General features: G+C 37.3%; 1 protein-coding gene across 2 annotated transcripts; it reads left to right on the forward strand.

Moving 5' to 3' along the window:
- The first annotated feature begins 18,691 nt into the window (after positions 1–18,691).
- Positions 18,692–90,272, forward strand: LOC131071595 (prefoldin subunit 3). Of its 2 annotated transcripts, none has more exons than XM_058007501.2 (6): positions 18,692–18,995; positions 33,172–33,229; positions 33,693–33,764; positions 89,381–89,449; positions 89,579–89,680; positions 89,829–90,272. In XM_058007501.2, exons 1-6 carry the CDS (start codon positions 18,850–18,852, stop codon positions 89,901–89,903), a joined length of 522 nt encoding a protein of 173 aa, XP_057863484.1. In that variant the 5' UTR covers positions 18,692–18,849; the 3' UTR covers positions 89,904–90,272. The 2 variants fall into 2 exon arrangements, with proteins under 2 accessions (XP_057863484.1, XP_057863482.1); XM_058007499.2 differs by having other exon boundaries at positions 18,697–18,995; positions 89,381–89,500.
- The last annotated feature ends 53,907 nt before the right edge of the window (positions 90,273–144,179 follow it).

Genomic DNA, 144,179 nt, shown 5'->3' on the forward strand with positions numbered 1-144,179 from the left:
ACAAATCTCCATCATGATACTCAAATGGGATCCTACTACCTTTCAAAGATGGGGCGAACTAGAAGAGGAAAATTTATACAAAATGCTTTACAAAGACATTGAAGAGGACACACATGATCAGATTAATATACCCTGTGAGAACTATGGCAAAGGCTTCAAGATTCTACAAAGATTCGGGTATGATGGAAAAAGCCCTCTTGGGTTACGCAAAGAAGGCGTCATGGAGCCCTTACAACCTGAATTGACTGTAAGAAGGGAATGCTCAAAGGGACTTGGTTTTCTGACTTCCAAGATACACACTAAAAGGACAGAAGAGGCATTGCAAAGCAAAGTTGCCAAAGTTCAACAAGAAGATTACTATTCCACAGATTCCAACAAATGGGAATGGGGTTCAGACAAATCCTCCAGTGACTATGAGCTCACCGAGACATTCAGAGAGCTAGATGAACCCACAGAAGAAGAGGAATTTTACAAAAAATTCAGAGTTGGTCAAGAACCAACTCATAAGGATTTCCCACAGTCTTCGTTTCAAGGTCTTAGGTCGAAATCACATAGGATGAGGACACCTGTCCTGGAAGGCACTACTAGTGATGACAATTTGGATTCGCTTGCGATCAAAACTGATGAGGAGAGTGCCATCGATGACCTCGACGATTGCCTCGATATACCCGAATATAACCACATCTTCACTCTTAGCCCTGCAAACTCTGAAAACATTAAAGGCCTTCCCCTTGTTCATCCCCAACTCATTGACTGGGATTATGAAGGATCAGCACAATTTGACACATTTCAAAATGACGAAGCTATTATCGACTATCTTGGCATACGGGATGATCTTCCTCCTGGAGACCACAAAGCAGGATACATCATAGAACTCAACAACATGGCATATTTCGGTGAGGGTGTCGAACCTTCCAGTCGCAAAAATGTGAAAATAAGAACAAAACAAGGGTCTTATGGCGAAAACCACACTGTGGCGCTATCTGACTCCAAAAAAGTAAAAAGAAAGGACGTATCTGAGGGCGAAAACCTCTCTGAGGCACCCGAAGATGGAAGGCTCGACATTCTCCCAGCATCATATGAGGAAAAATCATCCATGTTGGTAGAGGAGACTATCAAGACAAACATTGGTACAGAAGAGATTCCACACAACATATTCCTGGCTCAATCCTTGATAGAGTCCGAAAGGGGAAAGTTCATAAGCTTCTTCAAAGAACGACAAATCAACTTTGCATGGTCATACGCTGATATGCCTAGACTAGATCCGGATTTGGTAATGCATCATTTGACAGTCAAACCGGGGGCAAAGCCAGTGAAACAGAAAAATTAAGAAAAATGCATCCGCAAGTAGCATTACTAGTCAAAGCAGAGCTGAAGAAATTATTGGATGTCGGATTCATACGCCCAATTGATTATCCCGAATGGATCTCCAATTTAGTACCTGTCAGTAAACCAGATCGTAGCATCAGAATATGTACAGATTTTAGAGACATCAACAAAGCTTGTCCAAAAGATGACTTCCCATTACCAAATATCGACTTGATCGTTGATCTCACAGCAGGTCATGAAATGTTATCTTTAATGGATGGGTTTTCTAGTTATAATCAAATCAGGATTGCACCCAAAGATCAACACAAAACATCATTCACTTGTCCATGGGGAACTTTCTGTTGGAATGTCATGCCCTTTGGGCTAAAAAATGCAGGTGCTACATATCAAAGAGCAATGACCACTATCTTTCATGATCTCATGCACATAACTGTGGAAGATTATGTTGATGATCTCTTGGGTAAATCAATAGATAGAGATACACATTTGGACATACTTTCAGTCATCTTTGATCGGTTGGAAAAATGAAAGGTAAGATTAAACCCCAAGAAATGTGTCTTTGGAGTAACCTCCGGGAAGCTCCTAGGATTCATTGTGTCCAAAAGAGGAATCGAAGTCGATCCAGCAAAAGTCAAGGCTATCTTGGACATGCCGCCACCCAGAAATATCAGTCAACTTCGATCCTTACAAGGGAGACTCCAGTCTATACGAAGATTCATAGCGCAACTGGCAGATAAGTGTAATCCTTTTCAGCACCTGCTACATAAAAATATCAAGTTCAAATGGGATGAGAACTGTCAACAAGCCTTTCAGACACTCAAAGATTATCTTTTGAATCCGCCAGTTTTGATGCCACCAATTCCAGATCAGCCTTTGTTACTATACATATCAGCTACTCCAACAGCACTGGGGGCACTCCTAGCACAACAAATAGCTGACGGCAAGGAAAAAGCAGTATACTATATCAGTCGCACATTGGTGGGATATGAGTTAAACTACACACCAATCGAGCGTGCATGTCTCACTGTGGTCTTTGCTTCACAGAAATTACGCCATTATATGCTCACTCACAAGACTAAGTTGATTGCAAGAATTGATCCACTAAAATATCTTCTCAACAAAGCTACACTTACTGGGCGACTGGCCAAATGGGTAATGATCCTGAGTGAGTTCGACATCGAGTATGTGGACAGAAAAGCAATAAAAGGACAAGCAATCGCGGATCAATTAGCAGATGCTCCCATGATAGATGATGCTCCTCTAAATTCAGAATTTCCAAATGAATCCATTCTAACAATATCACATGCAAAGCCATGGCAATTATACTTTGACGACTCATACACACAGCATGGGGCAGGAGCTGGTATTCTCTTTATAACTCCTCAAGGCGATTCTATACCAAAATCATACCGCTTATCATTTCCTTGCACTAACAATATAGCGGAATATGAGGCATTAACAACTGGATTACGAATTGCAGTTCAGTGGAAGATCCAAGAACTTCGTGTTTTTGGGGATTCTCAACTTGTCATCCATCAAGCAACTGATGATTACCAAACAAAAGATGAAAAATTAATGCCTTACAAGCAAATGGTGGATGATTTGAAACAACACTTCACAAAGATAGATTTTGAGCAGATACCAAGAGAGCAGAATCATGTTGCAGATGCCATGGCTACAATCGCTTCACTAATTGACCGGCCTCAAAATGAAACTTGCTATGAGTTCTTAGTGGACAACCTGTTGGTTCCTTCATATGAGATCACTCCTACTGAAATGATATGCATTGTTGGTCCCGAATCCCAGTTATATGGGTCCATATTCACATACCTTCGCGACAATATCTTACCTCCTGATCTATCAAACAACCAACGCCGCACTTTCATTCGCCAATCCTCTCGATATGTCATTCTAGCCGATATCCTATACCGACGAGGTCTAGATGGCACTCTTCTTAGATGTTTAGAAAGCAACGAAGCTCAGATTGCGTTATGTGAAGTGCATGAAGGGATATGTGGTCCGCATGCTAGTGGTCCTACCTTGGCCAAGAAACTCATCAGGACTGGATATTATTGGCCCAATATGGAAAAAGACTCATATCAATTTGTCAAGAAATGTAAGCAATGTCAAATTCATGGAGACCTCATACATGCACCAGCACAAGAACTACAACCACTTGCGTCTCCTTGGCCCTTTTGTCAGTGGGGACTCGATCTCATAGGCAAGATTCACCCTCCTTCTTCCAATGGTCATAAATTCATTATCACAGCCACAGAGTATTTCACAAAATGGATTGAAGCCATGCCTCTCACACAAGTCACTGGGAAACAAGTTGCTACCTTCATCCTGAACTACATCATTTGCCGATATGGTATTCCTAATTCCATTATCACTGATAACGGGCGTCCCTTCAAAACTCAGGATGTTCGTGAACTCTGTGAGCGCTTCCATATCTCCCATCGTTTCTCCACACCATATTACCCCCAAGGTAATGGCCAAGCTGAGGCGTCTAATAAAACAATTCTTAAAATCCTCAAAAAGACAGTCGACGACGCTGGCCGTAACTGGCATATCCAACTCAATCCTGCACTTTGGGCCTACTGCACAAGTGTCCGCACACCTACAGGAGCTACACCCTACTCACTTGTCTACGACGCTGAAGCCATCTTGCCTATTGAGGTCGAGTTACCTTCTTTACAGGTCTCTTTGCAAAACATCATCAATGATGAAGATTACAGGGTCTCTCGCTTACAAGAACTAGAACTGCTGGATGAACGGAGACAAACTGCTTTTAATCATCTTAAGGCTTACCAACAACGAATGAGTCGCAGCTACAATCACAAAGTCAAGCCTCGCACATTTGAGGTAGGTGACTTAGTCCTCAGAGAAAACCCCAAGAATCAGCAAGACAGAGAGAAGAAGGGCAAGTTTGAACCAAATTGGCTTGGTCCTTACATCATCACAGCGGTATATGGATCTGGGGCATATCAGCTCTCAACTATAGAAGGTGAACCTTTGGAGGATCCTATCAACAACATGCACCTTTGTAGGTTCTACACATAGCTCTTCGGAATATCCTAATTCAAAAAATACAAAAAAAAATAAAATTATAAAACAAAAAAATCGTTACTTGGTGAAAACCTGGCAAACAGGCGCCTTGTGACACAAAAACATTGAAAAATCAAAAAAAGTAAAGAGAAATAATTTCGTCCAACGGTGAAAACCACTTCGATGGCGCCCTGGGCAAGTACCATGGTGAAAACTGGGTCACCAGCGCCATGTGTAGAGACTTTGATCCTCTCTCCTTCAGGATTCTCTTTCATCCTTTCACTTCGCACACACTCACAACCTATTCATTCATAATAAACTTACCCAGTCCCATCATGGCTTGTTATTGATCTACCCAAGATTGGTTAGCCATTCATAATAAACCTCCCTTTTCGCCTCCCTTTCCATCCATAATAAATCAGATCCTATCTGTGGCTAAGACAAATCCTATGTCTAATGATGGGTGTGGAACTAAGAACATGACATGTTTCGAGGAGTACAGTTTCTTCCAACTTCCTTCAGTCTATTCACGCACAATCTGCAATAAAGCAACATTTGCATCGCAGATCCGCAATAAAGTTTCATCTTCTTCGCAATAAAGTATCAGTTTCATGGATTCAGTCAGTTTCAGATGAGACACAGCAGCAACAATGGGCTTCAACAAAATCAAATCTTTCAACAGACTTAGACAACATTATGGTTTAGTGTTAATCTATCCCTTTTGTGAAAGTGAACATTGTGACCATAATCAAACATGACTTATACAAGTGACAAGAGACACTGAACTTGAGGACTACAGTGGGTGTTGGTGTCGAGTCTTGGTTTTCTTTTGATTTTATCTTTCTGGTGACATGTCTTTTAGCTTTTCCAGGATGTCTTTGACTAGAGATTCTATCTCCAGGATGTCTTTGACTAGAAAGGCGAGGATGGGGTATCGTCACCTATTTGTATTTTCTGTCTGTGGATTGTCTCTTAGTAATGCTATGACTTGTCCAAGGATATGAGGACACTGTGAGTCTAGTATGAACTGGGGCATTCCTTGTTTGTGACTGTCTTATCTCCATGCAAACGGGTACAATGACTTTCTGGGTCAAACATATGCCTCGATTGTCATAACCTACTTGCCATAATAAAGCTCAATTATGATAACGCACAAGAAGCTCTTTCACGTTCATATCTTCTGTCTTCCATCCCCCTTTCTTGGTTGACTTCCATCATCTTTCTCGAGTCTGCGTAGCCTTCTATCACACAACTGAGTATAATGACACACCAAAAACATTTGCATTTCATATAGTTACACCTGCATTTCCACATATAAGCATTTCATACATACATATAGATATCACAATTGCATCACATCCTGCACACAACACCTATTAGCACAATTTACATTTGCATTATCATATTCATCTGCATGACATACATTCACATTTGCATCATGCATCACATATAAAACATAAAAGAACAAAAATATTGCATTGTGTCATATACATATTTGCATCCATATCATAAGCATACATTCTAAGAACATCTCATCGCATAGGTACACATGCATATAACTGCCGCAAAAAAATGAATCATCTCTCATATATAATCAAATGTGTCATGATACAATGATGTCAAAAGAATCATATGGCTACAAAATCACCCGCAGGTGTCTACAATACAAAAAAATGGTACAAATACTGATACAAGGGAGCCCTCTATGGCTATGATGAACTCCCTCCCTCGGAGCCGCCTGGCCTCGACGGAATCTGAGCTCTAGACGGACCCGCTCCAGGATCACCCTGCCTGTCTGGTGGTGGTGGAGGACCCATGACCCCACCACTAGATGCCTGTCTCCTCTGGCTCCCTCCCGTAGTCGTCGCTGTCCGCGATGGTCTATGAAAGCTCCTCGCCCGTTGATCTGCTGGCACGACACCATAATACAGGTCCCTCCAGTAGGCAATCTCCTCTCCGGCTCGCAGGACATATGCGTAGCCTGCTCCTGCGTCCTCCGCCGCCTGTCTCCCTGCCCTCAGTGTGGTCTCAGCCTCAGTATAGCGCTGAATCGCCTGATCCCTCTCCCGCTCAGTATCCCTCAGCCTGGTCCTGAGTCGATCCCTCTCCCGCTCCAGATCCTAGATCTCATCTGCCTGGCCCTGACAGATCTCCCTAAGCTCAATCAGCTCATCCTCCTCTGGATCCCCGCCCTCTGCCCCTGCCTGTGGCTCTCCCTCTGCGGGTGCCTGTACCTGTGCCAGCCCCTGTGCCTGTGTTGGTGCCTGAAAGGGTACCTGTCGCTGTACATGCCTAGGCACCTGTCCCTGTCTCTGACCCTGTGCCTGTACTAACACCTGTCCCTGTCTTTGTCCCTGTGCCCTAGGACCCTGTGCTGCTGGTACTTGCAGGGGCACTCCACCGCGACCCCTCACCACCTGGGCCTGTCCCTCCTGTCCACCCTCCCTCCGAGGTGCCACTCTCCTCTCCCCCACTACTCCCCTCCGCCTCCGTCGGCCTTTGCCTCCATCACCCCCACCGTCCTCATCATCATCTCCTCCTACCTCTCCCTCCAGTAGCTCCCCTGGATCTGTCAGTCGAGGGAATGGATGCTCTGCCCAGTAAGCTGTATACTCTGCATCCATACCTGCATCCTCAATCTCTGGCCACATATCCTAGGGTAGGGGCATCATCTCTGCCAGCTGTGTGGTGGCCTGATCATATGATAATAATGGCCCGAACTACGCCTGATCCCTCACTGTGCGGGCATACATACTCGAGCCTCGTGGCATCCTCTAGATCCTGCCAAACTGTCTGCCAACCCTATCCACCAGCTGTCTCTCCAGTATGTAAGGCGTCCGCCCAATCAAATATCTACTCCTGAAGGTATAAGGCAGCTCCACTGCGTCATCCTCCCACTCCTCGCACCCCAGGTACGGCCTCCAGATGACTACATCAATGTCATCTATCACACGCCTCCAGTGCTCTAACTGGCCAATCCGAGGCTGTGAAGTAATCATATCATAAAGATGCACAAAGCTCCGCCCCTGACCTCTGCCCCTGAAGTGTATCGGCCGTGTGATAGGCAGATGCTCGTATGCCCACACCTGGAGCAGTGTCACTCCACAACCCAATCCCACTGATCCATGGTAGACGAACTGGTGAAGCTCATAATACAGATGTGCCAAGACACATGGACCCCATGCATACCTGGTGTGCTCAGTCACCAATATCTCCAGTGCTCCTCCCCAGCCCACTGCCAACCCCCGTGTCACCCTGTCCGGACATAGGAACCCACTGATGGCTCCTCCGATCATAGTTGGCAAGGCTAACCCTGTCGCAGTCATGGTATCCCATGCCACGTGCCCTGTTCTCATCTCTGGCCCGGGATCCTGGAACACCCGTCTCAAAGCCTCCCTGTCTCCGTCACGATCGTATGGGATCAGCTCTCCATCAATCGGTATATGCAATATCCTGTAGACATCCTCGAGGGTCACTGTCATCTCCCCCATCGGCAAATGAAATGTGCATGTCTCGGAGTGCCATCTCTCCGCCAGCGCAGTCAGCAAACCCATGTTTGCCCGAAACTCAGGCACATATAATACGTGTCTCAATCCCATCTCCTCAATGGCAGCTCTGTCCTGAAATGATAACTCTGGTCGCAACCTCTGTGTGGACGGGAATCTCTCCCGTGACTCTAGCATAGGCAGATACTCCTGCAGTCAAACAATCAATCATGTCAGTTATCGTGGCATTCACTGTTCATCACAAAATGCTACTTGCTATCTAAATGCATATGGTTATTCATCCTAGTGACACTCACTGTTCATCACAAAGTGTTGCTATCTATCCTAGTAGTGCTCCCTGTTCATCACAAAGTACTACGTGTGTGACATTCCCTATTCATCACAAAGTGTTACTCACATTTAGCACTCCCTGTTCATCACAAAGTGCTGCTCATCCTTTGGGTACTCCCTGTTCATCACAAAGTACTCTATCTTGGTGCTCCCTGTTCATCACAAAGTGCCTTGATCTATCCTAGTCTTCCTCGAGGACCTGCTTGAGTGTATCCTCTCAGCAGCTTATCCAATCGACAACGTATGTTCATCACAGAACTGCGGATTTGACCTAGAAGACTAAAACCGTGCATTTTTTTTTGACATATACGCGCTTTTAACTCACAAACGCGCCTCTTGACTGCACAAGCGCGCCTACACAACGCAGACGCGCCTGTTTGACATAAACGCGCCTAAATTACTCACAGACGCGACTTTGGAACATAAATCGGCACACAGAACCATAACCCCAATATCCATGAGAGGATGAGCCTCTAAGCCTAATACTTGGGCTGCAGCATAGATCATTTGGTTGACGGTAGGGGCCATGTCTTTGCTTCGGTCCAATCTTGACAGAGCCCAATCCTTGATGCTTATAAGCTCATTCCGCAAATCTTCCATGGACACTGCTCCTCCTTCTTTATAAAATGAGGGCATTCCAATAAGGCTCCCATCATCCAATTCTTTAAGATCTCGCTTTAGCATACCTTCAAACTTAGCATGATCTTCTATGTGTGAAGTCCCTTCAGCCTTCTCCTCTGGCGTCATCACATCAATACTACTTATCACCTCATCCAATCGTGCTTTTAATCTTTCATGCTCTCTTAATGCTTTTATAGTTCCAGCGTACACCCTCCAGTAATGTTCGACATGTATAAGCATGGTGTTGAATCGATGTTCAATGATGTCATTAACCAATTTATCCATTTTTTGCTGGATATTGTTTATCTGTTTGGTAGCCTTATCTGCTTGATACTTCCAATATAGAGCATCAGAAACATCGTCCAAGCTCTGTCGTGTAGGATATGAGGCATATTCATTCAAGGGAATCCCTGTCTCAAGTTGTAATATTTTCGTTTGCAACTTTTGATTCTCTTCTTTAGATTTTTCATATAAGCCCTTATAAGTAATATTTTCTCTAACCAAAAACTCCATCTGATCCATATTTAATTTGGCCACATCCAGGTTCAACTTTGCAGTGACCCTAGGGTCAGTCTTTCCAACCTGATGAATCATGAGGTGTCCAAAGGTTTCTTCGATATCTACAATAATTGGCCTTTTTCCCTTTGGATATAATGCCTGTAGACACCTAAAATTGTCCAGTCTAATTAAATAAATATTTTATTTATTTAATTACCTAAGCCTAATTCTTCTATTAATTAAATAAATCTTTATTTATTTAATTAATTCATTTATCCTCTTCTAGCCTTATTTCTCATTTAAATAAATACATTTATTTATTTAAATTATCCCTTTCCTAAATTAAATAAATATTTTATTTAATTATCCTACTTCTTCTATTAATTAAATAAATATTTATTTATTTAATTAATTCATTAGCTTTTTCTACACATGACACATGTCATTCATCTCTTAATTCATACACTACCTACCCCTTTCATTATTTTATTATTTCTTTTACCTACCCTCTAATCTTAGCCGACCTCCTTTTACACCTCTCAATCTTATCCCTCCATTTCATATGGTGTCTTCTATTTAAGAAGATGCCTCCTTCATTATCAAACCCTAATCACTCATGCTAATGACCTAATCTTGAAGACTTGGCTACACTACGATCCTACTTGCAACCACATTTCGTTCTTTGTTGAGCTCTTGTGCATATAAAATCTAAGAGCAAATATATCAAGCAAGATCAATGGAGATAGGAAGAATGGAGATCAAAACCCTATTGGGCATGTGATGGTATAATCTTTGTGATTTCATTTGATTCGCATTGTCTTAGGTAATCTTCATATGTTATGGTGGATCATTGTTGATTGTTAGGCTAGGGTTTAGTGGTTGGATTCATTTAGCCTTTCAATATTGTTATTATTGTTATCCATTTTTCACCATACACAATGCCCATTATAGGAGAGCCTTTTGATCAGGATCATACCCGGAGCCTAGGAACAATTTATCTACCTCCTGAGGCAACACCTGTTGATTCAAATCCTGTTTTTTCAAGAATCCATCAAAAGGAAGTGCAGAATTTATGTCTCAACCAGAGAAGATGATGACACCAACTTCTTTTAATATTTTCCTCCCTTTCTCAGGGGTCATATCCTTCATGAGTGTGTCGATTTCATCCTGTAATCTTTTCATCTGTTCTTCTTCGGGTCTTCCAGCCATGCTTCGTTTCACATGGGCCCCTTTATACTAGTACAAGAATGAAAGGAATTCCCTTGAAGAGACGAATCCGTCATCAGCAACGAAATTCTCATGCTCTGTCATTCTTATGTCAACTACATCTTTAATGTTGAATTCACCATTGTCTACATCCACTTTTGCTTCAAAACCCGGAGGATAATCCTCTCTAGGAGAGTCAGCAGGGATACTACTAGCAGTTGATTTTGGTGACATGTGAGCCAATGGTTGACTATCCTTTTCAGTATTGATAAAATGAAGGAACTGGGGGGGCACCCTATGCATAATCTCTACTTCATGTTGAAGTAGCCTTTTGGCTATCTCCACAGGGTCTTGGAGGTTTCCAAGCAGGTCTCCATCCACCATCCCCCTTGCTCTTTTCCATTTGAAGGCTTCCCAAGTCATTTCGCTTTTTTCTCTCAAAGCCCTGGCCTCTTCCCTTTCAAGGTTCTTGATCAAGTCATCTGGCATTTTAGCCACATGTATTCCGGCCTTTAGTTTTTGTGACGCCCTGGCAGCTCTTATATATCCCTCAGGATCAAAGTTCTCTCTAGGTTCACCCAGAGTCATGCCATAATAATCTAATTTATTTTGAAGTAGATGATAGCTTTTTGAACTTTTAACAATAAAATCGGAAAAAACCAATAACCCTGGAACAATGGATTGTTTACCAAAATCCGTAAGATGTTTGGCACTGACCGTAGATAACTGTCTCACAATCTCCAGGCTAGCCACCCTGTTTGGTACTATAATTGGAAGCATGTATGGCTTTCCTTCATACCCAAATACCCTGATTTCTGTATGATTATTGTGGCAATACCAGTCACCCCAATTGTGATCAATCTGGGACTCCGGAGAGAAGTCTTTTGGCCTGAGGAATCTCTTAATCTCAAGGGACAAAGTATAATCTCTATGTTGCCCAAAGGCCGCACTAAGGGGTTTCACAAAATATCCCTGAAAGTGCCAGTACTGGTTGTTCATGAATCTTTGATCCCATGCAGAAACCCACAACTGAACTGGTTTCTTCAAACCATTCTTATCATAAGCTCTGATGCAGAAATCTTCTGACCAGAAATTGATTTCTTGTCCACAATAAAGAATAATATGCATCAATAAAGAGTGCAATGAAAAATGGATATTCACAAGGTCTCCTTTCAACTTCTCCAAACCATGATTTAGGGCATCTGCAACATAAGTGGCATAATCAAATGACCTAGGGTCTTTCGATTGTAAATCGGCACACAAAACCATAACCCCAATATCCATGAGAGGATGAGCCTCTAAGCCTAATACTTGGGCTGCAACATAGTATGTATATTTAAAATACAGATGGAAATGGTTGACATCGAATGGCACCTTGTCATTTTTGTTGAATGGAACAATGGACCCGCCCACTTTCGGCCAGTGAATAGGTAATCTCCATGTCCTGTAGATGTTTTCCAAGCTAAAGAATTCTTGTGACAGTTTCTGCATATCGATTTTCTCCTCTACTTCCCAGTCTAGATCAAACACCATATCAATAGTCTGTTTGTTAATCACCACCAAGGGATTCCCTCGGTAGTCACATATGGTTTTGGTTCTTGGATTATAGCAATCTACCAGAGCTTTCATTAATTCAACATCCACAAACACATTTGGGACTACCAATTTCCCTAAGTTTTTCTTCCATAGATTACTTATGGGCTCAGGAGCATCCCTTCTTTTGTAACTAAACAGGAACAATTCATGTCCCCTGATTTCGGTCCATATGTCTCCCAGATGTTCAAATCGATCCTCCAATCCTTCTTCTTCACTTTTGATCTTTTTAGACCTCACGCTGGATGTCGGGCACTGGTCTAGCAAATCCTGAGTCAAAGCTCTACCTTGCTTTTTCTGTCTTTTGGGCTTCTCTTCAGGGTTTAGCTCTTTCCCTTTCCTACTCCTTTTAGAAGAAGAAGACGGTTCCATAATAAATACGAGAAATCAAACTTACTTGGAAAATTTGTCTAGCTCCTCTGATTGTCGTTCACGAATTCCAACAAATTCCTTGCAGCTTTCAGTTTCTTAGCATCAATCTAGTTCTTATGAAAAATTTCGATCAGTTCAGCTATAATTGCATGGGCAACTTGTGCACAGTTAATGTCTCTGCGTCTATAACGGCTATTCAAATGTTTAAACTTAATTGCAGATGTGACATTCTTCACTTGGGCTTTTAACTCTTTCGCGGGAAGTACTGTTCAACTGAATGATCGTAAATCGAGTTTTTGATGAAACCCTTGTCTTGGGCCGGATACTTTAGCCTTTCATCGAAAACTCACTTCCTTCGATATCACTTCATCGGTGAATAGCCTATGTCGAAAAACCCTTTTCAAGTCTCCTCGAAATCATCTTTTCTTCGATGAACTTTCTTTCGATAAGTCACTTGCAAGTTTCATCGAAATCATATTTCAATGAGTTCTATTCTTTGGTGAATGTTCATGCAAGCTCTTCGAAAGTCATTTTCTTCGACATCCTCCTCATCGATAAAACCCCTCTGTTTTTGTTCGATACAATGCTATCGATGAGATTTGTATTTCGATGAATGCTTTTTGAATTTCTTCGGCAGTTGTTTATCATCGAAATCACTTTTTGCCTTTTGCTTTTTGCTTTTCGATGAAACTGGAGTATCGATGAGCGGCTGCCTTCATTTATCGAAAGTGATATTCCGCCGAAGACCTTTTTACGTAGTGCTTTACACGTCATGCTTTATTTCGATGAAAGCATTCTTTCGGTGAAACTCCTTTTGAGATGCTCGATATGACACTTTGGTCGATAACCTTTTAGTTTTCACGCCCTTGGGAAGATTTTTTTTAATTTTCAAACATAATGTTCAACATGTTCAAAATGCAATGTGAACATAACTATATTTTTGACAGAGGAAAATATTGGTTGACATTGGCAGATGGCATTGGGCCATCATATGTAGTTTGATCTTGCAGACCACAAATAATTTGGGGTGGAGTAATTTTTTTTGACTCTATGCTCAATGGAATTATAAATAAATTCCCTCTCAAATTGCCTGTTCATGGACAATTTTTGAGGTTCTACTTTTCTTAAAGTAGTTGTTATCCATGAGCATTAGTTAGGTTTGCTTTGGTAGTGTAGTTTCCTTTTTGTTGAAGTTACCCTGTCCAGGTAATTTCTTTTTGGTCTGCACTGCAGTTGGTCTGCTTCACTCAAAGATTCTGGTCTCTCGCTTCATTATTGTGAAATGCGTGTCCCCAACTAGAGCCACTGATAGCTCTGAAAATTGATTGCATGAAATTTTTAAATTTTGAGCTCAAAACATTGATTTTCAAGTTTTACTTGTATCCTCTATGAACGATCCAAGGTCTAGGGTTTAGGGTTTATCAATTTTTTTTATATTTTGTGAAGAAAACCATAGCAATGATATATTATGTTGTTCCTTTTTCCCACTTAAGGCCGAGGGTTCCACTTTCGTTCACAGGGCCATCTTCATTTCCTATGTATTAAGTGGTGATTAACCGGTTCATGAAATATGATATTCCTAAGTCATTCGCATAGAATTTCCTATGATAGGTTTTCCTTTTAAATATTTGTGCCAACGCTTGTATTTTCCTAAGTCTGAAGAGTCCTAAATACTCTAACCGTTTGCTAAAGATAGGGTGGATCCAATGGCTAGCACTTCCCTGTGATCAAAGATGCGAGGATTTTAATGGTCGTGGCATCGTGAGATTGTGTTGTGTGTTATCGTAAAAAACCGACAGGGTTGGCAGTGTAACCAGTCGCAAGCATTGTGTTACCACTTCGCAGGCGATAAAGGTCGATCTACTAACAGTCCCATCAATTTACACGTGCTCAGAATGAACGGGGATGTTTTATCCTGCGGTAAAAGGTGCTCGACTTTTAAAATCCTGGAAGAGTTAACGGGTAGTATGCAAAGCGGTAAAGATTGAATAGATCAGACAACCCTCGTATTCCTGCAATGGAAGTTGTAGGGAGATTACAGACTCAGGTTGATCAGGAAGACCTACAGTGAGGTCGCTGATGGAGTTTGGTCGAAGGATGATATGACACTGTTCAGTTAGGATTTTGTGGGTCCACAGATATAGATGGAAATTCAAAGTGCTAAGTCGACAAATAATGACCGTTAGATTTTCCAAGCTGGGTGAGATCTGCAGTTGAGTTTCAAATGAGAAGTTAAGAGGGATTTTGAAGGCACCGATCACAGCCCGCGGGAAAAGGCAGAATGAATGGGATTCAGACTTGTCGATTCAGGATTGATTAAACAACCAAAGATGATAGCCCAGAGATGTGAAAGGATTTGGATAAGCTTCCAGTTCAAGTGTGATGGATCACAAGTTCTCTGATGAATTCAGAGATTTGTCTGTTGGCAGAGATCCTGAAGAAGAAGAATGTACACCCATGGAGGAATAAAATCAGGATAAAATCACTTGCATTGGATGGACCTTGATGGAAGAATGTAGTAGATGTGATATGCATGAATTATAGTGTCCATAGCTAGCAAAGTAAATTGAGAACACCAGAGTGATGATGTTTCAAGAACAAGAACTACTTGATGAAGTATTGTTCAACTATAAATACAACAAGGTGGTGATTGAATTGGTAGAAGAGTATGAAGCCTTTTCACTATATAAATGCAGTTTTTCCTTCTGCAGAGGAAATGATGTTTGAGCGAGCTTGTAGATGGAGTTGCAATAGGATTTTTTCTCTCATGTGTGAGTATGTCTATTGCCATAGGGGATGTGAAAGTGGGGAGGATTGCCAGAGGGGGCGTGAAAGCCTTTTCTTATGAAGAAAGGCCACGCATGGCACAACCTGTGTGTCTACTTAGTCACTAGGTGGCAGGGGTTTTTGAGAGAGAGCCCGCAGAGGAATGAAAAAGGAACATGTCTGGGTAGGGAGCGACAACAATCCATCCATGTAGCTGCATGGAAGTTGTGACCCCTCCCCAACATATTATGTTTACACTCTAACTCCCCCTCCCACTGCCTCTGATCTTGGGCATGAAGGTTGAAGCTCTTCCTCTAGTTTAGAGGCGACTTTTCTTCTTGCCAGGACCTCGTTTCCTTTCCTCGAAAGGGAAACACTCAATAGGACAAAAGCGCAACATCTCACACTCCATCCGAAGGTGTCAGGGTGATAACACCATGGCTCAAATGGTTTTGCCCCTACCAATTTTCAGTTAAGAATGATGATTCACAGGTGCCAGCGCATGGACATGTCAACAATTTTGTAACAAAATTGTGTATAGCCTCTAAGGCTTGGTTTTGATAACAAGTATCTTTTGGCCTGAAGCTTGTTGCTCCCGTAGTTTTTATAAAAGGGAATTCAAGGCCATTAGTTAGGGTTCCAAATTTTTTGAGAAGGATCTCTATAAAATAGATCTTATTTGCAAGGTTAGGTTCTAGGTAGTTCTGGAGAGTCATAGGAAATAACAAGGACTGTAATGTTATTTTGCAGAGCATAAAAGTAATAGAGCAGTTGAAAGTTCTCTTTTTCAAGTGGGTTATTCTGTATTTGAATTTGTTGGCTATCATCTGATAAAAGATAGCTTATGATGTTAATGCAAATATATTTTTCCTAATCTTTACTCTCCTGTGTGCAATTTTATCTTCTTTTAAGCAAATGGGATCAAGGGTTTCGTTTGTTTGTTGCATTCTTATGATGTATGTATTCTTCCATTCAATGCTTTAGTCCAAGGGGTTAATTAAAACGCTTGAATGGGATTACAGAGAAAATAAGGCTTGCCATAGGATTTGATAAGTAGTTCAGGTGAAGGATTGTAAGCAGAACAATATTGTAAGAGTATTGTTTTAGGCTAGACTAGTTGTTAGACGAATTTTTATCAAAATTTCAGTAACACTTTTTCATAGACTCTGTAACCCAAATGAATAAGGCACTGGTATTTACTAGCAAATGTCATTAGGTTTTTAGTTTCCGGTTTATCTTCTTTAAGATTTCTTAGAACGAATCTTATAAATATCAGAATATCATTTATTAAGTTTTATGTATTTTCTGATGGTTGTCCCACCCTCTCTCATACTCTAGCTTAAGGTTGAAGATCATTGAAGGATTTGCCATCCTTGAGCATTCTCCCTTTCTATTGAGTCTTTTCATGAGAAAATATGCTTTGTTTTCAGTAAAGTTCTTGAATATCATTGCAAAGAGCAGGATATCTTACTGAAGGGATCACCCTCCCTGGTTTTGTAGAGCCTAATGTGCAGAAGGACTTTTTGTCCTTGTTATTGTTGGTCCAAGCCTGATAGATATTGATAGTTGGAGGTGTCTCTCCATAGATATTTGGAGGAAATCAAATTAGCTTGGTCTCTGCCCTGTAGTAGTGTAAACCCGTCGTCCATTTTGGGAACCAACAAAACTCTCAGTCTAGCTGCTTATATTTTTAGATCAAAAAATTCTAATCCTTTTTATTGTAGTTATTTACTCTATTTCTATTTTAGCATTATTTTAAACTTAAGTTTTGCATGCACACCAAATTTGGGGTAAAATGTAAATAAGAAAACTACACACTTTGAGGGGGCATAATATCTACTAATTTTTAAAAAGTTTTCAATAGTCTCAAAGGTGGCATACTCTTGCTATAGTTGCTTATATTTTTAGACCCAAAAATTCCATATCCTCTTTATTGTATTTATTTAATTTATTTCCATTTTATCATGCTTGTAAACTTAAGTTTTACATGCATACACACCAAAGTGGGGGAACAATGAAGAGAAGAAAACTTACACACTTTTCCCCTTCACCTCCGTGCTTTATGCCACTTTGTGTGGATATGTTCGAAGCATACTTCTAACAAATAATTTGCTTCTTTTGACATGCCCATTGAACTCAATCTGAAGACCAACAATCTAGTATACAATATCTCCCATTGAAAACCTAGCTACCTAGTTATTGTCAATTTTATCCTCTTAGATGGAAGCACATATGATTATGACGACTATATTGGGTCATGGGTACACTCACATTATTAGTTTCTAAAATTCAAATAATCAATTTCTAATGATAGCAATCCTAAGGTATGATCATTCTCTAATGGATTGGATGCTAAAGAGATTAAATTGTGTCTAAGGATGTGTGTATAAGGCCTCATTGCTAAACTCTTTCAGAGGAGAAAATCATAAAAGAATGAATATGTATTAAAAGAGTACTAAAAGAAACAAAAAACATTTCTCCACTTATAGGATTCGAGCATCCATCCTTATTTTATAGCAACAACAATTGGCATTTATTGTTAAATCTTACTACAAAGGCATTGTTAGATATAGTTACTCATCTACTTAACTAGGCTTCAATAACATTCAATAGTTATCTCAATGCCATCCATATCCACCACTTACATTAGCATTCATATCTACAACTTACATTAGCATTCGTTGCCACTCTTATCCCTTTTTACTGTTGCTAAGTTAACATACGTGCACAATTACACATCAAGGAAGTCCCATATTTCAACACTCACATAACATACTCTCAATGATGTTATTTAATGACAACCCATTTTCCTTACACACATGTACATTAGGCAAAGCTTTTTTGTAGGTATTGAAGATTGGTTATTAAAATGGATGAAACAATTCTATTTGATCATATTATGGGTGCAATTTTGTCCTAGGCTCTCAAATTCTTAGGTCTTGATTATCTTAAGTCTTTGATCCCAAATCTAATTCTAGATTCTAGTTACCTCATTGTTATAACATTAGACCAATCAAAGTTAACGTTGAGTCAATTTTAGACAAACTCTACCTTCCTCCACACACACAACCTCAATTATTTTATTTTCAACTCCTTAAATAATCTAAAATTTAAATTGTGTATGAAAGGGTTGTAGTTCAATTGACAAGGCTGATGGTATGTTCCTTGATTATGCCACCCACCAAGGTTTAAACTCACAAAGGTATGATATAAAAGATGTGTTTGAAATCTACACCTGAAAACATATTAAATAGCAAATGAACTTATAGATATATAAAATCTTTAAAAAAATTAAATTATGTTGATTTTTATTAGGTACATGTAATTTCCTACAGATATAAAACAATAAAAACAAATCATTGTAAAAGTTATATTCTAACCATTTTAATGTATATTTGATAAAAAATAATTGTATGCTAGGCTTCCATTAATCAACTCCGATCCTTCCGTATAATCTATAAACGACAGGAGAATGTTGTAGCAAAGGAGTTGTCTGCGGCTTCGTCCTTGTTAGGAAAAACCACTGTCTTAGACTGAGAGTAAATGTTTTGGACGAGATTTGGCTAGTGCTGAGGTTAGGATGACATCAAGTGCATCTGCATCTGCATCTATATCTGCTGCGGAAAAGAGGGGCATTCCTGCGGCTTTATTTGTGGAAGATGTGCAGACATTCCTGAATTCAACTGCCTCTGATGCAACATCTGCCCTCACTGCCCTCCAAGAAAGGTTGCTACATCTCTAACCCTAAATACATCAACTTATATTCACAATAACGCTGAATTTACATTAGTTGCTCTTTTATGTGCTGTTTTATCGAGATTCCACTACCCCGATAAAGCATCATATAATTTGATACACTGTGAAAACACCATGTAAATGCAACGGCTCTCTGTTTATTCAAGCATTTGCACTTACCATCATCTCCTGTTACTTGTAATTTTAACAATAAATGGCCCAGACTAACCGAGTGTATATCGCGTTTCATCTCTTTTTGCGAAGTTACTATTTTTTCCCTCCGATTTATCAGTAAAATAGCGTTCCTTCTAATCTGTTTTGTTGAAAGCTGAAATGATCTATGCTTTACTTTAAACTCTTTGTAGCAGTCAATTCTGATAAATATATTGCATAGAGTTAAGACTTCGTTGCAATGTTGTTGTCCAAGGATAGAACAGTGCAACTATAAACAGCTACAACTTTAAGTTAATTGTTATGGGAGCCCTTATACTCGTCACCTTAGAAATTAGAAATTTATACTTTCTGTCACTAATGACCATAACAGGTTAATGGAACTGAAAGAAAAAGTACATTTGAAATACAAGATATTAAAAGAACGAAAAGAGTCAAAAAGCACATGGAATAAAAGTTTTCCATGGAGTTTTGGAACGGGGGATGGGTTTGAGGGATGTGGGGACTATGGACTCAGATTTGGGGATGACAGTGCAAATATAATATAGACTTTGATAAGTTAGTTATAAAAAATGTATAAGAAACTGAAATAGCTAATTTTAATCTAATAAACACAATGTATTTAAAATGTTACATATCAATATAGTATTATATTTAAAATTTCAACGTAATGGATACATTCAAATAGAAGGGCCAATCTTAAAGTGGTCTCATCATCCATATCCTCTCTCCAAATGTTGTGGCAAACTCCTCATTGCTAGAAGCCTAGAACTACTTGATCCATTTAGTTGAAGATCTTCCAAATGGACACCAACCAATACTGCTTGTGCTTGATCATCAATCTGCACTAGCCTCCCTAGGTCTACATCCCATTTTGTTGCTGAACTCTCCTTATATGTAAGTGCATTGTGATCACTGAGATGCAATGTGCTATGTACAACTACAAGCTTCTCTGCTCCCCTAGAGTTAAGCATGTTCCTTTTGATAGAGTGGATTAAGTTGTATGTAAACTGATTCCTCTCAATAGTAGAGGAACTAGGAACTTGAGACAATTAGTTCCTCTTAGCAAGAGGAACTAGAAACTTGATACAAGAGACAAATAGCTAATGTAGTTGTGAGTGAATTAGGCCCATGCATGGTCCAACACAGTATTGGGTCATCTCGCACAATAGTATGCAAATCCAACCTTGTCGCTTTTGGATAGCCCTCGAATGTGGCAAATCTATACCACTCCTGATGGGTGGTTATGGCATTCTTTACAATAGACATCTTTGTAATTGTCTTAATAAAGCCCCTCTTCACCTTAGCATCTACCATAGGGATGACTTTGCCAAGCCTTTTGCACACACTTCTTTGAATTCAATGTGTACTTGTAGGCAATCATGTGCAATGGAGTTTTGGGATTCTTTCACCTTTGCTAATGATAAGTTAAATGTGTTCATTATAAAATTGCAAAGTGGAGTCTTTTATTTCTACAATGTCCTCCATTTGGCCAAGCATGCTATCAATGCACTCGTACATCTCCCCAAGGTTTGGAACATTGGCGTTTCCATATCCAACAGCTATGAAAACAAGAGCTATGATGGAGATGATTGTATTTGACATCAACCCAAAACAAGTTGTTCATCATCACTTATCCTCTTCCCTTGTAATGACTTGGACTCAGACCATTGATTTGCCTCCTATGTCATCATTAGTTTTTTGCCTCCTATGTCATCATTAGTTGTAAGGTCTCTCACAACTCAATCATCCTATCCAAGAGAATGAAGTATGAGGCATATCTCGTTTCAATAGGTTTTAGAAATTCCTTCTTGGAGAAGGTCCTGAATAATGCATGTGAGGTCTGGTGATTACACATAAACATTTGCACATCTCATATCAATTACTACCTGTTTGAATCAGTCAATTTTTCCTATGATCTTGAGTGCATTGTTTATGGCATGTGCACAAGGGGTCCAATGTTTGTAGGCAGCTTTAACCAGTTTCCATGTTGCCCTACACACATGGGCCTTATCTGTCACAACTTGCATCACATTCTGCAGGTTAACTTCCTCAATCGCATCTTTGAGGATGTGGAATTGAAACTTCACATCCTTGTTATGCTTTGAACAACCAATAGCTTTAAGGAACTAAGGGCCATTTGTACGTGTCACTATGATATTGATAAGTGGATGATGCCTAATGCCTGTCCACCCATCATCCATTATAATGCTACATTTGCTAGTGATCTTGTAGCCTTCATTTCCTCCATCATAATTTTCATCTTGGGTAGTTTTCATCCAAGATATTGGTCCTCAATTTTGTTTCTCTTGGTGGCATATTTGAAGGCCTTTTTTAATAATCTCAGTCACAGCTCCTTAAAATAAGGGAAATTGGTAAACATGAAATGGAATGCCATCGACAAAGAAGAACTTGTCAATGACATCATTTACTTCATCTCATATGTCTACCTTAAACATCTCTGCCATTGGTTGGGCTCTTTTGCATTGGATTGAAAAAGAGGAACTTCTGCCCGTGCTTGTCAGGAAGTGCCACTACCATTGCTAACAAGTGGTTTGACTATGTCTTGCTCATCTCCACCACCAAACAATTTACATATCTATCCTCGCTGTTTCAATGTCAATTTTTACAGGTCTCAACGCTATTGCCAACGATGTGAAGGAGACCTGTATTAACTTGAGTAATGCTCCCATATAATTCTAGGGCACAAAAATGACATCTTCATTGCTGGGTTCCCCCTTGAACTACTAGATTTGTTCATTTGAATTTTGGTATCAAATTGTTTTATAGGGGCCTTCTGAAAGGCACACTTTGCAAAGTCTTCTAGTGGTTTGGAAGGGAAATTAAAATGAGCAGCACTCCCTATTGAACTAACTTCCTCATGCCCACCCTTTTTTTATATTCTCAGTTTGACTTTGCATTTCAATGTTAGGGTTTTGAGCCTTCTCATTGCCATTCATACTACTAGAACTTATAGTGACATGCAAGAAATGAAATATATTGTTTTAACTTAATTGCATAAACGTAATGGCAAATACAAGGGCTCAAGACACAAGGTTTCTCCATTTGTTTTTTGTTTTTCTTACTTAAGGTTGCACAAAGCATAGCTGTAAAGGGTTAAAAATTTGAAGCCTTGATCCATCAACCTTTGTCAAACAAGAATTTCAACCTTTTCTTACTTAAAGTTGCACGAAGTGCTGAAGTAAAGGATACACAAAAGATGCAATTCTGATTTGACTATGTGTAACAAAATTAAAAGTATAAAACTAAAATAATTACACATTAAAAACTGAAGTAGAAAAAACTAAATATTAAATATTAATAGTTAAATGTTTAAACTTTAAAACTAAAAGATGGTTTCTGATTTTCAATGTACCTTTTTTTTTCTTTTTTCGTACTTCAGATGGCACAAGGTGCAAAAGCAAAGGATACTTAAAAGTCAAATGAAAATCAGAAAATCAAGTATGCCTATTATTAAGTTAACTATTATACAAACAAACATTTGAAAAGGAAAATTAAAATCCTAAAAACAATGTTAAGTACTCTAAAACATCAGTTATAGAACCCTAAATAGTAAAAACAACACTTAAGCCTTATACAACCCTAAAAACAGTATGCAATAATTTATAAACCCTACCAATAACCTGTACATAGAAACTATGGACATTAAATTTGAAAACAAAAATAATCCACATTTTATGATTTTTAAAACTCTAAAAATTTGAATTAAAAAGAAACCGACGTGATTCATTATTTGACATTTTCTTTTTCATTATTAATATTTGAACACTAAAATATTTTAATAATCCTACAGCAGTGCTAAAAGAAAATGCCAAAAACATTAAAAATATATATTAAACAAACACTCAAAGACAAAGTGTGAATTTGTGAAGTTTTATTTGGAGAGATTGATGAATGCTTCAAATGATTGATTGATGAAGACGATCATAGTCTTCCTCTTGCTCAATGCAATGACAAAGTGTTGATGGTGATTTTGATAAAAGGTGAGCTGTTTTAGGATGTGGAGTGTGGGTGTGGCCTATTAGCACTTTAGGGTTAGGGTAAGGTCTTTAGTTTTTTTAAAACAGTTTAATAAAAAAAGTCTCTTTATACCTTCTTAGGCTGTGGGGACTTTCTGGAGTCCCTAGGATGGTTGAGGGATGCTCAAGTGTCCCCTAGCCATCTTGGAGACATTGGGGCATTCCCTTAATGTCCCCAACAAACACCTCTTGCTCTTCCTTCTTACATCTCCATGATGGATCATGGAGTGTGATTAGAAATGTTGATGGAAAAATGTTTAAGCAGTCAAATCCAAAGCATTCAAGATCCAATATTATGGATTGTGGAAATCTAATGTCTTTAAGAGAGAGACACCTCTAGGACACACCCTGCTTTTATAGGGCATCTTAGAGATGGCCCCATCTGCTGGTGGTGGTCTGGGGGCTGCAAGGGGGCATTTTGACCCCATCCTTGTCTCCCCAAAATATTCTGTGTAATGTCCTCAATTTTGATAAAGTGACATTAATTAAATTAATTAATGAAGTTGTCCAAAAATAAATATTATTTCAAAAGGATAACTTAATATTAAATAATTTATTTAAAAATAATAAAATTGAATATAATAATATTTAATTGTCACTTTATTTAAAAATTAATAATGTTCATCTGAGCCTCGAGCATTAAATGTAAGCCTATCTTCTAGAAGGTTTATGGGAGTCTTTATGTGGATGAATTGAACACGTTCAGATTGTTATTGAAATTGATATGTAACTCATTTCCTTTTTTGAGAGGAGTGAAGTTTCTGAGGACGCAAATCCTTTGAGCTTGAAGGTTTGGACAAAAACCCAATCCTTCTCCATGGAGTGATTGTAGGTCTGCAATCACTACAGAGCAAATTTGTGAAGTCTTCCTTCGAAGATAAATTTTGGTAATAAAGATATTTGCTATTATATTATCTCAGAAAAATCTGGAAGTGTATCTGTGTCAACATGATAATCTACATGGGTTGATTTAATGAATATTCAGTTCTGAGCATGACAGCATGTGGGTTATGTTAATGGTTGAATCTTGTTTGCTGGGTGTGGACTTCTGGATAATGGTGCTGCACTTTCTCCCTACCTAGCCATGGGACTCCTACTTTTCTGACATAGTATGTTGGAGAGAGCCATTTCTGGGCAATACAGTCTGGAATACGTTCTGTGCTGGCTCACAACTGTTATTCATTTCTGAGTGCTGCATTGTATGCATCTCTTGAGTAAATTCGCGAATAGGGCATACCACTGCTGTCAACAAAGGACAGAAATTGTTTACTTCATTACTCAATAAATTGTTTCAATACTGTGTTCATTGCTGTTAACTGAGGGAATGTAGTTTATTCCTTACTGTTGTGTAAGAGTTCTGTGCTTGCTATCTGGTTTTATTTTTCAAGTTGCATACTAAGGATATTTCATCTTGGCACCCAAAACACTACATTTTGAGGGGGAATACGTCCTTGTGGAACATTGTTAAATAATAGTGTGGGTCTAGATTCAACAGACCATAATAGTATACAAAGATCAAAATTTCTAGATTAGAAATTTTTGATATCATTAGGAAAAGTGATGTAAGATTGCAAACATAGCTTCTTTATGCATAACCCTTTGTCTTGCCTCCTCTTCTCATGTAGAGATGATATTGTTCTAGATGTGCATTACCATTCACTTTGGCGCCTAGGAAACTTAATACAGTTTTTAGTTTGTAATGAGAACGAAGGGATTAGTGGGTTCAACTTCAACTGGGCTATCGGAAATTGCAAGCAAAAAGAAGTAAGGAAGCCCTTCTTAGAAATATAGCTTTAGAAATTTTCTAGGTTCAAGCCTGTAATAATTTTTAGTCACCTAGCAGAGTATCTGCTAGCTCGAGTAGTTAAAGCTTCTGTCCCTTGGTTTATATTCCAGTCTTTTCAAACAGCATAGACTCTTTGTACCTATAAGATAGAAATGGTCTGAATTATTCATGTGCTACTGTACCTGCCCTTGAGAATTTATTTAATTTTCAAAAGGAAATAAATGGACTTTTATGTCAATTGCACATGAAATCTTCAGAATATTAAATCACTGGACTGAGAAACATCTAATTCTGTACACCCTTGTAACTATACTGACTTGATCTGGCACAGTTGGGTAAGTCATATCATTGTTTCATTATGATTTTACTAATCCCATTATTACGGTGGCAGTAGTTGCCTTGGACTTTGTCTGTAGCTGGTAAGATTACAAGCATATTTTTTAATTTTGCAAGATCCCTATCTCAAATTGAGGATGCTAATATGCTTACCCAAGGATGGTACATGTTCTGATTTGGTGCTGATTAAAAGAAGAGTTTGTTGATGGTTAACAATTGGTCTAAGTTGCTGAATCATGGGATTTTTTGGGCGATTCCAGGTACGAAACGTACTGGAATCAGATTCTGAAACGAATCTCCTGTGGGTACGTCCAGGGTTCACGTTTTTAGATGCCGAAATGTTTAGTGATTCTAGTTTGATCTTTTTGATATTCTTAAGACCTACAGTGCTGATTAGTGAACCCAGAACTTATCTATCATGAGATTCTAGTTTGATCTTTTTGATATTGAAAACTGAATTTAAATTAGTATGTTATGTTTCAAAATTTGAAATTTGTAATGGTTTTGTTTAGCACATGTATTGGGATATCACATTCTAAATTTAATTCTATTTTTTTAGCTACATACATACATACCCGTTCCCGTTCCTGATCCTGATTCGGCAACTTAGCAATTGGTCAGTTGTTGAGAAGAACCAATTATGGTTAAATGTTTTCTTTGTGGTGGACAGTTGTAGTTATCATTGTGATTTGAATCTATTGACGTTAGCCATAGGATATCCAAGGCCTGCTCTTTGGCCTCATATCAATGCTTAATTTTTAATAACAGTGACAATAAATTAATTGATGTTTGCCAAATCTATCACCTTTATAACTCATCTGCTCAAACCAGTTTGAAAATCATTGATTCCAACAGAATATTTCTTGTTAGTGAAAACCAAAGTACAGTCACAGGGAGATGCAACATCATCATTGAAAGAAACATCACCATTGAAATAAGAAATCAATTCTCTTGCAATATTTCCATATAGAAGAGGAGGTTAGGCTTGGCCATTCCCATCAGGGTATCTTCACCTTACATCGTTTGCAGGAATGCTATTCCTCATTCCCACTATAATTCCTGTTGCTACTCTGATCAGATCTGTTATCATCGATTTCTTGTAAGTGGTTGAGCTCACACTCAAATCACTCCACCATAAGATAGGCCAATCTTTCACAATTGCATCTTGTCTCCTTGCAGATGATCTTCCCAACTTCATTCCCCACGGACAGCCAAAGTCATCAAAGTACTGCTGAATACAAGCCAATGAAAAATGACTTGAAATCAACATGTCTTTATTGTGAATCATATCTCACTGCAGCCTCTAGTGTGATTCTTTTCCCATCTCAGACCTCTGCTTCCTTGCAGCTTTCTGTAGTTTTGCTTATCACTTTCTTTCTCTTTTCCTTCACAACACAGGGCAGGGCTTGCTTGCTTTGGTACCATAAAGAGCCTAACCATTTAGCTATTGACTCAACTGTTTGAAAAACTTGGTCTTGGCAAAAACTCAGATTAAGACTTGGGAAATTCAGCAATTTTTTTTAACATTAGAAACACATAAATTTGCAAAATTATCTAAAAACACTTTCATAAAACTGATTTTACAAAAGTCATGAGTAGTTTTTTGTTCATTTATAGATAAAAAAATGAGTACAATTCATATCACAGTCTCGTATGATTATAAATTACATATCTGTATTAATATTTTAAAAATTTCATTGGTGGAAAACTTAGGCCCAAAACAAAATCTTATTCTTTGCTTTTTAAAATCAGAGCAGCATCCCTCGTGGGGTCTGGTGGCAGCACCTTGGGCACATATCCTATCCTAATATAGCGTGGGGTTGATGGGCAGAGTCCTTGCCACCAAGCTCAAATTAAAACCTTTGAGACCACACAAATCTTCATGGCAAATTCTCAAATGCTCAAAAGAAAAAACAACTTAGATGCTAAAAAAATGATTTGAAAAATTAAGTAGTTTTATGGAATTGATTTATGTAGCCGTGGGTGAGTTTTTGTCACACTTTCATGAGCTTTGAGTGAGTTTTTGCAAATAACTTGCTTATTTGATGATTAACTTGCAATCCTGAATTTCTCTTTTTCCAGCTTTATATGTACCCTTACGGAAGTATAAAGTATTCACGCTTCTTGGGTGATATAAATTTTGAGATTTTTCTTATTCTTTCAGAGGCAATATAATTGTCATGGAAGTGGCAATTGTGAAAATGTATGAGACATTGTGTCATGTCCCCTCCTTGATCATTATATATATAACCTAAATAAAATAATAATTATTAATCAAAATGATAGTTATCGACAAAAGATTATTTGAAATTATTAAATATTTATTTATTAAATATAATTTTCTAATTTATTATTCATGTGATGAACCTTATAGTGTATTTCTATCTTATAATATTACATCTTAATGTTTTATGTTAGAAACATAATTTATATATTTTAAATCTAATTCATAAACACAATTTCTTATAATCTAGTTCTCACGATCCTCAAGATGATTTCTTGAAGAATTATTATGTGCAAGTAAGGAAGACCGTGAGAGGAAAGGCAGATTGAACAAGACACATCTTGGAACAGGTCAAATAGAGCAGGTCGCACAAGACAAGATAATAATCATTAGTGCCACGATTTGATAAAATGATAAATCTGGTGTTAGATAATTTAGTCAATATATTATTATCACCTTAAAGTGATAATTTAATCAATTTAAGATGCCACATTTTGTTAATAATATAACAAATTTTTCTGAATAACACGTTTATTTGGAAAGTCACGTACTCATAAAGTCACGGCTTCCAAAGTAAACTTCACGTATTAACTAAAGATATGATTCATTTTTGGTGGTGATTAGAAATAAGATCGAATACATTAAGGCAGAGATTATTATCATTAAGGAAGAAAAAGTAATTATGAAAAGTCACAATCGGTTGTTATGAGAAGGTACGAATCTTCTTGAATGGGCACAAGAAAGTTCACTACAGATTGTAAGAAGGCTCTGATGCAGATTATAGAAAAGGAGGAGGAGAATAGATTTGGTTTCTTTACTCCAGTTTGGAAGAGCTGGAAGGGAACAGAACAACTCAGATCAGAACTTTTATTAATTTGCAGACAGTAACATCCTTGTTCTTGATGGTATGCGTGGGGATGTCTTTAATAAGAATGCTTACTATATGAAGCTTGATAATGTCTATGCAGAATCTAATAGTAATATTAATTTAGACTGCAATAAGTATGACAGTCATATTTAATATATAGTTGCAGACCAAGATCTGACGCATGTCAGATCTGTCTGCTTTTACTGTTGTTTGTAATTAGGGCTGGCGGATTCCAATTGCCTTGGGCAACATTGGAATCCGCCTCCATCATATAGGGCCAGGCCCAATACATCTCGGCTCTCACCTAAAGGGCTCCCATGCTACACTCAAACACAACACGCCTCCTTGATAGGGCCGACCCTATCCAATTCAATTAAAAGGAATCAATATAATTAATAATGTTTAAATGCAAAGAAGGCCGACATGTTTAAAAGGTAATATGTCTCCTATAAATGTAACATAAGCTTCTCATTATCATCATTCAATTCAAGCAGATGAAAATCATATTCGGTGAAAGCGAACTTTATATTAAGGCATCTAGCAATAGCGAACTCCACTAGATAGCAGCAGTAGACAGCGAACTCCATTAGGTAACAAGCAGATCTTCAATAGGAGACAGCGAACTCCATCAGATATCAGCAGATCCCTAATTGAAGGTAGCGAACTTCATAAGAGGCAGCAGACCATATCCAAAATACAGCGAACTCCATTAAAGGACTGTGACCTACTTGAAAGGTACTGCTACCCTTGCTACACACAGAAAATCCGATGAGGAGGACTACAAATTGCAATCTTCTTTAGCAAACTAATTAAGAAGTCTTCTATCTCTTCTACCTTGTGACTGCAACCTCCATACTCCAGATAAGTGTGTAATGTTCAGTTGAATTCAAAATCATAATCAGATCTGAGGATCCTTTGGCTGGGTTTTTCCTCCTAGGAGGTTTTCCCAGGGTAACTGTGTTTTGTCTTTTGCATTTCATTTCCTTTATTATGCTTAAGTCTGGAAAACAATAAATTAATTAACCTAATTCTAATTTTCTGAGTTTTATTCAATCTGAAAGTACTAAAATTAACATTTACAGCCACCAATAAACTAAGTACTAACAACTTATGTTTTTAGGCAGTGGTGGTATTAGTGATTTATACAAAAGGTAATTAACAAATGTTTTGATGATTGGCTCATAAATATATAAATGATTTATAATATAATATAATGTATTTATTTGTTTTTGTGTTCAAATCAGTATATATATAAATAATGTCTTAATCAGACAAATAAAAATATTAGATTGTAAATCAGAAAGAGCTCACAAGATAATAAACAGTAAGAAGAATATGTTTGGATATAATCCTCGCTACTGCTGTCAGTATTTCAAGAAGTTGGGAATTAAGATGTTCCAAAGAGGGGCGGTCTAAATCCAATTAATAGGATGAGCCCAAGACAGGGTAGGGATCAGTGACCCATAAACCTTGAGGGCATGGTCCCAAAATAGGTAAGGGTTTGGATCTGTAAACTTATTATGGATGTATGATAGATGAATAATTTACTTATTAATAAATTAATTGATTGAACTATGGAATATCACCGATTTATTTGATTCCTGTTAGGATAGATTTGTCTCCTAACCAGTTTAGTTGAAGTCTTAAGTATATGGAAATAGATTAATTATGGTCAAAACAGGCCTAAACCAAGTAGGGGACATTACACATTGTTTGGCTTCTTTTAGTTAAAATTTATTATTCTAGAGGAACTTTTTGGTTTCCTTAATTCCAAAAATCTGGAAAGAGAGATTGAATAACATAATAATCCTTAAAGCTGAAAATAAATGTTCAGAATTTTTAGATACCCTTTACAGAATATGAGTGCTTGAAGAGATTAGTATCTTGATGAATATAAACAATTGTCTTTTCAGAATAAATGAACAGCATGTCAATTTATATCTATCAAAATTCTCGAAAGCTCTCTGTGCAAAATCCTAGTTTCTCTACATTCACAACTCTGTTAGCATTGAATGATATCCAGCTATGTGATCTGGAGAGGTGGATGGAACCAAGGCCTATGGTGTTTTTGCTTCCTACATGGTGTTGCCCGTTTCCTCTTTCTCCCTCTGAATTCACACTTTTTGGAAATAAATCAGTCTTTGCGAACATTTCTTGTTAAATTCTGGGTGATGGGTGATCCCTGTGCAGACTACTTGTGTGATATGGAAAGCTGTGGGATTTTTAATTTGGGTTGACTCTTATCCCATGCATCCTCTTCTGCATGCCTTATATTTGTGGGGATATGGCGTCCGTGTGGGGTTTTTATTAGTCGTGACTGGTTATTCTTAACCAGAATTTGGGAGCAACAACAGATAAGGCAATTTACCAAGGAGCATATGCAAACTAAAGATTTTAGGGATATGGTGGATGAAAGAGTGGAATGGCTCCAAAAGTTGCTTTAACTTGGAAATTTTGTAACTTCTAGCCTAGCTTGGTAAAACTTCATGAATGGTTGTCTTTTCACTGGAAACCTTTGGTGAAAGATGGATTCTTTATTGTCCATGTGTGAAAGGATGATTCTTGGTGATCTGTAAATCTCCTTCTGATAGAGAAAGAAATGTTGAAGGGATTTCCTTGGTTCAGGGACAAAGCTTATTTGGGTATAAAACCTTGGACTCCAAAGTTTAATCCTCTTCGTGAATCTATCTTGGTCTTCTAGTATGGATGAGGCTTCAGAACCTACCTCCACATTTTGGTCTGTGGATTGTTACTCCTCATTGGCAATAACTTGGAAAGTTAATTTTTTTCTCCTTTCTTGAGGAGTTGTATACACACTTCGCCTATGCCAGAATTCTTGTTGGAATCAATTTATCTAAGAAATTGCTAGAAGAAATTTATTTAAAAGTAGGAGGCAGGATTTGGAAACAATAGATTGATTATGAAGGAATAACCGTTAAGTATAGATTATGCTTCGCTATTGGACATCTGGTTGCAAAGTGCCCCAAGTCTTCTCATTTAGCACCTTGGAAAAGATAGGCTACTTGGTGGGCTGGAGTTGAGCAATAACACCAGGGGATCGACTATGATGAGGATGCTCTCTCAGAATCATCTGTGAATAGTTCTCTTCTGAATATTTTAACTCTCATAACTCTTGCTGAGCACCCCTATTTTGATTTTGTTAATTGAAATTATGCTACAGCTTCTCCTTCAGCAGAGATTGGTGCTTCCTCTCATACAAACATGTGGTACGCTCCCCTGTAGTGGCCTCAGTGCACGAAAGCTCTCCTAAAGAGTCTAATGCGTGGATCATAATAGAAAAGAAAAAGTGGAAGGCTTCTTTGGTAAAACGGCATTGGGGAAAACAAGACAATCTTGTGCTCCCAGGTCAGGAAAGGATAGCAGGGCCTAGGAGGAGTGCTCTAGTGCTCTACTTGGATTATAAGTCAAAATTGAGATGGATAAATGCCATTATGGCAAGCTGATTGTGGCATGATGGATAAAATATTTTATATTTTGGATCTGCTGAACCTTGTGTTACCAGTCCTGCTTTTTTATGCTATTTTTTGTGGCTTCTGGGTGCCTAATACAGGTTAATTAGAAAAATGAAAAATGAACACCATCATTTGAAAATGTAAGATGCAATTCTTGTAAGTATACATTAGTTTAAATCTCTCAAACCATGAATAGCTATATGGAGCCCTCAAACACATATTCCCAGGGTTAGATAAAAACTTTATGTTCTTACATTATCGTGTTCCTGAAATCAATCTGTTTGATTTGGATAAAATCAACAACAGTGTTTGCTTGCTATAGATGAGTGTGTTTTGATATCACTGGTGACATGCTTATAATATATCAGAATGCATTCAAATAATAAAGAGATTAACACTCATAGAAAACCAAATATTATTGTCTAAGATGATTAGTTCCATGCATGCGTAGAGAAAGTGCTAGTCTTAGCACTGCATTCAGATTAGACATGTGGGAAGGTACATTTTGTACTGAAGTTGTTTTTTGCATACAGGTGTTTTCCTAATAGAGAATCTACAAAGGTATAAGTATCTAATTATAAAATATGTTGAAGCTTGGGCTCAAAGGAATCAAAGACAAAATATACAATAACTAACTGCAGTTATGGACATTACTGAATAGTTGCCGTGTCTGTACTATGGAATCATACAACTGCCAGTCTTGATCTTTATTCTGTAAATTGATGTCAGTTTCCATATTGGAAAAAATGCATGTGCACATTATGGGGATTAATTTAATTTAAAAATTGCGATTCACAGTCCATTGCCATAACCTTGATTTATAAGATCCTTCTGTGATCAAATATTCCTTTTCTATATTGTGTCTGTACTATCTAATTTTTTAACTGCCAGTCTTCATTTTTATTCTGTAAATTGATGTCAGTTTCCATATTGAAAAAACTTCATGTGCACAGTATGGGGATTAATTTAATTTAAAAATTGTGATTCACAGTCCATTGCCATAACCTTGATTGATAAGATCCTTGTGTGATCAAAATTTTCCTTTTCTATAATATGGGCATTTTTCTGCACATATCTTCTAGTCAGGCTTGTCCATGTTCCTGCATTGAATTTAGCTCTTTTGCTCCAGTTTTTAGTGTTGGCTTGTCATTGCTGGATAATATGGTTGAGATATAATGTTTTTTTCTAGTTTGGTGAATCTTGAGGTTTTGGAATTAAATATTATTGTCCTCAAGTCTAATTAGCTATTTGCTGTGTCTCTGACTACAGGCTTCAGCATTACAAGCTAGCAGAAATGAAATTGCTGGCCCAGCAGAGAGATCTGCAGGTGGTTACTTGATCAAAAATCTTACCTAGCTAGTGATATGGGATAGTTTTGAGTGAATAAAGGGATAATTAGGATAAATTATAAAATGAATGGAGCTGATGTCAAAATTTATTTTAATAGCTGTTTCTTTTTATTTGCTCCTTATAGCCCCTGATTACTATCTATTATTTTATTTGTTGGCCAATGAATGAACTATATTAAACTAGATTGATATTGATACGAGGGCATCTGAAAAAGCTTAGAAGATGCTTTTATTCTTGGGCCAATAAATTTCATTGAACTACATTGATATTAATGCAAAAAGCTGCTTCTGGAAAAAACTAGATTTTTTTTTTTGATTCAAAACTTTGATGCAATAAAAATGCTTTTTGCAGGCTTTTCTAGAAGCACCTTTTATATTAATTATGTACTGTGTAAGCCTCAAATCTCTATATTGATATTGTTGTTCATTTGATATATGCAGGCAAAGATTCCCGACATTAAGAAATGCTTAGAAATTGTGGAAGCACTTCAAACTAAGGAGCATACAGGCGAGGTTTGCTACTCTTTAGATGCCTTTTTTTATTTTCTCTCTTGTTTATTATTACAGTCAATGTATAAATATATATAGTTTTGGACAGTGTTGAACATGGTCATATGTTTCATTTTGGGCCCAAAGTTGGAATCTGCTTTGATAATTTGCATATGTATAATGCAACAATACCAAAGCTTGTTCCTAGTGTAGTTGTGATTGCAGTCCCAATTCAAAAATTAATTTTTATTGTTAATTTAGAAAATATTAAAAGGGAGCATATGATTTGTAGGATAAGGGTTTAGATGCACACCAAGTCAGTGCAAGCAAGATACTCATCGGTGACAATTTATTTCATTTGGATATCTGGTATTCTATGTCAAACTCTTTGAGAATGAGAGTATGTGTTTGGAGTAATGTTTATTTAAAATCAATTAGACAACCAAGGCGATGAGTTTGTCCCTTCCAAACCCGTCAGTAACAAAAATCAGTTAAAATGTATTTCTGAACCTGTTCAAATGTGGCAGAATAGAGCAGGGTTCAATTTGGAAATGTGTACATTCTTGTCACCCATTTAAGTGCATTCTAATTTGTCTTTGATGACCCTCAGCATTTTAGAGGCATAGCAGCAAGATAGCAGCAAGAGTGATACCTCACCCAAGACGATTCAGTTGACCTTTCCTGGATCGATCTTAGGCCTTTAAAAACATGTAATGAGCTCCTGATTAAGCATCTGTAGAATTTGCAGCAATTGCATGAGAATTCAGTGGTATAATAGGCACCCTAGGCATTTCTAAGAGCATGTAATAAGCTCCTATTTAAGCATCTATTGAGTTTGCAGCAGTTGCATGAGAGTTTAGCAGTACGGGAGGTCATAGAGTCTGATTTTACAGGCTGTGGTAAGATGTAAGAGTGATGGATTGAGTCCTTTCATTTGTTCCACTGGAAGATATTCTCTATGATTTATGTTTGCTGATATGCATAATATAATGAGAGTAGCACAACCCATTTCCATGCTGAATTTTCCCACATGGGGTTACTCTCCCATAGCTTCATTTTCCATGTTTTGTAGTCATTGATGTTGCCGTATTGTATCCTTAATAACTGTGTTCATAAGCACATCTATTTCTGCAACTTTTAAGTGTAGAAGCAATAAACTCATTTGAAGTCATTTTAAAATGTGAAATATGTATCAGTGAACTGTTGATTGGAATAACTTGGACCATGTTGGTTTATTTTGAGATTTATGCACTAAACCAGGCTAGGGAAAGCTAGAGGTGATGGAGAAACTGTCTCTGCAGCAAGGAATATTCATGAGGAGGTTGAATATTGTAGAGCTAGGCATTTGATCACCACAGGGAATGAGCATATTGAGCACCAAGGATGGAGTATTTTGTTGTGATGTCCTCTTACTAAAAACAATTCCAATTCTGTCCTGATTTCACAAACACAAAAAGGAACCAGCATATTACATAGTTAGGAGTATATTTGTTTATTTAAATACTGAGATAGGTTAATTTCTGATTATAAAATGTGCAATCTTATAGATAATATTGTAGTCACATTTTTAGGAGATGAGTTTATGATTAGAGTAAGAAATTGTACATCCAACAAATCAACTATAAGTGAGTCTCAGACATAGAAGGATGGGCGGGGGAAAGCATGGTAGGGTGTCCTATGTTAGCTGTTCTCCCTCCATGCCGTCCTTCTTCCAATCTTCTATGGCTGATGTCTAATTGTTTAACCATAGTCTCTTACGCGGGTGTTGGGGAATGCCTTCATTAGGGTGCCCTTAATGGTTCTCCCTCTCAGAGTGCAGTGTCTGTGCCCTCTCGCGGTTCTCTCCATTATCACTGCAACAAGGTGCCTGTTGTGACCTAATCACACATCACCCCATTCCAAATGGGAACCCCCTACATTTTAGGTCCACTTGGTCTTTTGGTAGTGGTCTTTTGGGTTGTTTAGCAGTAGTTTCTTCAATCTCCCCAGGTCCCCAAGTCTTTTGGCAAATGTTGGTCAAGTCTGCTAGTGTTTTTAGTAAATTTGGCTAAGTTTGAAGCTTGTATTGTCTATTTTAGGGTTTTTTCCCTTCAAACTTAGATTTGAGGTCAATAACTTGGGGTTTTGAGAAATCTAAACGAAGCAATGAAGTAAGAACTATTCAAGGAAGCTACCAGTGAAATTTGATTGAATTATGAGGACTTACTATTTTTAGTAAGTTGCCTTGTGCCCCGATTTGCCCTAATTTGATGTTTGGAAGAACTTACTATTTTTAGCAAGTCTATTTTTGGTAGGTCTCTCTAGCAATTGGTAGGACACTAATGGAAGAGAATTCTTGAAAATCCAAGTTCTAAATCTGGAAAAGTTGAAAAAGCAGACAAATGATCAGAAATCTGGCCAAGTCTAGAATCCTTTCATGGCAAAGGCATGAAAATCTATTCTAAGGCATGAAAGAGTTTTCCTTCACTGAGAAATCTTCCTCTATCCCAAAATGGCATTTAGGACTAGGAGGTGGGCACACTTCACAAGACATGTAGGATTTTCCAAAATCCTCAAAATTCCTTCATCCCTAGTCAAATGCTCTCCAGGTAGAGGGTTGGGTGCAAAAGTGATGCCAAGGAGGAATTTTCCTCTTGCTCAAAATTCTTGCACCCCCACCAAATAGTGCTCAAGGAAGGTTTTAAGGTGCAAATGGCATGTTAAGGAAGAATTTTCCTCTTGGAGGAAATTCCTCCATCACCCCAAGAATGCGTCCAAGCAGGAGAGGAGGGTGCCAAAACTTAGTGAAGGAGGAATTTTCTGTTTCAAGGAAATTCCTCCACTCCTTCAAGAATGCGCTCCAGGACAAGGATGGGCGCCAAAATCACATTGAGGAGGAATTTTCCTCTTGGAGGGAATTCGTCCACTACCCCTCATTTGCGCCTAAGGATAGAAGAGAGAGTGTGGATTCCATGTCAAGGAGGAATTTCCAGTTTTCAAAAAAAAATTCCTTCACTATAGCAAATATGCGCCCGAATTTGGCAGAACTCCAGGACAAGGAAAATTGGCTAAGTGTTGAAGATTTCTCTCCTCAGGACTACAAACATGATGAAACTACAAACATGATGAAATTCCTTGGACATGAAAAAAATGGTTAGTTGTTAGAAAAATCTTCCTTCAGGATAGAGTATACATGAGCATCTAAAAAATTCCTTCAAGGCAAAATTCCACTAGGGAAGAATTTTCTTTCTCCAAGATTAACAGGCATTTAGGAATTCTTTAGAAATGGAAAAGATTGTTAAAATTCCTCCAAGGCAACAAAATCTTCCAAAATCTTCCTTGTATGCCTAGGATAGAAAGATTTTTGTAAGGGATGAGTTGGCGACATGCAAAGAGAATATTTCGTATTAATGAGGTACAACTTGGAAAATTTTATAAGTTTCTATTTTTGAACTTGAGTGATGGCGGGGTCCACTAGAATGGCGAGTTGTCTAAGGAAACATGACACATGATTGAAGAGAATTAATGCAACTGCTAAATTTACCCCCTCGCCAACTTGGCAACTTAGTGGATAACTTCTATTTAAGCAAAGACTTGGAATTCATTCTTGACAACGATTTTTGAAGAAATTGGAAGCAAGAGCAAAGTGAAGAAAGTCAAAGCGAACTTTTTTTATTATTTTTCAGAGGATCTTATTTTGGAGGTTTTATTTATTCCAAGTCTGGAATTGACAGCATGGGATTCTTCCCTCAATGGATTTCTAGAATTCTCTTATTAGGAATCTAATGCTACTTATTTTATTTTGCAAGAGTGGCAGAATCCAACAAGGTGGCAAATACTTCCGAGCAAGCATAGATCAAGAACGAACAAAGAAGATTTCTCCCGAAGACAAAAATTATTTCGAAATGGAGAGAAGTCAGCGACACCAACTTGGGAACTTTCAAGTTGGGAGAGTTTAGGAAAAAAAATATTTGGGAACAAATGGATGTCTTGTTGATGTGTTTTTATGTACAATCAAACACATAATAAAATACCAAAGTATTTTACCCTCTCTTGCACAAAATCACCTCAAATGCTAAATATCTTATCAACTAAGACCATTCCAAGGTTACTATGGTCAGTTCTTGACATGTGGGTAACTCAATGGTTTGATGTGAATTGCTATTTTCACTTGGGGACTTACACAACTGTTCTATGTCAAACTTATCATGAATGGAGTGGGCTTTTTAATGATTTCAAATGACTTATGATTTTGCAATTGAGCTTTCGATCTACTCTAACAAAGATTTCAAATAAAATGCAAAAGGATGAGGGTTTAGAAGTTCTAATCTAGCTCTATCTAACCCAGAATGCAAGAGGTAATGAACGATTCAATGAAATTCAACTAAACTAGGTTTCATCATCAAAGAACAATTCAACGCAAGCTTAGTCTAAGGTAAATTTATAGATGTTTAAATTACTACCATCAACATCAATACCATCAAGCCAATGCATACCAATGGACGAGCAATATTTGAAGTTAAGTTCAATTCAAATTCCAGTTGACCACACAAGGCGAACTTACAATCAGCAAGAAGCTAGTGGTATGGATTAAATGAATTTCATTCAAATGCATACAACAATTCTTTCATCCAATCTAAAATACTTGAAACAAATTCTAATTTAAATTTGGAGGAAATGAGAATCACAAATGCTCCAAATCTCAACAAAATCACCAAACTTCAATGATTGTATTCAAACTTGCAGCATGTAGATGACAATTCTCAAAAATATCTCCCTTACAAATGAGAGGCAAATGGGTTTATATGGAGTCTCAAACGAAATGAAGGGCCAAGATTCTTTTAGAATCAAGGGCCGAGATCATGCCAACATTGCCTAATTAGGGTTTACATAAAAAATGGAATAAAAAAGGAGGTCCAATGGGATGACGCCTAGTCATCAAGTAGGGAATCTTCTAGAAGATTCCGGCCTACATCCCTCCCTCTAGTCGCATACTCAACGAATCTAGCTAAGACTGAGCTGAGTTGCTCCATTGTAACATTGGGTAGACCTTCCTGCTACAAATCAATCACATCCAAGGCATCTGAGCAAGCATAAAAAATGCTTTCCCTATCCGGCATAAGTTTCTGCAAGTTGTTGGTGTGAATCATGAGAGAAACCAAGTCATCTAGCTAATTCTTAAAGATTTCAGCTGCTTGAAGTAAATAAACTCTTATCTTTTCTTTCAATTCTTCCAAAGTTCAAATTGCTGGAAGCGTGGACATCTTGTCCCAATAACTCTTCAATAGATATAAGGATTTTAGATTGTATCTCTTGGATCGATCCTTCCATCTCAATGCACTCCTGTTTTGAATGATCATACACTGACTTCCGCATGGCCAAAGAACAATACCAACCATGGAAATCATAAACATTGCCTTCTTGAACAACTCCCTCTTGGATCAATGTGGACATAGGAATTTGCTTCAACACCCCGAGGTGAGGAATAGTCTTTTCCTGCACTAGTTGGAAATCTTCCCAAACTCCTTTCAAGTACTGCATCTTGAATATGAGCATCGTTGTCTTGTCAAATGCTTGGACAAATTGAGCTAGGAAATCATTTGCTTGCCTTGAAACATCTTCTATCCATTTTCCAACCTCCTGATATGTATTCCTCATTGCCTCATGATCAAAGGGGGATCCATGAGCAATAGCAATGGGTGAGACAAAGGTAGGATCCTCACGCCTTAGGGAATTCATCCCTTAAGTATACTCCTTGAGTCTCTCGTTCTCACTCTCAAGCATCTCTTTCTTTTCAATAGTATTGTCTAATCGTGCCTCAATTGCCTTGATTGTATCATCGAGCTCTTGGAACTCTTGTTTCTTCGTAGTAGGTCCAAGGTCAATTGTGGTAACATGATAATCCATAGGAGTGACCACATCTCTGGTCTTATCACTTGTCGGGACAGCCACTTGTGCAATACGTGCTCCTGTATCATCTCTAGTAATCCTAGAGAACATCTTCACTTTCTTTTGCTCCTTTTGCTCATCTGCTTGCCTTGAAACATCTTCTATCCATTTTCCAACCTCCTGATATGTATTACTCATCGCCTCATGATCAAAGGGGGATCCAATAGCAATAGCAATGGGTGAGACAAAGGTAGGATCCACACGCCTTAGGGAATTCATCCCTTTAATATACACCTTGAGTCTCCTGTTCTCACTCTCAAGCATCTCTTTCTTTTCAATAGTCTTGTCTAACCATGCCTCAATTGCCTTGACTGTATCATCAAGCTCCTGGAACTCTTGTTTCTTCGTAGTAGGTCCAAGGTCAATTGCGGTAACTTGATAATCCATAGGAGTGATCACTTCTTCGGTCTTATCACTTGTTGAGACAGCCACTTGTGCAATACATGCTCCTGTATCATCTCTAGTAATCCTAGAGAACATCTTCGCTTTCTTTTACTCCTTTTCCTTGCCAATCCTGGCTATCTTCTGCGGGTTGCGCCTCGATCACTTTCTTCTTCTCCATACTACTCAACAACCAATCGGGAATGGTAGAGAATTCCATCCCATCTTCAAGGTGTAGATGTTGATCAAGTCCTCTCAAGGACGAAATAACATCATCATCATCTGTATCCTTATCCTTAGTCAAATCTACCACATTGTTGCCCAAATCAATCTTGAGTTGAATTTTGGGAGATCTTGGCTGTTCTTCATCATCTTCATGCGGTGCCGATTGTGCTGTAGCATATAAATCTTGATCATTCTCCGGTAGGATTTCCATGTTGGAACCTCGTTTGGACTCATTGTCCTTCTTCGTCATATCATTCTCCTTCACGGATGAGGAACTCATGGTAGATTGAGGAGTGCTAGACTTGTGTTTCTTGTGCGCTGACTCCTAGCTAACAATCTCCTTGCCTTTTGTTTGTGAACTTCCAGACATACCTTTTCTCCTTTTGGGACCTTGACTCTCCTCATCATTGTGCATTCTAACATTGCTTATTGTTCTCTCATCATCATTGAGAGAGGACTCTTCATTTTTCATCTTCTCATAGGTAAAGGTGACCTTTAGTTTTCTCAACTCCTTCATGTGCTTGTCCACCCATTTCCTGAAGTAATCATTCACATCTCTCATCAAAACATTCAAATCTACCAACTCAGGTTGTGTCTAGCTAGGCAACGGGATAGGCTTGTCTTTGTCATTTTCATACTGCTGATGGATTTGATCCCCATCATCTTGCACCTGATCTAGAATGGAGAAGAATTACACTTCCTCATGAAGTCCACTGACATACGAGACCACATCTTTCTTCTAATTGAGAACTCGTCCATGAGATTGGCCCCAATAGTCTTCGATGTCAATCTTTTGTATAAACTTCCCTCCCTTAATTGTTACAATTCTCTGGAATGGATCAAATCGATTCCTGTCTCTATAGATTCCAAGATGATAGAATTCCAATTCCTCATTGACTCTCTTTGCTGCGGATGCGTGTAATGTCCCCACTTTGGAATAGAATTTAATAATAAATAATTATAATAATATTAAAATAGAAAAGAATAAAAATAAAACATAAAATAATATAATTAAAATTTAATTAAGTTAATAAATGTATCAAAAATGAATGTATAAATAATTAATTGTGTAAATGATTAAATATTCATTATAATAAAATTGTTAATTTTAAGCAATCAGATGTTAATTTAAGCAATTAGATTGTAATCAGACTGTGAATAAACAGTAACAGCAGTAAAACACAAGACACAAGACACCAATACCTTGGGAAAACCTCCCTCTTGGAGGTGAAAAACCCAGCCTCAAATGTAATATGTATTATCTTAAATGTAGGCAATTTATAAGGCAATGACCTATCTCAGATTGCTGTTCAATACATCAGTGAGAATTGCAGCCCTTCATCAACAGCAGATGGTTAGGAGGAGCAGCAGATGTCTAGATCAGATTCGCCACAAAACAATCTACCTGGCAGAGTTCACACAATCGCCTTATACCAGTTTGCATGAGGAAGGATCGCTGCTAGGAGAGCAGATAGCATTTGTGATGTGTTGTGTTCAAATGACTTCATCTTGGAGTGGTTATATATCAACCTTTTGGCGCCAATCATCCTCAAGTCCGCTTGCATGTTTATTGAATAATGTTATATTGTCATTGTACATTTCTCACGTTAGGCATTTGGGTCCAGCCCAATAATTATTGAATTGTCTTTCCACGTTACATTTGGGTCCAGCCCAATAACACATTGAATTGCCTTTCCACGTTACATTTGGGTCCAGCCCAATAGCACATTTACATAATAGATAATACAAGTGTATTTTAATTGTCATTGACAACATTAAAATACAATAGGTATCCGAGCTAGCTACTATTTCAACAAAAAATAGTTGTTAAATTAATGAAAAGTTTATTTAAGGGTTATGATTCCTATAAGAGAAATATCATTCCAAGTGGAAAGACGTGACTCAAGAATAAGTCACGTCTCTCCCCAAACTATCGTACCTTTTCTTCCACTTAAAGAGGAAGCATTGCATGGACAAGAAGGTACGGAGGATAGGAAAAAAGAAAAAGAAGATAGGAAGAGACCACCTAAGCTGCCTCAGCCATGTCTGCAGTCTATTCAACCCGATAGTGGTAATAAGCAATCAAAGGAAATTCAAATAAAGGTTTTGACCAGGTATGCATCGTCCACTCTCAAGAATTGAGTAAACAATGAAATAACAAGAAGACAATTTATCTAATATAAGTAGACAGTCAGTAATTTTCTAATTATATACATAGTGCATCAGACCATTAAATCTGTTAATATTTTCTGAAATACATAGTTTAAATCAGATGATATTTATATAATAATAAGGAAATTAAATACAACTTAATTCAGTGTATAACTATAGTAAATTCACATACTGTTTAGCTGGAACAATAAGCATAAAATTCGAATAACTGCAATATAATCCAGTACTGTAATAATTCAGTAAGATGTCAATACTATGGTATATACTCAATACAATCTGTTAAGTAAGCAATGGTATCAAATAACATACTGAATATCTGAATATATAATCAAGAAATGGTAATACAATTAAAGGTATCATTTAATGAATATCTAATTGAATATAATAAATTGGTAAGGGTACAGAGTATGATCAGGGAATTAAGACCCACACCATGTTAGTAAGATCCGGTGGGCTTAGCATGGGTTGGTTGGGCAACCCAATCATGACTCCATTGCCTAAAATGTTAATCTGCAACAGAACTATTTATAATGGAAAAACAACTATAAGAATTCAAATTCAATGCGCCCTCTAAAGTTTGTCATCACTGATCACTAAAATAGAAAGAAGTCGCACTGCAATTTTGGAATTTAGGCAAAAATCTTAGGAACCAATACAAGGGGACATTACAATGCGGTTTGGCATACCTCCTTCATCTTTCCAAGCATGATAGGAAAAGCTATCCCTTTTCCGTGCTTCACCTTTTGGATGAAATCATACTCTAAAAGTTGTCTTACTACCTCAAGTAAAACCATCTTGTCTGTCATAAACCTAGGAAGATTGTATGGTTCCGATGTGAATCCTTGAATCCTTAGGTATGTGAAGGCAGGAAACTAGATATACTACAATCCGTACTTCTTCCTTGTCTCCTTGGACAATCGTTTGTGTATTCCGCCTTGCAGCAGCCTTGTGATGTACATGGTGAATGCATCATTCACCCTTCTGTAATGTTCAATTTCATGCAGGTGGAGTTGCAGATAGCACTCGTAAACTCTATATTGTCCAGGCTCGTTCCCAACTTCGCCCTTGTGTATCAATCCTTTGTACATTTGGCAAGTATGTAGATAAGGTAGTGTTGACGTCTATTTTGTACACTATCAAACATAGAATAAAATACCTAAAGGTACCTTATCCTCTCTTGAGTAAAGCCTCTGATTGCTGAAGATATCGCGAAAAAGGATCAATTAGGATGACTCCAAGGTTCTTCGTTGTAGGATCTCTACGTGTGGATAAGCTCTCTGTGGTATGATGTGATTTGCTGGAATCACAAGGGGACTTACATTTGATGATTGAATGTCTGATCTGCTTTGAATATTTGCTGGAACACAAGATTTTACTAGCTTTGACTTGAAAAAAAAAGGAAAAAAAGATGAGGGCGAGGAAAGGATCTAATCCTAACACTAAGAATGTAAGAACAATGAATGATCTTTGATGAAATTCTAACTAAGTCTTGTTTTGACATCACAGGAACATCTCCACAAGGTTAGTGCGATCTTCGAAGGGAAGCTTTATGATGTTCAAATCATCACTGCAGGCATAGACACCATCAGGTTGATGCATATCAATGAAGAAGCGACAATTGAAGTTAAGCTTAAGCTGAATGATTCCAGTTGACTACACAAGGCAAGTCTGCAATCAACAAACTGCTAGTAGTATGAATATACGAATTCCACCATCAATCAAGCACATTTCTTCCACTCATCTAATAACATGAAACCAAATATGAGAAGTATAAAGACCATGCAAATTGTCGAATCGACCCATAAATTTCACCATTTCTTCAATGAAGTTACAAGTCTTTTACAACAACATCTTGGCAACAATCTTTGCCTTCTCTCTCTACTCTACTCTAATTGCTATTCTCTCTCTATCTTCTAACTGCTTCCAACTATTCCTAACTATTCTAACCCTCTTTACAAAATGAAATGCCAGGGCTTATATAGCGCCCTCAATACAATTTGATGGCTTAGATCAATTCGAGATCAATGGCCAAGATTCAACAATGAAAACCCTAATTAGGGTTTGTTACAACCATTACATAACATTTAATGCTTGACCAATGATAAAATTGTATTGCTTGGACACATGTCCTCTCTATAAAATTCCACCAATGGATAGCTGGGGTAGGTACATCGGAGTTTGTGCCACCTTCCATGAGTTAGGTACATTGAATCTGGAAATGCTGAGGTGGACCACACTGACTGGAGAAGTGATGACTAGGATGCCACCTCGTCTGACACTTGTAACTTGGTAAATATTCAACTTGATGTTGTTGAGAAGCTAGCTTTAATTAATTCATCTGGAACTATTTGCTTCTTCAACGAACCCTTGTTCTAACTTCTTGTGTCCTTGATGTGCAGGATGATTGATGTACCTCGCCTTGGAATACTGGATTGGAGAAGTTGCCCTTGATGACGTTAGTCCAAAGAAGGCCATCCTTGTCGATGCTAGGCTGGAGGAGGTCGCCCTTGTCAATGCTAGGCTGGATCGAAGAAGGTCGTCCTTGTCCTTGCTTGATCGTCTCGGAGGAGACCGTCCTTGATCTGACTTGATTTTCCAACTCCGGGATCTCCATTTGATGCCTACACAACATTTCAAAATTAGTAATATATCTTGAAATCTAAAAATTAAACTTTAAAAGGAAGATTCAAGATTTTAATTAGGAAACTTCATGATAAATCTTGAGTCATCATTTCCTAATTAACCATGTAATACTTAGATTTTTCCAAAAAATGTCTAAAAAATCAAACCTTGAATAAGGATGTCAAGATGATTTCACCATACCTCCTCTTGAGTTTTAAACTCTAAGAAATGATGTAAAAATAGATGAATTTTGCTAGGCAAAGTGTAGATCAAAGCTCTCCCTTGGATAAAATGCACCTCCTTTAGCTTGGAAAAGAACTCCACCTTCCTCTAGCTTCTTCAAGATCTGGAAATTCGCCTTCAAATGTCTTCAAAGATCTGGAAATTATCCTCCAATCTAGCAAGAAATACGCCTCTCCAATAGCCTTCAAGATGAATTTTGCCTTCCTTAGTCTCCACACTTGGTAGAAATTCGCTCCACACAAGCTAGATTTCGCACCTCCTTCCTTGCTTCTCCAAATCGCACTTGAAACAATGAGTGAATGATTTGAATAATGAAAAACACACCCCAAATATATAGAGCGCTCACCATTTCACTTCCCCATAGGCCGACTTGATGAAAATAGGCCAAAAAATAAATAAAACTAAAAAGGAAGAGGCTGACTTAATAAAATAATAAAAATGATACCTCAAGCGTTCCCTTTTTTAATTTTAATTTAATAATAATTAATTTTGAAATGCCTCAATTAATTTAAAAAAAACGATTTTCCAAGGCTCAAAATTAATTATTAAATGCTATGCGATTTTCATTAAATGCCAATTTAATTAGAATTTTTTAAAAATATTTCGAAGTTTTTTGGCGAATCTTGGCATCTAGTGCGATTTGCTAAAATAAGGCAAAATAATGAATTTTGATAACTTCGCTCTGGTCCCTTGGAGAGGGACAAGAGCGCCTTGGCAATTATGAGCTTACTTATGCTTTGCTAACTTTCAAAATTATCTTCAATGAATTGATTACGTCCTCCTTCATTCATCTCAAACATGAAACTTGCTTTTCCTTTGCCCGAAGTTTGTCTTGTGAGAAAATCGCTCTGGTCCCTTGGAGAGGGACAGGAGCGCCTAGTGCAACTTGGGTTGATTCTCTCCTTTGTGGCCTATTCAAGTTATATTCAACAGGCAAAACATACTTCTTTTGACCTCTTCAAATCGCGAAATCACTTAAATCTTGCGAGGATAATGCAAATTCGAAATTCAAGCTCCGGTCCTTCAGTGAGGGACAGGAGCGATTTTTGTCCTCAAGGCCAAATCACTACAATTTTTATCTCAAATTTCCTTTGCTAGGGAAGATTTCACCTTACTTCATGCTATGAATAAAAGTTAATGTCCAAAAAAGGTCTAAAATTGTGCATATAAAGAAAAGCGCTCTGGTCCTTCAATGAGGGACAGGAGCGAATTTGACCTTCTAGGCAAAAAAACTTCATCATTTCATTGTCAAGTCTGGATGCTCTATCATGTTCATTTCGTCCTTCATTGTGTCTTTGATGTTTCAATTTGACCAAACAAGGCCAGGAATGACTCAAATAAGCCTTTTCGCCCTGGACCCTTGGTGAGGGACAGGAGCGCTTTGCCTTGGTCCCTTGGAGAGGGACAGGAGCGAAATTCGCTCTGGATCCTCAGTGAAGGACAGGAGCGAAATTTGATTTTTTGAACTCTCTATTAGGATAATTTTTATGGAATATAACATTTAAGTATAAGAACTTATACTTTAAGTTATATTCCATATATACTTTCAGGATGTTTGAGAGTGGTTTCAGACCTCCAGGAGTTATATTGCAAAATCTAGTTTTTTGAGGTTTTTCAGTTTCCCGACTTAGTCAAATTTCAGGATCAGGACATTCCAGACTTAGCCAAATTTCAGGATCAGGACATTCCAGACTTAGCCAAATTTCAGGATCAGGACTTCACTCCAGCAGGACCTGCTATCCTATTGATCTCCCCGACAACACTCAAAATGCAAAGGCCTACTAACAAAACCCTAAAAGACCTAGAAAACAAACCCTAAAAAGCAAAAAGCAAGGGTCCCCATTTGCAATGGGGCGATGTGTGAAAACGTCACAACAGGTAGGAAGTCATATTGAATGTCCTTGTTTTCTCCAAACCTCTCAACTGGATGTCAAGGTTATCACTTATTATTTTCGCCCAGTTGATCATCATTCCTCCCGCTATCTCTTCAATAAAATAGTACATCCATGTCTCAAATAGCTCCCCTTGAGGTGCTTCCATGACTCGATTTAGTAGAAATATTAGATCATTGTACTCCTCCTTGAAGTCTGAGCATAAGAGTCTCTTGGGTAACTAGGAGTGGTGACGCCTTGTCTCAAGAACCCACTCGTTGGTGATAATGTCATACATGACTCCGATCTTCTTTCAAATTTTGCTTGCGCTTCTTTGGTTCTCTCTTGCATGTCTGTACATCTAGGGACTCCAAATACTTCCCCAATTGATTCCTCGTCCAAGTATGCAAGCACTATCCCCTTAGGTGTTTTGATCATTCTGGTTTGAGGATCATAATTCTTCGCACACTTGACTATGAGCTCACTGCACTGAATGGATGGTGGAAAGCCAGCTGCATGGTAAATTCTACTCTTCATGATATTAGCCACCAAAGTGGATGGAATATGATTCTTCGTTCCAAACATTCTCCACCTCATCCTCTTCATGCCCAAGTTTTGCATGTTTGTGTCTCCAACCTTCTTCCATCGAGATATTATCTGCGACTTTGGATAATAACCCTCCTGCATGATCTTCAATTGATTCTTCTTCGCTGATATCCCTGCCTTAGACATGGTACCTATATGAAGCTAGAAGTTAATATCATGGTAAAAAAAGCTCTAACAATTTATTTTCAGAATTTTTGAAGTTCCGATTTTTAAGAATTTTTCACTTTTATGGGTTCAAAATCAGAAATTTTAACAATAAGGAACATAAATTCTGAAAAATGAACGAATTCCAATCAAATGAGGCATATCACCTCCCTTAAAACCTGATTCTCAGACTTAATACAAGTCTGATCACAATTGCAAAGTCTGAGGACACCCTGCAAACACTCGGAAAATGGAGGATTTGAAACTTGAAACACTTTTTCCAGGTCTGAATACACTTATCAACGCTCAGAAAATGACTGATTTTGGATGTCAAAATGCTGTATCAAGTCTGATTTCCTGAGTACAATGTCTGAATACACTCCCTTAAGTTTGGAAAACGTGGAATCTTGGTGTCTTTAGAATGTCCCAGGTCTGAATTTGTCTCGTTGAAGTCTGAGGACACCTCTATGAATCATACTTTAATGGCTGGAAGTGATCACATCCATGGTGCACTTCCACACACAAGGTGATTTGCCTCTTTAGACCTGAGAATGACTATGCCTTGACATAAATGATGGCTGGGAATGGTGCTTGGTCTGAGAATGATGCTGGAAATAAAGCTCCAGACCTTGGATCAGCAATGGTGCCCCTTGAATGATGTCACAAACTCTCCCAGCAATGTCACCACACACAAAATGCTCACAAATCCTCTTCAATGGTGGTGCAATCAGCTACTTAAGCAAAATCGCAGCCCTTCTAACTGTCACATCAATCGCAATATAATATAATATATGTGCTGGGCGGGGTCTTTTATTCTTGTTTTTTTCCTTATGAGTTCACGGCCTAAGTTGCTGAAATCATGGGATTTTTTGGGCGATTCCAGGTATGAAACGTACTAGAATCAGATTCTGAAACGAATCTCCTGTGGTTACGTCTAGGGTTCACGTTTTTAGATGCTGAAATGTTTAGTGATTCTAGTTTGATCTTTTTGATATTCTTAAGACCTACAGTGCTGATTAGTGAACTCAGAACTTATCTATCATGAGATTCTAGTTTGATCTTTTTGATATTGAAAACTGAATTTAAATTAGTATTTATGTATAAAAAATTGAAATTTGTAATGGTTTTGTTTAGCACATGTATTGGTACATTACATTCTAAATTTAATTCTATTTTTTAGCTACATACATACATATATATATATATATATATTTCGTATGAACGTATCGAAAATGTTCTGAACCCCCCAAAACAATTGTTGCATTGACGTTTCGTACCCACGTACCCTTTCCCGTTCTTGATCTCGATTTGGCAACTTAGAGTTCACCACATAGCCAATGTGGGACAAAAGTTAATCTTAACCAGCACATGGGAAAATCGACAGGCATTGGGATCTCAACACTTGGCATTTTTTAACATGCTTGATCATTAAATATTGGTGGTGGGGGAAAATCGACCCCAATTGGGACACATTTATCATTTAAATTCTACTTGAATTCACCTTCCAGCCACTTGGGGAAAATTGCACCCCATTTGGACGCATAATTTTCACTTTAATTTGCCCCAACTTGCCAATTAAAACCTTGAGGGTAAAATCGACCCTCATCAGGACAAATAAATTCATGTATTTTTGCTCATAAATCCTTCTAGGCAAAAATCGATGCCCATCTAGATAACTAAAATTCATCATTTCATGCAAAAACACCTCCCAGTGGAAAAATGTCCTTCATCTAGACTCAAAAATTTCATTAAAACTTGTCAAATTCCATCAAAATATTCTCTGGGGGAAATTTGAACTCCATTTGGACACTTAAATTTGGTCACTTATCATTTTGCCCCCAGTGGAAAAATGCACTTTGTTGGGACAACATAAATTTGTCTATACTCAAATTGCACTTAACTTGGTCATTTACCTCTCGGTGGAAAAATGTGGGTCATTGGGATGCACTTTCCTTGTACAATTTCGCTCTTGAAGGCCTGGTGGAAAAACGACCTCCATCGGGACAACCACAGTGGAGAATCTAGATGCATTGGGATTTTCCCCCAAAAAACTGTCCATGAGGGGAAAAATGCACCTCATTGGGATAGAGACCATTTTCATCATAAAAATCACTTCTTTGGGCTCAAAACGTAGTGGAAAATCATGCTTCATCAGGACAAAGTCCATTTTCACCTTTAAAACTCAATGGAAAAAACGCTTCCCATTAGGACAACTCACTTTTATGCCTTAATTTCATGGGGGAAAAACGTCTTCCATCGGGACCATGATGATTTTCACACTGTACAAGCCCAAACTTATCAAATTTTGCCGTTTCGCTCAGTGGAAATTCGATTTCCATCGGGACTTTTAACATTTTAACTGGATTTGAGAGGGGGAAAATTGGGGTCCATCGGGACTTTGTGCATATTTGACATATTTTACCTCATAGGAGTGAAAAAATGACTTCTATAGGGACCTTTGACACTCTAGCACAAAATTCACACCCGTTTGCAACACTTAAACACATTTTATGCTCATATTTATAACTTGGAAAAATTTAGGATCACCTTAACATTTTAACATTTTTAAACATTTGATCCTATTAACTTAAAAACTCAAAATTTAAACATTACTTGCACATTGAAGACCTCTGGGCATGATCACATAAAAAAGGAGACTCGGGCATCGATAGCTCAAAATTGCTACCCGACTGCTAAAAAACCCTAAACAAACAAGACATAGAAAGCAAAAAGAGGGGGTCCTCGTTTGCAATGATGAGCAGCTGAGGAATTTAAAGCAATCTCAATCTTTCTACATATGCTCATATGTTGTCTACCTATTTTAGCAAGAATGGGCAAATTCAACGGGTTGCTAGGCAAAGGACCCATGGGATGCGGACCAGGATAGCTGAAAGTCCATGAGTGCTATTCGCAATTGCACTTATATGATCCTACTTCTTCCAAGAAAGCAAGTGACACCTTCACTATGCACATCACTAGATCTTTGTGGGGAGGACTTCACATGAGGTTGTCACAAGAGGCAAGGAAAAAAGTAAAGAAGTATGGAGCCTGGTATATTCAATTTCCAAAATTTACTTACATCCAGGTCCAAGGATTATCTGCCCAACCATATAAACTTCCAAGATATCCAACGGACAAGATAGTGCTATTAGAGGTTACCAGACAGTTGATTGCCTATGACAAAATTTAGAAGAAGAAGTTGGGGCTTGAATTTCCAATTGTCATGGGAGATTATGAGGAAATGTGTCCGTCATTGGCAACAACAGAAAAGTCGGCGGATGGATTATTATTCTACCATTTAGCATCTCACATAGCAAGGACATTCTTTGACTTGCATGATAAGATTTCAGCTAGAGGATTATTGGGCTAATGCCAAGGATGACTTTAAAGTCAGAAGGAGAATGTTTTCTAGATTGCCGCTCAAGCTGATTAGAATATGTGAAATTATACAGGTGTTGGATCAAATTGAAGAGGATGAAAATACTGTTCAGCCGGAGTATGAAAAGGAGAAGGATAAGCCTATTCGGGCGCCAAATTGGTCAAAACCAGAAGTTGACGATTTAGATCTCCTAAGTAGGCCAGTTTTGAAGCTCACTAGGCATTGGGTTGAATGAGACATAGCAAAGTTGAAAGCCAAGAACGCCGGCCCGACTTACAATCTGATGAGAGACCTGGAATCCCATGACGAGGCAACAAAAGGATCATCAGGAGCCCAGGCCAAGGAAGAGGAAATTCCACAAGAAAGAGTAGAATGTGGGAAGGAGAAAAGTGATCCTAGGAATTCACAGGCAAGAAAGAGAAAGGAACTTTAGCAGGAAGAACCACAGTAGAAGAGACCAAGGATTGAAGAAGTACAGTCACATGTTAGCTCTTCAAGTGTGCACGAAGTTGAAATGTTCATTGGAGAAGTCACAGGAAATCAGCCACATGAGGATGACCAAAATATTTCACAAGCGCAGGATATCCTCAATGTTAGTGTCTCCCACATACTTGTTCAGCAGAGGAGTCATAGACAGGTTCTTCCTCCGAATCTAGAACAACATGTTCACAATTGTTTCAGAGAAACAAACATGGGAGACTTGGGAACTTTTGAGGAAGTTTAACAAGAATAGGTACAACAGGAAATGCAGGATCAACAAGTAGCCATTCTAGATTAGCTAAAGGAAAAAATGAGGAAAGAGCCAAAGGAAGAGATGGATCCCACGTTGGAACTTGAAGAAATTCCGAACAGAATAAACAAACCAGCGAAGAAGAAAATGGCGAAGAACTTCACCAAAGTTACAAGAGATGGATCAGGAGCTAGGCCATTACACATAGTTGTGCCTAGAGTCGAAAGGACAGGAATGAGATTACTCTCGATGAGTATGATGTCACAACAGTCAATCTATGGTGTGCCTCCAAGGAACAAGTGGTAGAAGATTTTGATGAGTCTTCCTTAGCAGGGAAGGAGCAGATGAAAATAATAGAAGAGAAAAACCGGAAGTTGAAGAGTGAGAACTGAGAACAAAGCCTTGTGTGAATATGCACGATGCTTGATGCATCTATTCAGAGAGGAAGATCAGTTCTTTGTTCCTCCCTCTTCTCTTTCAAAAGAATTTATGGATGGGATTGAAGAAATAAGGAAAAGGGTTCAGTGCTCTAAGGAATGGGTACAGGACGTCTTCATGTAAATTTATTGAAGACTTGGCTCATTTCTATTGGAGGATCCTAGCTATCCTGAGCAAGCTAGAGACCGTGGACAATTCATGGGAAGATGCACATATTTATGAGGACTTAACAATTCCATGCTTGGAAGCACTTATGGGGATTTCCAGACAAACATTGATTGATGGAAGGTCATCAAGGAAAACGAGGTATATGATTTCTCTCAATGGTTTTATGCAATCAACACTGGAAAGGAATTCTTTGAGAGGTCCAACAAGGAGTCAACATTTTTGAGGGCATTAGTTAAAAAGGTTCAAGAAGAAATCCTCAATGCAGTGTAGGCATTGTTTGCAAGAAGGTTGACTAATGAGGAGTTGACAATGGACCACTGAAGGATAGGCTTCATGAATTCTTTTTCATAGAATCCTTCTTGAAGGAACATTTGGAAAATGTTTCCTTGTTCTCCAGCACAATGCGTGGGATTCAAGAAGCTGCGCCAAGATGGGAGAAGTTTTTCTCGAAGTGTCAAAAGGACACTTCTATCCTGGAATTCAAATTAGAGACTGTACCAAGTGTCTCCGTAGGAGAGATGGAAGCTGTCATGACCAGATTTGTCACATTCGCCATCAATGAAAGGGATAATGGTTGTCATTTTGGACGAGAATCTATTGTATGCATGATGGCATGATGAGTCAGCAATTGTTGGTAGACGTTTTGACCAAGTGGTGGCTCATTCATTGCATGACGACTGCTATGTTTAAGAATTAGTGGGTCATTAATGCATAGTGGGCGATTTGAAAATGTAATGGGCATTTAATGCTTCATGGACGCCCTTTTGGGAACAAAGGGTAATTAATATGAAGTGGACGGGATTCTTCATTAATGGCTATCCCCACTACTTGGTGACACATTTTGGGAATCTTTGGTCAAACCCTAATTAGGGTTTTTGCATGGGTGAATCTTAGCCTTTGATTTGAATGTAATCTAGGCTGTCCATTTTCTTTTTGGGGCCTATAAAAAGGGTTCATCCCTTCATTTGTAAAAGAGGGAGAATTGTATGAGATTGTTGCTATAAGTTATTGAGATAATCAGAGTGATACATTGGATTTTTGTGTTCACTTGTGTTATTTTGAAGCTTGCATGGTTTCATCTTCCTCACTTAGATTACAATTTTATTTTCCAAGCAATTAGATGAATGAAATGGATAGCATTATTTTATGGTGAGATCATTCGCTCATACCTTTTGCAAATAGATGATTCCTATCCGCAATGCAAGGTTGGACTAAGTTTTTATATGTGTGTTCTTAATCTGGATCTGTTCTTTGATGGTGTTCATAGATGATTTAAAATCTTACAAGCACAACCTTTGAAGATTGCACCCACTTTATGTAGTTGTCTGAAAGTGGTGAAGTAAAGTGTGGTCGATCTCGCCTGAGTCTTTGTTGTCTTTTGAATTTCTAGGATTATATTAGAACCTTTCTAAACTCTTCCTATTTACTTTCCGCATATTTTATTGAGAAAAGTTCCAAAAAAGAGCTATCTACTGCTAAATCATTCACAAAACCTCCTTGAAGTTTCAAATTTGTTTAAGTTTTCTTCACTGCACGTAAGTCCCCGTAGATTACCAGCAACATCAAACCAAATGAGCCTATATCCATCACAAAGTCACAAGTACGCAGTTGGAACCTTGGAATCACTGTATGATCTTCCGCAATCTTAGCATACATGGGATTTCAATCAAGAGAGGATAGAGTGACCGTTGGAAACTTTATTCTGTGTTGGTGTGGTCATAAAATACCCATCAACAGTGCCCTTAGCAGTTCTCCCTTAATGCAGGTTTCTTCCTCCAACTCTTTGTGACAGACTATAATAAAGTATATTTATGTTTTAATTGTATATTAATATACAACAGAAATGCATCAGAGATTTATATATGAATCTAACATAATTCTGCATTACCAGAAAACGGAGATAGCAAAAAGATAATTTAAATCTGTTATTTATCGTAGCCTTGATACTCTAAAACTGTTTCTTGTTCTAAGGGTTCGATCTGCTGCAGACTATTATCTTTTTGCCCTTCTAATCGATGCCCTTCATTGGCTGGGAATAACGTCTCCTTATATCCCCTCCTCAGGCTTGGAGGGTTATGTCTTCTTTTTGAAGTTGTGACCCTTTGAGAGGGTGTGTCCCTTGTGACTCTTTGCATCCCTTCCTGACTTAGTAAGTCATGGTCACGTCCTTAACTAATGATTGTTATTCTGGTATGCCACGCCTACACTTGTTTCTTATGTGTTCTAGGAGAGAATGGCTCCTAAAGGTTAGAGAAATAGAATCGATCCACTTCTTAACACTTAACCTCATGCGAACTGCTATGGAGACCATGGTCTGCCTGATAAAAACAATATTGCCGAGGACCAAGGGAAGACTTGTGAGTTTTCTGAATTTAAATCTGCTGGTCCTGCCACCTTAATCTCTTATTGGTTTTACTGTTTGTGGTTGGGGGCATGACATTGGTATGATTAGAGATATCTAAAGCTTAGTTCTATATGTCAAATATTTCGTAATCTATGGGTCAGCTTGATAGATTGGAGTGGCTGAGGGCATGTCTAAGTTGTAATGTGGATTATTGCTAACAACTACGAAAATCTCGTTAGAAATTGATTCAAAGAATAATAAATTGATTTTGAAAAAATATTCAAAGGGTTTGAAAGGTGAAAGGTCACACCTGACCGTTCAATGGTTTGTAGACACTGAGCCATGGGTGTAAAAGAGTGAGCAATAAGATAGAGTGAGGTATTCAGTGAAACATTAAGAGCATAGTTGAACTACTCACCAAAACCAAAAACTTGCCAAGGCCCGAAATTTACAACTCGGGAAAAATTCGGCCAATACTCGACAAAAAACTCGAGAACTTAAAAAATTGCTTAAATCTAATTAGAAATGCATTTTTTTTGCAAAATTCAATGAGAAGATGCATCTCATGAGTCAATAAATGTGAACACAAAAGAAACAAGCTGAGTCTAGATATATTTAAATGCAAAGTGGGTGCAAAATCACATCCTCATGAGGAATACTGATTGCTGGAAGCAAAATAGTAAATAGTTTTTGTAAAACTAAAAGTAAATAAATATATACAATTACATCTTCCTCTTCCCAACTCTAGTAAAAATTAGGGGAGAGGTAGAACTAGAGGGTCTAGTACTAGAAGTCTGTTGTGGGCATGATTGTGCCTACTTGCTCTGTATGATTGACTCAGGCTGTGGCTCGTCCTCCATCTTGGATCTAGCTTCGCCTCTAGCTGCACCTAGCACTGGCAATTACTCCTCATCTTCCTCAATGTCATCCAATGTGAAACCAAATCCACACCCATCCTCCTTCGTAGCTTGCCTCTCCAAATCATTGATGTCATCCTTTGTAAACAATGGAGGTTGCTCCTGCAATGTCCAATCACTGTAAGGATCTATATCATCCAAATCAATTGGACCAGCTGGTGCTTCCTCTACCTTCCTTATGCGCAACCACAATTATATTGCACAAAGACAAGGTCTCTGAGGCGTTTTTGAGCTAACTTGGTCCTCTTCTTCTTGTGGATGGCCTCAAACAAGCTCCAATTGCGCTCACAATTGGATGAACTACAAGGCTGACATAAGATTTTGAGGGCAAATTTTTTGAGATTTTGGGTATTTCCACCCCAACTTTACCACCAAGCATCTGCAAAATAAAATTAGGTTGAGGGTGGCACCCCTCGCATGGGTCTGAGGGTGAGAAAGAGAGGGGTAGAGAGATAGTCTAGATCTTGGGGGAGAGAGGAGAGAGTGAGATGGAGAGTGGTAGAGAGGGGGATAGAGGAAGAGTGATAGGGAGATAGATAGGTCTAAAATTCGGGGCAGATGAAGTGAGTGAGATAGAGTGAGAGAATGCTGATAGGAGCATACTGATTATTGAAATTTGACTGTTTGAAAATTTAAAAGATATTCTAAAACCTAGAATTTGCATTATAACTCCAAGATCTGAAAGCACTCTCAAACATCCTGCCAATATATACATGAAATATAACTTAAAAGTATAAGAAATGTGTTTTCCCTTTCGTATACTTAAATGTTATATTTTGATGAAGAGAATGTGATTGACTTGAAAAAAAAAATCAATGGAAATCAGTTTGCAAGTGTTTGGAAGTGTGTTTTTCCCCTTCTCAGCAAAATACAAGACAAAAAATGATGAAATGAAACTCATTTTTGTCGTTTTTTTACTTTATTCACTTGCGGGCGAGTATTTTTCATTGGCTCGCCAAGTTTTTGCCAAAAACTTGGTGAGTTAAAGTCGTAAAAACTTGCCAGGGAAAAATATTCGCGAGTTTTTTAAACTCGCCGAAAACTCGACGAGTATTCCAACTATGATTAATAGAGTGTAGTGGTGTGTTGAGAGGACACCTTAGAAATTGAAGAAGCCAAATGTGCCCAACAACCCTATACAGGTCACACAAAAGAGGAGGAAGTTAGGATCTACTATGAGGAGCAGTTAGTGCCTGTGCACGAGTTGTAAAGAGATGCATAAGAAAATTGGAAACCTTGATGTTTATGTCCCTTGACAGCAATAACCTGACCTATGGTTATTCAAAAGAATAAATAGCTCTTAGTAGACCAGGCTGTTTGAAGTGGAAGTAGTTGTGTAGAGCCAAGTATGAAGGTAATGTAGTTTGTGAAACAGTTGTGGAGTGGATGAGTTAGGTGAAGAAGAAAACTCCCACGATAGCCACACCCTCAGGCATAGCACATACTGTAGTGTCATTGAACACACTGGTTAAAAATATTTGCTATACTTATTTTGCAGTATACAACATATGCAAGGATTCATACTACATGACAGGGATCTGTAAGATTAATTGGGGTAAATAATCCATTTCCCTTGTCTTTAGCATTTCAGTAAGAATGAAGTGAAATAATTAAAGAAGTAAATTATTCATCGTTAGCTTCATCATTTTCAGAAGTAATGAGCTGGGAGAATGTTTCAATACAAAGACCAGTGCCCATTTAAGGAAATCATAGAGTCCCTTGTTCACTATTATCTCTATTCTTGTAGCAACAATGTTTTAGGTGGTTTTATTACTTATTATTGCCTTACAATAATACAACCACTGTATATGGTTCAGACAATTTAGAAATATAAGAATTAAGTAAAAAAATATGAGAATCAAGTTTCTAATTTTTTCTTGTAAATGTAGTATTGAACTAAATTTTTTACCTGGTTGTTTTTGTCTCCTTTCAACTGCTTGAGCTGAAGAAAAGAGTCTCCCCTCCACACCCTTGTAGACCTTGAATAGAAAAAAATAAAAATAAAATCAAATATGGATGTTACTAGATAGTCAAGAGTCAAGACTCAACATTAAAAATTCATAAACAAGATATATAAAAATTGCAAATCTCACCTCCAACACATCAAGAACCTTGTTTCTCAACTCATGATCAGGTGCCATCTTATCAATGCATGACATAACACTTGCCATGACCTCCTCATCAGCCCTAAATGTATCGGAGAAGTAGAATTTTAGGTTCAAGAAGTAGGCCAAGGCATGTATCGGCTAGTGGAGTTACTTTGTCCATCTGCAATCAATGATGCACCAAATGATTTCATATTTTCTCTTGTTTCCGCCATAGTAAAGTGAAATGGCCTCTTTGGCCCTATCCATGGCCTCGTAAATGAAACCCATTTGCATGCCCTCTCCATCCACCATACGAAGAACCCTTACCAAAGGTTTTGTCACCTAAAAAATTGAAAACAAATTTTAAATTATTACAAAATTAACCCCTAAAAAGAACAGCAAATAGATTACCTTATCAAAACTTTTTGTTACTTACCCTGATCAACTCCTCTACATATTTGTTGAATGTGTCATCAAAGTCAACACTTACAATCTTCTCTGCTTCAGTGTTTTTGGAAAATACAGACTCCAACCAAGCATCAAATTTGTTTTAGATGAGGAATGGCACCAAGAATGCTTTGCAATGTGAGGAAGTGGCTAGCAAATCGTGTCACTCTTGGTCACACAAGGTCCTCGCTATTAGTGTGTTTTCTCATCAAAGAAAGGACCCAAGTATGGTTGTAGATAAATTTGGTAATATTTTTTGCATCTTCAACCACACTTTTCACCCATCCAATCTTCCCAATGTCCTCCAACAACAAGTCCAAGCAATGTGCAGCCAAGGGCTCCATGAAATTGTAGGATGCCTCTCCATAAGCATTCTACCCACAACTACATATGCAGCTGCGTTGTCCGTGATAATTTGGACAACATTGTCAACACCAACCTCCTGGACCACCTCATCTAATAAATTGCACAAAGTCAACATTTTTTATTTCATTGGAGGCATCTGTAGACTTCAAGAACACCAAAGCACCATTAGAAGCCACTAAGAAGTTTGGGAGAGTCCTATTCCGTCCATCTATCCATCCTTCTCTCTTCCAAATATTTTTTTGGTCATCAAACACAACCTATGTATTTTGTACGGCTTCTTGTAACAATTGTCCACTCAAGTCTTTAGCTGTTGGGGCCTTAAACCCCTTGCTTGCAACTGTGAATTCATTTACCAATCCTTCTCAATATGGGTTGTTTACTGCATTGAAAGGTAAATTATTGTAGTACCAAAAATTTGCTACTGCCATCCTAGCTTTATGATGTTTTTCTTTATTCCATCTGGTACCTTCAAGTGAAGGTTTTGCTCTTAGAACATTTTGTGGAATAAAGTAAATTGGTCCTGATGAAGGAGGAATTTGATTAGCAGTTGAAAAAGAAAACTCAAGACTCTCACCAAAAGATGAATGTTGTCCTAGACTTGGGCCACCAAGGGCATTTGATGGCGTAGGATTGGAAAATGCTCCTGCTATGGCTTCTTTTGTTTTTCTTCTTCTCTCATCTCAAAGTCAGTAAGAAGGCTTTCATCTCTCTAACCATCTCCAGAGTTGATTTAGGGCATATCTCCACATTTTGTCCACGTATTTTTGCAATGTGGTATTTTAATCTATTGATGCCCCCTGTCATCCATTTACCACATTCATTACAAGTGACTTCACCCTTTTTATTCCCCAGTATTCCATACTTCCATGCTGGGTCTTTTCTAGATGGCCTTGCCCTTGGAGTTGGAGTTGGAGTTGAACTTGACATTGCTGTTTTAATATGAAAAAATTAAAAATTCTGTAGGGTTTTGTGAAAAATCAACAAAAAAATGAATCAATGATTTGAAAAAAATAGAATTCAAAAACAAGCTTAAAATACTAGGAAAAAGGTTATAAATGAAAATGGAAAAAAAAATGCCAGCATTTCCCCTTATTTTTCAAGATTTTTTTGGATTTCAAAGAAAGAAAAAAAAAAAAAAAGAGAATAAAATTCACTTACGTGGCTAAATTTTGTCTTCGAAAGCTCGTCTTCTCTTCTTCTTCAAACCTTACTTCATAGTTTAGATCTGTTCTAGACAACAAAGAGGAAAAAAGGATGAATGAGAAATGTTCTTTTTGGTTTTTATTGACGCTAACAGCTAGGTGCGAGAGTCTTAGTTTGGGACTCGCACGAGTCTCGACCCAAAAATCGAGAGTTGTAGGTAGTGCCTCGCTAGGCCATGGCTTGTGAGTCCATGGTGAGTTGACTCGGCGCGCCGTCGAACTCATGAGTCCTGTGAGTACTAGCAAGTTTTCACTGAGTATTCTATCGTCCTCACCCTCTTTGAGAAACAAGTGGTGTCTTGTTTTCTCTCTCATGGCCTCCTTTTGTTGTGTGATGGCTTGAATCTAGCTCGTTTGTTGTTGGTATAAGGTGGGGTCCCATTATAACCATCACACCATGAGGCAATTGAGCAGTCCCTAAGGAAAAGATTGGTATAGATGAGATTACTTGCTATACAATGGTGGAAGAGGTGAGTGTTTGGGGATGGGGAAGTTGCACAACTTGGGCGGGTGAAGGTGATTGTGAATTCAAGGCTTAAGAAGGTGGCAGGGTACACAATTGGAAGGTGGGGAGTTGATAGCCTCTAGTTGATAGGAATTGAGGTATATGGCTAGTTGACACAATGTATTGTGGATAATAGAATGGGGGTGGGTATTGGAAAGGTGAGCATGGTTGCCTATGTTGCTGCTGCAAAGGAACTGTGGTTCCAAGAGTAGGAGTTTGCAATGGAAGGAATGGAAGAAGAGTAGAAAATTGTGCTTGCAAGTAAGAGGGAAAGGAAATGGTACTAGACTATGGGAAAAAGGGGATATGAACTTGTGTAGATGAAGGGATGGGAGGTGGGATTGTAGGATGAGATGGAGAAGTAGGGGGAATAGCAAAGTGAGGAGGAGAAGGGATGCTTACCTGCTTAGCATCTGTGTTTGGCTTCTCTTCTTCTTTGGCCTATGCTGCTTACTCCTCAGCTCTTCTTATTTTCTTCTAAAGTGGATTATCCACCTTCTCTAGCTCTTTCTTCTTTTCTATTCAAGTTCATCATCACCCCCCTCCATAGAGGCTTGGAATAAGCTTTGCCTTGTTGTGGATGGTCTTTGGAATGATTAAGAGGGAGCCCTAGCTTGTCTATTTGTCCTGAGAGATCTTTTGGATGTTTGGTTAGTTGGGATTTGTCTTGTGGTCACTTCTACGACAGCAGATGCTTCCCACTTGTTGCATTGATTTTTCTTTGTAGCTTGAAGTTTGTCATTGTTGTTGTTTGGTATGTTTTGTTGGTCGGGATGGGCTTGTGCCTTCGGCAAATGTCCTATATGGCTGGCCATTGTTCTTTATGATTTGTATTAGTGTCATCACAGCACGTAGAGACCCTTATTGTTTGCTATCCTTGTTGAACTACCAGTCACCTTTGTAGAGTGACTTGAGGTTGTTATGTAGGACTTGGTGAGCTTGGGGATGTGCTCATTCTAAATGAGGGAGAGGTGTGGGGATTACAAAATCCATAATGAGTGCATGATAGCTAGATTGGTGGCTGAGTTGGGGAATCTAGATAGTGATGGGGTTATAGCCCTTTGAGGAATGGGCATGTTTGGGGTTCATGTTGGGGTGTACATTGTAGCATTGATGGAGGATCATTTGGAGTAGTGGGAGGGGTATTAGAAAGTTTTGGCAACATTGAAGTTTGCAAGATGATAGTTCATTTTCTCCTCATGGTGTTGTGAGAAGTCAAGCTAGAGGATCTCTTTTGGAGCAGTTTTTCTCAGCTTATAGACAATGACAAGTTGCTCCAAATAGACCTTCTTGTCATCCTCCATCCCTTGCATGTTGGTCACCGTGTTGCACACTGCTTGTGTGTTGATCTTTAATTGGTTAAGGTTCATGGGTATTTTAAGGGGGATTGTGCGTGCATGAAATTTGTGCTCAATGTGAATGAAAATTGCAATAAAACCAAAACAAACACAAAAACAAGCAAACACTCAAGATAAGGCAAAAGAGGTCAAATTAGCCTGAAACACCACAAGAACAAAGTATTTCAAACCTCATGCTGCAATGATTTGCCTTTGATGTTTGATTTAGATGTGTGCTCACTCAAAAATTCAGCAGCATAATGACGCTCAAATGAAAAAGGAGTGAGAGAGTTGTAAAATGGTTAAGGGTTGGATGTATAGGATTTTGGATCAAATGGATGAAGGGTCAAGATTGCTTGATGAAGAACAAGGGTGTAGAGTGGATTTATCCTCTCACCTGATGGGATGGTGCCAAGTGGCACCATGAGGTGAGTTGAGAGAAAGATGGAATATTGGATGGGATTAAAGGAATTAAAAATTTCTTTTGGGTACTCGAGGGGACAAGACCCATGTGCCCAAGTACATGGAGTCTTCTCCAAAAGGGGGTGCATTTAAGGTTGAGTGTGAGGGGTAAGGTTGTGTGGGGATTTGAAGTGGGTCAACCCACTTAATTAGGATTAGGGAATGTGCAAATGATTAGGGGGAAGGTTAGGTGAAGATTAAAAAGATAATGAAAAGTGATGGAGGATGTGACATGTGAGAGGGATTAAATAAATAAATAGGATTTGTTTATTTAATTTATGGAAGAAGGGGATGAGGGTAAATAGTTAAAGGTATGTAATGTCCCCACTTTGAAATATAATTTAATAATAATAAATAATAATAATAAAATTAAAATACAAAACAATAAAAATAAAAATTAAATAAAAATATAATTAAATATTAATACACTTATTTAGTACTGATTAACCATTTATTTCTATCAGCAATATAATATTAATTAATTAATTAAGCAAGTGTTAATTAATAAAAGAATACTAATCGAAGTGCCTAAGGAACAAATCTAAGAGTCACGATCTTATCAAGGAAACAATGATTAATGGAGGATGTGACTTTCAATAAAGTCATGTCTCTCCCCAAAGGCAGCGAACCCCCTGGCCACTTTAAATATGGGGCCCAATACTTCTCACGTGGCAGAAAGAAGAAAAAAGGAACAAAAAAAGGGAATCGCTGGAAAATATCTTCAGCCATCTGAAGACTAAGCAAACCATTTAGAAGTCTGCCTTTCTTCCCACGGACAGGTAAGGTAATTCCACCCCTTACCTGTTTATTATCATAAAAAGATCTCTTTCAGGCATTATTATATTACATTAGGAACAGCATCGATAATGTCAAGAATACTGGGCATGTATATTGTAGATTATATCAGAACCTATATGGTACTGGAAATTATTTATATAATCTGATAATAACTGATTTAATGCTGTCTGCAAATATATATATACTATTTAACTATACCGTACTGGGAAATATTTATATAATTTGATTATATTTGATTTAATGCTTAATTAATACTGTTCCATAATTCTTGCTGTCAACAGTTATGCAATTGGTATAAGTTTGTAATTAGAAACTATGTATTATCACCATCATGTGTGAGAGGATGGGAGAGAGTTTCCAGTGGTGACGAGGGGCTTTCATGTGGTCATAGGAACCCATGAAGTCAAGAAACCAGTTACCCTCTCCATGCCAGTCTCACCATAATGGAATGTGTTTAAAGGTATAAAGCTTGGAAGGATAGCAAACAGGGCCGCCAAGTCTAGCAAGGGGGTTAGAAGCAACCATCCCTTGGTCTTGGTAGACAACGGACCCAACCCATTCCTTCAGGCATTTTATACTATTTCTCTGTCTAGGTTATACTCATCAGACATAAATATGCTTGTAGGTGTGTATGCTTCATTGTAGTTGCAGGTTCACTCAAATAAAGTCATCTACTCTTCCAAAATAAGGCTTACTTCTGCTTGGGGACATTACAAGGTAATTATTTACTTTAGGCTAGAACTAAGGAAAAATAGAAGAAAATGAATAATATTAATTGAATAATAGCATATTATTGAATTAATATAAATAATGGGAAATTAGATGAAATAAGGGTAAGTTGACCAAATGTGATCAATTTTAGGTGTCTACAAATTGCAACAACTGTTTTGGGCATAAGGTTGTTGACAAAGGTAAACTGGTTTTGCACATCATCCCATATAGCAAGGAGGCTATCAACATTGTAGCAAAATGAACTCAAGCTGTAATATCCCCTGCTATTAGATGACTGAATGTGTAGGGAATATTGATAAACAGTAGTCTAATAACCTTCAATCTGCTGTTCTAGTTTTCAGATCGAATAACTTGCGTGTTATGCAGTTTAGGACAGCTAGTATAATTCTGCGTGTTATGCAGTTTCCTTTGGTTTGCTTGTAGGAACATACAAATGCAATGAACTGAAATAAATTACTGATAAAGAAAGCATACCATCATCCTATTCAGCTAATTGACATTTTGTCAAACAATTGTCATGCATCCTCAGATTGAACAACTTATACAGCACATATAGAGTTCACAACTGACTTATTTATTCAATGCAGTCCTGATTACAAAATACTTAGGAAATGGCCAAGACTCTTGGCTTACACTAAAATAATATTTAGAATTTCCTGAGTACAATGGTAGCCAATGAATTCATGCATACATGACTGAAAACTCAATGAAAACAATGCCAAGGTGTGAGGATGAAGTAGCAAGCAATATCGATTCTCCTTATGCTTTCTTTATGCCAAATCTGCCCCTTCTTCAAAATCGCCCCTATTCTGATATGAAGGCAAACAACAAATAAACTCCAGCTTGTATGTTCCCTTCTAGGCATCAAAATGCATCATGGGTTTCCCCTAAGGTGAGCACTCTAATCCAATAGTGAAATTGATGCACAAACTAGGAGTTATGAGCAAAATCGTGGGTCTGGTTGGTCTGGTTGAACCTTGTATCAGACCTGATTTATGACTGATTCCTCCTCCAAATTCACCTCCAATGTGCCCTAAGGAATCGCCTATCCTTTCTCAATATTTAGATGCAAGCATGGAAGTCATTTCTCCAATGAGCTGAAGTATTCTCCCAAATCGGCTACCATGAATGCTGCTGTCAAACCACAATAAACTCAAGTATGAAGGACTGAGGTATCCTTCACTCACAATTGCAACCCTTTGGAGGATCTTTCACCACCTCAATTATGCGAATCAAAGGGAGGTATCGTTCCCAATGACCAATAATCTGCAGAAACCCTTGGCTCCACAAGTTCATAACACAAGGAGATGTCCAATATCCGATGATTAAACCATGAGGCTCCTCCCCTATTTATTCTTTTTCATACATGATTCAGCCTCCCTTCTAGAAGACTCCTTTATAATAAAATAATATGTAATTGCTCCCCTTTTAAATAATTAATAATTGCACTTTAGGAAATATTAAAATATTATTATAATATAAGTGCACACGTGACACCATATGTGAGAACACATTATCTCACCATAAAACCATGTAAAATAATATGTGAAGCCACAAGTAACTGCCAAGACGACCCTCTCATCAACTCCTTGGCCTACGAGGGTCAAATAATAGGCCAAACTCCGCGGATGTCTGAATACTAAGGAGAAGGGGACATTACACAAGTGGACACCCAACATTTTCTTATCATTTCAACTGAAACACTACAATTGAATTTGGTTGTTCTTGCCTTTCCCCTTTATAGTTTGGGAGGATGCATCAAGTTGGCTCACATAGGCAGTGATAATTTCAAGATAGGGGTGCACATTGGGGACTAAGTACCTTGCAAGGAAAGAGGTCCACATTCAATTTGGGTAGTTATCTACAGCTTGGAGGGGAAGCTTTTTGAAGGAGTCTTCATGCCCTCATACACCTTCTATGAAGGAAGAGAGGCTAGTAGAAAGGTGGGTATCACATATTAGATTAGCATCAACGTACACAACCTCAACTTTTTTTAATATGTAAGGAACATGATTGCCTAGTTTAGCCACCTCAATTAGGGGGTACATGGAATTTTGAAAGATCCCTGACTAGATTTCTTAACCAAAATGCTGATTGTTTACAAATTCAAATTTTTTGACCAGCGAAAGAGCTTTTTGGAAGTTTATTGTATTTTCAATTTTTTGTAGTTTTTTTGGATTTTTGACAATACATGGAAAATAATAAATGCAATACAATAAATATAGAATTGATAATAGTTTCCAGAATTCTGATTATTAATTGCAGCAAGTACCAATAAACAGTAAAAGAGGATTCTTGATAGAATTAAGCCGTTCAAGGCTTACCAGGAGTCCAATGCTGGGGTTTGAGGGAGGAATTTGAGCATGAAGTAGTGACTGAACCGAGCACCTCCAGCTGCTACCAATGGCTGCAAGTGACTTTATTTAACTCTAGGATAATTACCAAAAACTAATATTGAAGAATTATTCAGACCCAGTTGGAATTCCAAATTCTTGCCAGGCAAGATTCCCAAATTATGTCTCTTTTCCTCAAAGAATTGCTGCTGCTGCCCAAATCTGATATTTTCTTCACACCAAACCAATTGTGATCACTTATTATCACCACAACAATGAATTCACACACCAATAGTGGTGCCAAAACCCTTTAGTTTATTTATTAATGGATCCCCAGGCAAGAGAATGGTACGACTGGCCAAGGGAGCTGTACAGCTGGCATTTGTGGCTTATTTCTTACTGGAAATCATACACAACTTGCTCAGATCTGCAGATTAAGACCAATTGATGCAGCTGTAGGTGTGTTCTTTGCTGACTGTAATCTTTAATGGTCAATTTCTGAGAAGATATTGCTGCTGTAGTGCTGCTGAGGGTGTAGGATTCCGTCCACATCATCAAATAGTAGAGGGTTTTCGTCCTCCCTGGGCTGCCATAGCTGGATACGTGCTGCCGCAGACCTCCAATGTGCAAAGGTTGTAAAAATTAACAAATCATGAATGCTCCAAATGAATCGTACAAGCCTCTTTAACCAAAAGGAACCCTAGAGGCATCAAAGAAAGATTCTTTGGAATCTTTTATTCTCTAAAAAGTGGCGCCCACATGAGAGGGGTTCTCCAACATGAATAAACAACCTCCTTTTAAGTTACTGGAGTTCGCCTAGGAAGGTGTGCAAGGACTTTTAAAATAAAGTCATTTATTAAGTTTTATTAGTAACTTACAAGTTACTTTATTAGATTTTCTATTTTAAGAAAAATGACTTATGTAACTTTTATATCATAAAGTTACTTTATTGCACCCACCAAAGTCAAAAGAAATGACTAATCTAAGTCCCCTTTGGCTAGCGAATTCATCTCCAAACATCAACTTCACCTGTGGAGATGGGTGACAGGTGAATCTGAGCTCTGAATGGCACTAGAGAAGAGGGGACATTACAAATTTAAGAGACATACACCAAGTCTAGCTCTAGAATAGCCACTTTTTGCTTTTTCAAATGGCAAAATAGGGGGTATCTACTTGTCTTGCCCCTTGCCCTTCTCATTCCTATTCATCTTGCTTTGCTTTGATAGGCTCAATTCTCTTAGTAGTTTGATTCTCCTATAGGGTACTTAGTTATAAGTGAACTTACAAGATCAAAATAACTCTACACTTTGAAAGTTTGCAATAGCTCTCATGCAATTCTCTCAATTTCCAAATAAAATAATTTATACCATCAAATTCATCATTAGTTCTTAGTAACTCTTCGTATTCTTTCATAGAGTTGACATGTGGTTGTTTGATGTGACAAGCTAGTTCCCTTGTTCTTTGAATGAACAATATTCACTTTGTTGAATTAATGATAGAGGTTGGATGACGTAGCTACATCTAACAATCCTTGGAAGTTTTGGCTCTTACAAGATTCTGGAATCTTTTGAAATAGTTGGAGACGTCTAATCAAGCCAATGTGGCAAGATAAATGGTTCATGTTTGAGCATAGGATTTTGTTTGGGATGGATGGTTTACTTTTTGATTAACATTTCAGATTATAACATCTAAGCCATTAGACAATTGGTGGGGTTCTAGTATTGACTTTCAACAAGATTTGCCTAGAATTAGTGGGAATTGTTAGATCAATCCAATCTTGGCAAGAATAATAGCTTGTGTCGCTTTTTAGATTTCATTTTTGGATGAGTGGCTCACCTTTTGGTTAACAATCTAGATTAAAACATCTTGGGCTATCCAAGGGTTTCTTGGGCTTCTGGCTTTGCTTTTGAATTAGACTTTTGTTCCTAGAAAGAATCACTAGATCAAGCCAATGTGGCAAGATTGATGGTTTGCATTGTAGTTCAGCAAAAAGCTTCCTAGTAGGCTAATTTTCTTGCCAAACGAAGGATTTATGCAAGATTTTGCTTGTGCAACTTGTGTTTTAAAGAAAATTAGGCCAAAGAGAAGAATGCCATAGGACAATCTTCATGAACTACTATCAAAATTTGAAAGACAATCAAAAGGAGACTAATGTAGGGACAAAACAATGTATAGAACAAAGACAATGAGGATCTACAAGGGGGAGACGGATCATATAGATGGACAAACATGTAGGAGAAGGAATTATGCACTAGGGGTGGGGGAAATACATACATATGAGGCTTGAGGTGAACTCCATTCACCAAAATTGCCAATATGGTTTCATTGAACATTGACAACTTGAATGCATTAACATTCTTGCATCTTTTAGTGTTGTATGGATTGCTCAATAACGAGTCCAATCTCTCATGTCAGCTAGGCAAGGTCGCCCACTTTGAAATTTTGCATTACGAGTCTCTTGTTGAACCATTGTTTGACTATACCTTTATGCTTGTGAAATTGGTCCTACACAATAGCCCTATATTCTTCTAGTTGCAGCAGTTCAACCATTCAGCTGGACATTGTACCATATTTATCAACGTCTAGTTGATGGATTGTCTTTAGTGTTGAAAATTTGACCAAGCTTGGCAACCTTGCTTCTTCCCCATAAACTAGTGTAGGGAGAGTTTCTTATGGCCTGCTTGGAAATTATTCTATCTACCGATGGGGCTTCCTTAAGGTGAACTTGCCGGTATCTTTTGGACTCTACTCTAAACCTCTTGATTATCCTAATCAAGTTCTTGTTGGTGGATCTGGCTACTCTATTTTCTAAGGGTAGTAGTTTGAAGATGTCTTCAAATAAATACCATGATCACAAGCACATTGAGTTATATTTGCCCCCAAAATGCTTTATTATTATAAATGATGATGGTCTCGGGTGCTCAAAACCTCAAAATAATCCCTTTTAGGAAGTTAATGATCACAATTCTGTTGCATTTTTTAATGCTATGTCGTTGATCCTTCTAATGAAGTGATTAATGATTACCAATATGAACTCATGAATAGCATTTGTTAGGACAAAATCTGACATTGCCAAAATTTTCTTGAGCTTAGGCCCCTTGTGCATTTAGACCTCAATTAGCCCATCACATATATCGATATGAGAAATATTTGTATAGGTTTCATAAGTGTTTTTCTCTTTCGTCCCCTACATGCGTATCATTTGTTGTAAGTTGTCAAAATCCAAGAAATCCTAAGTATGGGGTTGTTATTGGACATTTTCTAATTTTTTTACATTTTGCAAACTTTTATTGGACTACCAAACATTTTTAGTGTCTATTCTCACCTTACGAAATCCTAAGTATGGGGTTGTTATTGGACATTTTCTAGTTTTTTAACATCTTGCAAACTTTTAATGGACTACCAAATATTTCTAGTGTCTTGTCTCACCTTAACATTTCATAGGGTCCATCACCTTCTCTGCTTATCTCATTTCCCTTATTTCCATCCATTTTATGGTATTTTGATCTAGATTAGATATTTCTTTCACCTTTGGTCCTTGCCTCCTTTCCTATATGTAGTCTCCAAATTCTTTTGGGCCCCTTCCCTTCATTTCTTTTATTTTCCCTCTTTGGAGGGGATCTAGATCTAGACGTTCATCCATCCTCTCGATCCCATTTCCACTTCCACCAACTTCCCTTGCATTATTCTTTATAGATTTCCCTAGCACTTTTAGACATTCAATCTTCCTCTCCCATATTTTGTATCCGCATCCACTTCTGCGTCTGATTCTTGTAAAGGTCTTTGTTGCCCATTCACTTTGGTTTTTCTTGTTATGTGGACTTCAACTTGACTTCCAAATCTCTTTCCTTCCACTTGAACATGATGTTCCCATGTCTAGTCTCACATGCTTTTCTTTCTTTTTTCCCCATATCTTCTATCCATCCCTTTCACCACTTTTATGGAGTTTACTTAGACTTCAGGACTACCGTCATCCATCCTCTTCCAACATCCAGTCTTGACTTGAAGTCCTGCATCTCCCTTATCCTAATCTTGTTCCATGTCGAATCCTTGCATTTCTTCTTGTTCACTTTAGCCACTCCCCTGTCCTTCCCAGACTGCCATTAATGCCTGATTTGATTCCTGCAACTACCAAATTGGTCTTTCTTACTTAAATACTCATTGTTATCCCAAGTGCATGAATCCAAACTTAAGATCAATAATGGATGATGAACAATGCCATGCCACAATGAATGTGGTGGCTGGAAATCCAGATGCAATTAATCTTCATACCTCTATAAGCTGCCATTTCAGTAAATTTCACGATATTTCAACTTGTTTTACGCACAACATTAATGAGGTCTACTTCTTTGTCGAATTCTTGCAAGGAATCAACAACAAAACAAAATGTTTTAAATATCAGTTCCTTGGTCATTCAAATGGTAGGTTGTTTATCATTTCCATGTGACTGTAATGCCAAGCATCTTCCAAGGTTCCAAATCTTGCATGTCCAATCACCATTAGAGCAACTCATCTTGCAAAACACAAAGAGTACCTACTTTGTAATAGATGTTTGTAACTAAATGTCTCCTTGAATGTCTTTGTGATAGGTTCGTCTTAGCTTAGGGTTTTCTATTGATACATTTGGTGGTGTCAATGTAATAAGAATTTGATATGTTGCAGGATTGAATGCATTACAGATGTTATTTGTAATGGTCTTTTCCTTATCGCATATGGATTTGTAAAGTTTGGGTAGGGATTATTAAGCATTTTTAGTTATTGATATCATATTTCTTATGTTATTTCTATGAGTTGTGTCTTTTGGTTGATTGTGACACTGTAACCCAATATAAGGCATCAGTCTTGGAAGTGTTTGACCCTTCATGCACCTAAAACAAACAATATCTTTAACTAGTAGATTAGGAGTAGGGAGTCAGTTTATATGTGCTTCATCATTCAATATTATGCCTAGGGAAAACATTTGAAGCAAGCCTTAGCAATTTTATATCTTAAAGAATTCCAGCAGGCTTTCATTAGCTTAATAGAGGTTATATGCAACAAGTTAGGCCTTGGTCTAGTAACGACTTTTGAGACCAAGCATACATTTTATACTATTGCAATTATTTCAGTTTTGTTTTGTTAGAATTGCCTCTAGGAACACTCTCTTAGGTTTTGTTGAGCCCAAAGTTAAGGAGAGATTATCCACTCTCAGCAATTGGTTTGTCATCACTTTTTGCTGATGAGTTGGAATGTTGATCTTCAGGAATGACATAACCTTGGCCTTGATGTGGATTAATCTCTCTAGAAGTGTGAGCAACGATTTTGGGACCCAACAACATTGACGGAGGGTTGATCATTCCTATGAAATCCAATCCCTAGAGGGCAAATGATTTATTTGTAGAGATGGGCTTTGGGGGAAGAGATGCTTTCCTCTTCTTGCTTTTAAAGAATTGGTAGTTTTGACAATTTCTCACCCATTTGTGTGTATCTGTAATCATTTGAGGCCAATAATATCTTACATATTTTTTGTTGTTGTCTGAGCAAAATAATTTCATCTTGAGAGACATTGGTGGAATTCTTGTAGAATGGTTGGAACTCTTTTTCCTTCTATGCACCTCACAATATTCTGTCGATTTCGATTGGAATAGGACTCTTGCAATCAATCTTAGAGTGTGGCCTGCAACCCATATGCTCTTCTCTTGGTGGGGTGTAGGTTCTTTGGGTAGTGTTCTTTTCTAAGTATTTGATCCTTTCTTCAAGCCAACCAATTTGGTAATGCTCTTCATCAGTCAGACAACCCGGGACATCTTCTGACTAGTTTCATTGGCTCAACACCAATGTCATACTCCTAGATTTTTGTATTCCCTTATGCTTGAATGGCTACAAAATTGTACTCTTTTCAATGTCCTTCAATTTTTGGCAGAAAAAAGTAATTAGATTCTTGTCTGTACTATCTTCTTCATTTATTTGAGTCAGCATTGCAACAATACTTGCTTCTCCTCCATTGACATACAAGATGAAGTCCTTGGAGAAGTTTGGATTGATTAGCACTGGTACCTTTGAGATTACCTATTTAAATTTGCTCCCTTACAATTGTAGTATTTGATCTCTATAAATCTTTTCTATTTTAAAGGCCAACTCTTTTGGGAATTCATCAAATTGGTGGAGAAAATGAGCAATCTACTCATCATTTTGGAATAACATTTAGTGGGACTGGTTGTCTAGTATGATGGGTCTGATTACCAATTTAATCCCATCCTTGTTCCTCAGTAAGTCCATGATTGGATCAAACTATGAACCAATCGGGGCCATTCTATCTGCCTCTATAATCCTTTTTCGGGGAATAGCTTCTAGATTGATAGGATAGACGATCTTTGAGTTGATCATCTTGGTAAGCTCTTTCTTTGTGATTGGTTTAATCTTTGGATTGATTGGCCTTTATTTTTGCCTTATAGGCTTGATTTCTGGTCATAGTTCAATCATGTTTTGCATCACCTCTTTATTATAGCTTTTCAATCCTACATAATCTAGTTGGATGTGGTGTAGAGATCGATTAGGCTTTCCTTTTTTGCATTAGTGCCAACTTTGGCTAATTTAACCACTCTTCTTGGACAGATCTCCACATCTTTGTAGTCCTTTTTATTTATCGCTATCTTTCTTTTGTCTTTGCAGGAATTATCTGGGTTGAATATACCCTCTAGAGTTATCATACCGCTTGGTGGTTTGTTCCTTCTGAATTGAAGTATTTGATCTCTATAAACCTCTTCTATTTTAGAGGCCTATTTTTTGGCAAATTCATTAGCTTGTAGAAGAAAATGAGCAATCTGCTTGTCATCTGGAATACCATCTAGTGAGACTTGTTGCTGAGCACGATGGGTCTGATTACCAATTTAACACCATCCTTGCTCCTCAGCAATTCCATTATTGGATCAAACTATGAACCAATCAGGGCCATGCTATGTGCCATTATATTCCTCTTTTGGGGAATAGCCTCCTAGATTGATGGCTTCAAATGAGTCCAGCAGATACAAGTGGTGACTGTATGCCTACATGGGAGAGTACTTTGCCATGCATTGTGATCTTGTTTGATTACAGGCTTTAAGTCACCATGGGTTTGTGGCATCTTAATGCCCTTTTCTCCACGAACACCAATCCTTGCACTGAAGCTTCATACTTGGCTATTTTGTCTACCAAGAACAAATGAAGAGTTAAGTCATGAGTTAGATATTTGTTAGTTAGGGTTTACTTTCCCATTTAGTATATAGTGAAAGGGAAAGCCCTAGAAGATATATCTCCCTTCTTTTATTGATCCATTTTTGTTAATGCAATTCAAGGAGCCATGATTGTGTTTGTGCTTGTGTTACAGTTGGATCTGTAGGTACAATGCATTTTAGCCTTAGGTGAGCAAGTGCTTCCTATCTTTTGCATACTTTGTTCATTGTTTAATATTTTTATCATTACTTCCCAATGATTTATTTAGGAATGCAACAAATTCAGAGAAGTGGAAAGTTTTATCTGGTTGTGGACCTCTCTTCTCTCATCTATGGTTGGAGTATTCTTTGGATTGGCAGGATTCCATTCATTTTGGGTGTGGTTGCTGTGGTAGCATGCATTGGGGGTGATGATTGGCGCTGGCAGCTCAAAAAACCTACATGGTAGTTGAGCTTCAAACTCAATTAAAGTTAAAGAATTGAATGCTTTTGATCCCTGAGCATCATACTAGCATTCCATTTACATGATATTGACATGGTGTGGCACAAATATAAATGAAATTTGAATACTCGTGTTTAATATGGGAAATATATGGCAAAAACACGGGAGCTGAAAAATGAAGTTCCAGTTGTAACAAATACAAAAAAAACTACATGTCAAATATAGTGTATAGAGATAAAATTAGACACAATACGTCATAAAAATGCTAATCATAACAAATTATGTAGGATTAGATATACTATTTTACTTACCTAAGAGGGTTTATATAAATATAAATGGCTGGTCCCAAAATAGTAGTGTCCTGTCATGGAATATGACCTACCATTTTAGGGGCAGCCTTATGTTTATTACATAAACCCCTGTTAGGGTATAATTTAAAAGAAAACAAATGTTCCATAGGGATGTGTTCCTCCCGTGCCTCTTAAAATGCAGAGTTTTAGAAACCTGTATGTTTTGGGGACGCAGGGATGGGCACGAAACATCCCCCTTCTGTGCCCCCACTACCACCAACAAAGAGGAGATGTTTTCTTGACACCCAACATCCCTGGGACAGCTTTGGGACTTCTAGAAGTCCTCAACCATCTTGGGGATGCCAGGAAGTGCTTGTGGCCTGGGAAGGAATAAAGTTTTTTAACAAAAAAAAAAAAGTTTCCGCATTTCATGGTATTGATTTTGAGGTGTGTCAAAGCTTTGAACAGATAAACAATGTTATGGCGCGTACACATGTTTGACCTTGGACAAAAGAAGGAATATATAAACAGTATTTGAGGCAAAATAGACCATTTAAACAGCTGTTACTGTTTTTGTTTACTCAACTATCATGATTTTAGGAAGTTGGCGATCAAATATTTCTTAATTTGTATATCACTTACACCTTGGGCTTAGTAGAGAGTGGAGGAGGTGGTGAGGGTGGTGGATATCATCAAGGATTCAAAAATGTTTGAGTTTCAGCTGACTGGTACAAGGGATTTCTAAAAATAGAGAAGAAAATAAATAAAAAGATTCAAGAATGACAATATTCTTGTCTTCAACTGCACGTTTCTCATCATTTAGATGGTCAGGTTCCCTAGCTTCATTGTGAGTTTTTTGAAGAATGAAGATTTGGGGTTGAAGAAAAGTCAACATCTAATGATAAAAATATTAAAAATGACATGCACTATGAAGGTCCATGTGGTCTCAAAGGCCTTAGTGGTAGGGGCTTCGCTTCTCAAACATATCTTATATTGCAATAAGGAATGCATTTGGGGTACTGTCCCTAAACACCTGACCACCAATCTGGTTTCAAAAGGTAAAAATGACAAATTGTAATGGGTCCATATACATATCCATGTGTGTGCGCATGTATGTATACACACAGAGTTTTCTTCACTGTTTGATAAATGTGCGTGTGTGTGCACGTGTGTGCATGTGTGTGCATGCATGTGGGTGTGTACACACACACACATATTTGTTGAACAATGAAGAAAACTCTTATTATGGTTTAATTTTAGCTTGTTCAATGAATCCATTCAAAATAGAATTTAATGAAATTATAAAATACCCTAATGCTAAATAAAAATGTTTAGTCTACACACACACAAAGATCTCCTCAAAATTTTGTGGAACAATGAAGAAACCCTCATTATGGTTTAACTTTTAGCCTAAGTTGCCGAATCGGGTATGTGTACATGTGTACGATGCACTGGTGCGCCATATTTTGGGAGGGAAGCTGGGTATGTTATGGGTACATATATACAAAAAGAATGAATATAATATATAACTAGAATTGATAGCTTTGTTTTGGGTCCAAGATGATATCTCATGAAACACCTATATATCTATGGGCAATGTTTCCTTTGGAGAGTCTTAATAAATAATATTAAACAAAACCTACCCCTAGTCATGTCCATCTCTGTTTGCATTTCGTTTTAGGGTTTTGTTTTGCTTTCAAAAAGTCAAAAAGAAACAGCCTTTGCATGGAGTCACTTTGGAAATGCTACAAAATAGATGAAATCATGTGGGTAAGAGAGGTGTATGGCAGAATCAGTTCAGCAGGAAAAATGCAGTATTCATAATGCTTCTCAGACAATTCAGGAGATATTTTGATTCTGGAACATTTTATACCTGGAATCGGTAGGGAAATTGGCCAATTTGGCAACGTAGCTTTTAGCTTGTACAATGAATTTATTCAAAAATAAAACTTATGAAAATTTAAAATACCCTAATGCCAAATAAAAATGTTTAGTCTACCTATGCTTCACATTTTTTGGCAGCAAGAGTAAAAATTATCCAAAAAAAGGTAGGCATGCATAAAAATAGCAAAACCCCTTTTTGAGAACTTTGAGAAACAACATGGCCATTGTGGTGGGTTGCGATTACTTGGCAGATTTTTGAGTGTTATGCTACTATGCAGAGCATTACCAGTTCAAGATCAGAAATCATTCAAGGCTCTCTACAATTATGCTCCATCTATTTGATTAATTGGGATCTACATGAAATCATGTTATCAACAATATGGGATGTCATTCTGGCGAGCCTACAAAATTTTCAAGCTACCAAAGGAAAAATTGAAGACAAAATAGGATGAGATGAATTTCCAAGCAGATCAAAACTGCTTTGAGAGAGGATTTAAACTGGGAGATCAATTTGTCCATGAGATTCAACCCTACTAAAAAACTTCTCTCAAGAAAAGGGCTTATGAAAAATTGTCTCAAAAACATTATGGTACTGAAGCTAAAATTATCATTTCAAGCTTTTAAATTATGTGGAAGGCAGTTTTCCAAGTCATATCTTGGAGGAAGTTTTAAACACAAAAGAAATAAGGTTGATTCATATCTTGTACATTTAAGTCATGCCTTTGTTTTGCATCTATGTTGAATCACCTAATTTGCTGTTTCTTTAATGTGTCTTGGATGATCAAACACTGAGCCACATTTAATAAAATTTTATTCAAACAAAAAAAGGTCCTTCAGTTTCCAAGTGTCATCACAACTAGGCTTCGTTCTTTTAAAGTACTATTGATCATAATGGTCATTTATGTAATATAGCTGGTTTAGTAACTTTCTGTTACTGGTTACTGTTATCAGAAAAACTTGAACCCTTGCTGAGCTATCAACTCAACAACCTTGTGAAACATGGAAACAACCTCAAAGTGTGGGACCTTGCGCAAGGGGGTTGAATCTCCGGAGAAGGCCGGTTTCCTTCTCAATCTAAGTGCAGGTGTTGAACCAACTCAACACTCCAAATCTTACTTCTAAACCTATCCTAAACAACTTGTAGAGGAAAAGGGAGGAGATAAATGCTTAAAATGAAAGGAGGTGATGCACCAAGATAAGAGATGTTTCTCTCCCCACCCAGGGATGACACAAAGAATCAACCGAAATACCCAGGAGATGCACAAACTTCAGTTGCATGAATGACCCCAATGCATGTATGCAGGTTAGAATTTGCTAAATGTCAAAGGGGAGAAGGTTTCCCACAAGTAACACTCAAAAATAAATTAACACAACATATATGAGAGAAGAATCACAAAACATACACCTACGATGAAGGTAAGGAAACATACACAGCATGCATAAGTTGAAGGAAGGCAAGAATGATAATTTCAATTCATTCAGAGGCCACTGGCCAAACTTACAGTTGCAGAAATGCAAAAATATACAAGTCTTCAAGAGAAGTGAAAGAGCATAGAATAGCTCAAGCCAGCAAGGAGAGAACCCTTTACAATGAGGCATGACAACCTTATATAGAAAACTGCTCGCAAGATTTGTTGGAGCATTAAGAGCTTTGAGTGTTGTGTTGTCCTCATTTTTGTTTTCAAAAATGAAGGACCATTACATGAAATTTTTTGTGAAAAAATGAAAATTTTACTCTATGGCACGCTTCTCGAGGCATAATTTCGACTAAACCTTGGACTGGCTTAATCCTCAGTCCATCCTCAGACCACGTTTCGAATTTCGTCGCATTCTGGATTCGTTTGCTATGTCTTTCCTTCAATTTCGGGTTTTTTCTCCTTGACTGCAAGTGGAGAATTTTCCTTGAACTGCAAGTTTTAATGATTTCCATTGTTTTGGTCTTTGTAGGGAAATTTTTGGCTAATTACAAGTGCACTTTATTGAAAAATAAGAACTTGTAATTTGCTTTTTATTTCCCCCTTGATGTTTTTTGGCTTTTTAAGTTAAAATAGGGATTTTTTGGATAAGTTACAAGTAAACTTGTAATTCTTTTCTAAAACCCCTACTTTAATGTCTTTTGCTTGTGATAGGGATTTTAAACCTCTATTACATATGTGCAAGTTATTAAAACTTGTTGTAGGGATTTTATTTTCCCTTTACAAGTAATTTGTAACTTGCACATCTCTCTCCAAAACCTGATTTTGCCTAGAAATGAAATAAAGTGACATTTTAAACTCGCTATTTTGCTCAAAAAACCCGATTTTCTCCATAAAGTGCAAATTGGGGAATTTTAAACTTGTAATTGCATTTTTAAAACCCGATTTTGCCTTGTTGATGGAAAAAGTGACATTTTAAACTTGCAATTGGATTTCTAAAACCCGATTTTGCCTTGTTGAGAGAAAAGTAACATTTTAAACTTGTTGTTTGCTCTAAAAAACCCGATTTTCCTTATTGCATGCAATTTTAAACTTCTTGTTCTTTCTCAAAAATCCGACTAGCAATATTGGTGGATTTTGTTGACAATTTCCACTGATTTTTGTGGAGAAATCTTAGGAGGAGGAAGGCGTTTTGGATTCCTTGCTATTTTCATGCATTTTCCAACTCTCTTCATGCCATTTGGAAGACATTATCGCTGGTTTCATGGGGTTTTAACAGCAAAAACGTTTTTGAAAAATGTCACGATTTGCGTCATTCAAATGCCACGAATCTTGTCTTTCCTAAATCGTTTTGGCTTGTCTTGCCTAGGCGTGGAGGTTGGGTGCTTTACTTGACCGATTCTTCATGCTTTTAATGGGCATTTTGATACATATGGCGTTTTTAAAAAACGTGGCTAGGGTTTTGGAATGTGGTTAATTTCTTTTTAAGAGTTCTTCTTCCTTCTTTCAAAGATTGATCGTCTTTTTGAAGAGGCATTTTCAGTTTGAAGCAAGGTTTGATTTCTTTTCTTTCTTTGTTTCATTTTCTTGTTTTCTTGTTTTTTTGTTTTTCCTTTCTAGTTGTAAATTTGTATATGATTATTTTGCCCCAAAAATCGGTTTTGTGAGAGAGATTTTCCCCTTGCAAGGCAATTTGTGGATTGCATTGTTCTTCCCCATTTTCCCTCTTTACTTGTATTCGGGATTTAAAATCCCGATTGCAAGTTGGATGAAAATAATTGTTCTTCCCTTACGGTTAAAAGAATTTAACCATCTTTGGTTGAAATTCCAAGTTGCAAAGATGAAAAATATCCATTCTTTCAAAATCAGGTTTTTAGAACCGGATTACAAGTTGAAAGTTCTTTCCATTTTCTTGAAGACGATCTTCGCAAAATTTTTTCATTTTCACTCATATTCATTTCCATCATCCGCACATACCATTTCATCCACTCACTTCACACCTTCATTCATTTTCCCCATTTAAAGTCTACCTGCGGTCAGCCATCCAAAACCCGAAATTGGTCCAAAATGCACTCAAAAAACACTTGAAAATGAGTTCTAAAGGTCCAATTACAAGTGTAAACTTGTAGTTACCCATTACACATATGAAGCTGCATGTTTGTTCTCCACAATTGCAAGTTAATGCTCTTGTTTTTCCCACACATGTAATGCAACTTCCAAAACCCGAAATTCACTTGTGAGCCCATTTTTGCATCAATTTATCCCTCCCTTGCCAGTTCAGTTTGCACACACGATCTACCAAATCAATGGATTAAGGCATGGGCCTTATTTTGCAAGAAGATTTCAAGAATGAACGATGATACAAAGAAGAGATACAACAACAATTCATGGTTGAGAGCATAGAATGCTTTCAAGACAAAGATGGTCATGACATGAAAAGAGGAAGGCTACCCTTTCCCTCCTAAAAAGATAGTACTGCCCCAAGCAAGAAGACAAGGATGCAAGTTCCCGTTCCGGTTCAAGATGTCTTTACCAATCCAGAATACTTCAATTTCTAGCATCTTGAAGCGACATGAAGATCATCACAGACAAAGGATGATGCAATTAGAGTCGTGTCTTTAGACACATGGAATAGTTTTAGTTATGCATTTGTAATTTTGTTTTGACAAGTTACATGTAAAAAATAACTTTGTAATTGCGAGTTAACTCATTACTTGCACTTTTGTAATTACATGTAAGGCAACTACAAGTTGTGTTCAGTTAGGACTGTAGTTGGAATAAGTCTTAGTTAGTTATTGAATAAGTCTTGGTGGTTGAGAGAATTTCTCAAGTTAGTTGGGATCCTCCCACCTTTTTCTCATGACTCCTCTCCTATAAATACTTGAGGGGTCTATTGTAATTTTTATCTTTTGGAAAGCAAGCAAAAACTTTGCCAAATTTATAGCAAAGAAGTCTTTGAGCTTTCATGTGTAAATTCAAGAATTGAAAGGAATAGAAGAAAATTGCTCAAGCTTGGAGTCTTTGTGCTACATACTTGAGTTTGTGTTCTATATTATCTTTCTTGCAAGTATTCCTTAAAGAGCTTAATCACATCTCATTTGCAGTCTTTGTGCTGCAAGTAGTTGAGGTTAATATAGATTAAAGCAAATATTTTGTTGAGAAAAGCTGCAAGTCTTTGTGCTTTCACTTGTTCTTAGGAAATTTATGAGTAGATTTTGTGAGAAATAGTTGTAAGTATTTGAGCTTAAACTACTTCCCAATTTTTTAAGTAGAAAAGAATAAGATATTTTAGTTTTTGAGCTGTTATAATTTGTTCTTTATAGCATTAGTATAGAAAAGGGTAGATAGGACTTCACATAATAAAGTCTTTGAGCTTGATATTGCTGTCCCGTCCCAAAGGAAGTGACGGAAGTCTTTGCACTTTCAGGAAACTTCATTTCCTTTCTCTCATTTCATTTTGAAAGTGGTTATTGCTGTTTATATCAAATTGCTATCCTTTTCTGTGATGAGAAAAGGATATTGTCTTTCTTGAAGGAAGAAGAAAGATTGCTGTCCCATCCTATTTTATTTTCAAAGTTGTAGTTAGATAGGGGGAGCCTTCCCTTAATTAGGAGAGTTTTACTCACACGCTGTGGTTGAAACCACAATTTTGTATATTTCCGCAAGTGTACAAAATTGTCAACCAACATGTTGATCACGCCATCTGGAAGCGTTACAAGCCGGAAGAAGTTGGGAAGACTTCAAAAACACAGGTTACCGAAGTTGGGAAGACTTAGGCTTGGGATTTTAGAACTTCGGGGGATTTTGGAGTTCCGGGGAAGAGAAGAGGGAGACTAAGGAAAGGTACGGGGAAGAGAAGAGTAGACTAAGGAAAGAACTTCGGAACCTTGGGGTTCCGGAGTTTTGAGGAAGAGAAGAAGAGGCTAAGGAAGGAACTTCGGAACCTCGGGGTTCCGGAGTTCCGGCAAAACAACACTTCACACCTCATAATTCCATTGCTTTCTCTTTGATCCAATTGGGGCAGCGCTGGTCCATGGAACATATCTTTGATTGGTTCTCGCTGATGGACCAAGGGTGTCATTAAATGACGACAGTTACATTCATGATCATTTCTGATTTAGAAACATCGTTTGTAATTGTTTATTTAAGGAGTCTCCCGCTCCTCTCTAATTCATTTAATCAATTACCATTTCATGGTACCAGAGCCTAGTTAAATTTTTGGCAATTTAAAAAAAATAAAATTGTGGTTTTTCCTATAAAAGAAGTTTTTGAAAATTCTTTTAGGAGTTTTTTTTCAATTTTTTAAAATAAAATTGTGGTCATGTTTTCAAGTGAAAATTGTGGACCTGTTTGAAGGGTCTTGAGAATCGAAGAAAGGGTCTTTGAAATTCGTAGTATGTTTTACCTTAGAATTGCGGGTTTGTGACTTGACCAGCACCTGGAGTTGTGCAATCTCTTCCTACGATGGGACTTTTTTTCTTAGAATTGCGATGGATTTCAATGCTTTTCTGAACAATTTTAAAAAAATCGTGGCCTGTACTTGTGTACTTCTTGGTGTCATCGCACGGGTGTATTTCTTCATTGTGTTGGGTTCTCTATGCTCACATTTTTTAGGTGAAAAATGCAGGTCGCACATTGGCAAATAGCAGTGGATTGTTTTTTTTATTGCATGCCTGAGAGCCTTGATCTAAAGAAATTGTCTGTTTCCTGGACTTTTCTGTGTGCAATGTCTGCCATTATTATGCTGCGCAAGTAGAGTGGAGACGGGTTTACATACATCTCTCATGGGTCGTGTTGCCTCTGCAAAAGGTTTTCTGTCATGATCAAGTTGTTTGCTAAGTTGTTGAAGATTTTCCTTCCTAATCGTGGGTCTTCCTGCACACGACCTAGGTTTTTTATGCTCCCAGCTTGAGTTTTTATGCAAAGTTCAGCTAGGTTTTTAGATCTAACCTTTTTTTTTGTAGAAATTTTTACTTGTCAAGCTAGGGTTCAGATTTTCTTTTTTTCATTGATTTTTGCAATAAAATTGGGGGTCTTTTGTTTTCTGTGCTGATTGCTTAGGGATTTGTGCTAGCTTCTCACTAAAGGGTTTGACTGATTTTGACTAGAAAAATCACTTTTTCAAAAATCAAAGTTCGTTGCTGCTGCTGTTTTTTTTACCTCATTTTTCGTGCATTGGAAAATGGGAGGGATAGCGTCATTGACCAACATCATGTTGAAAGGCAATTAGCACTTCAATGGCAAGAATTACAATACTGGAAAGTTGGAAACAATGCATGCTGACAATTTTTGAGTGTCGATGCCTTGATCAAGTTGCCCTTGGTACATACATGCGTCCCACTATTGCAGTCAAGGACCAGGATAAGTTTGATTAGTGTAATTGTGAAGAGGTTATGTTGCTAAAATTATTGACCATCGATGAGATGCTTCTAGAGATATCTTCTAGCAAGACATTTGCACTAATCTGGACTCATTTGAAGAGACGTTAGACAAGGGTAGGGCATTCTTACTGAAGAAATGTTTTCGATTATGATGGACGACAAAATGTCTTTGCAGGATCATCTCATGAAGATCAAAGACATTCGTGATCAACTAGAGGGCATTGGTTGCAAGATGGAAGAAGAGGATATGGTGGTTATCATGTTGATAAGTTTACCACGATCCTATGAGCACTTCATCCAAACTCTCAATATTACATCCACCTATGTTGACCTGAATTTTGATGAATTGTGCAACAAACTCTTGCAGCAGAATAGGTGGTGTTAGGATTCCCAAAGATGTTGACCAGAAATAATGCAGCAAATAAGAATAACAACCACAACATGAAAAACACACCATAACACAATGTTTTAATGAGGAAACCCAGTGTGGGAAAAACCTCGGTGGGATTTGTGACCCACAATATTCACTTACTGGCCAATAAGAGAATATTATTGCTACAATAGGGGCCTGCATATGCAGGAAGGCCAAGTGCCTAGAGCTCATTGCTCAATTACAAAGGAAGTCACACTGACTTACAAAAATGGATTATACTAATCCAATGTCTCGTACTGCTTCAGATTAGCATCTGCTATGCCAGATTCAGTACCGGTTTAAGCTCTGCTACATACATAAACCCTTATCCAATAATTCGCATAATAGGTCTGCTACCTTCTATTCATATTTCGTATCCTACCTCTTATAAAATGATCTACAATGATCTCATACATATATGAGTCATATTACAATCCGCCATGTCGGCTTACAAAAGATTTTACAATAAATTACAAAATACATTAACACAAAATTGTTGTCGGCTAGGGTGCCGGTGTTCTTTTCGGTGCCGGTGTTCTTTTCGGTTCCAGTGTTCTATATGCTGGTGTAGAATCTGTTGGTGCCGGTGCCGGTGTCTGCCTGTCGGTATCACATGATTGTAGGGTTGTCATCAATGACAATACCTTCAATCACCTACAATATCTCATTGGAGTGTGCATTTGCCAACAGGTGGAAGAAGCAATTTGGAAGTAGCAGCTAGACAACCAGTGTGGAACAAGGCTTTACTGCCAAAGACAAAGGCAAAGGCAAGTCCTATTAGCAAAAAGGATAAGGCAAGTCTGAGGAGAGTTCCAAGAAGGCTATCACATGTCATTATTGTGGTAAGATTTGTCATATGAAAAAACACTGCAAGAAGCAGTTGGCTGATCAGAATTCCAACCAAGGATGGTCTCAGCAAAAGGCCCATGTCGTGGAGCATATTGAATAGAGGAAGTTTGCCTTTTATGCATTTATGGCCAAAAGACTAGCCAATCACGTCGAATCTTCTGCATGGTACATTGATTTTGAAGCTTCTTGCCATTTCACATGTGAGAGATTGGTTCACGAAGTACAAGGCTTGCTCTGATTCAATGATCTTCAGCGGTGGTGAAGAGTATACAGTTGTCGGCAAGGACAACGTTCAAATTACATCTGGTGGGAGAAATCTCATATTTGTCAATGTATACTATGTTCCAAGCATGGAGCTTAATCTACTCTTTGAGTTGGATTGTGCAACATTTTCTGAAGTTGGACGCCATATTTAGTGCACATAAGTGCCACATTGTTGATAAAGAGTCCAAGAAGACAATTGCAGTTGGGCTCGAAGATCATGGATTGTATAGGCTGGTTAATACTAGAGTCTCAAGAGCATGCAATTTCTGCGAAGAGTTCATCCATCAATACTCTTTGGCATTAGTAGTATGGGCATCTCAACCTATCATACCTCTCTTAGTTGGCTCGAGAGAATTTGGTAGAAGGCTTACTTGAAATTCAACAACAGACACATGGTGTGTGGAGCTTGTCAAGTAGGGAAGCGACATTGAACTCCATTCTTAGATGACAATCTTGGAGAACATCCAATGTCCCACAACTAGTTCATGCAAAATTTTGTGGACCAATGAATACTGCATCAATCATTGGTGCTAGGTATTTTCTCTTGTTTGTTGATGATTTCAATAGGAAAATGTGGGTGTTTTTCTTAAAGGCAAAATCAGATGTGTTTAATGAATTTCAAAAGTTTAAACTATTAGTTGAAAAATAGTCAGGATGTTAGATCATAACTCTTAGGTCCAATAATGGGGGAGAATTTAGTTCCAAAGAATTCATTAACATTTGTGCTAAACACGGTATTAAGTGTCATCTTATCACACTGGGACACCCTATACCCCACAGAAAAATGGTGTTGTTAAGTGGAGGAACCATACTATTATGAAAATGGCCTATTGTATGCTAGAGAAGAGAAACTTTCCTAAAAAGTTTTGGGCTGAGGTAGTGTATACAGCAATTTACCTTAACCAGTCTCTCACACAAGTTGTCAAGTAGATGACCCCAAAGGAAGCATGGTTTGGAAGGAAACCAAAAATCAGCCACCTCAAGGTTTTTTGTTCGACAACATATGTTTGAATTCCAGGTGCAAAAAGGACCAAAACTGGATTCCAAATGTCAAAAGTTGATGCTTATAGGCTACGATGACAATCATAAAGCCTATTAGCTGATTGATGTGGACAGTAATCGTCTCACTTTCATAGAGATGTTGCCTTTGATGAAGAAGATGGGGCCTTTCAACTCTCTTCTCCCATCCAACATCCTAAAAATCAACCTTTGTAGGCTAAAGACTTGGGTGTTAGACTTCCATTAGCTCCACCTGAAGGGAGGGAATCTAATGATTCTGAACTTGTGGAATCTCCTAGGAACGATCCTATTCCAACAGATTTCCCTCAAGACAACCTAAATCAACATCCAGATGATTTCATTACAGGAAGCCCAAGTCATGATGATCGTCCTGATTTGGAAGAAGATGCTTCTACTCTTCGGCCTAAGTGGCGGGAAAAGCTTATTGGTGATGTTTGGGATGATGAGCTTGTTGAGGGTAGATCATCTAGAGGCAAGAGTGAGTAGAGTAATGCCAATTTTGCTCTTATGGCCAACATTTAGAGTGTTTATGAGGCCCAGGATTATTCAGAGGCGAAAGGTAAACCTGAATGGGAAAAGGCGATAGAAGCTAAGCATCATAGTCTTTTGAAGAACGACACGGGTTCTGTCAGATCTTCCACCAGGGAAGAAACCCATTGGCCCCAAATGGGTCTACAAAGTGATATACAAAGCTAATGGAACTCTTGATAAATATAAAGCTCAGTTGGTGGCTAAAGGGTTCTCGTAGAGAGAAGGCATAGACTATGAGGAGACCTTTGCTCCTACAACAAAGATGCGCACCATCTGACTAGTTCTTGCTATTGCAACACAGTATGGTTGGAAAGCCTATCAAATGGATGTGAAGAGTGCCTTCCTCAATGGTGATTTGGAGGAAGAGGTCTACATGATGCAGGCTCAAGGTTTTAAGGTTGCAAGTAAAGAGCACTAGGTATGCAAACTGGTGAAGGCTCCTAATGGCCCAAAGCAAGCCCCTAGGGTCTGGTACATCAAGACTGACAAGTATTTGGTTGCATAGGGATTTGAGAATAGTCCTTAAGATCCCAACTTATATGTCTAAAGCACTGGTAGCGATATCATTCTTCTTGTCATCTATGTGGATGATATCATCATTACTGGTACTAGAGCACATTTGCTTGAGCAGACAAACTAAAATTGTGTCAGACATTTGATATGACTAATTAGGGCCTTCTATATTATTACCTTAGTGTAGAGGTTTGGAAGACAGGTAACAGTACTTTCATCTCTCAGTTGAAGTATGCTAGAAGTTTGTTGGACAAGTTTGAAATGCAAGACTATAAAGTCTCATCTACACCTATGGAGAAAGGACTGAAACTATCAGCCAATTTAGACTCACTAGTGGTGAATGAATCAGCATTTAGGCAACTAGTTGGCAGCCTCATATATCTTAGAGCCACCAAACCTGATCTAAGTTATGTTGTGAGCTACATATCTCGTTTCATGACTGCCCCTAAAGTAGAGTATTGGGTTGCAGCAAAGTGTGTTACTAAGATATGTGAAAGGGACACTTGACTTTGACATTTTATACAATAGAAGCAAAGATCCTTGACCGATTGGTTTTACAGATTCAGATTGGGTACGTTCTTGTTGATGACAAATTATCTACTTTTGGGTATGTCTTCAATCTTGGCACGAGTGCAGTCACATGGACCAGTAAAAAGTAGCAGGCAGTAGCTCTTTATCTTGATAGAAGTAGAGTATCGGGGAATTGTTAAAACAGCATGTGAGGCAGTTTGGCTTTGTAGGATGCATTTTGAAATGCAAATGTCTCAAGCAGGGCCTTCACCCTTGTTCTGTGACAACGAAGAGGTGCTAAAGCTTACCAAGAATCCAGTCTTTCACGAGTGAACAAAGCATGTAGGGTTTCATTGTCACTTCATTCGACAGTGTGTTGAAGATGGATCTGTGATGTTGCAGTATGTTCTAATGGAGGATCAGATTGCAGACGTTCTAACCAAGTCTTTGAGCTCGGACTAGTTTGTAATATTTAGGGGGTAACTTGGTGTATTTAGTAGAATGACCATTAAGGGAGGGTATTAAAGTAATATTGATTATAATTGTCATTTATGTAATATAGTTAGTTCAGTAACTCTCTATTATTGGTTTTGTTGAAGATCATTTCTGATTTAGAAACATCATTTGTAATTGTTTATTTAAGGAGTCTTCCGTTCCTCTCTAATCCATTCAATCAATTACCATTTCACGTTCAACTATTGGCTCCTCTTCCCTAACAGGCACATTTTCCACATGGTTTGTTGCTGAGACCAATTTTTAAATATGTAAAGACTGCAGTCAAATGATTGAAGGGATTTCCAGTTGTGATAAGAATAAATATTATCATATTTTCTGAGGAAGAGAGTGTGGAAAGAGTGAGTTGGCATTTGAATGGTTGATAATGAATCTATATAGATAGGGTGTTAATGAAAAAATTCATTGGTTGCTCTCTAGTTGTGGATTGTCATTGGTCTATGTGGATCTTCTCATCACCATTTAAGCTGTGTGGCGCAAACTAGTTATGTTAATTGGTTTGTTTCAAATATTTGCAATTTGTATTTTGTAAATCTGATCAATGCTAGCTGAACTACAATCTCAAGCATCATGCGTTTCTGAAATTCTTATATGTTTTATGGTTGACAAGTTTTGTTGGCCTTTGGTTAGATTGTTTGTTGAAGAATTGTTTATCAATAATGCTTCTGAAAAGCAACCCAACCTATTGGCAGGGGTATCCATTATTTCAAAGCATATATAATATATTTATTATCATCTACTTGTATTTTCTATTAACATGCCTAACTTATGCAAATCAATTACACTTTATACTGAATTACAAATTACAATATTATCACATAGATGATTCAAATCCTTTTTTGGACGACCTTGTTCGTCTGGACACTATTTCTACAGGCATCTGTAGTTTACAAATTATCTCCTATCTCTTTATGAACTTTTGAAAGGAGGTCTATTTGTTTATCAGAATCTCTCCCAAAATTTATCTACGGGACCTCTAGGCATTAGGTCATATAATTTGAGTTTCTTTTGTTTGGAATGGTAGAAGTGTGATTAAACTGGAAATGTTGGTGCCTTTTAGTTCGATGCTTCCTGACATATGTATATGCAAATTTAAAAAAAAATTGAATTAAAATAAATGGAAAGATTATAAATATTAAATACCTATTGTGAATTAGATCTATGTGTTTTTTTCTTAAAATCTTGGTCACCTTTTTCTTCAAGATTCATCTGACATATTTTATATTCTGTCCAAATGTCCTGCAAATTTCTCTGTTTGAATGATTGAGCAAAGGTATGGAATGAGGGATTTTAACCCTTAATCACTTGAAGTTACATGTCAGAGCATGTGTCCTGTGCCCAATAGAATCATCTCCTGTAGCAAGGAGACGTAATCTACACCTCTCTATCTCCAAGAAGTGTACACCTCTTCAACTGTATGCACTATTCCAGGGTATACATATCCTGCTTACCAAGCAAAATATCAAATGCAGCATATCTATATACAGTGATCATGACATATTCTACATATCTGTCTCCAAGAAGCGTATACCTCTCTGAATGTGTGCACTATCCCAGGGTACAGTGTACACGTATTTTGATTTGAGAGCAAAATATTGAAAACAACATATCTATGGACAGTGATCCTGATCATCTTTATTATATATACCAAAATACATTAGTCTGGTGCTGCCTTAATCTATAACGTATTTTCTCAATATCAATACTAGAAATGTAAGTTAGAGTTCTGAATGTTAAGATCATCCACCAGTTGGGCTATGTAATTGGACAAGAAGTTGCTACCTGTGTTTCTTCTGTTGACCTACATCAATCTGGTTGAAACATCTGCTTATCCTGCAAATATAATCATGTATGAAATTGTTTGACAAATTGGTTATTTTTAAGCTTTTGGTCCTGATTTAATTTTGAAGTAAATCAAAACCATCAGAAATCTTCATGAATTGACATTTTGGATCCTTCTCTCATTTGAGTTCCAAAATTTAACTACAGGCAACCACAGTGGATTTTGAACTTGCAGAAGGTATATACACTCAGGCTCGTATTGAGGCAACTAACTCGGTATGTCTGTGGCTGGGTGCAAATGTTATGCTAGAGTACCCCTTCGATGAGGTAGATAATTGTTTCTCTTTGAAGATTTTTTTTAAGTTCTCTTGAACAATGCTTTAAACGGTATGATTTGGTATGCAGGCTATTGATCTTCTGAAAAAGAACCTGGAGAATGCTAATTCTAGTTTGGGAGCCATTGTGGAAGATTTGCAGTTCTTACGGGATCAGGTGACAATAACACAGGTATTAATGTTTTGATGTAATATTCCTGTACTCTATTAATTTTCAATCTTTGCTGACTTACAGGTGTCTTATACCTTATGTTGTAACTGCCCTTTCCTGGAACTCGTACTAATTGTGTGGTGAATTCATGCTACTGATTTATGCTTAGGTAACCATTGCTCGAGTTTACAACTGGGATGTTCATCAGCGCAGAAAACAACGGCAACCAGGGACAGATGTTTGATTTTGTTTTATGACAGTATTCTGCAATCTATTTTCTTTCCTTGATCTTTAGCCAGCCTTTAATGATGTTTCTTACATGATGTGCTCTTCTTTTTGGACTGTTAGCTCCATGTATCCATGTTTCCTTCATCTTTTTCATCAATACTCATTATATCACTAAGAACCTCTCAAAATATAGAAAAATGGTTTTAATTGACTACTCTTTCCGATTGTTTTGGAAGTTCTACAACTAATCTATAGCAGCTTTTGAAGTTCTCTGGAAATCGCCCAATGCTTTTTCTCGGGTAGAATGTTTTGGGTTGAAGAGTACCATGTGAAGTATCTTTATTCTACTAAATTTAATTAATATTATTTTTCTTTTTCACTCCAACTAACTAGTTATGGTTTTTCATTTGGCAGTCTGAATTTCCGTTTCTAAAGATAAATTCTGATTATCTTTTTATGGCTTGGCCCTTGATTGAGCTTGTGCTTTCTGATACCATACTAAACACTGTCCTAAAAGATGCTGTTCAATTCACTGTTTGCTAATTATTGGCAAATTTAATGTGTTATAGGTAATTGAAACCAGGCATTGTCTATCGTGAATATTTTTCATGGATGCTAGCCATTTTAAATAAAATTTCAATTGCATAGGGATTGGAAGGGATGTAGTTAAAGGCTTCACACCTCAATTATTCAATGATGTAGATCAAGCTAGATATATCAATTTTATAGATGGCTAAGTATTCAATTCTACAGTGATTGGATACTGAACTAAATATAGAAGCCAAATAATTTAGATAAAAAATGTTGAAATTTTTTTATGACAATCCAAAATTCCATGGATGACAGAGCTGATATTAAATGAGTCTGAAAATCAAACCTAGGAATACTATTTTGATTGTTATTCTCATTATGGATAGCTTGTTGAAAGTTTTTTTTTTTAACTTGTCGAGCACTTGTAAGTATTTCAAAACTAGTGTGGGCCAATTGAGCCAACTTTGCTTGTTTTCTGTTAGTGGAGCCAAATTTGTGAGTACTGAGCCTTGCTGTTTGGGCCCATGTCAATTTGGTAAGATCCTATCATGCAATTGCAATCCATAGCAATTCATTATAAATAGTTTGCTTCTTGTCAGTGTTAATTCCATGTAGAAACTTGCTTTGAAAGCTCATATATGACGGACGAGATGATGTGTAATTCATAAAAAGTGCAAGTCTTTCCTATGCATATACATATTATCCTAGACATGCATGCTTGGTACATGTTTTTTCTGCTAGGAAACTAACAACCATTTTTTTTTTTTCATTTGGTCTGATGTTTTTTTTTTAAAAGTGTAATAAAGTCATTTGACACATTCTTGACGATAAGGATGGGTACTGGACCTGTGGTTAACTTTGTAATAGGCATGCATAATATGGGGTATAATAAGGCTCCATTTGCAAGGACAAGCTCAATTGAAAATGTAAGGGAGCTGAATGAAAACATAGTTTGCATGTTGGCACTCAAATCGATTGTGTCTAATTTTGCTTGAGGCTGCTGAATGAAAATGCTGTCCTTTCTATTGGTGCTCAATGCTTGGGGGAGCTGAATGAAAACATTGTTCTCTCTAACGCTCAATTAGGTTGTGTACAATTTTGCTCGAGTCATAGCCCTTTTATGCATTTTGGCCTTATTATGCCCATTGTAAATAACTGACGAGATAATTCCTAATGGGCATCCTTTGGTCAAGATTGCATTAGTGTTGTTCTCTATCATACCCCATTGGCCTTTTGTGAAGGTTAAATTTTTTTTTTATGCGCACAGGTTCTTTGTTCAAATTTCAAAGATTGCTAAATGTTGGAGTTGAAATTAACTTAGTGTAAATTTGATCGTGTAGTCATTAATGCAGTGGTTGAGTTTCATCTCCTAATGGTCATTGTGCTTGTTCCAAATCACTCATTGTGCTTGCCTTACATGAATCATTTGCAACTGGCAGTTCTTCCTTGATTCTCAAAGCAAGAGGGCAACCAACAAAGTTCTATATATGCCAATTCGTCTTCTAGAAAAAAGGTTGGCAATTTTTCCATTCTATGCAATTGTGAGTATGAAGGAGCTTCAAGGTTGTAACTCCCACTAACTTAGCTGCCATAGAGCAATATCTATTAAAAATCACAAGGAGGTTAATATGTAAATGCTATATGTAATCAAATGTCTCCTATGCATACTAATTCTTTTTCTTAAGTTCAATGTGTGATGTGTGATGTATTGTGACTTTGTAATCCAATGGATTAGGTGCCAATCTTAGAAGAAATTATCCACCATGCATCTAAACCGGTAACATCATCCACTAGTAGATTAGGAATGAGTAGTTTGTGTGCATTTTGTGATTCAACATTATAACTAGGGAAAAGATCTTTAATGATCCTTAAATTGTTATCTTAGAGAGCACTGTTTTGCATACTCATATTTGTAATGTCCCCTCTTTGAATAGGATTACATTATAAACAATAATAATAAAATTAAAATACAAAAGAAAAAAAAAAAAAATAAAAAAATATATAATTAAAATTTTATTAAAGTTAATGAATGGTCAAAAGGCATTAAATGATAAGTTGCAACTCCCCCAAATATGAGGTATAAAAGGGAGAAGAGAACTCATTTGAAGTGGGGATAATTTGGGAATTAGAAGTGCATATATGATTGTGAAAGGTCATGTCCCTTTCAAAGTGCAGAAATAATGAAGAGTTGCATTCTTTCAAAGGGTGTTTATGGTGAAAGGGTGCGTCTCTTGCCAAAGGGCATACATGATGAAGAGGTGTGACCTCTCCCACACATTGAGAGATATAAATGAAAGGAATCAAAAGCATCTAGTGAGATCACCATTGATCAGATGAGATCATAATTGTTATTAAGTTACTGACAGTAACATCTTTGTTCTTGGCGGTATGCTTGGGGATGTGCTTAATATACGAAGCTTGATAATGTTCTTATGTAGAATTTAATAGTAATATTAATATAGATTGCAATATGTATGACGATCATATTTAAGTTCTTATACTTTTTATGGTAGCCTAATCTTTAATCTTTCCTATTGTCTTTAAGAAGGATTGAACGTGGGAATGTTAGGGAGAGGCAGTACTAATACCTCGCAAGATAGGTAATTCTTGTGGTGGAATTGACCATGCTACATCATACAAGGGTAATAGATAAAACCTTCAGTGGAATGGGCATGTGTTACATCATACAAAGACACTATTTGTGTAGGATAGTCTCTAGCACCCTAACATGGTTATTCCCCATCCTTCGTAGGGTTGGGGATCAGGTTAGAGGTAGGGATTGGGCTTAAAATAATAGTTATCAAGTGTATTATGAAAGCTAAATGTTCATTAGTTGCAATAATTGATTCTAACTATGATAGTTATGTTGATCTTCCCAATAAGAAGTATCATAAACCTTAGTTAAGAGTAACCCTAACACTAACTTGTTATAATTATAATTCTAGATCAAAAATTGGAAAGGATGTTACAATATCCTATTGTTATTTAGTGATAATGGAAGTTAAAGCAATAGGTTAGTCCTTAGCCTAGTGACAACTTTTGGGGTCAAGCATACATTGGGTACTATTGCAACACATTATCCATTTGTCTATTTTTAGTTGTGTATAATCATATTTAGGATATCTCTAGAGAAGCCCCCTAGGCCTAGTTAAACTTGAAGTTGAAGGTGGTCTTATCCACCTTAGCAAGTATGTCCAAAGTTGCCTTGCTTGATCATAAGGTTGAAGGCCTTGTCTTGAGTTTGACACCCTTAGTGCTCAAAGGCTTACTGGTGCAGGGCACCTAGCACTCCAAAAATGAAAGCTTTGTTTTCTTTTAAGTTTGTGTGTTATATTTGTGATGTAATAATGGACCAACCATTGAGGACTCAGTAGAGCCATGGTCGTGTCGTCCAAGTTTTTGTTTGAGTCAATTATGCTCAGGATGCTGACAACCTGAGAAGTGAGATGCTTAGGTAGTTCACATGTAGAATATTCCAGATGAATGTATTCATGTATTAAGGGTCAATTGAGTTGTTTTTAGGTCTTCTAGGGTGTTTGAGGACCTTCAAGAGTCTTAGAATGCATTAGAATGCAAAATTGCATCTTGGAGCAAAAACTTGTCAAAAGTTGCTGAGAACATTTTGCAATTTCTTGCAAAAGTTGCATTTTTGGTTATAGGCATTAGGAAGTTGGTTGAACCCTGAAAACAAATGGATATAAGCCAAATTTCACTTCATTGTATGGGTTGGAGGATTGGAAATGCAAGAGCAAGTTTTTGGTTTGTGAAGCAACCTTGTTCCCACCAGTTGTTGACAGTTTTTGTCTTGTTTTCCTTGTTTGTACTGTCCAATACGGACTAGATGGTGTAAACTCATTGCATCTTTGAGTGTTCATTGTATTTGCTTTCATTAAGGTTGATTTGTACGTTTGATTGTTCCAGGTTGTAGAGATTTCTTCCATTCTTTGCAACTAGGAGCAAAACCCTTGCAAGTAGGGTTTAAGAGCAAGAAATGTCTCTAACCTAGGCATTCTTTGATGGCACTTGTTAAAATCACTAAGAATGCTAGGTTAGGGTATGTATATAGCTTAGGAATAGGGTGTGTGGTGTTGCAGGTCCAGGAGGAGGAGAAACAATGAAGCCCTAGGCTCACCGCTGGGAGTAGGTGAGTTAAGACAACAAGAAAAGTGTGATTTGTGAGCACATGGGGATTGGTGCAAGTCCAAGTGGCACATGAATGGAAAACCCTCCGAGTTCCCTTGAAGGTTCCCAAATTGTTTGGAGTGGGAGATTTGACTGGTGAAGAGTTTTAGACCCATCTTGCCAAGTCACTGGCTAGGCCTAAAACCTCTCAAAATAGTGCGGCATTGGAAACCACACTTGTACGGATAACCCAGATGCACTTTTCCAGTATTGTCTGTAACTTCCAAAAGGGTACTCAAATCTATGATTTATTTCTAGGCTTGTTTGAGACTTTTGCAAATTAAACCCCTAAAATCGCCTAGGGAGGGCTAATGCAATTAGGCCTATTTAGGTGCCGATAGAGACCTAGAAGAGTTAAGAAGCCAAGGCGATGGATTTGGTGAGTCTTAAACCTCAAAATACATTGAAGACACCTTGTTGATGCATAGGGTAACCACAGGAAGTGGTTGTGTGTTAAGATCCTTGCAGGAGTGGTTGGAGCCCAAGAGAGGAGTGTGTGAGTAACTAAGGTGGAAACCTCAAGTGGTGGAGTTGATTGTCCAGAAACCATTGGCTATACCTAGGAGGCAAGTCAAGAAGGTCCAGACCTTGGAGGTCTCATTATCCTAACCCTTGTCAAGTACCATAGGAAGGACTTGAGTAATTGAAGGGTTGAGTAGGACAAGTCACTTAAGAAGGTGAACAAACAAAGCTCCAAGACTCTCTGCATCAGAGAGGTATCAGAACCATTCTTTGAAAGATTTGGTGTATGTTGTGGAGAATCAAAAGCAAGTTCAATGCCTCCAAAGTCAATGACTCCAGAAGCCATCTGATAGATGGTGACATAGATGATAGAAGGATTGAAGGATGCAAAAGGAAGTAGAGGAACCAAAGAGGTTAAGAAGGAGAAGGGGAAGGTTAAGACAGAATGGGGTGATGAGACTGATGAAGAAGTGGAAGATGGAGAGGAACCAACAGCAGCAGCTATGCCTCAAGACCAAAAGTTATTCCTAGATGCAGTCAAATCCATTTCTAAAGACAACTTGGGTGGATTTCCTGCATATGGAGGAAACCTCAATGGAGAAGAGTTGCTAGATTGGATAGAAGCTCTCAATAATCACTTTGATTACAAAGAGGTAGCCAAAGAGAAAAGAGTCAATGTGGCCAAATCAAGAATGAGAGGATCAACATTGGTTTGGTGGAATATGATGCAAGAAGAAAGGATACAAGAAGGCAAAAAGAAGATAACTTCATGGGAACACATGAAGATCAGAGTTAAGGCACAATTCCTTCTAGGAGATTATGAAGTTCAAACCCATAAGAGACTGCAAAATCTGAAACAAAGGGAGTTAGATGTCAATGCATACACTGAAGAGTTCCATAAGCTCAGTTTGAGGGCTAGGAAGCATGAGAATGAGGTGGAGAAGTTGGCCAGGTACCTAAATGGCCTTAGACATAATATACAAGATGAGATAAGTATCCTCACACCAGACACTGTCCATAAGTGTTTTCAGTTGGCCCTAAGGGCAGAAGAGAAGATCAAAAGGAGAAGTGAACAAAATCATAAACATAGGGGAGGTAAGAATTTCAGAGGTAGAGGAAACTTTGGTAGAGGGCAACAATCAGCAAGAAGTGAAGAGCAACAAGGCCAAGAAGGCAGCGAAGACTCTCAGAGAGGAGCATTTAGAGGATCCTATAGAGGAAGGAGCGATTTTAGGGGCAGGTTTGGAAACTCAGGAAGAGGAAATACAATCTTCATCGGTAGGTGTTATCATTGCAATCAAGTTGGGCATACATGAGTAAGTGCCCGGGGAAAGCCTCAAGCTCCACAAGCTCATACATGGGGGAAATACGAACTCAATTGTTGCAAGAGGAGGATACTCAGTGTAACTTCTTCAATCAGCAAGGTAGGGCCAGTGATAGATGGAGAAAACTTGATGATGAGGAGAGTAATGCTCAAGATACCCCAAGCTCAAGAGCCACCACAAAGGAAAAGCTTGTTTAGGACCACTTGTAGGACACATGGGAAGATTTGTAAAGTGATTGTAGATTCAGGTTCCACTGAGAATATTGTCTCAGTTGAAATGGTGGACAAACTCAAACTAAAAAGATTGTCTCACCTCACTGCCTACAAGGTATCATGGCTCAACATGTATTGGTTGATGAACAAGCATTGGTGGATATTGAAATTGGTGAGTACAAGGACAAATTATTATGTGACATATTGCCTATGGATGCTTGGCATTTGCTGTTGGGCCATCCATGGCAATATGATGTGAGAGCTACTCATGATGGGGAGAAGAACAACTATCTTATCACCAAGAATGTGAAGAAGTATCAAATGGATCCACTACCTGAACCAAAAGAAGAAAAGAAAATAGACTCAAGTGTGATGTTGATGAGAGCAAAAGAGTTTCTCATCGCATACCCCTTAGAATAGTAGGGCGAGTTACTCTAGTAGGCCCCTTAAAATAGTAGGGGAGGCCGAGGTAGCTTATGAACTATATTAGCAACCGGGCATGTTACGTATAGAATCTTGGCTGCCCTATTATTCTATTATTCAACTATAGTTATAGTTAGTGGGGTAAGTGTTGAAACAAGGACATCAAGGCCATGCTATAGTGTTGAAACCTAGAGAAGAAGCTAAGGCAGATCCAATGAGTGAAGTGCCTCAAGAGGTGCAAGGTCTACTCAAACAATATGCAAAAGTGATAGGGGATGACATACCTGATTCTTTGCCTCCAATGAGAGATGTAAATCATCAAATAGACTTAATACTAGGGGCTAATCTGCCAAACAAAGTTGCTTACAAAATGGCACCTAGTCAAAATGAGGAGATAGCCAAACAAGTGCAAGAACTCTTAGACAAAGGGTTTATCAAGAAGAGTTTGAGTCCATGTGCTGTTCCTACTGTGTTAGTGCCTAAAAAGGGAGGCAAATGGAGAATGTGTATGAACTCCAGAGCAATCAACAAGATTACTATAAGGTACCGGTTTCCCATGCCAAGGATTGAAGACCTATTAGACAATCTAGGAGGTGCAAGCTACTTCACAAAGGTGGACTTAAAGTTTGGTTACCATCAGATCAAAATCAAACCTGGAGATGAATGGAAGACAACCTTTAGAACCAATGCAGGCCTATATGAGTGGTTGGTGATGCCATTTGGCCTCACCAATGCACCTAGTACCTTCCAAAGGCTCATGAATGAAGTCTTAGTTGAGTTTATTGGTAGATTTGTAATTGTGTACCTTGATGACATTTTGATCTACAACAGGTTCAAGGAGGAACACCTCAAGCATTTGGAGATGGTTTTGAAGAAGTTGAAGGAGGCTGAACTCAAGATTAACCTTTAAAAATGTGAGTTTTTGAAAACAAAGCTTGTATACCTTGGTTTTGTTATTTCTCATGGATGTTTAAAAATGGATCCAGGTAAGGTAGAAGCAATACTTAATTGGCCTATCCCTAGGGGCATAAGTGAAGTTAGAAGCTTTCATGGAATGGTATCTTTTTATAGGAAATTTGTGAGAAACTTTAGCCATGTTTGTGCTCCTATTCTCAATACCATTAAATGAGGGATTAAATGTCACTTTAAGTGGACAGAGGAAGCCAATAAGGGATTTGAAATGTTGAAAACCAAGATAGTAGAACTGCCAACCCTTAGATTGCCTAACTTCAATTAGTTGTTTATAGTAGAATGTGATGCAAGCCAAAGGGCAATAGGGGCAGTTTTAAGCCAAGAGGGACATCCTATAGCTTTCTTCTCAGAAAAGTTAAATGAAGCTAAGCAAAGGTACTCCACATATGACTTGGAGTTGTATGCAATGGTTCAAGCATTGAAAAAATGGCGTCACTACCTGCTGCCCAAAGAATTTGTAGTCTTCACTGACAACCATGCTCTTAGTTTCCTCAATGGGCAAGAAAAGTTGAACCAAAGACACCTAAAGTGGGTTGAGTACCTACAATCTTATACATTCACTATCAAACACAAGAAAGGGACAGCCAACAAAGTTGTTGATGCACTAAGTAGGAGAATCATGACTATGCAGGAGATTCAATTGCAAAGTGTGGGTTTGAGTGAGTTAAAAGACCTCTACAAGGATGATAAGGATTTTGCAGAGATATATAATGTTTGTACTGATTTTTATAACACCTCACATGTCTCTTATTCAGAATACATGATACAAGAGGGTTTGCTATTCAAAGGTCATCTTCTTTGCATACCTCAATGTTCTATGAGGCAAAATATTATTCAAGAGAAGCATCAAGGAGGTCTAGGAGGTCATTTTGGCATTGATAAGACTTTGGAGCAGGTTGGTAGGTTTTATTATTGGCCCAAGTTGCAATCATAAGTGAGAAGGTTTGTAGAGCAATGTACCATCTGCCAAAGAGCAAAAGGAACTTCAAGTAATGCAGGTCTATATCAACCCTTGGTCATACCTCAGAGCCTTGGGAATGTTTGAGCATGGATTTTGTGTTAGGCTTGCCTAGGACACCAAGAGGATTTGATAGTGTGTATGTGGTAGTAGATAGGTTCAGCAAAATGGCACATTTCATACCTTCGAAGAGTACCAATGATGCCACCTATATTGCAAACCTCTTCTTCAAGTAGATAGTCCGAATTCATGGTCTTCCAATCAACATTGTTAGTGATAGAGATGCAAAGTTTTTGAGCCACTTTTGGAGGACATTTTGGAGGAAGTTGGGCACCAAGTTATCTTTCTCATCTACCTATCATCCTCAATCAGATGGTCAGACAGAGGTAGTCAACTGGACATTGGGTAATTTGTTAAGATGTCTTACAAAACAACATGGGCAGACTTGGGATCTAGTACTTGGACATGCAAAATATGCATATAATGACTCAGTGAACCGTAGCACAGGTAAAAGTCCTTTTGAGATTGTGTATGGATTCCATCCTAGGGGCATATTAGAGCTCAGGGATCTTAGTTCAATGGCACCTAAGAGTGCACAAGGGGAGAACTTTGCAGAAGGTATTAAAGAGGTGCATGATAAGGTAAGGCAATCCTTACAACAAAAAATCCGAGCAGTATAAGGTTCAAGCTGATAAAACAAGGATGAAGGTACAATTTAAAATAGGAGACTTAGTGCTGGCATACCTTAGGAAGGAGAGGCTTCCAAAAGGACAGCCTATCAAGCTCATGATGAAGAAAATTGGACCTCTCAAGGTGGTGCATAAGTATGGGCAGAATGCCTATGAGGTTGAACTTCTTCCTACCTTGGGGATATCTCCTTTTATTAATGTATGTAATCTCTATCCATACAAGGGAGAGACACCAACAAATCAGATAGACATGCCATCATCGGTTCATGAAGAATGGATAAAGGATTTGCCACCTAGTCAACCGGTTGAGTTAGAGAGTATCTTGGATACCAAGATAGTAAAAAAGACAAGGAAAGGAGTCTACAAGCACTATCTTGTCAAGTGGAAAGGGCTACCTGATTCAGATGCCATGTGGATGTCAGAGGCAGATATACTACAACATGGAGTGGAGATTTCAGACCTTCTAACTCAAGGGACTTGAGTTCTTTGACCCAGGGGAGTATGGTGCAGGGCACCTAGCATTCCAAAAAATGAAAGCTTTGTTTTCTTTTAAGTTTGTGTGTTATATTTGTGATGTAATAATGGACCAACCATAGAGGACTCAGTAGAGCCATGGTTGTGTTGTCCAAGTTTTGGTTTGAGTCAATTATGCTCAGGATGCTGACAACCTGAGAAGTGAGATGCTTAGGTAGTTCACATGTAGAATACTCCAGATGAATGTATTCATGTATTAAGGGTCAATTGAGTTGTTTTTAGGTCTTCTAGGGTGTTTGAGGACCTTCAAGAGTCTTAGAATGCATTAGAATGCAAAATTGCATCCTGGAGCAAAAAGTTGTCAAAAGTTGCTGAGCAACATTTTGCAATTTCTTGCAAAAGTTGCATTTTTGGTTATAGGCGTTAGGAAGTTGGTTGAACCGACTGAAAACAGGTGGTTATAGGCCAAATTTTACTTCATTGTACAGTTTGGAGGATTGGAAATGCAAGAGCAAGTTTTTGGTTTGTGAAGCAACCTTGTTCCCACTGGTTGTTGACAGTTTTTGTCTTGTTTTCCTTGTTTGTACGGTCCAATATGGACTAGATGGTGTAAAATGATTGCATCTTTGAGTGTTCATTGTATTTGCTTTCATTAAGGTTGATTTGCAGGTTTGATTGTTCCAGGTTGTAGAGATTTCTTCCATTCTTTGCAACTAGGAGCAAAACCCTTGCAAGTAGGGTTTAAGAGCAAGAAATGGTTCTAAACTAGGCATTCTTTGATGGCACCTGTTGAAATCACTAAGAATGCTAGGTTAGGGTCTGTATACAACTTAGGAATAGGGTGTGTGTGTTAGGGCCAATATAGAAAGCTAATGTACTGAGAGGGGAGGGGTGAATTAGTACTCCAAAACTTTTCTCTGATAATAACCTTATTGTTATGCATAGATAGAATAGTGCAGTAACATAAGATAAAACTAAAATCAACAGATAACAATCATACATGATTCACTCCATAACACATATTTTGGTCACGCAGAAACTCTTGGTTAGAGAGAAAAACTGCGGTGGGGATGGCACCCACAACTTCACTACTGCAATAATAAAGAATGCTCAGTTAGAGCTACATTTAGCTATTTCTGATAGCTTACCTTGTTAGGAGTATCAAGATCAGTTAGATCTACCTTACAAAAGGATTTTTACAACACTATATAAGTGTAGCACCTGGTTAAAGGATTTACAGTTTATAGACTTGGTTAGAGTCTTTTACCCTGTTAAAGGTTTCTCTTACATCTTCAAAATATTACAATAAAATCATTACAAATATCTGCAACTTTACATCTGAAATGCTAAAGCAGATTCTATGTGCTTTAAATAAGATTACCTAGCTTGTAGCATACCTCGGTAAACCCTTCTATTTACTCTATTCTTTGACTGTTCATTGATAACCTTCTTGGTGACCTCTCCGTGTCTCTGTAACAGTCTTCCTTTATGCATACACACTGTTATCTCATTGCATCTCATATATCTAACCCTAGAACCATGTTGTATAAATAGATCTCTTACAACGGTGATCTGATTCATTGCTTCGATCTTACAAAAGATTCTTCGAATGAATAACTAAACAAAATATCTCATTGGTTAGATTGACCTTGTAATCATACACAATCTCATAGTGCAATTCCCAATGCAAAAATGATTAGATGTGCCTTGATGTTGTAACACATTTTCATGTGCATGTCCAGATTCAATGTATCTAGTAAGGCGTTTCACTCGGTGAATATCAACTCGGTGAGTTAACTTTACCACTCGGTAGCCATGAAACTTTACTCGGTTAACAGCTCGGTGAATACTGCGTTCTGTGACTGCTTTCTTCTGTAACCGACTATACTGTTCATACCGACTTCTCTATGTGTACCGACTGCATGATTCGGTAATACTAACCGACTAGAATATAGTATGACTTTGGATATGAAACTAATGGCAATTTGATATGTAGTAACAATCTCCCCTTTTGACATTAGTTGAGATGTTTGACAAAAACTACTTACAAAGTCATAACTCAAAAACTATATACTTGTCAAAATGACTATACTTGACAATATGTACAATAGTCAATAAAATAGTATATGCAGATATACTCCCCTTATCATTATTCCGTACATAACTCTGAATTTTGCATGTTCGGTTTTGTTCTGTACTTGTGTGCTCTTAATGCTATGTATATTCTGCTCGGTATACTCCCCTTGTATACAATACTCAAAATTGTGTTATCAAAACTGTACTACTCTCCAAGTGTAGAATTACTCCCCCTTTGCTGGGCTTTCCTCTTTGTAGTATCATTATATTACTCCCCCTTTTTGACAAACATTAAAAACTTAATTTCCATCCGGAGGCGGTAATTGATCAAAAATAGTCTTATACTTGGTCCGAGCGTTGGTGAGGGCGACTGAGAGTGAGTCCTTGAGACTTTCGATTAAGGAGTTCTGAGCTTGAATATCAGATAAGAGTGATATCAAGCCATCAAGAGTGCTTCCCTCTTGTGTAGTTGATAAGCTTGTAGCTCGGTTGAGCTGCTCCTGTACTGATGATAGATGAGGAAGGAATAATGTTTGAAGGGTCATTATATCCATCCTAATTTTATGCTCTTCATTCCTCAGTTCTAACTGTTGAGCCATGAGCTGTTGTAGCTTTTTGTAATAATTCTGAACTGAATTAGGCTCAGTGGTCAACTTAGATGAGAGATCGGTGATCTCTTTCTCAATTGCATCAGTTTTATTTTTGATGTCTTTAATAAATAAAGAGAATGTACACAATTTCTGGAATAAATAAAGAATGTGCTTGAGTTGAGGGGACAACTCAGCAATGAATTTGACAAGTTTTACCTTGCCAACAGCAATTGATTTTTGGACTTCCTCTATCATTTTTGCTGTGAGCTCTTTATCCTTGAGCTTGCTTAAGTACTTGGATGCATCAACTCTAGATGTTTCAATCTGATTAAGGAGTTCATCCAACTGAATATGGATGGCTGCATCGGTTGACACTGTTGCTGATGGTAGCATTTCTGTGAGTAGTGTCCTAACCTTCTGAAGTACTTTGTTCTTTTTCTGTATGGCTAGTTGCTTCTCCTGTTCGGCCTTTGCTTTGCATAGTTCATCTAATTCAGTGAGTGCTTGCCCTTTCAATTTGGAAATGTCTACATTGGGCAACACGATCGGTTTAGATAAGTCAAATTTAAAACCATGCTTTCTCACCTTCTTCTCTTTTCCTTTGGTCTGTGGCACTAAGACAAGTGCTTGTGAGGCTTGCTTACCCTCGGTAGGTTGCTCGGTAGATGCAACACTTTGGTCTGTACCTGTAGTAGTTGCAGTGTCTTTGAGTGGTTCAGTGCTAGGGGTCTCAGCTGTAATATTTGCAGTGCTTGTCTGTGCTTGAGACGTTTGATCTTGGGTTGTGTCACCTGCAGCTTCAGATTTGTTGCCTTCGGTAGCTTGCTCGGTGTCCTTGAGAGCTTCGGTTGAGACTGGTGGCTTCACCGACAGATAAGGCTGAACTTGTTCTAAGACAGATTCACTAGAGACAAGTTTTGCATAAGTGGTGCCTTCAATCATTTCCTATTCCGGTGCTGCTTCATCCATTACATCTTCATCAAGTTGTATAGTGTCAACCGGGTCTGGACCTTGCTTAGTTGCATCTGGATCTTGTTCGGTGACATCAACAATTTCAATTTGAGATTGTTCACCGACATCCTTTTGTTTGAAGATCTCCTGCCACTTAGCTTTAGTCTCATTTTCCACATCAATATATAGCCCATTCATCAATTTTAAGGCTCTCTATTTCACAAGAAATTTTGAATTGTATGTGGACAAATGCTCCTTGATTTCAGCTATGGACATGTCAGGAAATAGATGGACTAGACTTCTTTCTCTTATTTGTCTCTCCGAATCCATTGCATATTTCCATCTGTTGTCAATATGCGAGTAGAGTTCACTTGGAAGTGATTTTGCTAGTTCTAATGGTGCTAACCGAAACTTCAGAAGTGTACATATGACAGCTTCTTCAATCTGTCGTTTCTCATCATTATTCCTAGACTCATACTTAACATATCTGAATCCTGCAAATCCACCGTATTCTTTGAGATTGGCACAAAAGTTTTCAACATTGTGAATGTTTACCTTTTTGCTTTTCACAACCTGGAATTTGTTTGCATCATCAGACTCTGTATCACTCGACTCTTTTGCCAAAATGAGTCTCCGAGTAGATTTCTTGTAAGTCTTAGTTACCTTAGGAACGACAACAGTCTTTTGTTTCTTGCTCGGTGATGCAGTTGATGCTCTGGTGTTGGGTCTCTTTGTTGGTGGAGTCGGTAGGACCTTTGTGATGTCCTGTTTCTTTCTTTTTAGAACTTTTCCCTTTGGCAACTCTGTGCTCAATGTTATTGCAGCCTCTTGTGCTTTTGATTCTTCCTTGGTTATGGCAAGATTGCCTTTGACAGGTGTAGAGGAGGATTCTTCTCCGAATTCTCAGATAAAGCCTTTATCATCTTTGTAGCTTTTCTTGTAGCCTTAGGAACTACAATGCTCATTTTTACTTTCTCCTTCACCTCTTCATAGGTTCCATACCTTAGTTTAGTTGCATGCCTTGGCAGTAATAAATAGGTATCAATTTGTTGCTGTGTGATATCATAATCAATTTCATAACCCATTGGTTGCAATGATTGAATCCTCGGTTCAACAACATTTACATAGCAATAATCAGTGTCGACTTCAAAACATATATTTTCCTTGTATTTTTCGACCAGTTGTGGTGGGATCCTGTACCTGTTGTGCATTTTCTCTTGGAATTTGCTAAAGTAATCATCCATGATATTATTAAAGTTATCTCCTAACTTCTTGATGTAGTCATTGATCTGATGGGTGATAGGTCGGTGTAGCTCCCATACTACTTTACCGACTGAGGGAAAGAACTTCTCAAAATAGAAAAACATACATACAAGTAGTGAACCGAACTTTAGTGTGTTTGCCAAGTTGTTCTTCTTCGGCTTCCTTATTGTGTTTAGGTTCTCAAATAAGTTCTTTAGTAGCACTTCACATAAGTCTACTTTCATTCCCTTCTTTACTATTTTGTAGGCCAGGTCCACTGCAGCACATGGTACACTGTTTTCCCTTGCAGATTGGAAGAAACAGTAACCAATAACTCTGATTGCAAATTTTAGTTCAGCATCAGTGACATTATTCAATTTTAGTCCTCGGTAATCGGATTCTAATCCGGTTAGACTGATTAGCTCCTTTTGTGATATCATTTTCTGTGCACGAGCATGATTGTAGATGGGATATCCGGTGATCAGGTGAATGACTTCCTTCGTGATCTTGAACGGTTGCTCTTGTAGCCACATGAAATCATCATGTACTCTGCTCAATACAAACTTAACCCATTGGGGTTTGAACACACGGGGATAGATTAGGGCTTCAGTTAATCCCTTAATTCTGGTATGCTCAAATTTATTATCTAGTTTGCCATCAGTGCACAGTTCATCATATGTGTCACTAATCTCTACATGACCGAGTTCCTCAACACGGCATTTGGTAAAGAATCTAATATCTTCTACCAACAAGACTCGATCCGGGATGAGTGAAAATGTAGTTTTATCATCCGGTTCTGAGGCAACTTTAGGAGTTAGGAAATATTTCAGCGAGGGCTTCTCCACATTTTGGACAACTACAGGGTCTTGGATCTTGGGCGCGATGGTAGATTTCAAGTAAGATTCAACAAGTTATCCTTTAGGGTTTACAAGTGACTGACTCTTCACACTCGGTAGACAATAGTAATTTGACTAGATTGGAAACCAGCTAAACAGTGTGAATAGATTGATGTAAATGCCTCAAAATTCGCTCTGAATGAAGTTTGATCGCTTTGATTCGCTCTGCTCTGCTTCTTGAAAACTTGGGTGAATGAAAATGACCGCGAAAACATTTTTAAGTACTCAAAAATACCTTATCGGGCTCCGTGCAAGTTAGGTCAAGATATTAAATGCACTCAGTTCACCTTTTACCAATTTACTCCATTTTCTGTTTTCACCGAGTACCCAACTTAGCTTCATTAATCGACTTGATAGGTTTCCTGTTTACACCGACTTGACAGGTTTCCTGTATAGTATATAAACTGACTAATTGCATCTTAACTATGCAGATTTTGAATTTTGTACATAATAGAATAGGAACTGTTATGATTCAACTTTTAAAGAATGCAGTCCCTTCATACCTTTCTTGACTAATTTGAAATAGGTGCACCTAACTCGGTAGGTAAGGTGCTTTCTTCATCAGTCATGATTTCTTTCCTTTTCCAAATCATCTTGAATTTTTCTTTTATCTCTTCAGTGTCTCTTCTCGGTTGATCTCTGCAATCTCCAGCTAAATGTCCAGCTTTGTGACAATGAAAACATGCCATACCGGGATTTCTCCATGATCTCTGGTTGTTCATTCCAAATCTTATAAAACAGTTGGCACTTATATGTCCATATCTTCCACAACATTCATACCATATCCTTGTATTGTAATCCCATGGTACTGCTGCATATTGTCGGTAAGGATCTGTGTGAGTTCGGTAACCTCCAGTGTTTGCTCAGTGTGGATACTTCATGTAGTTCTTTTGCTTAAACCAGCACTTCTCGGTACTATGTCCATATCTATTGCAGTTTTTACAGAACCCTTTGAATTTTGCCTTCTGATAGTTGTTAATAGACTTTGTCCTACATTGATTAGGTGTGTGACCATATTTATTGCAATTATAACAATATCCATTGGACTTAGAGATATTCGGTTGCTTACCTTTTTTGATCTGGCATATGTTGGCAGTATGACCTTGATTTCCAGAGTAGTAGCAAATAGGCTTCTTCCTTTTGATGTTATTCCTTTTTCCAGCTTGTTTTGATGATTCTCCTCTCTCGGTAGTATGAATTCCTTTCTCGGTAGAGTCTTTTCCTTTGTAACCGAGTCCTCCATCTTTGTAGAGTCTTCTTGTATTCAGTTGCTCATCCAACATCTTTGATGCTTCATAACTTTTCTCCAATGATTCTTTGGATTTCTTTTCTGTTTCAAGTTCACCAATCAACCTTGATACTTCAAGTTTCGATGATTGATTTTCATCATTCTTCAGAATTGCTTCATGATGTGCATAACCTAGTTGATCTGCCATATTTTGTTGAATACCAGTTAACCTTATGATTTCATCATCCTTTTCAGATACTAGAGTTTCAAGTTGTTGTTTCTCTCTTTGTAGATTTCTTGCTTTATCCTTAGCTATCCTTAATGCATCTAGATTTTCAGTCCTTTGTGTACTGAAATGTTCATGTTCTCTTTTCATTGCTTTTAGTTGATCAGCCAATGCTTTGTTTTTTTCTTTCAACATTCCAATCATTTCTTCAGTCTCTTCAGATATGCTGTTCTCAAATGATGTCTCAATTTGTTCTACTAGCTCTTGAGAATCCTGCAAGTCATCAGATAATCTTCTCCTTACTTTCAGAGATTTTTGCATTTGCCTCTGCATGTCTGCAATCACTTGATTTGCATTATCCAGCTCTTCTTGAAGATGCACAATCCTCCGAGATTGTTTGTAGCCTTCCATTGCTAAGATATTTCTCTTTAGGTAGTTAAACCCTTTTCCAAGATTCAGGCTCTGATACCAATTGTTAGGCCCAATATAGAAAGCTAATGTACTGAGAGGGGAGGGGTGAATCAGTACTCTAAAACTTTTCTATGATAATAACCTTACTATTATGCATAGACAGAATAGTGCAGTAACATAAGATAAAACTAAAATCAACAGATAACAATCATACATGATTCACTCCATAACACATATATTTTGGTCACGCAGAAACTCTTGGTTAGAAAGAAAAACTGCGGTGGGGATGACACCCACAACTTCACTACTGCAATAATAAAGAATGCTCGGTTAGAGCTACATTTAGCTATTTTTGATAGCTTACTCTGTTAGGAGTATCAAGATCAGTTAGATCTACCTTACAAAAGGATTTTTACAACACTATATAAGTGTAGCACCTGGTTAAAGGATTTACAGTTTATAGACTTGGTTAGAGTCTTTTACCCTGTTAAAGGTTTCTCTTACATCTTCAAAATATTACAATAAAATCATTACAAATATCTGCGACTTTACATCTGAAATGCCAAAGCAGATTCTATGTGCTCTGAATAGGATTACCTAGCTTATAGCATACCTCGATAACCCATAATGAAACTTGGTAAACCCTTCTGTTTACTCTGTTCTTCGACTGTTCATTGATAACCTTCTCGGTGACCTCTCTATGTCTCTGTAACAGTCTTCCTTTATGCATACACACTGTTATCTCATTGCATCTCATATATCTAACCCTAGAATCATGCTGTATAAATAGATCTCTTATAGCGGTGATCTGATTCATTGCTTCGATCTTACAAAAGATTCTTCGAATGAATAACTAAACAAAATATCTCACTGGTTAGATTGACCTTGTAATCATACACAATCTCATAATGCAATTCCCAATGCAAAAACGGTTAGATGTGCCTCGATGTTGTAACACATTTTCATGTGCATGTCCAAGTTCAATGTATCTGGTAAGACGTTTCACTCGGTGAATATCAACTCGGTGAGTTAACTTTACCACTCGGTAGCCATGAAACTTTACTCGGTAAACAACTCGGTGAATATTGCGTTCTGTGACTGCTTTCTTCTGTAATCGACTAGACTGTTCATACCGACTTCTCTGTGTGTACCGATTGCATGATTCGGTAATACTAACTGACTAGAATATAGTATGACTTTGGATATGAAACTAATGGCAATTTGATAAGTAGTAACAATGTGGTGTTGCAGGTCCAAGAGGAGGAGAAACAATGAATCCCTAGGCTCACCGCTGGGAGTAGGTGAGTTAGGACAACAAGAAAAGTGTGATTTGTGAGCACATGGGGATTGGTGCAGGTCCAAGTGGATGAACGGAAAGACCTTTGAGTTCCCTTGAAGGCTCCCAAATTATTTGGAGTGGGATATTTGACTGGTGAAGAGTTTTAGACCCATCTTGCCAAGTCATCGGCTAGGCCTAAAACCCTTCAAAATAGTGCGGCATTGGAAACCACACTTGTATGAATAACCTAGATGCACTTTTCCAATATTGTCTGTAACTTCCAAAAGGGTACTCAAATATATGATTTATTTCTAGGCTTGTTTGGGACTTTTGCAAATTAAACCCCTAAAACCGCCTAGGGAGGGCTAATGCAATTAGGCATATTTAGGTGCTGGTAGAGACCTTGAAGAGTTAAGAAGCCAAGGAAATGGATTTGGTGAGTCTTAAACCTCAAAATACATTCATTGCATCTTTGAGTGTTCATTGTATTTGCTTTCATTAAGGTTGATTTGTACGTTTGATTGTTCCAGGTTGTAGAGATTTCTTCCATTCTTTGCAACTAGGAGCAAAACCCTTGCAAGTAGGGTTTAAGAGCAAGAAATGTCTCTAACCTAGGCATTCTTTGATGGCACTTGTTAAAATCACTAAGAATGCTAGGTTAGGGTATGTATATAGCTTAGGAATAGGGTGTGTGGTGTTGCAGGTCCAGGAGGAGGAGAAACAATGAAGCCCTAGGCTCACCGCTGGGAGTAGGTGAGTTAAGACAACAAGAAAAGTGTGATTTGTGAGCACATGGGGATTGGTGCAAGTCCAAGTGGCACATGAATGGAAAACCCTCCGAGTTCCCTTGAAGGTTCCCAAATTGTTTGGAGTGGGAGATTTGACTGGTGAAGAGTTTTAGACCCATCTTGCCAAGTCACTGGCTAGGCCTAAAACCTCTCAAAATAGTGCGGCATTGGAAACCACACTTGTACGGATAACCCAGATGCACTTTTCCAGTATTGTCTGTAACTTCCAAAAGGGTACTCAAATCTATGATTTATTTCTAGGCTTGTTTGAGACTTTTGCAAATTAAACCCCTAAAATCGCCTAGGGAGGGCTAATGCAATTAGGCCTATTTAGGTGCCGATAGAGACCTAGAAGAGTTAAGAAGCCAAGGCGATGGATTTGGTGAGTCTTAAACCTCAAAATACATTGAAGACACCTTGTTGATGCATAGGGTAACCACAGGAAGTGGTTGTGTGTTAAGATCCTTGCAGGAGTGGTTGGAGCCCAAGAGAGGAGTGTGTGAGTAACTTAGGTGGAAACCTCAAGTGGTGGAGTTGATTGTCTAGAAACCATTGGCTATACCTAGGAGGCAAGTCAAGAAGGTCCAGACCTTGGAGGTCTCATTATCCTAATCCTTGTCAAGTGCCATAGGAAGGACTTGAGTAATTGAAGGGTTGAGTAGGACAAGTCACTCAAGAAGGCGAACAAACAAAGCTCCAAGACTCTCTGCATCACTTACCTTTAAGGATTTGGGAACCAACAACTCTATGCACCAAAAATCCCCTTCTAGGATAAGAGGGATTGTTAAAGGTATACTAAAATCTTAAAAAGATTGGTACAAAGATTTTTGAAATGAATCACAAACTTAGTTTGTTCCCATGTCAATTTGGGAAGAACCTACATGCAAATTACTAATTCATAGCAATTCATAATAGTTAGTTTGCTTCTTGTCAAGGTTAATTTCATTTAGAAACTTAGCTCTAAAGCTCAAACATGATTAGGTGTTACATAATTCATAAGAGGGGTTGGTCTTTCCTATGGTTTTACAAATTATTCCGAACATGGTGCTTAGTACATGCCTTCTTTCTTCTTGGATGGTAACAACCAATTTTTTCCTTTTCCTTTGATGTCTTTATTGAATGAAAATGAGTCTTGTAAAATAATTTGACATATTCTAGTGAGTGAGGAGGATAGGGCAATGCACTCGTGGTTAACAAAATTGAATTAAATCTTATAAAAGCTTATCACAAAGATTTCCAAAAGGAACCACAAAATTATTTTTTTCGCATGTCAACTTGACAAGAACTTATCATTCTATTGGTGATTAATAGAAATTTGTTATAGTTACCTTGCTTCTTGTTAGGGTTAATTTCATGTACAAACTTAGCTTCTAAAGCTCAAATATTACTAGGTGTTACATAATACATAAAAGGGCAAGCCTTTATTATGCTTATATAAATTACACTAGACATGGTTGCTTGGTACATGTCTTTCTCCTCTAAGAAACTAACCACCATATTTTCATTTGGATCAATTTGTTAATTAAATAGGAACAAGTCAAGTAAAGTCCTCCAACACATTTTGAAAGGGCTAGGAGGATTTGTAATAGGTATGCATGATATATGGTATAATAAGACCACATTTGAAAGGACAAGCTTAGTTGAAATGTAGGCAACTAAATATAGTAAATTACATCTTGAAAAGCTTGACAAAATTTCCAAAGGAATTGTAAACTTGGTTCCCATGTCAAATTCATAAATTTCCTAGTATGTAATTGCCAATTCATAGAAATTCATTAATTTCATGTAGAAACATAAGTCCCAAATATGACTAGTTGTTATGTAATTTATAAAAAGGGTGAGTCAATCTACGCTCATACAGGCTATACTAGACATGGATGCTTCGTCCATGCCCTTTTCCTATGAGAAAACTATTAAATTTTTTCTAATTTTCATTTGGTTTGATATTTTTATTGAATGAGGACAAGTCAAGCGAAATCCTTGACATATTCTTAGTGGTTGAGGAGGATGGGTAGTGGACCTAGGGTTAATTTTGTAATAGGTATGCGTAGTAAGGGACATAATAAGGTTCAATTTGGAAGGACATGATATGTTGAAAATTTAAGGTAGTTGAATGAAAACACACGTTCTCTCCACTTTAGGATGAAAAGCACCAATAAAAGTAGACTAAATCTCAAAAAGCTTGGCATAATGATTTCCAAAAGGAACCATAAACTTGGTTCTCATATCAAATTAGTAAGTTGCTATCATGCAATCGTGAATTGAAAGTAGATCACTATAGTTAGATAGCTTGTCAAGGTTAATTTCATGTAGAAAAGTAGTCTCTAGAGCTCAAACATGACTAGGTGTTATGTAATTCATAAAAAAAGGGCAAGTCCTTCCTATGCTTATATAAAATATTTTAGATATGTGTTTGGTACACCTCTTTTCTACGATGAATCTAACAATAGCTTCCTATGCTTATACAAACTATCTTAACATGGGTGCTTGGTACACACCTTTTTTCTGCAATGAAACTAATAATACATTTTTTTCGTTTGGTGATGTTTTTATTGAATGATGATGAGTCTAGTAACATCCTTTTATATTCTTAGTGGTTCAGGAGAATGAGTAACGTGCTTGGGGCTAACTCTATATTACGTATGCACAATATGAGGTATAGTGAGGTTCCATTTGAAAGGATAAGTTTGGTTGAAAATGTATTGTGGCTAAATAAAAGAACATGTTCTCCCCACTTTGAGATGAAAGATTGCAATAAAAGTAAATTAAACCTTAAAAATATTAGTAGAAAGATTTCCAAATGAACCACAAACTTAGAATTTGGTCAAAATTGCATCAAACATTATAAAAGATGTTGAGCTATCTTTAAGGAACAACTTTTTTGGTGTAAGAGATTGATTATAATTTTGGTAGAATGCTACATACCACATAAATGGAGTCACATTTCTAGTTATTGGTAACAAGTCTAAGAATTGGAAAGGATGGTAAGGAACATATAAGAATTCATGTCTAGATTGCCTTGGGCGACATCAATTTATAAGTCATGGTATCATTACCCTACATAACAAAGAACAACAAGGGCTAATGTGTTTATTACATTACTTTCTAAAGTGATTTCATGATATCTATAATCATGCTTGGGGATGCATTTGTTAATTGTACCAAGAGGGAGCTTTTTTTACAATATTTTTGGGTACACGCCCTCAAGGATATTCTTATTTCCCTTGAAATGATGGTGCCTCAGGGATTGTGGGCAAGAACATACCCATTTGAGAGATGTCTAGAGACAAGCTTGCCCTTGATATGATGTGAGGGACATTTAGGTGGCCCTTGGCTAGTTGCTAACTTGGGGACATCCCCATTGTAAAAGATAATAGGGACTTAAATTTAAAATGACACAAAATAGAATTTTAAAAATAAACTCTTTGGCATCTCTCTAGCTATTTAAAAACAAGAAAATACACAAGAGGTAATCACTAGTTAGATGTAAGGAATAAAAATATAATTATTGGTGGAAGTTAGGCCACTTTTAAATTGGGAGAAAACTTGTAATCTCATCTTATTGGTGGTCAAAAGTTTATTCAATTATTAAGCGCCTTATTCTAAATGGAGCTTAAGTTTACATTAAATTATTAAAGGATTTATATTGAACCATTCTAACATTATTCTTTTATCAAACAATGTCTTACGTGTGTCTATAAGACTAGACAAAACTTACATTAAGTCAGATTCACCATATATCATTGTTTTTTATTAAAGTAAAAACAAGTTTTGAAGGGACCCGAAACCCTTTACAAACAGATTTTGAATGGATCTGGAACCCTCAACCAGAAAGTTGTCCTAACATAATGAACATGAAAGCACCAGACAACCATAAGTGAAAATGGCACCCATTATAAAAAACATGGGTTGGCTCCCACAACCTAAAACAAAGCTACAAAAAGAACAACCAACAACCAGCCTAAAACCAGCCCCCAACCAAGAACCATCAAGATTTACATTTATAGCTACTATTGTGGGATTAGAGAGTCATGTCAAAAGAAGGCTTAGAGAACTTAGCTTTCTTTCCATTCAAAGAAATCAATCCCTCTTCCACTTGCATTGCCTTATCATGCCAATCCAACGCACCATTATCCTGAGAAAGAATGCCTGCAACCACTGTCTTAGAGATATCAACAATATTCCTCCCTGCAGGCATAAATTTATCAAAAACACCACCAGATTTGATAGCTAGAATTCTATCACCTAAAGTTGCAGCCCGAGGCTCAATAACTCTCTCATTAGTGGTTTCAACATGATAATCTTGCACAACTTCAACACCCCCAGTATTTATGACATCTAGAGAGGATGCCTCAAGACCCTATGATTCCATTGCAACCACCTCAGAAAAACTCCTATGTTTCTCTGATTTCTTCTCAACCGTATAATGTTGTTGAGAAGCACCTTTCCACCATGTAGTCGTCATTGCCTTTTTCTCAAATCCACATTGTGCAGCTGGATGACCTGTTTTAAAACATCTTCTACAACGGAAGGGAATCCCTTCATAGTCCAAAGATTGAACCCAAGAACCCTTAGAAGATTTAAGTAAAATCTCAGCAGGCAACCCTTTTGAGACATCCATTTCAACCAAAATGCAGGAAAAGGTGGACTGAAAAATATCAGAGGATTCATCTTCCACCATCAAAAAATCTCCAAGGGCATCACCCGCCTCCTCTAAAAGAGGATTAGCCCATGAATGAAGGGGGATATTAGGAAGCCAAACCCAAATCGAGATCTTATTAAACGTTTCAAAAGAAGCGTTGAAATCAGAGTGCCAAGGCTTAATCATCAACAAATATCCGTCCTCCTAGCTAAAATAATGATCACATAAAATTTTGTTTCTATCTTGAGCATTATCAAACTTAGCAATAAAAAACCCCTTAGCCATGGGGAAAATATGAACTTTACCAGTAATAAGAGGCTCCCATTGTTCTGAGATCCAGGTGTGCAATTGAGGGAGGCTAGGCCAAAAACCCCTAAATCGACAAATCACACCATGTAAAGAAAGAACATAAGCATTATGATCAATTTCCTCTTCCGTCTTTGTTTTTAGATTAAGGGAAATGGCATTAGCAACATGAATGAACCCTCCATTAAACGATTGTCTCCCTTGCTACGACCACGAAGCCTCACCATTCCGTTTCTAATTTATTCATATTATAAATAGTTTGCCAAAATATAAATACTTTATATGGAGCTGCAACTCTAGATTGTATCAGTGAAGATTACCAACTAACAAAATCAAAATGGTACATATGTGTTTGCAGTTCATAAAGATACTAGATCATCAACAAAATATAAACTATTCCCAAGATCCTATATTATTGTTGCATTATACTTTATCATAGTCATATGTGTCTAAAGGAGGTAGAATCAGTTTGAGTGAGTCTCTTTGATGTCAAATTGGGCATTGATATTCTCTTTCTTACTAATTTTCTCTATGACTGGTTTGGTGATCTTCCTTTCTTCCACATATTTATTAAGCAACTCCAATTCCTTGTTCAGATTATTCCCAAAAAGAATCTCATGTCAAGAAAAACCAAGAGTATCATTCCAATCCATAGGTTGGCCAAAAAACAAAGACCAAATAGAAAGAACATACTTGCATTCAAAGGATAAATGTTTAAAAGTTTTAGGCATAGAACAACATTCATAGATTCTAGTGGCAAGCCCATAATTATGCAAGAGATGTCCCACAACCAATTTTTTTAAAATGAGCAAGCAGTGAAAATAGGTCTTTTTTGGTTCAACTGAGATATGTCAAAGATGGTTAAGGATTTTGGTCCACTTCGAGTCCAACCAATTTAATTGACAAGAGATTTAAGCCAATTGTATACCTCTCTCGAGCCAACAATCATTTAATATATTTTGTTAACTCAAGCAAACTACAGTTTGGATCCATCTTTTCACTTAATCCTGTCAATTTAGTCTATATACTTTACTATTTCCCAAGTAACTAGTCTCCCAATACATTGCACAACATGGAGTATGTTTTCTTGTCTGTCATAAGTAAAACAAACTTAGTCCTCAACTACTCTTGAGAACCCAGACTACCATTAATCAAGAGATCCTGTAGTACCTTAACCCCCAGGGTGTTCCAAGTTTTAGCTGAGCAACCTTGCGAGAGAGCCAATGGATTTCTATTTGGTGCAATATTCCATCAGATGGACCTATTCGATATAAAATATGGGGGATATTTATCCATATTATCTCCATTATAAATCAAATGTCCAACTTGAGACCATCCCTTCTATAGAGTGGTAAAGAAACTAGAGTCAAAAAATCTAACCTCAAACTGGTGAAACAAAATATCTTGAATATGCAAGGTGTGCCATTGTTTATCTTTTTTGGGTTTGGATAATTCCAAGTTATTTTCTTACTAAAACTTTTCAAGATTCATCACCCTCAGTTGCATTGAATATCCATTTATATGCTAGAGCAATCCCTTGTATTCTTAGGTATTTTAAACCAAGACTACCCTGGTTTTCAGGAAGACAACACCAGGTCCAATTTACATTATGCTTCTTTTTATTGCCCTTACCATATGACCATAAGAACTCCCTCAAGATTTTTGAAGTGTACCAAATTGGACGTTGGAAAATACCCATGCAGAGGATTAGAAGACAACATGAGATGCAATGACTTTTTGGACAACTTGAATTCTACTTGCAAGAGAGAGCGACTGTGTTTTCCATTGTTGGTGTTTCTTCTCAATTTTCTTAAAAACCCACTACCACATGATTTTTAGAGAGGGAAAGACAACAAAGGGGATACACAAGTATCTCACAACCATGTGTGGGTCAGATCGACCCCAACTCTTCTTTACTAGCTAGCTGGGGGGTCATGAGACTAGCTGATAATAATAGACTTATGAGGTGCAATTGTGGAGCTTGAAGAATCACAAAATACCTCCAACCTCTTAGTGGTTTTATGAAAATTGGCTTCAGAGAGTTCATTGAAGAGAACCGTCTCATTTGTAAATTGAGCTTTCAAAAATAACTCTTGATTGGGAAGCCTAATGCCTTTGATAGGGGGGACATTAGGTCAAATATGAGAACATAGTATAGAGCATCAACATCAATAAAAAATAGGGAAAGTGCAAATAGGAAACCTTGCTTGATTGATGTTTGGAGAATGATTGGATCAATGAGTTCACCATTGACATAAACTACAGTAGAAGAATCATTTAAGAGGATATTAATCCACTTAAAAATTTTAGGAGGGAAATCAAAGGCATGAAGCATAACCATCACAAAAGTCCACCCAATCCTATCATAAATCGTTTCAAAATCTAAAAGAATCATTTCCACATTTTCATTATCATGTTTGGCCCAAATCATTCCCTCTTAGCTTGTAATGATATTCTCCAAAATGTACCTCCCTTGAATAAAGCTTGTTTAAGTGACTGCCACAACTTTCCCAAGGATCTCCATTAATCTACTAGCAAGGGATTTGGCTAGAATATTATATGCAACATTCAAGAGGGTGATGGGTTTCCAATTCTTTATGAGTGTTCTATCCCCTTCTTTGGGGATTTGTCTTATAATCCCCTTTTTTATATTATGTCCCAAAGAGTTATTATGAAAAGTAGTCTTATAAACCTCAATCAACTCAGACCCAATTCAATCATTGTTAGCTTTGTAAAACTTTATTGTAAGTCCATCTGCACTAGGAGACTTACCATTAGGCAGGGATCTAATAATATTTTCAATTTCTTGCAAAGAGATGTCCATATGAAGCATCCTAACATCCTCTTTATTGACCTTACTTGAAATCATTTTAGGGCAGAATTCCCTCACCTCAATGACTTTACTATTTTTTTCTAAGGAGACTAACTATTGAAAGAAAGAGTGAAAAGTCTCTTTCATAAAAAATATGGTCATTAGAGAGAACTCCATTGTCCAGAATTGGCCCTATATCCTCTTTCTCTTTTATATATTTGATTAAATTGAAAAAGTACTTGGACCCCTATCACCTTAATGAGGCCAATTCATCTTGGCTCTAATATTTTGACCCTTGCATCTATAACTTTGCAGCATCCCAAGAAGTTCTAATATGACTAGTCTCCAATTGGTTATTAGGACTATAGTCTTGTAATTGACCTTCAGGGAAAAACAACTTTTGATGCAATAGGTTATCTATCTTGTTTCTATCCATATCATTTTTCTTGTCTACCACTTCAAAAATAATTCTCCATATAGACACTAGGGAATCCCACATTTGAATAGGATAAAGGTTTTTATTCAGGGCTTTGGATAAAACAGTAGTTGTTTTAATGCCACCAAGGCAGTCCTGGTCATGGAGCATGGAGCAGTTCAACTTAAAGGATCAAGGCCTGGGAGGCTTGAGGGTAGAGTTGACAAGTTCAAACCAGACAGAGGTTTCAATGGGAGAATGATCAAACAATGAAGTGGGATCAAAGATATCGGGTTCTCGAAAGATATATGATTCCCATTTCCGTAAAACCTATCCAACCAGTAGTATATCGTTGTATTCATAGACTAATTACTACACCGAGTGTATTAGATGGAGAGAGATGAATCCTTTCCACTCTCCAAGGGATCCACTAAATTCAATTTCCTTTTCATTTTAGATGAGAAAAACATCGCATCTCCTTTCCATAGTGATTCCTTGCCACATTTTTTGTTAGCTTTGTATTCAATCATGTCAAAGTTCCCTGTGTAGGTCCGAGCGATTTTTTGGAGGTTCTTAGCCATCTTGTTCCATTGGTTAGACCTTTCTATATAATCATTTGAGGTATAAAGAGAGCACAACCCCTGAAGATCTCAACCAAAGGTCATAGAGACCCATAGTAGTCTATTACATGGAAAAGAGCCCCATTGAGAAACTTTTTTGTGTCATTTGGGGTGTATTAGGATAGAAGTACCGCTTTGCCTTTTTCATGGTTTGAGATAGTCATTTTAGTTTTTCTCCAAATGAAGTTTATAACATTCTCTGCCTAGAATCCAACCACCTTGACCTCTTATAGGCACACAAAGTCTAGCTACAGTGTATTACTACTAAAATCTCTAACCACATACTTCCTATCAACAAACTCCATATCCTCTAACATTTCAATTGCAAATGTTAAAATTCATTAAGGAATAGGGGGAGGAAAAGTCTTATGATTCTTATACAATCTATTAAAACACTTTGGTATCTTATCTTCCTTGCCTTTTTTTTTCACTTTTTTTTTTTCGAGCTTGAGTTAGAAGTAGTAGGTTTGTCATTAAGTTTCCTCTTTTTATTACCCTCCTTAACAGATGATACTTTATGTAGAGGAAGAGGTTTATTTATCTTTGGGCCTGCACATAGTGCATTGTAACTTGACATCACAATTTCCTTGCCATAGGCTTCATCGCTCAGTTTGAGGTTAGAGTTATTGACTAGGGCTTCTTTTGCCACTCCAATTTCAGATAGTTTCATAATTTTTTTTTTTTTTTGCTTTAGCTTAAATGGATTCCAAGGCTAGTTGTTGAGCATTCTTAGGGCCTTGTGAGAATGGCCTTTTGTCTTGGTGTATCACTTGAGGTAGAATTTGGAGCAGTTGAGCCCTTAGCATGGAAAACCTCAAGTTATCCTTCAAATAGGGTATCTTCTAGTGACAATTAAATGTTTTATGTAATAGGAATATCATCTTTTCTCCCCTCATTAAGGGAAGTTCCTATGCCCTCAAGGTCTTTATTATTTCTTTTAGTGGAATCCATTACATGGTAAAATTTATCTTCCATTGAATGGGGAATATTATCCTCATGTTTTTCCTTGGTTGCCTTAAAAAGCCTCAGTAGTTTAGACTTGGCATTAGGACAAGTCAAAAATTTCTACATTCGACACCAAAGAAATCAAAACTCTAGCATTGATATGAGGGAGATTAACCCTTGACTCCTCAATTCACATAACATTACCAATGAGTTTTAGAGTGTTAGGAATGGATTTCCATGGATGTGGTGGAACATTTTTAATATTTATCCAATTATGAGTATACCTAGCCACAACTTCTTCAAAATTATCCCTCAGAGACCATGGAAGGGCTCTAAACAAAGATTGCCCAATATTTCATAATTCTTTCTTAACAATCCTTTCCTAGTTTCGAAGAAAACCACAAATAAACCCTTTTGAATCATCCAACAAAAGGATACATGGATACACATTTTCTTTCCCCAAACAAAGACAATCCAATCATTAAAAAATATTTGAGAAGGAAGAAATTGGAATCTAGACAAACATTAAAAAATACAACAATATTTCTTAGTCTTGTTTCCTCTGCTTTCATAACTTTTATTCCTATCTTCATTAGGAGAAATAGAGAGAATTTTGGGCATAGAAGATACCTTACCATTTTCTCACCATTTGCTATCTCTTCCCTCAATGACGCCTCCATCTGCCACTCTATCTACCCTGATCCCCAAAAGACCAACTCCTCCCACTTTTGGATCCTTAGTCACTTGAATTCCTACATGTTTAACAAGAAATGTACCAAAAGGCAGACAAACTTTGTCAAAGGCATTTGACTTTAGAGAATCCCTATATGTTCATCTCAGTGAATAACCACTTCCTAAAACTACCTCATTAATGATATTTTGTGGGAGGTCATTATTTTTAGCCTTATTTATCACCTCATTCATATCAGCTCCATCTCCATGAACCAATTGGCCCGAGAAAATTAAATTGGCTATAATTAGTATGACCTCAATAAATGTAGGAATTAAACCAACTTTGGTTGAGGGTAGGTGTTTTTGGTGAAAATGGGATTGGGTAGTATTAGGACCTAACCCAACTTTCATCAAACATTAGAATATGAAAGCACCTAGAGGAGTGATCCTCTTTGACTAAATCTGGTGAAAAAGAGTCAAGGGATACTTCTAGGGTTTCTATTCCTTCACTACTGTGAAAGGTAATATGTAAAATGTAGGGACAATGTAAATGTACAATGATAATGTAAATAAAAGTGACTAAACAATAATAATAATCAACTAAATGATAACAAAATTGAGGTAACAAGTACAAATATGAGAATAGAATTCTAGTGTGCACCTGTGATAAAAAATGAGTTTGAATTGACAGAACCAGGGTATTGTATGCCCTAGGCCCTAGTTTGAGGAACAGTGAAGAACTATAGACTGAGAATCTCGTTTCTAAGATAATCTAGACTCAGATTTGAGAAATTGATGTAGAACAAGGAGGACAGGGTTGTGGGGTGGCTTGGCCCCTAAAATCCAGGCACAAATTCTTACATAAATTTGTGTACCTACTTGTTGAGATCACCCGAAAATTATCTGCTTCGACATAAACCTGTAACTATACCTACAATCTAAAAAATGGCGGTTTTGGCCACCTCCATAAATAGTCAATATTGTAACTAAAAATGTGCGTGTTCTCTTTCATCTTATGTGTTTGTAAGATTGCTATGAGCTAAATGCAAACTAGAGTTCTACCTTGTGTTTTTAAGAAAATCCTAAATGCTTGTAATAAGAATGTTTTAAATCACAATTGTAATGAAAATCTAAAGAAATAATACAAATAGGAAAAACCAAAGTGATGTAGATTTGAAGCTGAGTATAGAGACATAAAAACTACATGAAATCATACCAAATCCTAAGGAAGAGATACAAGCCAATCAATAGTTAGTGATTCCCTTATTATTCTTCAATATCTTTTAAATCTTCCATAATTGATGAAGATGTTGATGACGACTTGATTAATAAATGAATTTGCAAATCTAAGACTTTGCACAAAGAAATACTTTCATTTCACAAGAATCTCCTTTCAAAACACCAGATTAGGAATCCTCAAACGAGGGAAAGAACCGCCATATATATGAAACCCTAAATTTAAATTTGATAAAAGGTCAACTTAGAACTGATGAATTTTGACACCAAGCGGGATTTGAATATGATAAGACTGTCAAATTAAGCTCTCAAAATTCAGGGAAATTTTTTTCAAGACCAGGTAGTATATTATCTGGTTCAACAACCTTTTTTCAATTTTCTAGGGATGTGAGCTTGTGTGATTCTAATGCTAAATCCAGCTCGGTGGCTCAAACCAAGATATGTAGATGAACACAATATATCTTGAAGATTGAAATTAGGGTAAGATTAGGATTAAATAGAAAAGGGGCACACCTAGGATGAAGGGTCCAATTTTATGATATGAAATGGATGGGAGAGGAATTAAATTTAATTAAAATAATAATTAAATTCCTAAATAATTCCTATAATGCAAAATGCAATGGGAGACACTAAGGCGAGTGCTAACCTAAGAGTGGAATTGGACAACCTAATTAAGGGTGTACAATCTACGATGTTATATTTAACCCCCACTTTAGCGGTAATATGACACTAGGCCCATATGCAAGCTAAAGTAAAGAAGTATAAACATTCATGGGAAAAAGGATATGTCCATAAGATGTCGAATGAATCCCCCAACAATATTTGTAGTACAATGTTAGGAACCGCATTCTACAAAACCACATTGTTAGTTGAAATCATAAAATCTCTTAAAATGCTTACTAAGAATGACGAAATTTGATGGTAGCTATATGCCCCCTATTTCAACTTGCTAATAAGTATGTGGAAACACGGTATCATGTTTACCACTTCTAATTGTGAAGGAAAATTGGTGAAAAATTCTCACAACAAGGTCTGATACAAGATCAAAACTGATGGGAAATTATTTGGTAAGAAAGAGAATTGAAACACGATTCTAACATGACTGATGGGGTGAGAATTAGAGCTCTTTGGTTCAAGATGTGAAAGATTGAGTACAAATGCAGAGTTAGAGTTTTTAAAAGAATTACCTTTAAAATAGTGAAAGAGACACTATTCATTCATCTTATTCACCTTTTTGTCTCGTAGTCCAGATTAGGAGCCTATAGAGTAGATAATGTCATGTCGACGAATTGAAGTGCCTACTCAGATGGAGAATAAGAGGCAATCGGTCCTAGAGGACATCCCACTAGATGAGGTAGGCCCACCAACCTATACCTTAGTGATTTGATGTCTTTTGATTGGTAGATTAGCTATCCAAAACCCTAACTTTGACATGGGCCACCTATAATAGGTGTCATGGTCCCCTAAGGGCATCGTGGTCCCATCAGGGCACCATGGTGCCAAAAAAGGGGCAGCAGGTGGTACTCATGGGGTTTAGATAGATTTTGACAATGAGTATATTGATACATGATGTTTGGTTCTTACAAGAGATACCGTATTTATGGGAGCATACCTCGGGTCACATGGACAACCACCTTTAGAGTCAGGTCCCTCACCTTACATTGGATGAGCAAAGACTTCTTTGGGTAGTTGGCCTATGGTACTTATGTTGTATGTCAATGATCAAATTTTCTTGGGTTGATTCTTATGGCCTTGATGGAGAGATGGGATCCTGATACATCCATATTTTACCTTCCCATTAGAGCGATAACAGTCACGTTAGAGGATATATACCGCATCCTATGATTACCAATGAGAGGGAGGACTGTGAGGTATGAGTCACCTTGATCATGAGCAGAGATGAGAAGATATTAGATATACTGTGTCGGAAGAGCTACACCCAGAGAGATGACGGGTTAGTTTATTTATCCGAAGTCTACAACATACAATAGGTGATGTCCCATTGGTGAGGAGATTGATGATTTCTATAGTGGCACTGGTCATGTGTCTAGATGGTCTAGACACATGTATAGAGGACTGACCTACACCATACTTGAGATGGAGGAGCACCACACTGTGTTTGCATGGGGATGCAACATGCTAGGGAATATCTACCATGACTTGGGAGACTTTCTACTATGAGGGGAAGAGTTTGATGGCATGCACCCTTCTTCAGGTATGGATGTTAGAGCATATCACATGTACACGACCTAGATGATTCCTCATGGATGTTGTTCTCAACAAGTCTTGAAAACATGCATATCCATGCACGAGACCTTGGCAAAGAGGAGACTTAATATATTGGAGAGTTGTGATAGACTTTCTATAGCCAAATGATATCATATGGAGACCTTATAGACAGATGCATGATTGGTTGAGACATTATGTACAACTGTCATATGCAACGAGACTAACTATTAGAGGGTTGCTTGTCTCATTTTAATTTGACAGAGTCGTGATGTAGTTTGGTCTAGAGCAAGGATATCCCTCAGTGGTACCGATGTACATACGACACTTTCACAGTTTCGTGATACCAAGAGCCAAGGCTAGACCTACAATTCAGTATGTCGAGATTACAGATGATGATGAGGATAAGAATGACATATACGTTGCCCCATTGGGGGATGATGCAGGTGTACAACACATCTACAATAGATATTGGGAGACTTCATATCCAAGAGCCATATTTCTTTTAGATTACCTAAGAGAGAATCCCAATCCATGAGTTACACTAGTAGAGTCACACAATCAAGAGGGAGGATATGAGGCATCTGAGGAGCCTAGCAAGGTAGATGGGGAGGTATAGGAGTAGGAGTGGGATGAGGGGGATGATCCCGATCATGCCGAATATGAGATTTGAGATGTCATCCCTTCACAAGTGGAAGATAGATGATAGGAGGTAGCAAGAGAGGAGGATGATAGAGATGTACATAGGCCTATCTCAAGGTTACATAGGTCATCACCACCTAGGTGACACTTCAAGGCACTGAGGCAATACAAGCGGAGAGAGAGTAGTGGGGTCGTGCCCACAACCACAATGTCTCAAACTCCTGCCTCTTCTAATCCTACTTGGCAGGAAGGGGATCCAAGTAAGAAGAATATTCTTTTTAAAATTTAAAGTTAAGTGATTATTGATGAGATATATGTATCTAGCAAGCGAACAAGGGTGGCGTGACTTTATCCATCACATACTTGGTGATATCATCGCACATTCCACAGTCCTCACAAATCACATGCAGATCTTAGTAGAGCGTTGAGCAGCATAAGGATGCCTTTGATGTTGTTAGAGTGGAGCTAGAGATTGCACGAGAGGAGAGGGAGTGGCAACAACATGAGTTCATAGAGGCTGAAGTAGAGTTAGTGATGTATAGAGGTATCATTATGGATAGGGATAGGAGTTCATCAAGGAGTCACTGATGTTCCAGATTGACCCATTGACACACATCTATGGGACCACCATGCCAGGGGCCAAAGGGCTCAAGTAGCCACCATCCATAGAGTTGGTGATGTGAGCAACACAATTTGTATGAGTGGTGATGATTGCATATTTTGTATCGAAAACTATGGTTATATATGATGACGATATTTGTATTAAATGTGTTTCTTTAATTGCAAAACAATGTGATATTGCTTTGATTAGAAATAACAAAATTTGGTCAATTACATGTATGGCTCATTTAATATTCATGTGATTGATTTATCAATGTCATCATGATTAAATTGATACAAAATAAGTGTTAAATTAAATGCTACTATTGATGATGTAATGTAATCATGTTTAAGTACAAATGTGATCTAATTAAAGTATGTCTCAACTAAATACAACATGATGTAATCTAATATAACATATGAAAAAATTGAAATAATAAGTTAACATAAAGTGTAGACACATAAAAAATTTCATTAAAATGTCCTCTTAATTAATCTTAATTCTTCATCCTTAATCAGGTGGATCCTTATTATAAAATATCTTATTATACATTATTGACTTCTCATTATTTCATTCTTCATTACTTTATAATATTCATATCGTAATATATTATTTATTATTATTCTTCATTATCTTATAATATTTATTCATCATTATTCAATAAATCCATTTATTCAATTATTCTCCATTAATTCTTTAAATATTCTATCTTTAAATCTAAATTCTTAAATCCCTCTCATATCCACTTTACCCTCTATTTATCTTATCTGACTCCTATCAATTCCCCTTACCTGATGCATGTGGTGCAAACACCTCCAAGCCAATCTTTTATCCCACATTTGTTCTACAATTTGGATCCACCTTGAGGACATCTATTTAAACTTTTCTTCCTCTCACCTTTTGGCATCCGTTATTTTTGCATCCATCACTTGCATTTTTCGAATCTTTGTCTCACATTCTAGGTTACATGTTTGATCATCTTTGTTTCTTTGTCTCATTGTTTTTCACATCTATTTCATCTCATTTCATTTGATATCTTCCATATTCATCCTTCATAGCTTCTTGTGTATGTGCTTCTAAGAGCACCTACCATTTGAACACAAGATCTTGATTGGTATGAGAACAATGGAGTGAGTTTTTATTGCATGCATGTGTGTTTTAGTTTAGATATTTGTATTTGCATATATGTGTGTTCTACAAGTACTTCATTGTATGATGTTGGAACCATTTGAATCTCTGATTTAGAAAATCCATTTCCTCCATCAACATTTGGCACGCCTAGTAGGACATTCACTTTGTCCTTTCATGGATTTCGTTTCTACTTGATAGAAGTACCTTCCTTAAATTTGTTAGCAACGAGTTCAATGCTTAATCTATGCATGTGAATGTGAATGTGAATGTTTGCTGGATTATCTTTTTTAAAGTTTGTCAACGAAACCATGTGTGTCCAAATCTTGCAATCATTTATTTCATCTATTGACATCTCTTTGAAGCATTCTTACAAATTGTTTATGTGCCTTTTGATTGTCAATTCATTATGTAATCACGGCGGTGATGAAATCTGTGTGAGGCATTTCTTTCAAACTTCAAACAATTCACTTGCTCTGTCTTGCTCACATTTGCCTTCTTTCTTGCCCGAAAACACATTCCAAGTCTCTCAAAAATCTATGAAATAAATTTTGAGCCTGCAAATTCTTTCTGAAACACGTTAAAAAAATCTCACAATATGTTATATAAAACCCTTTTTTTCTGCATGTATGAGTTTTTGGCATGAGGTGTGCATAGGGTTTGGTTTTAATTTGTTTGTTTTTTCGTTTGTTTTGTGTTTAGGTTTAGTTTGTTATTTAATTTAGTTTAGGTTTTATTTTGTTTGTTATTTAATTTAAATTTTAGTTTGTTTAGTTTAGATTTTATTATTATTTAGTTTAATTTAGATTTACTAATTTTTAGTTTTAGAATTAGTTTTTTACATTTGTTTGTTTTAGTTAGTTTTAAAATTAGATTTTATTTGTTTTAGTTAATTTTAAATTAAATTAGTGCTTTGTTCAAGTTATATTAGTATTGTTTAGTATTGTTTGTTAGTAGTCTATTAGTTTTACCATTTGTTAGTTTTTGCTAATAGTAGTATTTGTTAATTTGTTAGTTTATTGTTTTTTTAATGGTGTTAATTGGTTTGCTAGTCTTTTTTAGCCTTCGCTAGTGTAGTGTTAGTTTGGTTAGTGTGTTCTTGTTAGTCTTTAAGTTTTGTTACTTTTTGTTTGTTTTATTAGTATTAGTTTTGTGTTAGGGTTTAATATTTTACATTAGTTTGGTCTTGTTTTTTAGTATGTTTGTTTTGTTTTTGGGTTAAAACAGTTGCTTTGTTTTCTTGTTTGTTTTAGTGTGAGTGGTGTTTCAATTTGTCTTGTGTTTTTAAGCTAATCTTTGTGGGCAGGCTATCTTTGTTTGTCAAAGGCCATATCTCAAAATACCACTAATGATGTTTAATGCAGGACACATGTCGAAGAAATGGTGATTTGAAGCTGATTGTTTTATCTTAGATTAAATCACATTTTGTTTTGGTGCTTAAAAAAGATGAGTGTTTACAGTGTTTGATGTACTTGCATTCTTTAGGGTGGACCCACCGTTACACTTAGTATCCTCTCCCCCTACCTTCGGGCTCTTGGGTGTAAGAGAAAGCTGATTAACAATGCCCACTTTTTCTTTTTATTAGCGAAATATTAGGTGGGGATTTCATCACCCCATTAGGGGATTTCAAAAATGGAATAGCTTTGGGGATTCATCACCTCTTAGCGATTTCTGAGTTGTATTTCTCTCTAGGTTACTATATAAAATTCTTTGCCAAGGGGTCGGACATGGTTAGAGTGCAACTTGTGTCGAGGGCTTTCCCTATAGGGGTTGTTGTAGCTTTAAGTAGCTTCCTTTGAGAATCTGTGTCATGATCTTGTTCCTCAAAGAATTACTACAAACCATTATTGTAGAAGCCAAAAAACTCTTTTTCTTTCCAGTGCAAGTGGTCAGACCTCTGAAGCCACCCCACATTGCTACAATTCATTGTTGAGATAGATGTCCCTTGATTCATAAGTTCTCTGGATCTTCGAGGTATGAGATTTTGGTGTGCCCGAGAAGTGTGTGTCATGTAAGGGGGAGACAGTTCCACCAAATCTCTCTCTATCCACTTTGTTTTAGTATTTGGAGTAATTCGAGTGGGGACTTAGAAAGTAGTATCCTCTTTCCAGTCCAGGTTGTACATGCTTACAAGTGTTTTCAAATTTGTCAAAACCAATGAAAAAATTGGGCTAGTCTAGGCCCCTTTTTAGACTTCTACTCTAATTATGTGTTAGAGTCATCCAAAACATTTTTTCTATTATGTCTTGTGTGTTTGTTTGAAACAACAATTTTCAATCACAATCAAGCACTAGACTTAAAACTCGTAACATTGAAACTGCACTTTGCAAACCTCCAATTTTGTCCAAAAGTCAAACAATACAAACATCTAAATGATCTGTTGCAAGACCAAAATCGCTAATCAAAGACCTACATTTCGCCTTTTCAACCATAGATATCGTAGTCTAAGGTTCATCACAAAACACATCCCAAAGAACTACTACAAATGTGATATATTGCTCGCAAATTTCTATCGACGCACTATGACAACCAAAAAAGACCCGAACATTCAAAACAGTCCTAGTACTCCTATTTGAGACTACATATCTTTGGGGAATCATCCTTCAATCCTGATCTTTTAGGTTTCTACCTTCAGTCCTTGCATATTCTAGATCATCCCAACCAGTCATTCACCCCTTGCATATCTTGATCACTCCATTTGGTCACTTCCTCAGTCCTTGCATATCCATTATTGGTTAAACAAACTTTCTACTTGCACTTAGGTGACTCTTCTTAGGTCTTGAATCCAACATTCGGTTATTTATCACTCGTATCACTTGAGGTTTATCGTCCTTGAATTAGGGAACATATCAGTATCTTGTAGTAGGGTAACTTGCTTGGAGTATCTCCCTATCCTTTTGATCTGAGCATTTCAATGTCACCTTTTCCTAGTCATTGGGAGATACCGAAACTAGATAAATATAGACGAAAAGGGGATCCTAAAGATCACTTTAGAGAATTTTACACTGCTACTTTATAATTTGCAATGGATAAAACTTAAATTATGATATTATTCCCTCATAGTCTTGGAAGAGATACTATTGAATGGTTTTCATGACTACCCCCAACTATCAAGTCTTTTCAGGAGTTGGATGGCAAGTTCATCTCACATTACGCTTACAACTATGAACATGAAGTGACCATGACAAACCTATGTAATACCAAACAAAAACAAGGAGAATCCTTTGTCTTGTTTTTACAAAGATGGAGACACTTGACCAAAACAACACCTTATAACATCCCTGATAAACAAGTAGTTGATCTCTTTTATCAAAATTTGAACAAGGAAATCATAAGAGAACTTCATCTTAAATGTTTGGACTCCTTTAATGAAGTAATAGAAATGGGATTTCAGATTGAACAAACTCTCATCGATGATGGTACTATCAAGATACATGATGATAAAGAGCTTAAGATAGGCTCAAATTCAAACAACAAGACACCCTTTTGGGCTAAGAACAAGAATGTTGTTAATGACGGAGTTGTCGATGTAAGAAATGCTAAAACATCATCGCCTATTTACAACCTTAAGGGTTCATCTTTAGACAAAGGAAAAGAAAAACAAATGAGCTTACCTAAACAAAATTTTACACCATTGGGACAATCACTTGAGTTAGCATTGAAGGAACTCCTTGAAAATGATCTTATAGTGCTACCTAAGGTGAGAGAATATAATCCACAAGTCAAATCCCCTCAGTGGAATGATGATCACTTTTGTGACTATCACAGACACAAGCACTAATACATTTAGCCTAAAATTCCGATGGAGGTTTCCGATGGAGAAGGTATATTGTGATCAAACTTGATTTTTTTTTGAAAAAATGCTTGATTTCGTCGGAATTCCGATGATAATGCAATAACATTAGGGTTTTTTTAGAAAAAGTGCCCGTGTTCGTCGAAATTCCGACAACCGCGTGCATTACTTAAAAAAAAAAGAAAAGACCAAAATCCCGCCTCTTTACAAAATGTCGCCTCTCATTCGTCCCGCCTCTGTAGCGATCATTGGTGTGACAAACATGGCCATAGCGGGGAATGGGGGAATGAAGTGCCACGGGCACAAAGTGCCAAGGGCTGGCACATAACCAGCGAGGACGACTGCAAGGGAGCCCAAAATGGGCTGTGTAAACGGCGACGCCCGGGCCTCCGTCAACAGCAATAAGAGCTACAGATGGAGGAATAAGTCATCTTTGAGAAAGAATTATTGATGCAAGCGCTCTTGAGGAATGGTATTTTTGCGGTGAAATTTTCTTGAACTTGTGCTACAGTTGTATCAACAAGATTCCTTGCTAGTTAGGGTATTAGAACATAATCAAGAAAATTTTCGGTTCATTTTCGTTACATTATGTTCGGAAAATAAATCTATATCCTGATACAAGATTGTAATCTCCTCCCCCATCACCCCCATTTCTCCCCGTGTAATACTTATCTAGAGAATCCAGACAGAGAGGTAGACACAACAATTGGCTAGGAGCAGGAGATAATATGTAAGTTGGAAAATATCAAGGCCGCAACTAACAATTTCCATGAAAATAACAAGCTTGGAAAGGGAAGATTTGGCTCTATATACAAGGTAACATAATCCTTATTGGCCCTCTTTTCTATAGTTCTGGAAATGGTTATAAATTTATAGTCAGATATAAACATAGGATTAATGAGTTTTCCTTAGTGGTCCTCTTTTCTAATCTCGATTAATTTATCAGAACAAGTTTCAAGCAGTATTTTACTGAATTTATAGTTCTGGAATCGGTTATAAATTCATAGTGAGATATAATCATAAGATTATTGTGTTGTCTTTCTGTCAGGGGACAATGCCAAATGGAATACAAATAGCAGTAAAGAGACTTTCCATTCAATCAATGCAAGGAAAGGAGCAATTTCTAAATGAGGTTAAGCTGGTGGCGAAAATACAAGATAAAACAATTTTTTAATATTATATATCTCATCAAGATGAGTATTAGTCATTCTTGTTTAGGTATGGAAATCTTTTGTGAGAGGAAATATTATGGATGTGATTGACAAAGCAATAGTAGAAAGCATATCCAACGAGTAAGTTTTAAGATGCATTCATGTGGGCCTTTTATGTGCACAAGTAGATGCATTAATTCAGTTGTCAATGATCGATGTACATGCAATGCTTTTAAACTCTCCAACCTCTAGAATTATAGGCACAAATTCAACTACTTCATCGATCACTCTGTAAGGAAACACAGGTGCAGAAACAACTTCCTCCACTAATCTCTAGAGGAAAGTATTGTGCAAATTCTTTTAAATCCTTACAATTTCAGATTCGTTAACTACTTTAACAAAGATATTGCAGCCATATACCATGCATACAGAAAATAGAGAATGACACAATGATCTACCCTGGGGAAAACCTTTCGGTAAAAAACCCCAGCACTCCAAAACCTGCACAATGTATTATCTTCAACACAACAGTTACAACACACTTGCAATGCAAGTTCTTTCAGGAGACAATCGACACTTAAAGACAAATCCAGTAGCACGATATCATACCAACAATACACTCTTTTCGTATCACAATCTGTAACCCTAAAAAATGCTTATGCGCTTTCCTTTTTAGGGCAACTTCCAAAGATAGCCGTATTAGGGTTTTACCATTCTCCGAGAAAATAGTACTCAACTTTATCAATTGCCACATGTCTTGCATGTCTTCACCCGTCATTGAAATCTCCTAGAAATAGCTCTTACGTGTCATAGGAATCCGTCATAACCGTTTCAGCCATGATCTCCTTACACACAATTCAAGATGCCGACACATCAAGTGGAGTGACACATCAACATGCCAACTAGACATGTACACTCACACTTAATTACATTATTTGCAAGAAATACATTTTACAAAACAAATAATAAGAATAGGAATTATCCAAGGTTGAGACACCTTATTCCTAACACACTCATTCAATCCATCCATCTATTAATGATGAAACCGTAACAGATTTAATTCCTAGATAATCTTGTTTATTCTTTTCACATTAGAATAATAATAAATTTAATATCAAGTAGGTAGTGTTTTTTACAATTTTTATTATGTAATACTTTATCATTATATATCAGTGAGTCATATGAACTCACACTTCATGATTAGTATGTAATATCTCCAGTTAGAATATTAAGTAATATTTCACTAAATTTCTCACCTCAAAAATTTCTCCACCTTAATGATAGTTAATGTTAAGGATTGAATGAAACAAACTCTTGTTCATGGATCACCTTCTTAGCCTCCTATGGAAGTCATTCTTTGTGTGGTCTACCATGACCATAACCAGGGTCTTAATAAATGTATTAGATACTCTCTATTATCAATAAGAGAGTTATCATAATATAGTTGTAGCGAGTGGTTACAAATAAGATTAGTGGGTCCATAGTTCCCACTTGGTTTGTACTTAGAAACATTATCATTTCTTAGTTGTATGGAAACTACAAATTCATGCATCTAGCCAACAATACACACTAGCTATTATATGATTCCACTAATGAGAAAAGCCTAGTCAATCTTATAGTTTGTGGAATTAGTCATGTCCCTCATATAGAATATCTATATATGGAGTATTCTTGCCTATAGATTACCTATTATTTTGCTTAATAATGTGATTATTTCACATACATCATAAAAGTGCCCTTCTAATATGTTTGTGCATCAATCTTGAAACCGTATTTTTATTAACCAACCAATGATAAGAATTATCTTAAACACGCCTCTATATTTGAATCCCACTAGCTTTGATAATAAACCATAATAACCTTAACAATGCATCAACGACAACAATGCCTAATAAATCATCAATTGTCTTAGGTGAATCTAGCCAAAGCCAACCCATCAAATCCACTAATCTCCCTTGCATCCCAATCATAAAATTTTATGGTTGTTGGAACAAGCTTGGGAGATTTAGTTCTTCCTTTGCAAATCAACATACCCTATTTTGGTTTCCCAAATATTTACTAAATAACTTTGAAGATAAATTGGGAAGAGAATCCATCATATAGATATTTCTTTTCAACAGCCTTAGAGGACATTGTTTTGTCTATCATTTATTATAATAGCTAATACCCAATTTTTTTATAAGATAACAAGCAAAACCTCCTCTTCACAAACTATGTTTTTCTTAATAATCCAAGAATGAAAAAAGGAACCCACATAAAAATTACTTACACCATGAAGGCAAAAGAACATCCAATTTAAAGATAGATGTACCAAAAGGAAAGAAATATCACCTCAAAATCTGTCTTGAACTTATACATTGAATCTATACACACGAGAATCCCCTTAATAACTCTCTCACAACTTTCAATGCTAGAAGAATGAGTGTTTTCACAAGACTTTCATACTCTATGATATTTATATCAAGATTCACTTGCATAGTTTTAGATTCAAGCTGACCCATTCTCATGAGTAGTTTACATGAACCCCTCATAAGAATGGATCACTTAGTACTCATTTCATCAAAGTGATGCTCATAGTATTATTGAAAAATTGTATTATTGTTCCAAATTTTGTGGATATTTAGGAGACACAAATAAAATATAAATGTAATCATTCCATATTTTTGTAGGAGATATTGGAATGAGACTAATAGGAAGAGTAGTAAACATGAGTCACAATGAGCACTTTAGAATAAATCTAAACATTATATCTGTAGAGTAGCTTGGAAAAATAGAAGCGTAATTTATTTTCCAATATGCAAGATTATTACTTGGGAAAGAATCTTGAAAGAGGATTGAAAAGATTCCTTGAGCTAACATTGTCTGACTTATCCAAAATTATGAGGAAGGATTCATTAATGAAATGGTCATTAACAAGATGGATAGAATAATAATTAGGAAGAGATAGATTTCACATGCTACTAGGTGACTAGATTGGAGAGAAACTAGAGGCAAATAATTTAGCTTGGCCATGACACAAAGTCTTAGAATAGATGCCAACCTTGGTGAATGGAATGAAAATCCCAAACAATTAATGAGTGGTGAGACAAGTAGAGGCATCTATAAATTTTGTTTTGAATATATATAAAATAAAGAAAAAATGGGACTAAAACCAAGGGAAATGCACATGGAAAGGATATGATGAAAATCAAAATAAATAGTTTGAAGATAATATTAGTTACCTAAAGGATATTCCACTTGATTATTTGGTATATCATAACTATTTTGACAAATTTTGAAACCATTAGAGGTACCTTTTACTTCTGTAGATGAGGCATTCATTCATGTTGAAGTTGTGATAGCTTATTTGCCTCTTTATAGACAACAAATTATCCATACGAATTATCATATATACTTGTAACCTCCATCCCAAACCACCTATTTCACTCTTCTTCCTTTGTGTACCTGTTTTATTCTTCCATTACCTCTTCGCTTACCTAAATTCAATCCAAAACATAGTGTATATAGCATCAAAAAAATTCCATATTTGATTAATATTATCCACAACATATCAAAAAGACAAATACCACACTTACTGTGTCATCAACCAAAAATAATTTACTTACATATTGAAAGAGTTCAATAATGGAGAAACATCCATGCGGTGCTCTACACGTCCTTGAAGGTTCAAGAAATACTTATCCTCTATTGGTCCAAACTTTAAATCACTTTCCATCCATGAAAATAATTGCAACCATACACAATTTCCCACCCAATAGATTCTCTCAAACTAGTTTACTATCTTAACATAGGGTCAAGGAAAAGTGGGCCAAAATAGGAATCCAAGTGTCTTAAAAGCCTTCAATACCATAGTGGTGAGGATTGAATTTCTTTCTTTAGTGGTATCTTTCTATAGATTAATTAGTTGGGGATTCTATTAGGACCTTTTCCTAATTAAAAAATATATATAAAGATTACATCCCTAAATATTGCATTCATAATAGAATAAATTTCTGCAATATTGAGACTATATTCATAATAGATTTATAGTGATGAATAAAGAAATATTTAAGATTATCAAAAAATTGATGTTTTCTTTCTCCCAACCGTCATTGGATATTGGGTGATCTTTGAGGCATTATGTCAAATAGTTCATGTGCCTTATCTAAGCTTACATATTTTGCATGCATGTGTACCTGGGCAGTTGCACTACAACATCTATACTCACTAATCACATTTGGTTGGAGGTTTCTAAATCCATTTCAAACACATCTTGTGCATATCCTGCAATCTATACTTCCACATTTTCCAAACATGTCAAACAGAGCATTTCCAACTGTAAGCATTTGATATTAATTGCCCTTACCTTCTGCTTTGATGGAGGCCCATACTCTATTCCAAAGCTCCCATTTTGGCATAGGTAGAGAGTACATTGGCAAATAAAACTGATCGAAATGGAAATCTATTTGTTGCATTGACTACATTGTGAGGACGCTTATGTATTTCATCGACATCATAAAGCAGGAAAGGACATGAGAATATCTCCTTGGGGAGGTATTCTATGATAGTTGTGAGGTAGATGAGAGTTTCTTATGCCATTTGCTTTGTTCTATGCAGCCAAATGCGAGAACACTGTTTGAATTCAAATGCTAATGGTGATTGTCTTTTTAACGGAAACAGACGGGAAGGGACGTCAAGGGAAGGAATGGGCCCACAACACACCTAAGCAGTCAAAGCTTAGTGTGTGTTGTTTAAGGCTGCCCCATTAAGACATCATTATTGATTGGCTCTTCACTCCGAAGACCTTCAAAAGTCTTTAATGGCTTCATTGAGTCCTTTTGTCTTCCAAATTCACCTGCACCAACTTGAATTCTCCTTCAATGCTTGATTGCCTATTCACTTGGAATTGAATTGATTTTATAACCAAGAGATCACTTGATTTTATATGTCTTGAAAGCATTTTAACCCGATGGCTTTAAATTAAATTACTTTCTCTTCTATCTGGTATTGGTGGAGCAGATCCTTTTATGATATGTAAGTTCAGAATATTTTATGAAAGGTCCCTAAATGAATACACTTTAAACTGATTTTAATATACCTTGAAGTGTGCAATATGGAAGGTTTTTCTTAATTTAAAAGATGATATCTTTATTAACTTGATTTCTCCTTCAATTCTTGATGAATGCTTGATTGCATGTTCACTTGGAATTGAATTGATTTTATAATTAAGAGATCATTTGAATTGTAGGTAAACCCCTTCAAATGACAGGGTAGACTTTTTATTGTGATGACTTTAAATTAAAGTACTTTCTCTTCTATCTGGTATTGGTGGAGCAGAGGTTGCATTGCATCGTCCTAGGATATATATTTCCCCAGATACAACACAAGTTAAATGTATCCCAGGTAGATGCAACGCAACCTCTGCTCCAGAGATCACCAAAAAATAGAGAAAGAACTTTAATTTAATGCCATCAAGATAAAATTCTTTAATCAAGATAGATAAAATTTGAGTTTGATTGTCATCATTTACTTTGCCAAATTCTTCACATGTAACTCCTTAATCAATTTCCTACTCACAAGAATTTTATTATGTCTCAAATATAGGGAAACAGAAGGCTTCAAATAGAAAACTTGAACATGCAACTAAATCCATTGACTAACCAGAAGAACAAAATTAAGAAACGGTTTGATCATCTGAGAGATGTTGTAGACTTGCAACTCACCAGCTAAGTTTTTGCGGGTAAGAATTTTTTTTGTTTTGGTTATGGTTGTGGTGTTTATAGGGAGACATTTACAAATTTATATCTATTTTCACTATTTAATGGTTTATGGGTTTGTAATGGTAATTTAATGTTCTTTCATATTTTTGTATATATTCTTTATAATAGCCTATTATATTGATTTGTTCTATTATGCATAATGGTGTGGGTCAGACGGCTTTGTTGTCGGTGCATGAAAGCATTGAACGAGTTCCACTTTTAAAAATTACATGAAACATTTTTAATTTATTTGATTCGGTGTTATTTGCAAAAAATGATTATCAATGATGTTTCCTTTCTCCAAGAATTGTCTAGGATCTTTCCATCAAATAATATGTAACATCGAATGACTAAATCTTTTCATTACAAATGCTTATTTTATTTAATTATTATCTGAGCGTGAATTAAAATTTATTTCTGTATGGAAGCAGAACATACAAGTTGAAGAGTCATGTGCAAGAAAATTTCCTAAAAGAAAGCAAGCAGGCATTATCTTGAATGACATGGAAACAAGCTCATCAGCTGCCTAGAAGAGAGCAATTGGAGAATGGCAGAGGAAAGTGTTTAAGGGTGATAAATAGATAGATAGTATGCAATACAAACAAACAATGTCTGGAGTGTCTGACGTGACGTCTCTAATTTATGTCCGGAGGGTCTAACTAGTTTTGCAGTTCCTGCGAAACCTATTGGGCCACGCTTGGAGGAAATCAATGTGTTCATGCAAGGAGTGTCTTTTTTCTATTATGAGAATGATACTTTTGCATCGAGGGATATTTGGAAGTCAATATCCAAAAATTTCTATAGTGTGGAACAAGAGTTGGCGGACTCGAAGTATAATTGTCAGCTTTTAGAAGACCAAGAGGTTATGTACACAATCTCCCAATAGAAGAGCGATTTCAAGAATTACCTCTCCCCCCCATGACTATTCAGGAAGCACTTCCTCAAACAAAGGACTATTGGCCTCCATGGGATCAATGAAAAAAATTAAAGCATAGACTCTAGACGATGTGGTGGTGTCCTTCGTGAAGAACTCTACACTATAATTGAAAATTCACGAGGGAAACTGCATGATAGTGACAAGAAATACAATCTTGAAAAGTGGGAAGAATGGATCTTGGTTTGGGTGGGGCCAAGTCAGGTGGCTCCTCTAGAGGTTGACGAGATAGAAATCATATTAGGATTTGAAATAGATCACACTCATGGAACTTTGTGTGCGAGTGATCGATTGTGGTGTTTGGGTAATGCATTCCAAATAGATACAGTTGCATTCCATCAAGACATTACCCATTTGGAATGCAATTGTATCTATTTGGAATGCATTACCCAAACACTGCAATCGATCACTCGCACACGAAGTTCCGGTAATGCATTCCAAATAGATACAGTTGCATTCCATCAAGACATTACCCATTTGGAATGCAATTGTATCTATTTGGAATGCATTACCCAAACACTGCAATCGATCACTCGCACATGAAGTTCCACGAGTGTGATCTATTTCAAATCCTAATATGATTTCTATCTCGTCAACCTCTAGAGGAGCCACCTGACTTGGCCCCACCCAAACCAAGATCCATTCTTCCCACTTTTCAAGATTGTATTTCTCGTCACTATCTTGCAGTTTCCCTCGTGAATTTTCAATTATAGTGTAGAGTTCTTCACAAAGGACACCACCACATCATCTAGAGTCTATGCTTTAATTTTTTTCTTTGATCCCATGGAGGCCAATAGTCCTCTGTTTGAGGAAGTGCTTCCTAAATAGTCATGGGGGGGAGAGGTAATTCTTGAAATTGCTCTTCTATTGGGAGATTGTGTACATGACCTCTTGGTCTTCTGAAAGCTGACAATTATACTTCGAGTCTGCCAACTCTTGTTCCACACTATAGAAATTTTTGGATATTGACTTCCAAATATCCCTCGGTGCAAAAGTATCATTCTCATAATAGAAAAAAGGCGCTCCTTGCATGAACACATTGATTTCCTCCAAGCGTGGCCCAATAGGTTTCGCAGGAACTGCAAAACCAGTTAGTCCCTCCGGACATAAATTAGAGACGTCACATCAGACACTCCAGACATTGTTTGTTTGTATTGCATACTATCTATCTATTTATCACCCTTAAACATTTTCCTCTGCCATTCTCCAATTTCTCTCTTCTAGGCAGCTAATGAGCTTGTTTCCATGTCATTCAAGATAATGCCTGCTTGCTTTCTTTTAGGAAATTTGCTTGCAAGAGACTCTTCAACTTGTATGTTCTACTTCCGTATAGATATAAATTTTAATTCACGCTGAGATAATAATTAAATTAAATAAGCAATTATAAAGAAAAAATTTAGTCATTTGATGTTACATATTATCTGACGGAAAGGTCCTAGACAATTCTTGGAGAAAGGAAACATCATTGATAATCATTTTTTGCAAATAACACTGAATCAAATAAATTAAAATGTTTAATGCAATTTTAAAAAATAGAACTCGTTCAATGCTTTCATGCACCGACGGCAAAGCCGTTTGACCCACATCATCTCTCGCCGTGGGAATTCCGACGATAACTAATGAAACGCTCGACAAGGATGCTGTGCATCCAACGACACTCCTCTGTCAGAATTTTATACTTTGGAGTCAGAATTCCGACGACAACCCGAGATGGCGACGGTATTCTTTTGCGGAATGAGCATCCATGGTGGCCGTCGGAAAGGTTGGAGGTGATGTCGGAATTGGGACGACCACAAGGATAGTCAGAACTTTCGACACAAAGTTTTCGACGACCTTTTTTGTCGGTAGTGCGACGAAATGTGGTCAGAATTCTGACGATTGGCCGTCGAAATTTTGACCCAAATGTACTAGTGAAGGGACACAAGACTAATAGTTGCAATAAACTTCAACGTGTGATACAAGACCTTCTTGATGATGGCAAGATTATAGTTGACGAACATACTCCTTTTGGTTACTCTGATCATGAGATGTTTAAAAATCCCTTCCCTAAGAATGACAAGGATAAAGGAAAGGACTCTAAATCTGGCAATGGTGTGAGTTATACTATTGCTAAATATGACAATACCATAAATAACATTAGTGCGGATAATAATAATGTAAATGATTTCATTATAAAAGGAAAAGAACTTGATTGCAATGTCACCACACACAGAGGCACAATTACCCTTAGAGGTCCTAATTCTAAACCCACTACACCAACTTCACAATACAACCTTATGGAGCATTTAGAGAAGACACCCACACAAATTTCTATACTAGAGCTTCTATGCCTATCCCATAAAAATAAAGCTATCCTTGATAAAGTCCTTGGTACTGGTACAATGCCTACTGACCTACATGTAGATCAATTTCAAGATATGGTGGGACATATCACCTCCCCTCACACCCTCACTTTCATAGATAATAACGATTCATCCATGCAACAACCACATAACGCACCCTTAGACATTGAAGTTATATCCATAGAGTTAAGATGAAGTGAGTTTTGATAAATAGAGCAACAAGTCTCAATATTTATTCTCTAAAATTAATTAGAGAGCTTGGGTTCATTGAAAGTGCATTTGATCCAAAGAAAAAGATTATTGTAAAGGCATATGATGAAGAGGAACACTCATCTAAAGGATCAGTTACATTGCCAATCAAAGTGGGACCTATGATGAAAGATGTGGTTTGCCAAGTCCTTGATCTCCCCTTGACCTACAACATTTTCCTTAGAAGGCCATGGATTCATGCAATGCAAGTTGTACCTTCTATATACCATCAGTGCATCAAATTTTTGCACAACGATGCCAAAATTACTATACCAGGAGATCCAAATCCTTTTATGTATTCTAATAATTTGACCCCTAAGAATGAACCTACAATTCCTAGCAATTGTGAAGCACCTCCTTCTCAAGCATATGTTGATCCTGAATTCTTAAAAGCATCCACTTCGAAATGTAATGAGACCAAGACTAAAATACAAGTTAAAGAACAAGGAGTAGGAGAATATACCATGAGTTGTGCTCTTTGCATCGGAAAGCTACCTTTGTCTTCTCAAAGTTATGGCAAACCATAAGAAATGGAGAGTTTTGGAACAAGATAATTCAGATTGTCAAGGAATTGGGTATGAATCACCTAATGTTGTGGCTACTAATCCTAAATGCAAATCTCCTTGAGAGGTGCAAGAAACTCTTGATATCAATAGTCCAGAGAGTGGTTCCAACAAAGAATCCATTGAATATATCAACACCCCTTTTGAGAACTCATATAACCTTACCATCTCATCTACTCCTTCCATTTCTACTCCTCTCCTAGACTTGGATCAACAGGAATTAGGTGATATATAATTGGTTAACTCTAATTGGTGGACAATTAGCATTAACCATTTTGCATATGCTAACTTGATTTACAAAATGGGACGAAGACATACAAAAGAGATGGGGAAATTGAGGGTGCCTAATGTGTTATCCTCATTTTTTAGCTATGGAACAAACATGGGATAACCACTACAAATTTTGTCCAAATTTGTAGCCCATGTTCTCTAAGCACATAAATTGAGGTAAATTTCTGCTCCTCTTTCTTTGCTTTTTGTCTTCGTGAAAATATCTCGATTTGAATCAATTAAAAAATTGACGATGTTCTTTTTATAACACTATTTTTATTTTTAACTGCATTTTTGAGGTTTAACTCTGATTTTGCACTTTTTATTATGTCTAGGTGCATTACAGGGTTATAAACCTAAAATACACATCTTACATATATTTTGGGTTTATAACCCAAAAATGCAAATCAATGTGGCACGAATCGCATTTAATGTCAAGTGTTTGTGTTACAATTGTTTTCTATTTTCTTTCATTTTTATCTCTTTTTGCTTTCCATTTCATTCGTTTGAAGTCATGTTGTTTCAACAATTTGTGCTCTGCTCTCCCCATACAATTCAAACAAAGATTAGACTTTTTTCACAAATGAATTTTCTCTACAACACATTTATCAAGTAAGTCTTTTTTCCCTTCGTCTTGTTGTCTTTTACATTTTTGAAAATGTAAATTGTGCCCCTTTTTTAGTTTATGGTTTTTGCATTAAGCATTTTTCTCAATCGATTGTATGTTACCGATGATGTTGTTCGAGTTTGTAAGTCCGAACAACTTCACTTTATTTTTGTTTCTGATGTTAGTTTAAGTGTTGTTCGGGCTTACAAACCCAAACAAAATTTGTTTTTCATACTACATGTTCATGTTTAGGTATTTATTTTTGAAGCTATGCTCAACCATATATTACTTCATGCAATTTAGGATCACAACTCCAAATTACACCGAGGTTCATTCCTTTGGTGCAAGTTGAGGTTGTGGTCCTAAATTACATCCAACTCCAAATTACACTGAGGTTGTTTGAAGCCATGACTTCGAACAACACCTCCAAATCGAAGCACCACCTAAAGGTATCATTCAGAGTAATCATTTTGAACTACACAATTAAATCTATACATTGTTAGCAGCAATCAAGAAGGAATACTGAGAAGGGGGGTGAACCAATCTTCACCGGATCTCAACAAATTAAACTTCAAAACATAAACTGATAAACTATAGCAATAACAGATAAGCAAATTAACATCACAACACACAACACCAAGATTTTGACATGGAAAACCCGGTTAAGGGAAAAGCCATGGTGGGAACCTACCCACAGTAAGATGATACTCTGCAATAGTATGTGAAAATATTACAATGTGGAATGCACATGTATTTAGGCACACTGCCTAGAGTTTGATGCTCAAAAGATATATGCCTAGAAGGCTACAACCCTCAGGGAAGTCTCACTGACTTACAATATGATTCAGACTACAATCTGGAAGGAATGAATTGCAATAATAGCATCTACAAATATCTAATGACAGTTCCAGTTAAGCACAGTTGTCTGCTCTGCAACACCAAACACACCTCAACACTTCATTGAATGATATATCCTTGTTCACTCAATCTCCTCTCTTTGACAATGTAGACATAATACCGACACTAAAATTACATAAGCATCTCACCTATATATACAAATCATCAACCTTGATAACAGGGTCGACTAAACCCTCAACCCTCAACTCACAATTATAAAAATTATATTACACGATACAAAGATCGACCACCAGACCAATATTATGATTTACATTACATATCATGGACCTAATTCAAATTCCCAAACATGCAAAACCACTAGAATTCTTGCCAAGATCATCCGCAACACGCTACACTACCAGAAATACTGCATAACACACAAATCATCACAGGTTCATAGAAATCACCAAAAAATCGCACAACGATCAATGTAGATCGCCAAAACAAATAGGACACGACTAGAAAACACCAACAAGAATGTTATAATCATCTAGAATAGTTGCATCGACGCCTCTTTTCAAATCTTCATCGGTTAACATCTCAAAGCTCAAGAACACAACCAATCAACAACTGTCATGAGAAAAGATAACTTGCAGAGCACCAAATCACAAACCATCTGGAATGAAGATACACAAGATCATCCCAAACAATATTCCAAAGTCTCAGCACAAGATCTAATCAAACCAGAATATACCGGAGGAAATATCGGATTCTGCAAAATAATGGTCAACACAACCAAACTACAAAACCAGATCAAAAACTCTTCCCAAACTCTCGAGAATAACTCACAGGAATATGTTGACATTAATGACAACAATATATCCTAGCAGAAGAAATGATCAATTAAATCCAACAATCTCCCAATAATCCAACAGATACAACTAACACCAAGTATAGGTGTAGTACGAACTTAAAACTCTAAACCACATTGGGTCATAAACTCTTCCAATATACAGTTCAAAGTTTTAACTCTGAACTAAACTGGTTCTCCAAACCAACCTACACCAATGTGTAGCTTAGGGTTGTAACTCCGAACCACACAACTACACCATGTTAGGATAACCGGTGAACAATTGAGGGGGGGGGGGGTGAATTAGTTGTTAACAAATTATGTGAATTAAAGCTCTTAAAATCTTATACCGGAATAACTAATTAAGCATTAAAGCATAAGTGAAAACCAGAGAATCAATACCATGCAACCATAACACATAACACCATGATTTGTACGTGGAAAACCCGATAAAGGGAAAAACCATGGTGGGAAACCCTACCCACAGTCAGATGATACTTTCTGCAACAAGTATATAATTACAATAGGGGCATGCACATGCATGAAGGCATGGTGCCTAAAGTGCACTGCTCATCACAATGGATTCTTACTGACTATAGAGATGTCAACCACCTCAAAAATTTTGAACTATAATCCAGAAAGAAGAACTACCTGAGATAGCATCAAACATGCCAGATTACTATTCTGGTTAAGCTCAATACTGGAGGTCTAAAACCTCTTACATAAACACAACTTGATCACCTATGATCGACCAAATCCTCTGCACAAATAGTTATTACATTATTCTCTCCTTGCCAT

This window comes from Cryptomeria japonica, chromosome 11 (assembly GCF_030272615.1).
Source record: "Cryptomeria japonica chromosome 11, Sugi_1.0, whole genome shotgun sequence".
NCBI lineage: Eukaryota > Viridiplantae > Streptophyta > Pinopsida > Cupressales > Cupressaceae > Cryptomeria > Cryptomeria japonica.

Bases quoted from the DNA above. Each gene is read 5' to 3' on its own strand.
- LOC131071595 (XM_058007499.2), top strand. From the start codon at position 18,850: ATGACATCAAGTGCATCTGCATCTGCATCTATATCTGCTGCGGAAAAG. The intron at 18,996-33,171 runs GTTGCTACATCT...CTCTGACTACAG, and splicing joins CTCACTGCCCTCCAAGAAAG to GCTTCAGCATTACAAGCTAG. The intron at 33,765-89,380 runs GTTTGCTACTCT...ATTTAACTACAG, and splicing joins CTAAGGAGCATACAGGCGAG to GCAACCACAGTGGATTTTGA.